At 46.0% G+C, this 121,896-nt stretch overlaps 2 protein-coding genes and 1 long non-coding RNA gene across 5 annotated transcripts; 1 reads left to right on the top strand and 2 right to left on the bottom strand.

Annotated features, from left to right (window-relative positions):
- Nucleotides 1–10,196: 10,196 nt before the first annotated feature.
- On the top strand, nucleotides 10,197–18,535 carry LOC123594627. The gene is made up of 3 exons (XR_006710811.1): nucleotides 10,197–10,424; nucleotides 10,578–10,684; nucleotides 15,573–18,535. It is a non-coding gene; the product is annotated as an uncharacterized LOC123594627 (long non-coding RNA).
- Nucleotides 18,536–38,754: 20,219 nt separating this feature from the next.
- Nucleotides 38,755–53,556, bottom strand: SUV39H1 (SUV39H1 histone lysine methyltransferase). Of its 3 annotated transcripts, none has more exons than XM_045470775.1 (6): nucleotides 53,444–53,556; nucleotides 49,637–49,782; nucleotides 47,499–48,161; nucleotides 41,247–41,393; nucleotides 41,035–41,164; nucleotides 38,755–40,312 (listed from the first exon to the last, which is right to left on the bottom strand). In XM_045470775.1, exons 1-6 carry the CDS (start codon nucleotides 53,514–53,516, stop codon nucleotides 40,179–40,181), a joined length of 1,293 nt encoding a protein of 430 aa, XP_045326731.1. In that variant the 5' UTR covers nucleotides 53,517–53,556; the 3' UTR covers nucleotides 38,755–40,178. The 3 variants fall into 3 exon arrangements, with proteins under 3 accessions (XP_045326731.1, XP_045326734.1, XP_045326733.1); XM_045470778.1 differs by lacking the exon at nucleotides 53,444–53,556 and adding an exon at nucleotides 51,813–52,090; XM_045470777.1 differs by lacking the exon at nucleotides 53,444–53,556 and adding an exon at nucleotides 51,244–51,402.
- Nucleotides 53,557–56,549: 2,993 nt separating this feature from the next.
- Nucleotides 56,550–63,377, bottom strand: WAS (WASP actin nucleation promoting factor). The gene is made up of 12 exons (XM_045470774.1): nucleotides 63,187–63,377; nucleotides 62,725–62,865; nucleotides 61,791–61,877; nucleotides 61,587–61,689; nucleotides 61,433–61,474; nucleotides 61,290–61,340; nucleotides 60,472–60,646; nucleotides 59,395–59,437; nucleotides 59,036–59,189; nucleotides 58,443–58,846; nucleotides 58,066–58,180; nucleotides 56,550–56,851 (listed from the first exon to the last, which is right to left on the bottom strand). The coding sequence occupies exons 1-12, from the start codon at nucleotides 63,316–63,318 to the stop codon at nucleotides 56,796–56,798; spliced, it is 1,503 nt and encodes a 500-aa protein (XP_045326730.1). The 5' UTR covers nucleotides 63,319–63,377; the 3' UTR covers nucleotides 56,550–56,795.
- Nucleotides 63,378–121,896: the final 58,519 nt, after the last annotated feature.

Here is a 121,896-nt window from a genome sequence, read left to right as displayed (position 1 = left end):
GTTGATATTTTACCACTTCAAGTAAAATGGAGAAGCCTTGCAAACATATAACCCCCTTTGCCCTACCCCCTTTCCTCACGGTTGTTGTATGTATTACATCTTCATACAATTAAAACGTTAACACACAATGATAACATTTTTGCTTAGAGCAGTCATCACATTTTAAAGAATTTAAGAGGAGAAAATTAGTCTTTTATATTTACCCAGATATTTACCATTTCCGTTGCTCTTCCCTCATTCTTGAAGTTCCAAGTTTCCCTCTGTTTTTATAAACATAAACATAAAATATAAAAATAAAATAATAATAACATTATTATTATTATTATTATTTTATTTTTATTTTTTTTAGAGACAGCATGAGCAGGGGCAAGGGGCAGTAGGAGAGAAGGAGAGACTCCCACGCAGCTCTACGCTCAGCATGGAGCCTGATGTGGGGCCCAATCCCACGACTCCCGGATCATGACCAGAGCAGAAACCAAGAGTTGGACACTCACCCAACTGAGCCACCAGGCACTCCCCCTCTGGTATTATTTTTCTTTATCATTTCTTGTACAACACATCTGCTGTTGACAAATTCTCTTAATTATCCATTATCTGAGAATGTTTTTAATTTTCATTCATTTCTGAAAGTCATTTTCACTGATTGAAATTCTGGGTTGACAGTTAGTTACTCTCAGCATTTTAAAGATGTTGTTCCCCTGTCTTCCAGCCACTATATTTCTGAAGTGAAATCTGTGTGATATGTATTGTTTTTCTATGAATAATATGTTGTGCTTTTTTGGCAATTTGATTATGATATTTCTTGGCATGATTTTCTTTGAGTTTATGCTGCTTGGGGATCACTGCATTTCTTGAGTCTGTTAATTTATGCCTTTCTCTCAAGTTTGGGGGAGGTTTGGTCATTATTTCAGTTTTTTCCCATGGCAATATCATCCTCTCTTTCTGAGACTCCAATAGTATAAATATTAGACCTTTTTAAAATGGTTATTTATTTTTGAGAGAGAGATGGGGGGAGGGAAGGGGCAGAGATAGAGGGGAACTAAAGCTCTGAAATGGGCTCCGTGCTGACAGCAGACAGCCCCATGTGGGGCTCAAACTCATGAACTGTGAGATCATGACCTGAGCCGAAGTCAAATGCTTAACTGACTGAGCCACACAGGCGCCCCTTAGACTTTTAATATTGTCCCATAGATCCCCTGAAACTCTCCTCACATTTTTCAGTATTTTTTTTGTTCAAGTTAAATAGCTTCTATTGATCTATCTTCCAGCTCACTGATTCTTTCTTCTGTCATTCTGCTATTGAGCCTATCCACACAATTTTTTATTCAAATGTTATGTTATATTTTTGGATCCTAGAATTTCCAATTGGTTCTTTAAAAAAAAACAGTATTGGGGCACGTGGATGGCTCAGTCAGTTGAACATCCCACTCTTGGGGTGCCTGGGTGGCTCAGTCAGTTGAGCATCAGACTTTGGCTCAGGTCATGATCTCACAGTTTGTGGGTTCAAGCCCCACGTTGGGCTCTGTGCTGACTGCTTGCTCAGAGCCTGGAGCCTGCTTCAGATTCTGTGTCTCCTTCTCTCTCTGCCCCTCCCCCACTCACACTTTGTCTCACTCTGTTTCTCAAAAATAAATAAAATGTAAAAAAAAAAAAATTTTTTTTAAATCCCACTCTTGATTTCGGTTCAGGTCATAGTCCCAGGGTCATGAGATTGAGCCCTGCTGTCAGCATGGAACCTGTTCAAGATTCTCTCTCTCTCTCTCTCTCTCTCTCTCTCTCTCTCTTTCTCTCTCAAATACTTTTTAAAAATTATTTAGGGGCACCTGGCTGGCTTGGTCAGTTAAGCGTCCGACTTCAGCTCAGGTCATGATCTCACGGTCTGTGAGTTCAAGCCCTGCGTCGGGCTCTGTGCTGACCGCTCAGAGCCTGGAGCCTGTTTCAGATTCTGTGTCTCTCTCTCTCTCTCTGCCCCTCCCCTGTTCATGCTCTGTCTCTCTGTATCAAAAATAAGTAAATGTTAAAAATTAAAAAAAATTATTTAAAAAAAAACAGTGTTTTAATTTTAAAAGTAATCTCTCTGCCCAACATGAGGCTTGAACCCACAACCCCGATTCATGAGTTGCATGCTCCACTAACTGAGCCAGCCAGACACCTTACCAACTGGTTCTTTTTGATAGTTTCTCTATAGTCTTTATATACTCTAAAGAGTATTTAAAACTCTATAGTTTTTAATTATATTTTTCTGCTGAAAACATCTATCTTACTGTTCCTTTCAGTTGCGTTTACCTTTGTTTCATGAAATATGATTGGCATAGTTTTTTCCAGTCTTCTAAAAAGACTTTGAAAATTCTAACATGGAGTCATTTTATGTTAGTATCTGTTGTCTCCTCCCTTGAGAATTCTCTTGAGAATTCCATTTTCCTGGTTCTTTGTATGTATAGTAACTTTAGGTTTTACCCTGACCACTTTGAATGCTCTGTTCCTTAGACTCTAGCTATTGTTAAGTTTCCGAAAATAATAATTTATTTGTTTTATTAGGCAATCAATTTGTTTAGGTTCAAACCACAAATTTTGCTTCACCTCCTGTGGACAGTAGTTTTGAGGTCCGGTCCATTTTCTTAAAAATTTTTTTTTAACTTTTTTTTATTTTTGAGAGAGAAAGACAGAGCATGAGCAGGGGAGGGGCAGAGAGAGAGGTAAACAGAACCCAAAACAGGCTGTCAGCACAGAGCCCAATGCGGGGCTCAAACTCAGGAACTGTGAGATCATGGCCTGGGCTGAAGTCGGACACTCAACCGACTGAGCCACTCAGGTACCCCAGAGGTCCATTCCCTTTTCAAAGCCACTGCTATCCTTTTGGGTCTGCTCATATATGTACAGCTCAGGAGTGAGCCTCAGACCTGTGTCCGTTTATGCACAGAATTAGGGGACTCCTTTCTCCAACTCTCTCCTCTGTGGAATTCCCCTCAGGGAATACTCAGGGCTGAAGTATTCTCCAGCCTTCAGGGGCCTGTTTTCTCGGGTCCTCTGGCAAGAATGTTATCATTTCTCTTGGAGATTTAGTTGCCTACACTGCTGCCATAATAGTTCTGAACTGGCACCACCATTAGGATGAGGTTAGGAGAGAAAGAAGAAAAAAATCCCCAGGTTCCCCCCATCCCTACCCACACTATTCAAAGTATAGTTGGGTATTGTGGTTCTGGGTGGGAGATCCTCTTTTTTTTAAGATTTTATTTTTAAGTAATCTCTATACCCAATGTGGGGCTCAGACTTAACAACCTCAAGACCAAGGGTCACATGCTGTACTGACTGAGCCAGCCAAGCAACCTGGGTGTGAGATCCTTATACTGTTTGAAGATCATTCCCCAAGATATGTGGTCTCTCAGCTCTTTGGGGGTTTTATCTGAATTTAGATTTATTTTAAATATTTGGGCACCTGTGACAGAGAATTTGAGAACTCTGAACTCTGTGTGTGTGTGTGTGTGTGTGTGTGTCCCGTGGATGAGGTCTCTGAGGACCTTTGATTTCTGTGTCCCATGACACGATGTCTCTAGGTTGTTTTGGGTATATTTCCAGGTGTGAAGCCTCTGTTCCTTTTGGGTATCAGTCCCAAGATACGATGTTTTTGACTTGGTAAGGTATTGTTTCTGTAGTCTCTGAGCCATTTACGAGCCAGGATCCCAAGGAATGAGATCTCTAAGGTGTTTATAGGTTAGGTAACTGTGCGTGAAGTCTCCGCGCTGTTTTGGTGTTTGAGTCTTAGGACATAAATTCTCATAACTGTTTTGGCATCTGTCTTGCATGGTGTGAGGTTCCTGAACTACTTGGGGTATGCTTTTAGGCATGATGTTTCTGTTCTTTTGGGAAAATCTCACTTCCAGGGCTGGTGTCTCTGATTAACTCAGGGCTGTGTGATTAATCAGAGTATTAGTTATCTAGGCTGTTCATCAACTTATGGCACAGGATATGTGGTCTCTGGAAGATTTGGGCTTTGTGCATCAGGTTATAAGGTCTCTGGGGTATATGTAGATCTGGAGTGTGATGTATCTGAACTATAGAGGTCCGTGTCCAGGGTGTGAAGTCTCTGGGATGCTTTGTGGTTGCTATCCCAGTGAATGAGATCACTTGAAGTGTTCCCAGGGTTGGAGTATGACATTTCGGAGATCGCATGTACCAGGCTGTGAGGGTACACACATTTACTGGCTCTGTGCCTTCTTGTACGTGGCATCTGAGCTCTTTTGGGATGTGTGTCCAGGGTATGTGATCTTGAAATTTGTAAGCAATTTTTTTTTTCTCAAGAGTTTGAGGTATTTGAACTGTGTGTAGGATTTTGTCCCAGAGTGTGAGGTCTCTGAGGTGTCAGGGGTGGGGGCTCTGTCCCAACATGTGAGGTCTCAGGGGTTTGGAATTACTATGTCTCTGGCTGTGTTCCACAGTGTGATCTCTTGGAGGTGGTTCCATGTCTATGTCCTAACATATGAGGTTCCTGAGTTTCTCTGGATTGTGCTTCTCCATCGTACAAAGATTTATATTATTACTTTAGTCTGTGTCCAGGGAGTGAGGTCTCTTAGCCGTTTGGGGACCTGAGCTGTCTGAAGGGTATGAGGTGTCTGAGTTCTTCTGGGCCTGTGTTCCATGCCATGCAATCCCTGTGTCATCTGGGGTGTGTTACAAGGTGTGAGGTCTTTCATATCTTTGGTGGTTCCTGTATGAGTGTGTGATGCCTGTCACCTATTAGTTGTCTGTTCCTAGGGTAGGAGGTCTCAGACATTTATCATGTTTGTGTCTCAAGTAGGAGATTTCTTTCTTTTTTTTTTTTTTAGCATTTATTTATTTTTTGAGAGAGAGAGAGAGAGAGTAAGCACAAGCAGGAGAGGGGCAGAGAGAGAGGGCTCAAACTCGGGAACTGCGAGGTCATGACCTGAGCTGAAGCCAGGACGCTCAACCGACTGAGCCACCCAGGCGCCCTTCAAGTAGGAGGTTTCTTTGCTAATTAGTTTCTATGTAGTTCATGGGCTATTTAGGACCCTGTTCAAAATCTGTTACCAATGTAAGAGTTTCTGAATAATTTTGTGGTCTGTGTCCTGGGTGTGAGGCATCTGAACTCTGCGTAACTGGTGGCTGTTTGCAGGACGCAAGGATTCTTTTTGGTGTCTGTACCCCATAGTTGGATACCTCTGAGGGTTTGTTTTTGTTTTTTCTGGATCTGGGTCCCACCACATGAGACCTATGAGCTCAATGGCGTCTATGTTCATGGCATGGGATTTCTGAACTGTTTTCTGCCGTGTGTCCAGGGTGTTAAGCCTCTATGCTGCTTTGGATTCTGTGCCACCTGATGGGAATGCTGAGCCATTCAAGATATGTTTCCAGGTGCGAGGAACTCTGTTCCTATGGACACTGTCAAGGGTATGCTGTCTCTGACCTCTGTTTCCAGGGGGTGGGGTCTCTGAGCTATGCAGCTGTCTGTGCGACTGTGTGAGATCGCTGTCTGTTCCTGGATCTGGGCTCCAGAGCATGAGACATCTGAGCTGTCTGGGGGTTTGTGTCCAGAGTGTCACATCTTCTGAGTTGTTTTGGTCAGCTTTCAGGAGATAAGATCACTGAGGTACTCGCTTTTCATGCCCCAGGGTGAATTTTTGAGCCGTTTGGGGGTGTGCATTCTAGGATGAGAATTGTCAGAGATATTTTGGGTACGTGTCCGGTTATGAAGGTCTCTGAGGTATTAGGGGTCTGGGTGACAAGATGTGAGATCTCTCTGTTTGGGGGTTTTTCTGTTCTCACAGGGTCTGCGAGGTTGGGCAGGAGTTGTGGGGGAGGTGGGGGGGGGGGTCTGAAACAGTCAGTGTCCAAAGCTGAAAGCCTCAGAATTGTTTTGTGCTGTGCTCCAAGTCTGAGATTTCTGAATTTCTGAGCTCTTTGGGACGCTGTGTCTCAGGGTGTGAGGTGTCTGTAGTGGTTCTGGGCCATTGTCCCAGCCTAGAAGGTCTCTGAGCTCCTTGGGAATCTGTGTTCAGTGCATGAGGCTTAGGGGTTATTTTATGTTCTGTGTCCAAGGATGTGAAGTTTTTGTAGCCTTGGAGTCTGGTACCACAGAATGAGATTGCTGAGGTGTTTGTATTTCTCCCCATCTCAATGAAAGTTTTCTAAGCTGTTGGGGTGTCTTTGTCCCAGCATGTGAGGTTTTTAAACTCTTTGGGGATGGGTCCAGGTTTTAAGGTTTATGAACTTTGTGGGGGTCTCTATCAAGGGTGTGAGACCCCTAGCTATTGCGGGTCTAAATCTCATTATATGAGATCTTGGAGACATTTGGCAGGTGTTTCCAGGGGTGAGGCCTTTGCCATTTGTGTGGGTATCAGTTACAAGAATGAGGTCTTTTATTTATTTCTGGATATATTTCCAGAGTCTGAGGTTTCTGAGGTATTTTTGAGTGTGTATACCATGATGCGATGCCATTAAGGTGTTTCAGGGTCTGTGTCCTGACCTGTGAGATCTCTCAGCTATTTGGGGTCTATGTCTGGGATAGAAGTCCCCAGAGCCATTTCAGACTTTCTGTTATGGGTTCTGAGGTATCTGAGCTCTTTGGATTCTGAGTTCCATGAGGTGATATCCTTGAGCCATTTGGAATGTGAAATCTCTCTTCCTTTCAGAGATGTCAGTCCCAGGGTGTGGTGTCTCTGTACTATTAGGGATTACTTTTTTTAATAAAAAAATTTTTAATGTTTATTTATTTTTGAGAGAGAGAGACAGAGACAGAGACAGAGCATGAGCAGGGCAGGGGCAGAGAGAGAGAAAGGGAGACACAGCATCCAAAGCAGGCTCCAGGCTCTGCACTGTCAACTCAGAGCCCGATGCAGAGCTCGATCCCACAATCGGTGGATCATGACCTGAGCTGAAATCAAGAGTCAGACACTTAACTGATTGAGCCACCCAGGCACCCTTAGGGATTACTTTCTCGACTGTGATGTCCCTGCCTTATTTGGTGTCTATTTCCAGAATTATTTATGGGGATGTATCACAAGGTATGATGTCTCTATTCTCTCGGGGGGTCCATGTCCCATAGCGTGTGATATCTGAAATGTTTTAGAGGTCTGTGCCTAGTGTGTAAAGTCTATGGGGTGTTGGGTATCTGTGTCTGAAGATCTCTGAGTCGTTTGGGGTTCTTGGCCTTAGTGTGCAAGTGGTCCCAACTCATGTGGATCCCGAGTTCCATTCACGTGAAGTTTTTGAGTAATTTGGGGTTTGTTTCCAGGCAGAGATTTTCTGATCTTTTTGGTGATCTCAGTTCCAGAAGGGATGTGTCTTATTTATTAGGGTCTATTTCCAGGCAGCAAGGTCACTTAGCTGTAGCAGTGTCTCTTTTCCAAGGTGTGATTTGTCTGTGTTCTTGAGTCTCTGTGTTCTTTTTGTTTTTATGTTTATTTATTTTGAGAGAGAGAGAGAGAGAGAGAGAGCAAGCAGGGTGGGGCAGAGAGAGGGAAACAGAGGATCCAAAGCGGGCTCCACAATGACAGCAGAGAGCCCAACGTGGGGCTCGAACTCATGAACCGTGAGATCATGACCTGAGCTGAAGTCCGACGCTTAACCAACTGAGCCACCCAGGTGCCCTGAGTCTCTGAGCATGAAGTCTCTTAGGCTATCTGGGGTTTGTTTCTAGAGTCTGAAGTCTTTGATCTATTTATTTGTTTAAACTGTGTGCCAAGTTGTAAGGTCTCTGAAATGTTTCCACATCTGCACATACCACATCTGCATCCAAGGTATGATGTCTCTATTGTTGTGAACTCCATGTCACAGATTTTGGCGTGTCTGAGATATTCGGGGGCCTTTGTTACAGGGTGTTAAGTCTGCACTGTTTTGGAACCTTTCTTCCAGGGTGTGGAGTCTCTGATTTTTTGAATGTCTGTGTTCTTGAGTGTAAAGTCACAGAAGCCGTTTAGAGATGCTTCCAGAGTCTGAGGTCACTGTGTTATTTTTTGGTTCTGTGTCTTGTCCTGGGGTTGGAAGTTCCTGAGTTGTTTGGGAATTTATGTGCAGAGTGTCACATTCTGAGCTGTTTGGGGTCACTATGCCAGGGAGTGGGTCACATGGTTTATGTCAGAGCTCTTTGAGCTGTTTGGGTGTGAGGTCTCAGAATATTCTTCAGGGCTGGGGTTCCTGAGTGGCTCAGTCAGTTAAGCGTCCAATTCTTGATTTCGGCTCAGGTCACGCTCTCACAGTTCAAGAGTTCAAGCCCCAAATCGGGCTCTGTGCTGTGTCAGCACGGAGCCTGCTTGAAATTCTCTCTCCCTTTCTCTCTGCCTCTACCCCACTCATGCTCTCTCTCTCTCTCTCAAAATAAATAAACTTAAAAAAATTTTTTAAAGAAGACTTTTCGCTGCTCCTCTTATGTCTTTGAGCATTCTTTTCCCCACCTGCTCCTCCCTCATTAACAGTATGTCCTTTGGACAGTCCCTTGAGCACATACAGGTGTGTCGCCCTTATTCTGTGTCCAGGCCTCTGAATTGTTTTGTGATCTGTGTCAAGGGTACGAGGTCTTTGCCTGGATGTTTTATGTAGATCCCTGGTGGGGACATCTCTGAGCTGTTTTGGGGATTACTCTGTCCATGGTATAAGGTATGTAACCTATTTGGGGTTTGTGTCTTAGTGTGGAAGGTCCCTGGGGTGCTTTAGTGTCCTAGGGCATGAGGTTTCTGCGATGTTTGTAGTAGTCTGTAGCCAGAGGATGAGATTTATAAAATAACTGGTTATCTATGTCTTGTTACATGAGTTCTTGGGGGGTTTTTTGCTTGTTTTTTTTTTTTTTGTTTGTTTGTTTGTTTGTTTGTTTGTTTTTGCCAGCCTTTGGCCAGAGTGTGAGGTCTCTAGGCTATTTTGTGGTCTGTGTCCACAGTGTGAGACCCCTGAACCGTTTTGGGCTCTGTGTCCCATGATGTGAGGTCTCCAAGCTTTCCTGTGCTCTGCGTTCAATGATATGACGTCCCTGAGCCACCTGGGATATGCTTCCAGGGGCAAGGTCTCATTCTGTTTCACAGTCGGCTGGTACTCCACGCTATAGCATGAATCACCTTGATTAATTTACCCTTTTTCCTCTAGTTGTTCGCTGCTCCCATTCTTTTTATTTTTTTAATTAATTTATGTATTTTGAGAGAGAGAAAGAAGGGGAGGGACAGAGAGAGAGAGGGAGAGAGAGGATTCCAAACAGGCTCCATGCTGCCAGCTCAGAGCCCATCACAGGGCTTGAACCCACCAACATTGAGACCATGACCTGAGTGGAAACTGAGTCACCCAGGCGCCCGCTCCTCCTTGTGCACACTGACCGGTGCCATGTGTATTTCCTTAGAACACATATTTAGAAGTGGAATTGCCAGGTCCAATAAGTTATTTATTCAGCAATATTTTACTCCCTTTTGAGTACCTACTGTGTGCAGGGCAGTTTTAAGTGCGTGTAGAGACACCACCACATGCACGATGGTGATACTAGTGGGGAGGGATATCCACTTTTATTTTGATAGATGCTGCCACATGAATTCACACTTCTATCAGTGGCATCAGGAGAATTTGAGTACCTCTTTATGCGCCAGAACTCTGCAGCGGGGGGGGGGGGGGGGGGGGGGGGGGGCACCGCGGAGTCGCATCTGAGGATGGGGCTGGGACGGTCCATTGTGGGATATGAGGGGGAGCACGGAATGGAACGTGTGCAGGGGGAGGAAGACTTCCGAGTCTATTTAGTTGTGTTGGAGTGAGCTGAAGATTGACTCCTGGGACATTAACATGAAACTGCCCTTCACGGGCCGCACACATAAAAGAGCTTGAAGGGTGGGAATGAAGAGTTAACCAGACAGTGCAGCTCTGGGGCATACCATTGTGCGACATGGAAATGGAACGGTCTGCTCTGGGAGGTACCACGGGTGGGGGGAGGGTGTCGTGTATTTTGGAAGAAACCACTGTGTATGTAGGGACACGAAAGGTCTCTTCGTTTTGCGCGTGCATCGGCTCGGCTCCAAAACGAGAAGACCACGGCGCTGCCCTCACCGACCTGAGCCTCAGTGAGGGCGATGGTGGACCCCACCCTCAGCCTAAAACCTCCACCCATCCGGAAGCCACCTCCCACCAGGATCTTACGTCTGGTTGGCTCTGAAGACTCGAATCAACAGCAGGGGTGGGGTGGGGTAGAAGGTTGCGGAGCAATGATTGGCTCCGCTATGAGAAGGGCGGGATCAAGCCCTGCTCTGAGTGCTGATTGGCCACCGCAAGATGGCCAACCCAAGCTCTTCCAGGGTACCGAGGTTTTCGGGAATCACTTATAGGCTACGAGCGGGTCGTCTGGCTCCGTGCTGCTATTGGCTGCTGACTTGGCGCAGGCGCTATGGCCCCTGCGTTGGCGTTCGCGGTTGCAGAGGCAGGGCTTTGGCTACGGGAAACCATAGGTTCGAATCCCGCCTGGGAACTTCAGTTTGCGCACCTGTAAAGAAGCTGGCATTATTGGCTAGCACAGAATGTGTCGGGTAACCTTTTCTATTCTCTTCTACCTGTTCTCTTTTTAAAACAATGCTTATTGTGTCCCATTATATTGATTTCAGGACCCACTCACTGTTCACAGCAGCACTGAGAAAAATTCGTCACTGGGGTTCCTGACAGCTGTATTTCAGGCTACCTGTAGGTCTGAGTTCTGCAGAGAAGGTTCAAGGTGATCTCATGATTCTCCTCTAAAACATCTCCTCCTCCCCCCAGAGAGGATGACTTGGAGGCTCCCTGCCCCCTCTGGACCAGGCCTGAGTAAGGGTGTGTGGAGGAGTGTGTGTGTGCGTGCCTGTGTGTGTGTGTGTGTGTGTGTGTGTGTGTGTGTATGTGTAGGGGAGTAGGGAGAGGGGGTGGGCCATAAATGCATCATAACTGCATGATTTCATGCTCTGGGATGGAGAAGTGTGTGGCATTTAAAGGGGAATTTTGAAAAGGGCAAGATGTAACTGAATGATAAACTTTTTAATGATGGGATTTTAGGCATGAGGCAGGGGAGGTGTTTGGCTGAGTGTAGGTAAGTAGAAGGAAAGTGGTTCTCAAGCCAGTCAACTCATCCTAAGGTAGCTCTTACATGCTACATGCAGCTTGGAGGTCTGTGTCACAGAGATCTAGGTCTTCCAGGTGTTTGTGGGGCTCGGTCTCAGGGTGAGAAGTCTCTAAGCTGTTTGGGGATCTTTGTATCAGGATGTGCAGGGGTTTTTTTTCTCTTAAAATGGAATTTCATTGTGTTTTGTTGGCATTTCTCTGACTACTGTTGGGGCTTAATACTGTTTTCTGAGCTTGTTGGAAAGATGTGTTTCTTAAGTTTTACAAATTCCCTTTTACATCCTTTAATCTTTTTGAAAAATTATTTTAAAATCATTTTAGACTTAGAGAAAATTGCACAAATAGTGCAGAGAGTTCCTGTATACCCTTCACCCTGCTTCCCCTAGTGTAAAGGACTTACATAACCACAGTGCGAGCTTAAAACCAGGAAATGAATACTATTGTTCATGAACTGTTTCTCACCTGTTTTCTGTCTGTGACCACGGTGTGAAATATCTGTCCATTTTGGACCCAGCACTCTCTTGGGTTCTGTGTCCCATGCTGTGATGCCTCTGAACTTGGTGTATGTTTCTAGATGCTGGGTCTCTCACTTCCTTGGGGGTTTCTGTCTCAGAGAATGGTATCTTTGATCTGTTAGGGTCTCTTCAGGGCATATCCTCTCTGAGCTGTTTTGGGCTTTCGTGTTCAGGGTGTGAGGTCTCTGAGCATTCTTTTTTTTTTTTTTTTTTTTGATACAGACAGCAAGTGTGAGCACATGAGCCGGGGAAGTGCAGAGGGAGAGGGAGAGAGAATCTCAAGCAGGCTCCATGCTCAGCCTGGAGTCCAACATGGGGCTCGATCCCATGACCCTAAGATCATGACCTGAGCCAAAGTCGGACGCTTAACCAACTGAGCCACCCAGGTGCCTGGGTCTCTGAGTACTTTGGTAGTCTAAGTTCAAAGCTATGTGAAAAAAAAAAAAAAGCTATGTGTACTCCCAGCTGGTTTTTATTGGTCTCTGTCAGAGATTATGAGGTCAGTCAATACTTTCGGATTCTGTGTCCAGGGCAGGATTTCTCAACCCCAGCACTATTGACATTTTGGACTGGAAAATTCTTTGTTATGGAGGGCATTGTGGGATGTCGTACTAGTTTGCTAGGGCTGTTTTTTTTTTTTTAAAAAAAAAAGGTACCACAAACTGGGGGGCTTAAGCAACAGAAATTTATTTTCTCATAGTTCTGGAAGCTGGAAGTCTGAGATCCTGGTGTCAGCAGGTTTGTTTCCTTCTGAGGGCTGAGAACAACAATCTGTTCATGCCTCTCTCCTAGCTTCTGGTAGTTTGCTGGCAGTCTTTGACGTTCCTTGGCTTCCGCTGCATCAGCCCAGTTTCTTCCTTCATCTTCACATGGTGTTCCGTGTGTGTGTGTGTGTGTGTGTGTGTGTGTGTGTGTCTGTGTCTGTGTCTGAATTTCCCTTTTTTATAAACACACCAGTCATATTGGATCAGGGGCCCACCCTACTCCAGGAATACGACCTCATTTCACATCTGCAGCGACCCTCTTTCCAAATAAGGCCACAATCTGAGGCCCTAAGGGTTAGGACTTCAACATATGAATTTGAGGTGTGTGGGGGGGCATAATTCAATCATAAAAGATGTTTACCGTGGGAAAGAAAGGAAAGAGGGAGGGAAGGAGGGAGAAGTCCCCAACATCCAATGTTGTCTTGGTACTCCCAGCTAGGCCATGTTATTCTCCTGTTAGATATAAACAGTCTCAAGAATACTCTGAGACCGGGGCGCCTGGGTGGCGCAGTCGGTTGGGCGTCCGACTTCAGCTCAGGTCACGATCTCGCGGTCCGTGAGTTCGAGCCCCGCGTCAGGCTCTGGGCTGATGGCTCAGAGCCTGGAGCCTGTTTCCGATTCTGTGTCTCCCTCTCTCTCTGCCCCTCCCCCATTCATGCTCTGTCTCTCTCCGTCCCAAAAATAAATAAACGTTGAAAAAAAAAATTAAAAAAAAAATACTCTGAGACCAAGGTTACTCTGAGACCGTGATAAAACGAGACAAAGCAAAGCTACTTTATAATGTTGTCTAAGCACAGACAAAAACTGGTCATTGTGCCACCTCCCCAGATACCAAACATCCCCCTCTCTTGGTTAAAACGAATGACTGCTGCTTCTTTACCGATTTCCACTTTATCCTTACTCTAGTCTGCCCTCGCTGTAGATAAGATTTATTGAGATACCTAGTCATCAAATTGCTCTCACTTTCTGACAGTGTCCAATCTAGAGTGAGCCCCACTTCTTTCAATCTTCTACCAAAACCACTCAACTGAAGTCCTGATCCTATAACTGGTTCTTTATTTTTTTTTTAAATTTTTTAATGTTTATTTATTTTTGAGAGACATAGACAGAGCATGAGTGGGGGAGGAGCAGAGAGAGGGGGAGACACAAAATCCAAAGCAGGGTCCAGGCTTTGAGCTGTCAGCATAGAGCCCCACATGGGGCTCAAACCCACGAACCATGAGATCATGACCTGAGCCCAAGTCGGAGGCTTAAACGACTGTGCCACCCAGGCACCCCTGGTTCTTTGTTTATTGTTTTTTTTTTTATTTTTTAATGTTTATTAATTTTTGAAAGACAGAGAGAGACAGAGCACAAGCAGGGGTGGGACAGAGAGAGAGGGGGACACAGAATCTGAAACAGGCTTCAGGCTCTGAGCTGTCAGCACAGAGCCCGACGTGGGGCTCGAACTCACGGACAATGAGATCATGACCTGAGCCAAAGTCAGATGCTCAACTGACTGAGCCACCCAGGCACCCCTCTTTGTTTTGTTTTGTTTTGTTTTAAATACTTTTAAATTTTTTTAGTAAGCTCTATGCCCAACATAGGGCTTTGAACTCATGACCCTGAGATGAAGAGTCTCATGCTCTTCTGACTCAGCCAGCCAGGCACCCCTGATTGGTTCTTTAGGATACCCTCTTACTAAGACGTCTCTTGGCTCCCATGGTGTGCGTTCTCCCTCACCGAAATGCATAATGAACCCTACTTGTTCAATTATAGGTATGTTCCCGGGGGGTCTTTGGCTAAAGGTGGCATCCCTGATCTCTACCCACTAGATGCCAGTAGCACCTCTCCCCTCCCAGCTGTGACAACCAAAAATGTCCTCAGGTATTGCCACATGTACTCTGGGGGGCAAATTGCCTCTGTTGGAGAGCCACTGGTACAGGGTATGAAGTGTTTGAGCAGTTTGGGGGTCTTTGTCTCAAGTTTGCATTCTCTGAGATGTGTTTGGGTCTATTCCTCAGGATATGAAGTCACTCATCTGTGTTAAAGTCTCTGTCCCAATGTTTGAAAGCCCTGAGCTCTTTGGGGTGCTGTATAAGGAATGAGTGATCTCTGCCAGAATTTGGACATGAGGTATTTGTGGTGCATGCGCGCACATGCACACACGCACCACCTCCCCCCCCCACATACACACACACAACACCATCCTGGCTATATGCCAGTTCAGAAAGGCTGTGAGAAATGGGGGTCGTGTGGTTGGTAGTGAAGTGCTCCGCATGAATTCACAGCCACCCCAGCTTCCTTGTCTAGACCAGGAAATACAGGTGGCCACTTCCTTCAGAACCTCTGTCTTGCCCTTTGTTCTGGAGGTCACAGAGTCTCCCTTGATCCCATTTGTGGAGATTATGTTGTGGGGAGGTGTTTGTTGTGTCTCCTCGCACCAGCCCCAGAGTGGAGAGCCCTGTCTTGGGATGGATTGTTCAGATGGATGTTGGAGTCTATTTCCCCTCAGGCCTTGTCCACATCCAGGACACATGGGTGTTTGGGGCCTGGTAGAACCTGTTTCAGAGCCTGGAACCCCCAAGTCCTGGTTGGATAGAAGGGGAGTCCAGTGTTTTGGAGGTTTTGCAAGACTGCTCTGAGTACAAATGGACTCTCCTGATTTCAGCCCCCTCCCCCCTAATCACGCATCCCTTCTGAAAGCAAAATTCAGGGTTGGGGAAAGGGGTGAGGTACAGGTAAATGCTATCTCTGGCCAGGGGGCCAGTGTGTGTGTGAGACGGTCTCAGTTGGACCATGGGAGTCATGTGCACATATTGCTTACTATAAATGTGCGTTGGGTTCAATAAAGAGTAAATATTCTCTAGAATTGTGTTTCCATCTCTGGTAAACCCATAGTTTTCCTTCAGCTGAACCTTTGAGAACATACATAATAGGGTGCGCAGTGAGAAAACAGTGAGAAAAAACACTGTTTTTCTTGTGAAAACTGTAAATCCTGTTATAAGAGAGACAGGTTTGTCCTTTTATGCAAGAGACAGGGTTTGAGCTCTAGAGAGAGGCTTTGGGGGAGGGCGCAGGGCCTCGGTGAGTCAAAGAAGTCAGAAGTTAAAAAATATAGTTTGAACTAAATGAAAATGAAAATAAAACTTACCAAGTTTGTGGGATACAGCAAAGCAGGGCTTACATAGAGGAAATTTTTAAGGCATTTTGGCTTCTGTCTTGCTCTTTCTTGGATCACGCCCTCTAGTGGAAGCCAGCCATCCTGTCGTGAGGACACTCAAGCAGCTGCATGGAGAGATCTACTTACCAGAGAACTGAGGTCCCCCAGCCCAAAGCCATCACCAAATTGCCAGCAATGTGAGTGATCCAGCTTGGAAGCAGCGCTTCCGGCCACACTCAAGCCTTCCAATGACTGCAGCCTGAGAGACCCAAAGCCAGAGCCATGCAGCTAATCTGCTCCTGAATTCCCAGCTCCCCCAAACTGTGTGAGATGATTAGTGTTTGCTGTTGTTTCAAGCTGCTAAGTTTTGGGTTCATTTGTGGCGTTTCTGAGCTCTCTGAGGGTCTCTGTCTAGGGTTTGAGATTTCTGAGCTTTTTGTGGCCTATATCCATATCTGGGTGTTGGGGACACTCCATGTTGGACATTTTTAGGTCTCTGATCTCTTTAGGGTCTCTCTCTGGGTTTTTAGGCCTCTGAACTATTTGGGGATCTGTGTCTGAAAGCATGGGGATTCTGGGCTGTTTCTGGTTTATGTCCAGGACATGATCATAACTGTTTGGGATCCTTTAATCCCAGGGTATGATGTCTCTAAGATAACTTTGTACTTCAGTCCAGAACTTGAAGTGTCTGAGCTCCTTTGCAGTCTGTGTTCTGGGTGTGAGATCTTTGAGGTATTTGGGAGTCTGTATCTCTGGTTTCACAGCCGTGAACGCTTTGGAGGACTGTATGTAGGTTTTGTTTGTTCTTTTAGGTGTATGGAGTTTTAAGTCCCAGGAAGAGACATCACCGAGGTGACTGGAATCTGCATCCAGGTGTTCAAACAGTTTGGGCCCCTGAGTCCCTAGATATGAAGTCCCTGCTGTGTTTGAGAGTCGATGTCCAGATATTGATATTTCTGGTTTTGAGGGCAGGCGGAGCCTGTGTTTCAGGTTGTCAGCTCTCTGAACTATTTCTGGGTGTGTGTCCCAGTATGTAAAGTTCCTGAGTTGTTTATGGGTGTGTGTCCCAAATGTGTGGGGTCCCGGACATGGCTGTGGCTCTGTGTTGTAGTATATGAGGTCTCTGTTCATGGGTGTATGTGGCAGCGTGTGAGGTAACTGAACTCCTTGAGCGTGTGTGCACGAGATCATAAGGTCTCTGATCTGTTTGGGTGTGTGTTTCCCAGAATGAGAATTTTTTATTTGTTTGCGGGTGTATATTCCATGGTGTTAGTTCTCTAATCTGTTCGGATGTGTATGTCCTGGGTGTGAGGTTTCTGCTATGCTCGTGGGTGTATGGTCTAATGGTGTAAAGGTTTCTGATCCACTTAGGGGTATATGTCCCAGGGTATGAGGTCTCTGATCTGTTTGTCATTGTATGTCTCAGGATGTGAGGTCTCTCTTCTGGATGCATGTCAAGGGTAGGAGGTCTCTAATCTGTTTTTAGTTTTATGTCCCCAGATGTTAGATCTCTGGTCTCTGTGGGTATATATGCCAACGGGTGAGCTCTCTGTCATGTTTGTGGGTATATGTCCCAATAGATGAGGTCTCTGAGGTCTTTGTGGATATATTTTCCTGGTCGGTATGTTTCTGAGCTTTTTTGGTTATGTTTTGGTTATGTTCTCTCAGAGCACTCTGGTCCATTTGTTGGGGGTATGTTGCAGGATGATAAGGATTGTCTGTCTGAGGGTGTATGTCCCAGGGTGTGAGGGTCTCTGCTGTGTTTGTGGGTGCATGTGTCTGAGTGTGATATATCTAAAATGTTTGTGAGTATAGTTCCCAAGATATAAGTTCCCTGAACTCTTTGTGGGTGTGTGTCCCAGAAAAGGAAATCTATGATCTATTTGTGAGCATATGTTCCAGAACATGAGGTCTCAGAGCTGTCTGTCCCTGTGTGTGTCCCAATATGTGAGGTCTCTCTTCATGGGTGTAGATCAAAGGTACAAGTTCTCTGGTACTTTTGTGTTGGTACCTCCCAGGGAATGAGGCCTCTGAGCTGTCCGGGGTTGGGGAATTTCACATGATGTGAGTTCTCAAGTATGGTTGTGGCTATATGACCTAGCATATAGGTCTCTAATCTCTTTGGGTGTGTATGTTCCATAGTTTGAAGTCTCTGAGCTCTTTATTGATGTATATTCCAGGATGTGAGGTCTCTGATCTTCTTGTTGTTATATACTGCTAGTACGCGAGTCTGCCTTCACTGGTATATGTCAAAGTCCATTTGTGTGTGTATTTCCCAGTGTATGAGGTCCCTGATCTGTTTCCAGGTGTATGTTCCAGAGTAAGAAGCCTCTAATATGTCTCTGATCTTCTCATAAATGTATCAGGAGCTTGAGGTCCTTCATCCCTGTGTTTGTAATTCCCAGAGGCCTTGTCCGTGTTGTGTGTGTGGCTCTACGTCCAAGAATATTATGTATCTGTATTGTTTCTGCAAGTATGCCCCAGTTGTGAGGTCTCTGATCTCTTTGTGGGTATATTCATCAGAATGGGAGATCTCTGATATGTCTGTGGGTGTATGTCCCAGAGTGTGAGGTCACTAATGTTTGTGCATGTAAACCCCAGGATTTGAGGTCTGTGATATGCTTATCACTATACTTATCAATGTGTGAAATGTCTCTCATGGGTGTATGCCAAAGGCATGAGCTCTCTGATATGTCTGTGTTTATATGAACGTGGGTGTAAGATCTCTTATTTGTTTATGGGTGTATGTCTCAGTGTGTGAGGTTTGTGAGGTTTTGGGGGGTTATATCCCATGGTCTGTTCTGTTTGGGGGTTATTTGCTGGGATATGACGTGTACGTATTTTTATCACTGTATATCCCAGTATGTGAGGTCTCTCAGATGGGTGTATATAGAAAGTGTAAGGTCTTTGATCTATTTGTGGTTATATATCCCTGGGTGTGAGGTCTCTGATAAGTTCGTGGATTTAATTCTTTTTTTTTTAAGTTTTATTTTTTAATTTTTTAATTTTTAATTTTTATTTTATTTATTTATTTATTGAGAGAGAGAGTGTAGGAGGGGCAGAAAGAGAGGGAGAGAGAGAGAATCCCAAGCAGGCTCCTCACTGTCAGCTCAGAGCCCAATGCTGGGCTCAAACTCACAAACCATGAGATCACGACCCGAGCTGAAACCAAGAGTTGGCCGCTTAGCTGACTGAGCCACCCGGGCACCCCACGTGGATTTAATTCTTACACTTTGACATTGCCGATCTGTTTGCAAGTGTTATGTCACATGATGCGATATCTCTGATCTTTTCGAGGGTGTAGGACCTGCAGTGTGAAGTGTCTTTCTATCTCTCGTGTATTTCCAAACACGTGAGGTGTCTCACCTGTGTGAGGGTGTGTGTCCCATGATGTGAGGCCTCTTACTTATTTGCAGGTATATTCCCAAGATGTGAGCTCTTTTCCTCCCTTTTGAGCATATGTCCCAATTTGCTTCGTTTCTGAGTATATTTCCCGCTCTGTGATGTCTCAGCTGTTTGGGGTGTATACTGCAGGATTTGAGCTCTCTGGTGTATCATACATGTATGTCTCAGGTTCTGAGGTTGCTAATGTCTTTGTGGGTGCGTATCCCAGAATGGGAGTCTCTGATCTGTTTGCGTTTGCCAAGGGTATAAAGTCTGATATGGTTGTGCATATATGTCTCAGGATGTTAGGACCCTAGCTGTTTGTGGGTATATGTCCCAGGATGTGAAGTGTCTGACCTGTTTGGGTGTGTTCGTCCATGGGGGTGAGATTTCTGATCAGTTTTTCAGGCACATTACGTCCCAGGATGTAATGTCTCTGATCTCATTATGGGTCTAATTCCCAGGATTTAAGGTCTCTGATCACATATGGATATATGTCCCGGAATGTGTTTCTTTACTTTTTACAAGTATATGTCCCAGGTCGTAGGTTCTCTGATCTGCTAGGGGGTTCTTTGCCAAGATCTGAGGTTTCTGATCTGTTTATGGGTATGTGTCATAGAATGCGAAGTCTTGGCTCTTTTATGGTGTGTTTTATGTCCAGAGTGTCAGGTTTCTAACTTCTCTGTGGTTGTGTGTCATGGTGTGAGGTCTCTTCTCTCTTCCTGTGTGATTCAGTATGTGCTCTCTGGTCGTGAATTTTGACAAGGATGTAAGTTCTCTGATCTGCTTGTTGAGTATTGCAGGATATAAAGTCTCTGATCTGCTTGGTGGTGAGTATCCCAGTGTGTGAGGTGTCTGAGCTCTGTGTGTGTGTGTGTGTGTGTGTGTGTGTCCCAGGTTGTGAGGTTTCTGGTCTGTTTAGGGGTGAATGACAGCAGGTGCCATATGTGAACTCTTGATGGGTATATGTTCCAGGCTTTGAAGACTGTGACATGGTAGTCGGTATATGTGCTGGGCGCGAGTGGACGTGAGAACCATAATCTGTTTCTGGATGTACCACCCAGCGTGTGAGGCCTCTGAATTGTTTGTAGGTTTCTGTTGCAGGATTTGAAGTCTGTGATTTCTTTTTTATCTTTAAGTAAACTCTACGCCCAACGTGGAGCTCAAACTCGTGACCCTGAGATCGAGGGTCGCATACTCTACTGACTGAGCTGGTCAGGTGCGCCTAGTCTATAATTTCTTTATGGCTAAACTTTCCAGGCTGTTAGGTCCCTGATCTGTTTGTGGGTGTATATATGAGGTGTGAGTTCCCTGACTGGTCTGTAGGTGTATGTCCCAGGATGTCACATCTCTATCAGTCTGTGCCATGTACGTCATGTCTGAATACTCGCCTCCCCCCCCCCACCCAATGATATCCACGTCCCAATCCCTGGAACCTGTGATTATGTTAACTTTCTGGCAAAAAGGACTTTGTAGGTATAATGAAGTGAACCACTTTGAGATTGGGATTTCATCCTGGACTATCCAGGTGGGCCTAACATAACGATTAAAGTCCTTATATGTGGGAGGCAGGATAGTAAGAGTTGGAAATGGCAGTGTGACAGTGATACAAGCTGAGTCAAAGATGGTGACATAAAGATGGAAACAGACTCAGAGAAAGAGCTACAACAACTGAATCAGAGGGAAGCAAAATCGGAGAGAGATTTGAAGAATGAAACCCTGCTGGCTTTGAAGATGGAGGAAAGGGCCATGAGCCAGGGAATGCAGCAGCCCCTAAAACCGGAAAATGCCAGGAAATGGATTCTGTGTTGGAGCCTCCAGGAGGAAGGCAGGTCTGCTGACAACTTGATTTTATCTCTGTAAGACTCATTTTCGGGTTTCTGACCCGTAGAAACGTAAGGTAATAAATGTGTGTTATTTTACAACACTAAGATTGCAGTGGTTTGTTTGTTACAGCGGCGGTAGGAAATGACTGCAGCGTCCCAGGTTGGGAGGTCTCTATCTGGTTGTTGGTGCACATCCCAGGATGTGAACTCCACCATCTATTTGTGAGTGTGTGCCTGATGGCAAGAGGTCTCTGATCTGTGTGCAGGTGCATGAACCAGAGTGTGAGGTCTCTGACCTATTTGAGGGTGTATGTCCCAAAATTTGTGGTCTCTGGGATGTTTGTTGGTGTACGTCCCAGAATGTGAGGTCTCTGATCTGTTTGTGTGTGCGTGAAATCTCTGAGCTGATTTGGGGTGTACGTCCAGTATGTGAGGTCTTTATGATATTTGTGGGTTGCATCCTAGGTTATTAGGTCTCTGATGTGTTTCAGATATATTTCTGATGGTGATGAACTTTCTGCTTTCAATGGTGGTATGTATGCCAGAATCTGAGGTCTTTATTTTCTTAAATATTGTGTTTTTTTAATGTTTATTTATTTCTAAGAGAGAACATGAGCAGGGGAGGGGAAGAGAGAGAAGGAGACAGAGGATATGAAGTGGGCTCTGTGCTGACAGCAGATAGCCTGATGCGGGGCTCGAACTCACAAACTGCAAGATCATGACCTGAGCTGAAGTCAGACGTTTCACCCACAGAGCCACCCGGGCGCCTCCAGAATCTGAGGTCTTTAATGTGTTTAGTTATGAATGTCCAGGGTATGAAGTTTGAAAGAGCTTGTTGTGAGTGTATGTCCCTTGGCCCGAATCCTTTGATCTCTTTTGAGTATATGTCTCTGTATATGAACTCTCTTATCTCTTCATGGATATATGTCAGAAGAGATTAGTCCTGTGATCTGTTTCTGGCTCTTTTTTCTTTGCTTTGCTTTGCTTTGCTTTCTTTTTCTTTTTTTCTGGCTCTTTTTGTCATAACGTGTCTTGTCTCTGATGTACCTTGCAAGCTTATGTTGCAGGATTTGAGATCGCTAATCTGTTTGTGGGCATCTGTTTGTATATAGTCTGTGATGTGTTTTGGAGTCTATCCCAAGATGTAAGCCCCCCGATCTGTTTGTTGGCATATTTCTCAGAGCGTGAAGTGTCTGATCTCTCTGTGGGTATATGTTGTGGGGTTTGAAGTCTGTGGTCTCCTGGTTACATGTCCAGGTTGTGAGGTCTCTAATATGTTTGTTGAAGTGTATCCCAGGATGTGAACCCTCTGATCATTTGTGTGGGGGAGGACATATAATGCAAGACACTGATCTGTTCTTCTGGTAAGTGAACCAGGCTGAAAGAACTCTGGCATGTTTGTGGATGTCTTCCAAGATGTGAATTCTCTGCTCTGTTTCTGAATCCACGTCCTAGGATGTGAGGTTTTAGAGCTATTTGTGGATGTATATCAGGCACGAGTTCCCTGAGCCGTTTGAGGGTCTCTATCTCAGCTTGTGAGGCCTCTGATGCTTTTGGCTTTATTTGCGAGTATATGAGATTTCTGATTGTATCCTTGAACATGTAACGGGATGCAATATTATTTGTTAAAGTTTGTGTATCCAGGGTATGAGGTTTCTGAGCTCTTTGTGGGTACCCATCTTAGGGGTGAGGCTTCTGATCTGTTTGTAAGTATGTGCCTCAGGATTTGAGCTCTCTCATCTCCTTGTGGCTGTGTGCCCCAAGATGTCAAGCATCTTTAATTACCCTGGGTCTATTTCCCAGGATATGAGGTTGTCTCTAATGTGTTGTGGGTTACTGTTGCAGGGTTTGGGGTCTCCAAGCCATTAAAAAAAACTTTTTAAATTAATTAATTTTTTACATTTATTTATTTTTGAGAGACAGAGCACAAGTGGGGGAGGGGCAGAGAGAGAAGGAGACACAGAATCCAAAGCAGTCTCCAGGCTCCTAGCTGTCAGTACAGAGCCTGATGCGGGGCTTGAACCCACAAACCGTGAGATCGTGACGTGAGCCGAAGTCAGACGCCCAACTGACTGAACCACCTGGGCGCCCCTAATTTATTTATTTTTGAGAGAGAGAGAGAGAGAGCAGGGGGGAGGTAGAGAGAGAGAATCCCAAGCAGGCTCCATGCTGTCAGCACAGAACCGAACGTGCGGCTCGAACTCACAAGCTGTGAAATCATGACCTGAGCCAAAACCAAGAGTCAGACGCTTAACTGACTGAGCCACTCAGGAGCCCCTCTGAGCCATTTTTGCTTGTATTTCTCAGATAAGGTCTCTGATCCGTTTGCGTGTGTATATCACAATATACAAGTGGGGTTTTTTTTGGTGTGGGGGGGACTTTTGCTTGTTGGTCAATGGTATGAGGTCTGTTCTGTTTGTGTGTATGTGTCCCAATTTTTGAGGTCTCAGACCTGTTTATGGGCATATGTCCCAGAATGTGTGTCTCTCTATTCTCCTTAGACTCACGTCTGAGGGAAGGAGGTCTCTGGTCACTTTCTAGATGTATGACTCCAGCTGAGGGGTGTGAACTATTTCTACTGCATGGCCCAGGATTTTGGGTCCCTGAGCTCTTTTGGAGGTGTGTGTTTTGTGATTGGAGGCCTCTTACTATTTGTGCGTGTGTGTGTCTCTCCTCTGCTGACTTAAGGCCTCCTAAAGATGCCCATGTCCTAATCCTTGGACCCTGTGAAGATGAGACCTTACATGTTAAAAGTTACTTTGAAGCTGTGATTAAATTAGGCATTTTGCGATGGGAAGGTGTTCTTAGATTTTCTGGGTGGGCCCACTGTAGTCACAAGGATCCCGAAATGAGGGGGACAGGACGGTTATTGTCACTGAGTGCAAAGTAATGACACAAGCCAGGTTAGACACGGTGATCTGATGATGGAGAATTTGTGGGTGTGCATCCCGGCTTGTGAGATCCTTGAGATGTTCATGGGGGTATATTCTGGGATGTATAATTTGGTACTGTGTGTATATGTCTGTACTCGGCCAAATAATAGGACTCCAGAGATGTCCAGTAAAGGACATATGACCAGGAAGCCCTAGTCAGGGAGGAGACTGATGATGGGGGCAGAAATCAGAGAGATTTGAAGATGAGCGCTGAGGGCTTTGCAGGTAGAGGAAGGGGCCAGGGGCCAAGAATACAGGCAGCTCTGGAAACTAGAAAAGGCAAGGAAGTGAATTCTCCCCTAGAGTCTCCAGAAGGAACACAGCTCTGTTCACACTTGAGTTTAATACTCTGAGACCCATTTTCGGGTTTCTAACCTCTACAAATATAATATAATAAATAAATTTGTGTTTTTCCCCGACACTAAATTGTGGTGATCTCTCACAACAGCAATAAGAAGCAAATACAGTGTCCTGGGTTGTGAATTTTCTGTCTGGTTGTCTGGACACATCCTAGAAATGGGTGTGTGAGGGTGTCTGCTGGTGGAGGCCTCTGATCTGTATGTGGGTGTATGAACCAGGGCAAGAGGTCTCTGACCTGTTTGTGAGTATGTGTCCTCAGATGTGAGGTCTCTGTGCTGATTTTGTGTTTATATGTTAGGTCTCTGGAGGTGTTTGTGAGTTATGTCTAGGCTGTTAGGTCTCTGATATTTTATGGATATTTCCAAGATTTCTGCTTTGTTTGGTTATATATGTCCCAGGATGAGAGGTCTCTGATCTACTCAAATGTATATATCTAGGTGTGAGGCTTGCAGCTCGTTGTGAGTATCTTTCATTTGGGTCGAGTCTCTGATCTTTTTGTGGGTTTGTGTCCCCACAATATGAACTCTCTGAACTCCTTGTGGGCATTTTCTGGTGTCAAGTACATAATCAGACTCGAGGTATTTCTCCTAGACTGTGAGGTCTCATACTTGATCGTAGGTATACATTGCAAGACTGGGTATGTGTCTCGGGCTGTGAGGTCTCTCATCTGTTTGTGGGAACATTTCTCAGATGAGGTCTCCATTCAGTTTTTGCCTTTCTATCATAGTATTTGAGTTTCTGATCTCTTTGCGTGTGTAAAGGTGTGAGGTGTCTTATGTTTGTGGTTACATGTCCCAGGGTGAGAGGTCCCCACCCTGTGTGTGGGTATATGACACAGAATGTGTGCCTCACTCTTTTTCTGGATGTATGTCCAAGGGTGGGAGGTCTCTGATCTCTTTGGAATCATGTGATATGGGTGTGTATATCTCAGGATGGGATGCTTTTTTTTTTAAATTTTTTAAGTAAATTCTGTGCCCACTGTGGGGCTCGAACTCACAACCCTGAGATCAAGAGTCGCATGCTCCAACAACTGAGCCAGCCAGGCACCCCAGGATGGGATGTTTTTAATTGCTTGTGTATGTACATCTAAGGTTGGTAGAGTAAAGGTCACTGAAAGACGTCCATGTTCTAATCTTTGGAACATGTGATTATGTGACCTTACATGTCAAAAAGGTCTTTTGCAGGGACACCTGGGTGGCTCAGTCGGTTAAGCATCCAACTTTGGCTCAGGCCATCATCTCGCGATTTTGTGAGTTCGAGCCCCGCTTTGGGCTCTGTGCTGACAGCTCAGAGCCTGGAGCCTGCTTCCGATTCTGTGTCTCCCTCTCTCTCTGCCCTTCCCCCATTCACACACACATACTCTCTCTTTCAAAAATAAATAAACGTTTTAAAAAATTTAAAGAAAAGGTCCTTTGCAAATGTGATAAAACAGTTATCTTGAGATGGGGGATAGTAGCCTGGATTTTCCAGGCGAGTCTAATATAATCACAAGGGTCCTTACAGGAGAGAGGCAAGACATTCAGCCTGAGAAGCAGATGTGGCGACAGAAATAGAAATCAGGGGCGCCTGGCTGGCTCAGTTGGCTAAGCGTCTTGCTCTTGCTTTTGGCTTGGGTCATGCCTAATCTCTTGGTTCATGAGTTCGAGCCCCACGTTGGGCTCCACGCTGACAGTGTGAGCCTGCTTGGGATGCTCTCTCTCCCTCTCTCTCTGCCCTGTACCTCTCTCTCTGTCTCTCACAGTAAATAAATAAACTTAAAAAAAAAAAAGAAATAGAAATCAAAGAGGATGAGAGAGAGAGAGAGAGAGAGCATTCTGAGAATGAAACACTGCTTTGAAGTTTGAGGATGGGGCCATGAGCCAAAAAATGCAGGCAGCTCGAGAAACTAGAAAAGGCAAGGAAATGGATTCTGTCCCTAGAGCCTCCAGGAGCAATGAAATTCTGCCAACAACTTGATTTTAGCCCTTTGAAACCCGTTGTCGGGTTCTGACCTGTGGAAAGGTAAGATAGTAAATTTGTGTTGTTTCATGACACTAAAATTGTAACGTGTTACAGCAGTGGTAGAAAATGACTACAGTGTCCCAGGTTGTGAGGTCTCTATCTGGTTGTCAGTGCACATCCCAGGATGTGAACTCCACCATCCGTTTGTGAGTGTGCATTTGGTGGCAGGAGGTCTCTGATCTGTGTGTGGGTGTATGAACCACAATGAGAGGTTTCAGAATGGTTGAGGGGGTGTGTCCCAGACCTCGTGGTCTCATAGCTGTTTGTGGGAATAATGTCTTAGAATGTGAGGTTTCCAATCAGGTTGTGTGCACATGTCCTAGGATGTCAGGTGTCTGAGCTGATTTGGGGAATGTGTTCTATTATGTGAGGGTTCTCAGATGTTTGTGGGGTATGTTCCAGTTGTTAGGTCTCCGATCTGTTTGGGGGGTATTTCCAGTGGTAGGAGGTTTCTGATTTGATCACGTATATATACCAGCATGTTAGATCTCTGCTTTATTTAGATTCCTATGTCCAGAGCACACGAGGTCTCTGAACTCTGTGGGTATCTATCCCTTGACTTGAGGCCTCTGATTTGTTTGCTGATAAATGTCCCAGCACATGAGCTCTCTGATATGTTTGTGGATCTGTGTTATAAGATTTCAGGTCTATAATCTGTTTCTGGTGTTTCCTTAGCCTGTGATGTCTCTGACTTGATTGTGGTTGTGTGTTACAGGATTTAAGGTCTCTGATCCGTCTGTGGGTCTGTGCCTCAGGTACAGATGGCCTCTGCGTTGTTGGGGGATTATATCCCGGAATGTGAACTTTACGATCTATTTTTTATGTATGACTCAAGGCTTAAGGTTTCTGATCTGTCTGTGGGTACATGTTGCAGATTCTGAACTCTGTGGTTTCTTTGTGGTTACATGTCCAGGTTGTAAGGTCTCTAATCTGTTTGTGGGTACATATCTCAGGATTTCAGCTCCCCAGTCTGTTTGATGGTACATGTCACATGGTGTGAGGGCTTTGGGCTCTTTGTGGTGTTTGAAGTCTCTGATCTGTTTGCGGCTCTGTGTCCAAGTTGTGAGGTCTGGAATCTCTTTGTTGGTGTATGTCCAAGATGTGCATTCCCTGATGTGTTTGTGGGTAGTCTGATGGTCCGAAATGTCTCATGTTTTCACTGGTCAGTGAACCAGAATGTGAATCTCCTGACCTGTTTGAGGGTGCTCTCCTAGGATCTGAGTTCTCGTATCTGTTTGCTTTCAGCATGCCCTAGGAAATGTTTGGTCTCTGAGCTCTTTTTTTCTTAGTTTATTTATTTATTTTGACAGGGACAGAGAGAGAGTGCAAGCAGCGTAGGGGCAGAGAGAGTGGGAGACAGAAGATCCAGAGCGAGCTCCGTGCTCACAGCAGAAAGCACCATGCGGGGCTCAAAATCACAAACCTCAGATCACGACCTGAGCTGAAGTCGGACGCTTAACCGACTAAGCCACCCAGGTGCCCCTATATGTTGATATACATGTATCTGATCTGAAGGTGTATGTCCAGGCTGTGAGGTTATTGAGCTCTTAGTGGGTCATTTTCCTTGGTTTGAAACCTCTGACCTATTTGAGAGCATGTCCCAGAATACAACCCCTCCGATCCTTTTATGGGCATATGTTGCAAGATCTCAGGTCTGTGATGGGTTTCTGGCTCTTTTTCTTTTTTTTTTTTTTAATTTTTTTTTCCAACGTTTTTATTTATTTTTTGGGACAGAGAGAGACAGAGCATGAATGGGGGAGGGGCAGAGAGAGAGGGAGACACAGAATCGGAAACAGGCTCCAGGCTCCGAGCCATCAGCCCAGAGCCCGACGCGGGGCTCGAACTCACGGACCGCGAGATCGTGACCTGGCTGAAGTCGGACGCTTAACCGACTGCGCCACCCAGGCGCCCCTTTGGCTCTTTTTCTTAACATTGAGGCCTCCAACTTGATTGTGGGTGTATGCTGTAGGATTTGAGACCTCTGGTTTGTCTGTGGGCAGCTATCTGGGGTTGTGAGGCTTCTCGTCTTTTGGTGGGTGTACATCTCCAGGTCTCTGCACTTATTCTGGCTGTATGCCCTGCATGTAAGGCCTCTAACCTGTTTGTAGTTTCAGGTGGCAAGATTTGTGGGCTGTGATCTCTTTTTAGTTGTATTTCTCACATGAGGTCTTCTGATCTGTTTGTGAGTGTATATCACAGTATGTGAGTGTCTAGTCTCTGTGCGGGTTTATCAAGGGTGTGAGGCCTATTCAGTTTGCTGTTACATGTCCAAATTTGTGAGGTATGACCTGTTTGTGGGTTTATGTCTAAGAATGTGTTTCTCTTTGCAGTTTGTGTGTGTATGACCTGGGTGGCAGGTTCTCTTATGTTTGTGAGTTCCATTCCAAGTGCTTAAGGACTCTGAGCATTTTTTTTTTGTATTCGTCCCCAAATGTGTGTGTGTCTGTTCTTTTTGGGTGTGTGTTAGAGGGAGGAAAGCGTCTCCCTTATGTGGAAGTGTATGGCTCCAGATGCGAGGTCTGTGAGCTGTTTGTGCATACATGTCTCTGGTGACTGAAAAGCAATACCCCAAAGATGTCCACTTCCGAATCCCTGGGACCTCTAATTATGTTAATCTACATGGAAAAGGGGACTTTGCTGATATGATTAAGTTAAAGGGGACTTTCCTGATATGATTAAGTTAAGCATCCTGAGATGGGGAAATTATTCTAGATTATCTGGGTATGCCCAGTGTAATCACATGTGTCCTTATATGAGGGACACATGAAGGCAAGAGTCTGAGAACACAATGTAGGAAGAGAAGCAGTCAGAAAAAGTGACATGAGGGGTGCCTAGGTGGCTCAGTCAGTTAAGCGTCCGACTTCGGCTCAGGTCATGATCTCACGGTTCCTGGGTTCAAGCCCTGCATCGGGCTCTGTGCTGACAACTCAGAGCCTGGAGCCTGCTTCGGATTCTGTGTCTCCCTCTCTCTCTGCCCCTCCTCTGCTCACACTCTGTCTCTCTCAAAAATAAATAAACATTGGGGCGCCTGGGTGGCACAGTCGGTTAAGCGTCCGACTTCAGCCAGGTCACGATCTCGCGGTCCGTGAGTTCGAGCCCCGCGTCGGGCTCTGGGCTGATGGCTCAGAGCCTGGAGCCTGTTTCCGATTCTGTGTCTCCCTCTCTCTCTGCCCCTCCCCCGTTCATGCTCTGTCTCTCTCTGTCCCAAAAATAAATAAACGTTGAAAAAAAAATAAATAAACATTAAAAAAATAAACAAAAAAAGAAAAAGTGGCATGATGAGGGGTGCCTGGATGGTTCAGTCGGTTGAGCATCTGACTCTTGGTTTTGGCTCAGGTCATGATCTTGTAGTTCATGGGTTCAAGCTGAAAGCGTGGAGCCTGCTTGGGATTTCTCTCTCCCTTTCTCTCTGCCCCTCCCTGGCTTGCGCTTGCTCTCGCTCGCTCTCTCTCTCTCAATAAATAAATAAATAAACATTAAAATATAAAAAAAGAAAAGAAAAAGTGATATGATGACATAAGCGGAGATCAAAGAGAAATAAAGGTGGAGATAGATGGATACAGAGAGAGGGAGAGATTTAAAGATGAAATACTGCTGACTTTGAAGGTGGAGGAAAGAGCCACGAGCTCAAGAAGACAAGTGTCCTGTAGGAACTGGATTCTCCCCTAGAACTCCAGAAGGAAGTCAGCTCTACTGACACCTTGGCTTTTACCCTGTAAGACCCCTTGTCAGTCTTCTGAGCTGCAGAAATAGAAGATAATAAATTTGTGTTGTTTTACAATAATAAGATTTGGTGATTTGTTATAGCAGCAAGTCCAGAGCCCTGACGAGATTAAGGCCTGCACCTTCAAGAAACAGCAGGGGGAGGGGCACCTGGGTGGCTTGGTCGGCTAAGCGTTTGACTCGATCTAGGCTCAGGTTGTGATCTCACTGTTCCTGGGATCAAGCCCCGCATCCAGCTCTCCACTGATGGTGAGGAGCCTGCTTGGGATTCTCTCTCCCTCTCTCTCTGCCCCTCCTCAGCTGGCACTGTGTCTCTCTCTCCCAAAAAATAAGTAAACTTACAAAAAAAGAAATGGGGTAAATGTGGCCTTCTTTTCTTTTCTTTTTTTTTTCTTTAGTAGGCTCCAGCCCAACATGGGGTTCAAACTTATGACCCCAAGATCAAGAGTTGCATGCTCTACCAACTAAACCAGCCAGGTGCCCTGTGGCACCTTTTCTTAAAAACAGTAAGAACAAAAAAGCCAAACCAAAACAACAACAACAACAAAACCAGGCTGAGAGAGAAACAACTATAGTGTCCCAGGTTATGAGGTCTCTATCTGGCTGTCAGTGCACATCCCAGGATGTGAACACCTCTGTTTGTGAGTGTGTGTCTGATGGCAGGGAGTCTCTGATCCATGTGTACACTTATGAACCAGGGTGTGAGGTCTCTGATCTCTGTAATGGTGTGTGTCCCAGAATTTATGGGTCCAGCTGTTTTGGGGTGTATGTCCTAGGAGGGGAGAATCTGATTTTGCATACAGTTCCCAGTATGTGAATTCTCTGAATTGTTGAGATATGTGTGTTCATGGTGTAAGGATTCTGACCTCTTGGTCTTTTTGCTCAAAATGCCTGATCTGTTTCTGGGTTTATGGCCCAGCATGTGAGACTTCCTGATCTGTTTGTCTCTGTCTCGTGGTGGGAAGCCTCTTGTATGTTTGCTGGTGACTGAAGCAGGAATGAAACAGAGTGTGTAGCCCATGACAGAAATTCCCTCATCTTTTTGTAGGTATTTGTCTGATAGCGTGAAGTGGCTGATCTTTTCACTGGTGAATGAACAAGGGTATGAGGTCTCTGACTTGTTTAATGTTTTAGCTGTGTTTTTCCAGGTTAGTTCTTTGATCTGTTTCTCAATGCATGTCCTAGGATGTGAGATCTGTGATATTTTGTGAATGCACATCCCAGAGTGTTAGGTCTCTGAACGGTTTGTGGGGGTTATGTTCCAGGTCATCAGATGATGTTTTATGGGGGTATTTGCAAGCATTTCTGATTTGTTTGTTGGTATATATACCATGAAGTGAAATTCTTATGTTAAGGTCTACATATCCAAGGTGTGAGATTTCTGAGCTCATCCTGGGTGTATGTTTCAGATGTGAGGCCTCTGATCTGTTGCTGGGTACATGTCCCCCGTTGCCAGCTCCCTGAAATGATGTTTCTGGGTGTATTTCTATGCATGGGAGGACTTTCACCTCTTTATGGGAGGATCTGTTTGTGGGCATGTATCCCAGGATCTGAGCTCCCTGATATCCTTGAGACAGTATGCTCCAAGATTTCAGGTGTCCAAATTTATCTGGATGCATTTATCAGCATGTGAGGTCTGCAACCTGTTTGTTGGTTCATCCCGCAGGATTGAAGGTGTCTGGTGTGGTTTTGGTTGTATTTCTGGGATCAGGTCTTTGATCTGATTGTGCGTGTATGTCACATATGCGAGAGTGTAATCTCCTTGGGTGTGTTGGTAAAGGGCATGAGGTCTGATATGCATGTGTTTCTGTGTCCCAGTTTGTGAGGTCCCTGGTGTGTGTGTGTGTGTGTGTGTGTGTGAGTGTCAGAGAATGTGGGCCACTTTTCTGTTCTTTTTGTGTATTTGTCTCAGAGTTGGAGGTCCTAGAATGTGGAGCCCCTGATCTTTGTGTTGGTGTATATCCCACAGTATCAGGTTCCTGTTCTCTCTGGGTGTGTATGTCCCAAAGAGTGGGTTCTCTTATATCTTTGTAGGTTTAATTCCCAGAGTGTGAGGGATTTAGAGCCCTTTTGGAGCATTAGCTAGTAAATGTCTCAGAATGTGGCTCTCTCATCTTCTGCATGCCTGTCCCAGGGTGGAAGGTCTCTGATCTCTTTGGAAGTATGTAACTCCGGGTATGAAGTCTTCAAGTACATTATGTCCGAGGATGTGAGGTTTCTCTTTGTTTGTGCATGTATGTTCTGTTTGATCAAATGATGGCTGACCAAATATGTGCCCACCCCATTCCTGGAACTTATAAATATGTTGTTTTACCTGGAGAAAGGGACTTTGCAGATATGTATTAAGTAAGCACTGTGAGATGGAGCAGTTATCCTGGGTTACCCAGGAGGACTGATTCTAATCACGAGGGTCTTTACGTGAGGGAGGTAGGACCTTTGGGGTCACAGAAAACTAAGTGACAATGTACACTGAGACAGGGGGCCATGTGACGATGGAAGTAGAGTCACAGAAAGCAATGATATGGCAGGAGCAGAGATCAGAGGGAGAGAGAAAGAGATTTGAAGCTAAAACAGTGAACCCTCTGATCTCTTTGTGGGTCTTGCCCCAAGATGTCACTTCTACCATCTGGGGTATTTTCCGGGTGTATTTTTCAGCACATGGAGTGTCTGACTTGATCGTGGGTTTGAGGTCTCTGGTCTGCCTTTTTGTTTTGTATGCTCCAGCACGTGGGCTTTCTGAGCTGTTTGTCCATGTATGTTACTGGATTGGAGGTCTCTGACCCATGTGTGGGTGCGTGTTCAGGCTGTGAAGTCTCTCTAGAATCTTTCGTCCGTGGACATCCCAGGACATGAGCCCTTTGATGTTTTTGGGTGTATTCCCTGATGTGTGAGGACTGATCTGCTTCCAGGTGTGATTGGTAGGTTTTGAGGTATCTGCTCTGTTGGTATATGTCCAAGGATGTGAAGTCTCCAAGGTGTTCATGGCTGTATTTCCCAATGTGTGATTTTTCTGAGCTGTTTGTGGGTGTGTGTTTCAGAATGTGTCTCTCTCCACTTTATGTGTGTATTTTGCTGGTGGGAGGTCTCTGATCTGCTTGTGGCTGTCTTCCCAGGATTTCATGTCACTGATATGTTTCTTTCTTTTAATGTTTATTTGTTTATTTATCTTTGAGAGAGTGAGAAAGAGAGAGCATAAGCGGGGCAGGGGCAGAGAGAGAGGGAAACACAGAATCCGAAGCAGGCTCCAGGCTCTGAGCTGTCAGCACAGAGCCCCCAACATGGTGCTCAAACCTACAAACCGCAAGATCATGACCTGAGCTGAAGTTGGACACTTAACTGACTGAGCCACCCAGGCATGCCCCCACTGATATGTTTCTGAGTGTGTGTCTCAGGATCTGTTATCTGTATTCTCTTGGTAGGTATAGTCCTGGATGTGAGGTCTCTGATTTGTTGCGTGTGTTGCAGGATATAAGGTTTGTGAATGGTCTGTGAGTGAATTTTGCAGGACTTTATGTCTGTGAACTGTTTGAGGGTGTGTGTCCTAGGATGTGAGGTTTCTAATCTGTTTTTGTGCCGATTTCCCACCATATGAGGTCTGTGAACATTTTATCACTCTATGTCCTGGGATGTGGTATCTCTGATCTCTTTAGGTGTATTGTCAAACATTTGAGGTCTCTAGTCTTTTTGTGGATGCATTTCCCAGGATATCTTAGTGTATTTCCTAGAATGTACACCTCTCTGCTCTTTTTCCATGCATGCCCCAGCGGGTAGTATTTGGTTTGTTTGTGGGTGTACATCCCACGGTGTATGCTCTCTGATGTTTTGCGGGCACGTCTTAGGATCTGAAGTCTCTGTTATGACTGAGTATATGTCCTAAGACATGATTTCTCTGACCACTTTTTGGATTTATGTCACAGGATGAGCAGTCTTTCGTCTAGTTCTGTGTGTATGTCCAACTTGCAAGGTTTATTACCTATCTGTGGGTATCTGTCCGAGGGTGTGAAGACCCTGAGGGTCCGTGTCACAAGATGTCAGATTTGTTTGTGGGTGTACATCAAGATAAGAGTTGTCTGACCCCAGGGCGCCTGGGTGGCTCAGTCAGTTAAGCGTCCAACTTTGGCTCAGGTCATGATCTCATGGTTTGTGAGTTTGAGCCTCGTGTCAGGCCCTATGGTGACAGCTCGGAGGCTGGAGCCTACTTCCGATTCTGTGTCTCCCTCTCTCTCTACTCCTCCCCTGCTCATGCTCTGTCTCTCTCTCTCTCAAAAATAAAATAAACATTAAAAAAAAGAGTCGTCTGATCCCTTTATGGTTCTATGTCTCAGGATGTGAGGGTCTGTTCTTGGTATGTGTGTCAAAAGTGTGTGGTCTCTGATCTGTTTGGGGCTCTGTGTCCCAGATCGTAGGTTTTGACTTTTCTTTGTCCCAGCATGTAAGGCCTCTGAGGTGTTTTGGGTTTATGTCCCAGGATTTGAGTCTCTGGTCTCTATGTGCGTGTAGGTCCCAATATGTGAGGTCCCTGAGCAATTCTTTGGTTTATTTCTCAGGATACAAGTGCTCCAAACTGTTTGTGGGTGTATATCCTGGCATGTGAGGTATCTGATATTTTTATGTGCATATGTCACATAGATTGAAGTCTATGTGGGGGCGCCTGGGTGGCTCAGTCAGTTGAGCGTCCGACTTCAGCTCAGGTCATGAACTCTCAGTCTGTGAGTTCAAGCCCCACGTCGGGTTCTGTTTCTGTGCAGACAGCTCGGAGACTGGAGCCTGCTTCAGATTCTGTGTCTCCCTCTGTCTCTCTGCCCCTCCCCTGTTCATGCTCTGTCTCTCTCACTCTCAAAAATGAATAAATGTTTAAAAAAAAAAAAAAAAAAAAAAGAAAAAGATTGAAGTCTATGTGGGTCCCTGGACATGGCCCTGAAATAGTCATGGGTATCTATCTCCACTTGTGTGTTTTTTTTTTTTTTTTTTTTTAATTTATTTTTTTTTTCCAACGTTTATTTATTTTTGGGACAGAGAGAAACAGAGCATGAACAGGGGAGGGGCAGAGAGAGAGGGAGACACAGAATCGGAAACAGGCTCCAGGCTCTGAGCCATCAGCCCAGAGCCTGACGCGGGGCTCGAACTCACGGACCGCGAGATCGTGACCTGGCTGAAGTCGGACGCTGAACCGACTGCGCCACCCAGGCGCCCCTCCACTTGTGTGGTTTTGATCTTCCTGTATGTCACAGGATGTGAGGTCTGTTCTTTTGAGGTGTGTATTTCCTAGAATTTAAATTTTCTGAGCTGTTTTGTGTGTACATCCAGGGTGTGAGGTCCTTGATCTGTCTACATGTATGTGTCCCACAATTTGAGGTCTCTGAATGCTTTGATGCTCTGCATCTAGCATATTCTCTGAATTCTATTTTGGTGTCTATACCCTAAGTCTTGGAAGGATTTCTGAATCCTAGATCCAAGGGTTCTGAGCTTTTTCTGGTCTACATTCCAGGGGTGAGTTCACTGAGATGTTTGGGTGACTATGTCTACACTGTATGATCTCTGAGATGTCTGGCCCCTGTGTTCTAGAGTATGTGGTCTCTGAGCTTTTTCTGCTTGAGAGTTTGACATGTTCGGGGGATATTTTCAGGTGTAAAGTCTCCTCCTTTTGGGACATCTCAGTCCCAGAGTGTGATACATCTGACTCATTAAGCATTTGTTCCAGGGTCACGGTCTCTGAGCTTTCAACTGGAGGGAGAGGGGTGCCAGTTAGTCAGTTTTCTGCGCTGTTTGGAGGTCTTTATTCGGTGTGTGAAATCTCTCAACTCTGACGGTCTGTGCAGAGTATGGTGTCTCTGAGCTACTTAGAAGTCCCTCCTTTCAGGTATGAGGTGGCTGAGCTGTTTGGGGTCTGTGACCCTCATATGAGGACTCGGGTGTGTTTGAGTGTCTTGGCTCAGGGTGTTTCTCCCCCCTCCTGTCTTGAGCCCATGTCCCAGGGGATTAGTTCTCTATGATGTGGGTTTGTCTCTGGGTTATGATTTTTTTTTTAGAGCAGTTTAGAGCAGGGTCTGTGTCAAGTTTGAGGTCTTTATACTAATGTCTTTATACTTTCTTGGGCCTCAGAGGTGCTTTACCCTCTGTGCCCCAGAGTGTGAGATCTCTGATCTCTGCATTCCTGGGTGTTGAGTTCCCTGTTCCCAGGGGTGAGGTAGCTCCTGTTGGGAGAGTCTCAGGCCCAAGGTATGAGGTCTCTGACTTACCAGTGGTCTGTTTCCAGGGTTTGAGGTCTCTTGAGTGGTTTGGGGTTCTGTTACTAATGACATCTCTTGGGTGTTTTTTTTTTTTTTTTTTGGTGGGGAGGGTCTTTGTCCAGGATGTTATACTTCTGAGCTGGGTATGGGGGTGCATTCGTGTCCTAGAGTGTAATGTTTGTTAACTCTGAGCATTTTGGTATTGTATGTCTGATAGGTGAGGTCTCTGGCCTGTTTGTGGGTCTGCTTTCCAGATTGTGAGGTTAATGAACTCTTTGAGGGTTTCTGTCCCATTATAGGAGGTGTCAAGCTGTGTGGGCATACATCGCCAGGGTGTGCTGTCTCTGAGCTCTTTTTGTGTCTGCCTTCTGGGTTAGAAGTTCACTGGGTTGAGAGCCTGTGTCCACAATGTGACATCCCTAAGCTGTTGTGGGTCTGTGCCCCAGTCTCCTCTGTTTGTGGCAGACTGAATAGAATGTGAAGTTTCTTGGCTCTTTGGTGATGTGTCCATTGAGCATCAGGTATCTGAAATCTTTCTGGATAGGAGTACAAAGTGGGAGTTCCATAAATGGTTTAGGGGTCTGAGTTCAGGGTATATTTCTGAATCATTTGGAGGTCTGTTGAGAGTGTGAAGATTCTGAGCTGCTCGGGGATGTAACCCTAGGATAGGTTTCTAAGCCGTTTGGTGTCTGCGTCCAGGATATGTGATCTCAGAGCCGTTGGGGGTCTGTATTACACGGTGTGAAGTCTCTGAGCTATGTAGAGGATTTGTATCTACATTTTCAGGTCTCTGAGATTTTCTGGGAACCACAATGGAAGGCCTCTGAGCGGTTTGGGGATCGGTCTCTGTGTATGAAGGCTCTGAGCTATTTTGGGGAAATCTGCATCCAGTACATGACGGGACATCTGTGAACAGGAATCTGTATCAAAGGTGCGAGATCTCTGAGCTGGTTTAGGGCCTGTGTTTCAGTGTGTATGATTTCGGGGCTCTCTTGTGTTCAGAGTAGGTCTAAGCGGTCTGGTGGTCTGAGAAGAGGGTGTAAGGTCTCTGAACTGTCTGTCCATCCTTATCCCAGTTTGGAAGTTCTTTTGAGAAATTGGTGGGTCTTTCTTTATCCCTAATTGTGAAGCTTTGTGGAGGTCTGTAATCAGATTTTCAGGTCTTTGAGCTCTTGGGGAATGTGGGTTACAAAGTGTGAGGTCTCTGGGGTTTGGTAGTCTTTCCTAGGATGTCCTGAGTGAACCGTCTAGGGGTCTGTGTCAGAAGGTGTGGGGTCACTGAGCTGTATGTATATAGATGTTTCCCAGGGCTGGAATTCTTTTTTTTTTTTTAATGTTTATTTTTGAGAGAGAGAGAGAGAGAGAGAGAGAGAGAGCACGAGCAGGGGAGGGGCAGAAAGAGAGAAGACGGCACAGAATATGAAGCAGCCTCCAGGTACTGAGCTGTCAGTCAGCACAGAGCCCTGACAGGGGGTTTGAACTCACAAACCATGAGATCATGACCTAAGCCGAAGTCAAATGCTTAACCAATTTAGCCACCCAGGCATCCCAGGATTGAAATTAACAAGGATCTATTTCTGGGCTGTGAGACCTCTGTGCTCCTTGGGGTCTGTGTCTAAGGCTTGAGCCTCTGAGTTATTTGTGGTGCTCTGTTCTAGGTAGAGGTCTCTGGGATATTTAGTGCTCTCTTTTCCAGGGTGTCCCTGAGCAATTTGTGGGGGGGGGGGGGGGTCTGTGTCCAAGGTTTCGGAATCATTTAGGGATCTGTGCTCTGAGCATGAGGTGTTTGGGCCATCTATGTCCAGAGTGTCACATCTCCACTTTGGGAGCACTACCCCAGGATGTGAGGTCTCCAACAAAACAGTTTGGGAATTGATGATCAGGGTGTGAAGTTTCCGAGTGGCTTGGACAGCAGTATCCCAAGTTGTAGGTCTGGGAAATGTTTGTGCATCTCTATCCCAGAAAGTTGTTCTCTGACGTGTATGGGGTCTGAATCCTAGTGTGCAAGGTGGCATTCGAGGTCCTGGAGCTCTGTGGGAGTCCGTGTCCCACAGTTTCAGTGCAGCCTGAGTTACCTGGGGTGTCTAGATGCGAGCTCTCTGAGCTGGAGATAGATAATCCAGGGTGTGAGGTCTCAGAGGTCTAGGGTCAATATCTGGGTATAAGGTCTATGAGCTGTTTGGAGGCGTGTGTCCTAGGTGCCCTGTGAGGTCTTGGACCCATTTAGGATTCTGTCACCTGTGTGCACAGTCTTCAAAATAGGTATCTGTGTCACAGCATGTGAGGTCTCTGAACAAACCAAAGGGCACTGGCTCACATTCCCGACTGAGGGGTGATGAAAACAAGTTTATCAGGAATGTCATCTCTGTTCTCGGTTTTCTACCCTGGCACCTACAGGCACTCAATAAGTATTTGCAGAAAGTTTCCCCCAGCATGCGTAGACTTTTCCCTTTGCAGTAGGTAGGCTCTGGGTTCAAAGCCTGTAAGAGCAAGGGAGGGTCCAGCTCAAATTATATCCTATTTCTGTATTTCCACTGTCTTTATTTCTCTTAGTGATTTTTGTTTATGGTAAATGGTAATAGTCCATTTAAACAACAGTGGGTTTACTTCACTTTTACAGTATATTTGAAAAATTAAAAGGCAAGCTTATTTTAGGTCACACGTTACATGGGTGATGGTGCAAGTGGTACCCTGTAGGGAGCATTGTACCAAATGGCTGCAGTCTGAGGAAAATGTTCCCAGGCACCCCAGCACCCAGCCTCTTGTGCCCCCCACCCCCACCTACACAACGCCTTCAATCCCCACACCTTGCTTTGTTCAGTCAACGATTTGTTTTATTGATGCCCACCCCAGGCTGGGTAGGGCCAAGGGATATACAACAGGAGAATCAGATTCAGTCCATGCCTGAAGGTCAGTCTGGGGGGCAGGAAGCACGGACACAGACAGACACACAGACACACAGACCTGGCATCTGGTGGCAGGGCACACAGTCTCACGTAGGGGCACTCTGAGCACAGGTAGTCAGGGAAGGCTTCCTAGAGAAGACCTCATGGGGGAAGCAAGGGGGCAAGGCAGCCATCAGAGCCTTTGCCTTCTGTACGTTTGCGGGCAGGTCACTTTTGAGGCCAGCGGACCGAAGGGGAGTGCAGAGGGCTGGGGCTGGCAGAGGCTTCCCTCTCACCTCATCGTACCCTCATGGGTAAACCATGCCCGCCCCACCCCCATTCTTGGCCTGCACTTTACCTTCTGCCACATGCACCCTTTCCTGGGGTCCACCTCCATAGTTTCCAAGGCTTCCCTGAGACAATCCACGTGGAGCAGGTGCTCTGCCCAGTGCCTGGCACCTCATCAACACCCCATCAATGCACATTTTTGTCCTAAGTGCTATCTACAGCCTAGCTAGGTCTTGGTTCCAGCTCTAAGTAGTCCCAGCAGTCATCATGCCCCAGGTCAGGGCTCCCATTACCCTCCACACTCTCAAGAGCCCCGGGTGCCTTTCTATATGCACTCCCAAGGCGAGTTCAGACCCAGCCCACCTTAAGCACTGGCAAAATCTGGACTGCCTTCCTCTCACTGGTCAGTGGGCCGTGAGCACCCACTTCTCTTCCAGTGGCATAAGAACATCCATTTCTCAGCTGTGCAACCCTGAAAAAGACCCTAGGACTCTTGGGCACGACACGACCCGGTACAGGAGCATAAGCAGAAACCAGCCGCAGCCCCAGCCCTGGAGATCCCCTTTCTTTCACTAGTACGAAGTTTCTGTGGTAGGGGAAACATCTGGGCTGGGAACTCCAGGCTCCGATGTCCGCCTGCCCTGGGACTGCTTCCCCACACCCTTGGGGCAGTAGGGAGAGAGCCTGCAACAGACCCAAGTTCCAGGCAGAAGCAGGTGCAAAAACAGTTCTATTCTGGGGCTGGGCTGGGGCTCATCCCTTGGACTTCCTGGATAGGCCATGATTCTCAGCTGCAAAAAGTCCTGGTGTTCTGAAATTACTTCTGAAGGTGGGTGGGGGTTTGTAAGTGCAACCCACAGATGGGGCTGGGACAGGGAAAAGGGGCTCCTAGAGTCAGTCAGTCCTCACCGCAAGCCCACAGGCCCAAGCACGGGGCAGGTGGGGGCAGGTAGAGGCAGGCAGGAGGCCCAGGCAGTCATTCCTCAACAGGAGGGCAGCGGTGGGTAGGTGGGGCAGGTGGCTTTAGGCCCCCACTGTCAGTCTGGTCTCAGACTTCAAAGGGCTAGAAGAGGTATTTGCGGCAGGATTCAGTCCCACACTTGCATTCAATACGGACCCGCTTCTTGGGGGAGCCGGGGAGCCCGGCCAGGCCAAAGTTGGAGTCCATGCGGGTGCTCTCCATGTCCACGGGGTCCACTGTGGAGTCACAGCCAGGGAAGGCAGGGGGGAGGGGACTTGTTAGAAGGCCAAGGTGAAGTGTCCCGCTGCCCTTTTCACCATAAGACCCTGGAATCTTGGGTGCTGGGAGCACATCTGGGATTTGGGTCAGGTGGGGGTTGTGGGGTTGGTGGTCTGGGCTCAGCACTGGTGGTGGATGGGGTGTTCAGGTGTTAGGAAGATGGCTGGAGGTAGGGGTTTTGGAGGGAGGCAGGGGGCTGTCAGGGGGAGGGCCATGTCAAACAGAAGTCAGGAATGGTCACCTAGACGTCCAGAGGGACATCTGAACTCTCCTGTCAAAGATCTCCCCCCACCCCTTGAGTGTCTCCGAGGTGGCTAGCTTGTCAAGAAGGGGACTGGTTGGAGACCCCAAGAGTGTCCAGATGCTTGGAATGAGAAAGGCCAAGGGGGTTAGGAGTGGGCAGGGTTGGGTGACTGGGGAAATTCAGATGAGTCAGGAGGAATATCTGCACTCTCAAGCCAAACATCCTCCCCAGGAGTCTTTAGGAAAAGTCTGTTTGAGTGTCTCAGGGTTGGGGTCCAGGGATTGGAAATGAGGGGACCCCCGAAAGGTAGGCAGAGGTCCAGGAATCCAGATGGGAGGCTGGGAGTCAGGAAGAGCATCTTAAAGCTCCTTGGGGAGGGGTCCTTGTGTCCCATGTCATTGTATGCCCCTGCCCCCAGTCCCTTGCCACCCCCACCTTGCATGTTGTAATCAAAGGTGAGCTCCTCGCCTGCCCGGATGGTTCTTGTGGCAAAGAAAGCGATGCGGGGCAGTCGCTCATCAAGGTTGTCTATGAAGACGTTGTACACCTGGAGGTTGGGGTCACACTAGGCGAAAAAGAACAGCGGGAGGGTGAGGAGGGGCCCCAGCCTGCTCCTCCCGACCCCCGCCCGCCTGCGGGGTACCCACACTGTGGTTGACAAAGTGGGAGATGTTGCCATAATAGGCTGCATCCACGGTGTACACATCCTCCACGTAGTCCAGGTCGAAGAGGTAGGTGGCGCCCTGGCGGTCGTAGATCTGGCCCCGCCGCTCCGCCTCCTCTGAGGTAATGATCTGGGGAGAGGGCCGTGGGGGAGGGGAGAATGGCCAAGAAGGCTCAGGAAAACCAGCACAGCTCCTGACCCCCAGCCTGGCCCCCCCGGGCCAGGAGAACAAGTGAGCAGAGCTGTGGCTGGCTCAGCAGGGGTAGCAGGTATGGACACATGGGGGGGGGGGGCTGTGATGCAGAGGGTCTGTGAGCCCCCCTGAGAAGGGAGCTGGGCCTCAGCTGCCCACCACCCATCCCTCCTCAGGCCTCTGGATGGCATGGTGTCTCTCAATGGTGGACAGAGGCTGGCCACAAGGTCCAGGAGTGAGACAAAGAGACCCATAGTGAGACACGCTAAGCAGATAAAAGGTAAGAAAAGGACCCAGGGCTCACAGAGAGGTGTGGGCGAGTGGGAGAGAAAGAGAGAGGCTGCAAGAGAAGAGAGCCTGAGGTGCTGTGAGACCCAGCACAAGAGAAGGCACCAGCGCTGGGCTGCGAACAAGGAGGAGCGGAGGACACGGAAAGGAAAAAGTGGCCTGGACCAGTGGGAAAGGGAGATGGAATGAATGGAAAGGAGACTCAGACAAGAGAGCTCAAGGCAGAGACTTAGACAGAATCTTAACACTAAAGACCCTGGTCCAGAGAGAAGATCAAGACCCCTGTTGAGAGTCTAAGATAAGATAGCAAGAAAGAAGCAGAGGCCAGAATCTCACAGGCAGAAGGTGCAAGAAAGGAGGCAAGAACACGGGAAAGAGACCCTCCTTCAGCCCTGATGCTGCACAGTGCCAGCAGCCAGGATCTAAGACAGCAGTGGGCATTTCCTCCTCCCCAGATGGGTCCCTGGATGTCCTGGAAAGCCCCCGCCTCTCTGCCCCTCGTGTTCCCTCCTCCACCCCCAGCCAACCACAGCCTTGCCTTCTGGTAATTCCCAGGCACAGTCAACCATGCCCGACTCTGGATGAGGGTCTTGTGGACACCAAGACTTCCTGCTCCTCAGCCTAGGTTGCCTCCAGACTGGGGCAGATCTCATTCTCCACCCCTGGGCTTCCAGCTACCTCTGTGAACCCCTCAGAGACAAGTGCCCGCACAGCACAAAGCAGAAACACCATGAGTACCCTTTATTTTTAGTCTGCTTTCTAGCCCAGTAACCTATCCTCAGTCCTGCGGAAGTCCTAAAAGCAACTCCAACACTCTCTTCCCCCCACATCCTTTCTTCCCCCCTCCCTTCATCAGAGACCCACTAGCCACCACCACCCCTGCCACTCGACACAAACCCAAAGCTGCCCTGGCTTCCTTCCTTGCTCGCCCTCATGCCAGCCATGACCATGCCCTTCCTACTTCCAGTCCTCACCACCCTCCACTTTTGCCAGCCAGGATGGCTGCACTGGTATCCGGTCTCCACCCTGCCTCTTACACCAGCACCTCCAGCCTCTGCTCTGATCCAATTCCTAATCAACACCTTGAGAAGACCAGGGTCTACTCCTCGGGCCACAGTGCTCACTGCCCTGCACTCAAGCTCCATTCTGAGGAACCTGCCTCCCTGACACTCCCAATTTGTGCTGGTTTGTTCACTCATTCATTCACTCATTTTTTTATGAGGCCTATCCCATGCCTGGTCCCAGTGCTCAGGGGCCAGTGTCTGCAGGGAGAGAGACAGGGACCAGGCTGGGCCCCTGTTGGGAGTCACAGTTGGGTCAAGGGAGACACAGGAACCAGGCTTGGTCCTGGCCCTCAGGGGTCACAGTCTGGTAAAAGAGAAATGGATTTGGATACCTGCAGTGCATGATGCTGATCGGAAAACACGGTGCTTAGGATTCCCAGGGCAGTAAAAAAGCAATACACCATCTAAAGCAAGCTACAGGTCAGAAAAGGGCTTTGACACCAGGTTGAAGAGCGGGGACTCTCTCCTGAGGGATGCAGTAGGAGCCACAGAAGTGTTCTGAGAAGGAGTTCATCAGGGTCAGTCTCCCTTCACCTCCTGAGAACACATACTCTTTCCTTGTGGAGTCAGCACAACAGACGTGACTTCTCTGCACTATTCTTGAACCTCCCGATCCCCAGTCGCTGTGAGGAAGCTGCTGCCTCCCCGAAGCTCTCTGAAGCCCTGGGACTGAAGGGCAGCCTCTGCTGGCTCACAAGCATGCTGGGTGGTGTCCGAGCCAGCTATTTCCATTCCACATCCTCCCTGGTCTCCATCTTCCCGCCTGTTCTGCCTCTACCTGCTCCCCGAGTCTCACCAAGAGTGAGTCACAGGGTGAGCCCTCCAGGGCACAAACGGCTCCTTTTTGGTCTTCTTTCCAATCCCACTCTGTAAGGGCGGGTGTGCCCTGAAAATTCGGAAACAGAGCAGGCCATGTCCCTGCTCCCTAGCAGCTCTCCAGAATGACTGGGGAAGACAGATGGGCTATAAGCTAGCAGCCTGGAAAGGGTGTTGACAGTGAACAGTAACCAGAAGACTTAGAGTCTGGTCACTGCTCTGCCCCCATCTGGATATGGGATCCTGAATGTTCTCTCCTTCTGCCTGTTTCCTCAGCCAAAACAAACAAACAACAACAACAACAAAAAACCCACAACCCTTCACCAGGTCTGGCAGCACACCAACTTTAGACACTTCGACTTTCTATTTTACCTATTAGCCTGATGACTCTTGAGCACATTACGATACCTCTCTGGGCCTCAGTTCTCATCTGTAGAATGGGGGTGACAATGACAATAATCCCAACTGGCAGGAGCTATTGCTGTAAATATCCAATGCAATCGGGGTCGTGAAAGAGGTTTCACTTTTTGCTTTAGTTAGGACACGGAGCAATGTTAGGAATGGCTGAGTAGTGATTTTGTCCGAATCTAACATGCTCCCTTATTTTATGTGCCCTTTCCCAAGAAAGGAAAAACAGCTAATTAAATGATGCACCATCATTTAATTAAAATAATTGAGACTCATCTTCATTTCAGCGTCGTTAAAATATGAAGAGAATTCAGGTTTCAGAATGGATAAAACAGGCTGTTGTTCTCTTCTGGGTGAGGGTGGGGATGTTCGGACAGAATGTGGAAGGGTGCGAAGGCAAGGAAGGGCAGCTCACGTATGTGGAGGGGCTGTTGGTGCAGAGACGGGAGAGTGAATGTTATGTCCAGAGCGTAGAAGGATAGCGTGGTGAACAGGTATGGGGTGCATGCCCTCCATTACAGGACATCAGGTAGGGTCTGGGACAGCACCATAGAACGGAGTAAGTTAATAGTTCTACAATGAAATTCATGAATATTCACCCCAAGTGGGATAAATAAACTACAAATAGGCCCCTATCAGGTCTGGTTGGGTTTTATAGCCAGATAGGTTACAAAAAACTTTGGGGTTTCTGAGCATTTGGGATTTTCTGGATTTTGGACTGTAATGGCTAACACATATTGAAGGCTTACTATTAGAGGGCTTCCTCCAAGTGCTGCACACATCATAACTCATTTCAATCTTATAACAAGTAAATGATGTGGCTGCTACTATCACCCCCATTCTACAGACTGGGAAACAAACACAAAGAGGGTAAGTGACTGCTGCTGAGTGGTGGAGCTAGGCTCCAACCTCAGGCAGTCGGGCTCCAGGGCCCTGCCCCCCCCCCAACCATTTGGCTGTGCTGCCTCCTTACGGGGACGCACAAAGAGGAGTTTGGCAGTGTTTGGGGGCCTATAGTGCCATCAGGAAACCCCACAGCTATGAGAGTGTCAGAAGGGGGCCTGGAAGTCACAGAATGTGGCAGGAAGGAGGCCAAGAAATAGCTTGAGGAGAGTTTGTGGAGTGGGAAGAGTGGGGACTGAGGTGAGAAGCCCCGGAAGCCCCAATGTTTATAGCATGGAACAGCAGACACGAAGAAAGAGCAGCCAGAACAGCATCCTGACCAGGGGACTCTGGGGTGCCTGGGGACTGTGGACTCTCCCTCCTCTTCACTTGTCAGGATCCTCTGTTATAAAGAACTTTTCCTCAAGATTGTCAGTACAGCAAGGCTGGAGACACTCCCTTCTCTGAACTGTCAGGTTCCTGTGGGGGCTGGATACCTCCTCCTCCAGACTGTCAGGGGCTCTGGAGTGTACACACATATTTCTTCAGACTGGTGACATCCCTCTAGGCTGTTAACATCTCCTCTACACTGTAGCATCCCTCCGAGGTCTGGACACCTCCTCCAGAGTGTAAGGACACTGAGGATGTGGACATTTCTTCCAGGCTGCCAGAGTTCTCTTACGTATAAACCTGACCTCCTTTAGACTGTCCTGATCCCTCTGGGGTGAGGACACTTCTTTTTCCTGACTGTCAGGACAGTATGGGTGTGGACACTTCCTAAGTTGGACCACCAGGGTTCTCGGGAGTGTGGAGAGCTTGCTCTCTTCCTCCTGGTCACTCTGGGACATAGACCTCTCTTCCTGCAAATTGTCAGGACCCCCACCCCAGACTGTCAGGAACCCTCTAGGGTGTGGCCACCTCCTCCTCCCCCAAGACTGTTAGGTCCTTTGATGTGTGGACATTTCTTTCACCAGACCATCAGGATTATCTGGGTGTGGACTTCCTGTCTAGACTATCAGGGTCTTCTCTGCAGTGTACACTGCTCTGCCTCTAGGTCATCTCTGCTCCCTGGAGTTATGACTCTATAGTTCATCACTGGAAGCCTCTCCCCTCCACCAGTGTCATTACTATAGTGTGGACACCCTTAGGTGTGTGTCCCTTCCCAACCATATCACACCCCTAAGAGACCTGTGTAAACAGGAAGATATTTGGGTTGTCACCATGACAGCACACACATGGATTTACATGGTCAAAACCCAGGGGTGTTAAACGTTCCCCAATTCAGGAGATAGTCCTACAAAAAAAGAACGGCTCCACCCCCAAATGCCCACCACATTTCACCTTAGAACATGACACCTGCTGTTATAGAACCTTGCTGGTTACTCGAACTCCTTTTGTTTTCCACCTGGGCATATAGCTAAATCACAGTTCCCAGCCTCCCTTGCACCGAGGTTGAAGCCAGTGACTCAGTTCCAGGCAGTGGGTGTGGGCAGAAGTGATGGGTACCGTGTCCAAGCCTGGACCATTAGCAACCTCTCCTTCCACCCTCTCAGCCCACTTGCCAGAAATGCTGAGTGAGGATCAGGGGTGGCTTGAAGGCACAGCAAAAACACAAGAGGGAAGGAGCCTAGGTGGCCACACCACTGTATAGAAAGATACTACCCAAATACCCATGATGGACTGTTATAGGAGCAAACAGACTTCTAGTGTGTAAAGCCACTAAGATCTGAGGGTTGTTTGGTATATCGGTTAGCCTGCCTAATACAGCTGACCCTTGAATAACACAGGTTTGAACCCTGTGGGTCCACTTACATGCAGATTCTGACAAATACAGTGTAATACCGTAAAGGTTACTTCTTCCGTTGTAAGAATAGAGTATATAATACACGTAACTTATAAAATATGTATTAGTCAACTGTTTATGTTATAGGTGAGGTCAACAGTAGGCTGGCTATTAGTAGTGAAGTTTCTGGGGAGTAAAAGTCACATGCAAATTTGACTATATGTGCTGGGCGCCCCTAACCTCCCCCTCGCCCCCCCTCCCCTGTGTTGTTCCAGGGTCAACTGTATACACAGGCTTTCCCCAGTGTCCCGCAAGTCTGGAGAAAGAGGCAGCCAACATAAGGCATGTCTACATCCTACTCCAGAGTGATCGTGTTCCTTTGGGCAGATTAGTCAAAGGTGCTCCTCCTGGTTAGACACTGCTTGGTGGTAAGGTGGACCCTTGTGAAATGAGAAATAGTGCCTTTTTGGGTGACGCAACCTTGTGCCGACCACAATGCCTGTTAAAAGAACGCTGCCTGGATTTCAGTTCCCACTTTCCTCGTTGCTAGGTACCCTTAGGAGGTTAAACCCAGTCCAGAAGTACTTCAATGTGCTTTCAACTACCAGCTTGAAATACGTGCCCCTGCCAGGGTGTCCCTATCACACTCAGGTTAAACACCCCCACCTTTCCCTGGACAGGAAAAGCAGGGAAGTCACAGGCACACAGTGAGGCGAGCTGGGCACACACAATGGGAACACATGGTAGGAAGAGCTACACACGCGCGCACACCACACCGGGTCCCGGGTCCCGTCTCCCTACCTCTCCCACGTACTCCATGACGAAGCTGTTCTTGCGGATCTTCTCCAGCGTGCGGACACCCCAGCCACGCCCATCATCCGTGCGGAAGATGCAGAGGTCATAGCGGATGCCTTTCTGTACCACGCGGTTGGGGCAGTCATAGCCGCAGCGGCAGCGGGAGTTGCACTCGTAGATGGGCAGCCCGGCGCGCAGCCGCACCTGACCCTGGTCATTATAGGCAAACTTGTGCAGTGATGCCCCAGGGCAGCAGCCTCCAGCGGGTGCCCACAGACAGTCCTGGCACTCACAACCCACTGCCACCTGGTTGAGGGTGATGCCCTCACCCACACGGTACTCGTTGATGTATACGAAAGCCCGCGGGGGGCCGTCCAGGTCCACCTCGTTCTCCACCGTGATGCGTCCCAGGTGGCTGCGTTTGGCATTGAGCTCCTGCTCCCAGCGCCGGAGCGCCCGCCTCTGCTTGGCCTTCTGTACCAGGTAGTTGGCCAAGCTTGGGTCCAGGTGCCGAGGTGGCTTTGACCGTTGGTGCCGCCGGAGCAGCTCCCTTTCTAAGTCCTTGTGGAACTGCTTGAGAATGCGCACACACTTGAGATTCTGCCGTGGCTCCCAGGTGCTCTCTGAGTCTGGGTATCCACGCCATTTTACCAGGTAATACTCTTGTTCCTGTTGGGGGACCAGGGGGTGGAGGGGGGCACCATAAGTGGCAAAACCCTTGGACCAGCACTCCTGGGACTGACATCCCAAAGCCAGTGGAGAGCACCCAAACCATCCCCTCATCTCTTCTGGAATGACTCCATGCAGTGGTTAAAAAGCATGGGCTCTAGGGGTGCTTGGGTGGCTCAGTTGAGCAGCTGACTCTTGATTTCGGCTCAGGTCATGATCCCAGGGTCAAGGGATTGAGCCCTCTGTCAGGCTGCGCCAGGAGCATGGCACCTGCTTGAGATTCTCTCTGTCTTGGTCTCTGTCTCTCTCTCTCCTCTACACCCCACCCCGCCATATAAAGAAAAAAACATGGGCTCTAGACTGAGTATCCCTAGGTTCAAATCCCATTCTCCCCCTTATTATTGCCCAAATTCCAAGTTTTAATTTAACCTGCTTCCTCCTCTCTCTTTCCTCTCATCAGCTCCCTCCCTCTAGCTGTTCAGGCCCCAACTCTTGGAGTCATGACTGACTTCTCACTCCCACATCCACCCTCAGTAAACCCTGTCAGCTCACCTTCACACTACATCCAGAATCCGACCACTTCAAACCATCGTCACTGCCACCAGTGTCAACCCTTGCCTGGATTGCGGGAGTATCCTCTTCACTGGCCCCCCCCCCAAGGTCTACCCTGGCCCCTACAGTCCATTCCCCACTCAGCAGCCAGAGGGATCTTTTCTTGCAGAGAGGCAGTTATACGATACAGTTTAACTACACAGATTCTACAGTCAGACCCTCAATCTGCTGCTCCCTGGCTGTGTGGCCTTAGGCAAGTTATTTAACTGTGCTGGGCCTCAGTTTCCTCATCTATAAATAAGAAAAAAAGCTAACATTTTTACAGTATTCAGTATGTAGTATGTACTGTTCTAACCAGTTTAATCCTCATAACTCTATAGGAGCTAGACATGGATAGTCATCATCTCCACTTTACAGATGAGGAAAATGAACCACAGAGAATCTGTGTAAGTATCCCGGGGTTACAGGGCCAAAACCTGAACCCAAGCATGCTGGCTCCACTCTTTATCCTGCCATTACCTCCTCTGGCACTGGTAATAGTTCCCATTTTGCATTGTTGTTGGGAGGATTAAAGCAGTTTCTGAGAGGAAGTGCCCAGCCCACTCAAAGTGCTCAATAACCGCTAGCTATCATCATCTCTAGTCCTGGACTCAGCATCTCAATCTTTGGTCTGTATTCCTGTGGAGGTGGCAAGGAGACTTATTTATTTGAGGATTCATTCTGGCTCCTGCCTCCCTGAGGAAGCCACTTAGTTTCCTCACCTGTAAAACAAGGATGATCTAAGAAGGCCTACTAATCCTAATTTTTTAAGATCAGAGGAGAAAACTCCCTTTGGAAACAGATGCAGGCAGTGGGGAGCAAGGGGGCAGTAAGCCAGCTTCCTTGACACACCCCTGCCCTGGCCATAGTCACCCCAGACTCACGCGGATCTTTTTGTAATCACACAGGTACTCGACTTCAAAGTCATAGAGATTCCTCTTGGAGATGCCGAGGGCAGGGCAGGAGAGCTTGGCCAGGCGACACAGGTCCTGTAGCTGATTCCAAGAAGACTTGCAACACACACTGCAGCCTAGAACAAGGAGGCCAGAAAGAACTTACTGGGCATCCTGGTGAAGCCAGGGATCAAAGGGGACCTCAAATCCTCTTTGGAACTTCTGAGTGAGATTTCATCCACAGGCTTTACCAATGCTAAGACTCTTCTACCACGAAATTGTGCCACTTCCTTCAAACCCCAGTGCTCATTCCAAAGCTACCCCTAGTACAGCAGACCTCAAAGCAGACCTGCTGCAGGGATTGTCCTAAAGCAATCTATTCCCAGAGCTTCCGTACTGTTCCTAAAACTGCCCCCAAACCTGCCTTGGGTTCAGGACCTAATCATCCCTCTCCCCACTTAGCAAAATAAAGAGAACAATCCCCCACCTCAGTAGGGTGCATTGCCCCAAGGGAATGGGTGGGGATGGGATTACAACCTCTAGGCACCAAACAAAAGCTTAACTGGAAAGACTGGTCGGGATCCCTTATCTGAAACTCCTGGGGCTAGAGGTGTTTAGGAATTCAGATTTTCTTGGATTTTTACAAATGTAGTTTTAGGTATACCCCATACATTACCTAACACCCTCTGTGTGGTCAGGGACATCAATCCACAAACATATTAATAGTTCTGCAGCAATAATCAGAATTTTCACATTAAATAGAAATAAAGAGGCAAGACAGTCCCACTTTACAATCCAGTTTTGCCACCAAATTTAAGTTTTCAGGGCTTTTTAGATTTCAGGATTATGAATAAGAGATTGCGGAGTGGTATTAGATTTCAGGAAGCTTCCTTGAATGATTAGTCTGGGTGCCTTAAACCTACAAGGTACATTTTTTCCCACGGCATTTTGATGGTCTGTCTCATCTACATTTCTCTGAAGGGTAAAGCTCACCCAAAGGAGTATGCTCTGAATTCAGGAACCAGCAGAACAGTACAGGTTATTGACAATTCTTTTAAATATAACTGGAATGTTTCTGGGGTTGCCAGAAATTTTCAAGACGTGGATTTAAAAAAAAAAAAAAAAAAAAAGGGCTTCTGATTCAAGGCACAATGTGCTTTAGAAGCCATTTTATCAAATCGTTTCACAGGAACATTTATTCTAAATGCAGTCAGCCCTCATCCTATTATTATTCTCTACCTCCCATTACGAAAACCAAACATTTGAAGTCATAACGAAATACTATAGACGTCACCCTCAAAATGTACAAGAGCTTTGCAAAATTATTTCGTGTGCACATCCCCCCTCCACTTAGGCAGGCCTAGTGGAGACTCAAGCCTGTGCCCACGCTTTCCTCTCCTCCCTATGATGACTCTCCCTTTCAACCCCCTTAACTTGCATTTGAAACCCCACTGAAGCGGTCCCAAGTAACATCTCCAGCAGCTGGCTCCGCACTGACCACAGGTGGATTCCTACCCCTCAGACGTCCCCCTCACACTGTGGACCCCATCCTCCCCGCAGCTCTCCTCACCCAGAGGAGCCAACCCTCCCCAACATACTGGAAAAGTCACCCCTCTTTCCCTGCACACGAGGGAGTCCAGCTCTTCTATTAGAGAAGCCCCCTTCCCCTCTTCCTGGGGGAGTCTTCGCTACAGCAAACCCTTCCCCCATCACGCTGAAAAAAGATACCCTCTCCCTGAAGAGTCCCCTGTCCCCTCACTCTGAAAAGGAGGTCCGTCCCCTTCCCTTCCCTCCCCTTCCGGCGTCTCGCGTGGACACCAACCGGGTAACGGTCACCGGCGGCCGATTTTCCCGCGCGCGGGCGCGGCCTCCCCGACAAGCCCCCGCGCGTGCGCGCGCCGACTGGTCGCGATCAGAGGCGCGCGCCCCCCTCCCGCGTCCCCACTTAGCCCCGCGCCCGCCGCGTTCCGAGGCACGCGCCCCCTCCCCTCAGCCCCGCCCAGCCCCGCGCGCCAGGCCCGGGCTCCCTGAGCCCCATCCTTTCCGCGCCAGGCTTCCGGCTCCCGGCTCCGTGGCCTCAGACGCCGGGGCCCCGAGCCCGCGACGCCACCCCTCCAGCCCACCCAGCCCGGCCAGCAGGCCCGCGCCGCTGCCGCCACTGCTTCACCTTTTAAATTTTCCGCCATCTTTCCCCACGGCTAACGACATTCGGGCCTAACCGGCCTCGCGAGAAGAGAGCTCGCGCGGGCGTGGCCGAGAACACGCAGCCTATTGGCCGCGCGGCGCCGCGAGCAGCGCCCGCGCGGACCAACCGGCGAGCCGTGACCGGACCCCTCCCCGCCACCCCGCTCCGTCCCGGAGGCGGGTGCTCGCCAGAGCTTTCCCAGAGTGCGTCTGGGCGGTGGCGGCGGCGGCGGCAACTGAGTTCGCCGGAGGCCCTGCCCGTACGCAGGCCTATTACGTCGTCAGCCAATCACGTTGTCAGCCCGCCGTACGGGGGATCCTCTGTCCTGTCAGACCCCCAATTATCACCGTCAGTCAGTCGTCACCACATTTTAACCCAAAGCAGGCCGTGACTCTCAAGATGGACTGTCGCCACGGACAGTCCCCAGACTCGAATCAGACAATGGGCCCATCACCGCAGAGAACTGTTTAGACTCCGCCACCACCATCCCCCCCTTCACGCTCTACCAGTCAACAGCAGCAGCATCCATTCCTGCCTCCAGGCAGACACACGGCGCTAACAACTACCCTGTCAGCCAACCTGTCATTCCCTCTCTCTCTCTTTCATACAGTCCAGCAGCCGCTCTCTCCATTTACTCTTGCTCTAGGGGCAGCTCTGAATCCCCCTGGGGAAACTATCTCAGAGCCACCAGCCATGCCCTCAGGCAGGCCGTGATTATTACTTCAGGACAGTCTGTCACTGTCAGCATCTTCTGTCGCCCTCTCAGGCAGTCACGCATCCAATGCTACTTGGTCACTCTCTAATTCCCTCGGGTTACTCCTCATTCACACCGGGATCAGGCAGTTATTCCCTCAAAGCAGTCACAGCAACTAAAGCCTCCACGCCACCTGACAGTGGCTCAGCAGCCTGTCCCTTCTCAGGCAAGGTATGCCCAACATTGGTCAGTCATTCAATCAGTCTCCTCTGACCCAGGGGGCTGCCTCAAGGCGGCTTTGATTCCAGCCTGGCACAGCCATTGAATCCAGCAGCTACACTGATCTTTCAATTGGTCAGCTGGCCTGTGACTCATTCGCTGCCCTTCATCATATTGTCAATCAGCCAGGCAGCCATTCTCAGCATCTGACTACAGGGTCTGTCAAGCATGCCGTGATTTGGCCAGGGTGGACAGTCACCAGATACAGCTACCTATCAGACAGTCACAGATCTCTCCATCAGGCAGCATGAAATTCCCTCTTACGCTTCATCAGACAGTATAACATCCAGACACTCCCTCAGGCCAGATGTGACTCCTAGCAATAATCAGGCCATTCACAACGTCCTGCCACCCAGGCAGGCAGCCTGGCAGTCTTTCAGGAGGCTGCCCATCCTTTACACTATCTGACCACCAACCAGCCCCAGACAGCCCCAGGCAGGCTGGTGTAATTTAGTTACACATTGAGTACCCCACAGCATCAGGAAATTGCACCGTCAGTTCCTCAAACTGCCCCTCTCCCTGTTGGTCCATGAGTTATGTAGTCAGTTATACAGTTAAGCAAATGGCCTGCTAAGTCTAGCTACGAGCTAGTTGGAGAAACGGCTGGTCAGTCTGAGGTTGCATGTCAGCCCCTGCTTACCACGAGTGGAACAGTCAACAGCGCACGTCCCACCAAGCATCTTCTTGCATTCATTATTCCTTCTAGAACACATGCTGGTCTTCGCATGTCCCCCAGTCTCCCTGGACGTGCAGAACTTTCCCATCCCAGGAGTCCAGGACTCCTGTCCAACCCACAAGGATGATTTAAAGCATGACTGAGCCTGGGGGGGGGGGTCATGTAGGGGGTCCGTGGGTGTGGGGAAACATTCCTTTGTTAAGGTTAAAACTGCCAGTTATTTAAGGAGCAACAGCTGCATTTATTCAGGAATAGCTGAGAATTGCAATGCAAGACTAACAAGGTGTGGCAAAACCATATGCCAGTTCAATAAACAAAAGAGAGGAAGGTTACATTCTGGAGAAGGAGGAATTTGGGAGGGGTTGTTTGGAACCAAAGTCTATTGGATAAAAGTAAGAGTTCCTAGTGATGATGGGTTGTCATTGGTGAGTTGCAGGACTAGTCTGTTTCTTGTAGGAGATACAATGTACATCTTTCCCTGCAAGGGGCCTGTAATTGATCATTCTTGCCTTTTGACATACTTCTCTTGGGGGGGGGGATGTAATTGACAACCTTTCTTGTAATTGATATTGAGTGGTAAGCTTCTTCTACCAGCCTCCCCTTCTAGCATCCTGAGTCCATTTTAGAAAGGTTTCCCTCTATTAATTTTTTTATACCTCGGCCCAACCCCAAACATTGTATATAGTGTAGTGGATCCTGGAGCCTAGCTATCTGGTTCAAATACTAGCTCCATCATTGTGTGACCTTAGGCAGTTTCTTCATCTGTAAAACCTCAGATGAGTGACCTTGGGGTGGGGGCATCTCTAGCTCATGTGGAAATGAATCTTTCTCGACTAGCATCTGTTCAGATATCAAAAGTAAGATGCCACCTTGTTATTACTGTGTCCCACTCCCAGCCACTTGTCTGTTCATTCAGCATTAATTTAGTGCCAACTGTGTATATTGCCTTACCTAGTGCTGGGGCCAGTATAAGGTCTTTTCCATTCCAAGCTGTACAGGTTTGATCTGTTTTTAATGTAAACCTCATATTTGATTGTACTACACATACATGAGTGCACAGACCATGGGTGACCAGTATCATGAGTTCTCACAAGCAAACATCCATGTGGAACCAGAACGCAGGTTAAGGAACATCCCCAGCCAGCGTTCCAGGAGCATGTCATTTTTAACATCTCTGAAATCAGGCTGCATCTCTCAAGCACTGGTGAGTCATAATTCAATCCGCAGTTTTTTGTCTTTCTTAGTGATACATAAAATAATGGGGCATTTTATAATCAGCGGTGACTCAGGATCAGTGACAACCGGTAAGAACAAGAAGAACAGTAGCAGCAGCAGCATCTAATGTTTACAGATGACTCAAGGAGCCAGGCACTCTGCAGACGCCATCTACTTTAATTCTCTCCACAACCCTGGGAAGTAAGCATTTTTAGTCTCCATGGAAAGACTGAGGAAACTGAGGTCCAGAAAGGTCAAGCAACTTGTCCACAGTGGATACTTTTAAGCCAAGTCTGTGCCTGCTCCAGGCAGCGCTCCTGGGGATTCAGAGGTTGTGTGATGGAAGTTTCTTCCCCAGGACAAAGCCTGCTGAGGGGGGTCCCAGAACACTGGATTTCTAGGGTTTCCTAGCAGGGTGTGGGGAGGCAGGTAAGTGATACTGACAGGCCCTTCCTAGACTCAGCTTGCTCCTGGGACCTGGCCGATGTGCCTTGGGGAGGGGAGTGAAAGGTGAAGAACAATGAAAGAATTAAAAAGAACCTGAGACTCCCTCCTTCTTCAGCTTCTGAGGCTGCAGGCGAATTCTTAAGGAGCAAAACCAACTCCCACCTCCCACACCTCCACCCTCACCCTGGCTCTCCTTCGTTCCCTCCCCTAAGCCCCTGCCTGCACCTTGGATGGTTCAGAAATTCTTCCACTAGTCTTGCAGATGGATGAGGCCTTTCCTCTCTGGATTCCTCCTCACTGTTATCTTTCTCCCCACTCCCCTCCTTGTCCTCTAAAAGGTAGGATACTTGAGATCTTGAATCCACCAGATGTTAGAAATGGGAAGGAGTAGGCACCTCTTCTAAGGCTCTGGTGAGCAAGAGGTACTAATCACTCCCTTGGAAACAGCTTTAAACACCAGGGACAGTTTTGACTTGCTCCTTTTTTCTTTCTGGTGAGTAATTCCTAGAGGAGGAAGGGTGACTCAGTGCGATCTCAGTTGGGAATCGGTTACATATTGTAAACCTCCATTGTACAGATGAAGAAACTGAGGCTCAGAGGTGGGGCATCTTGCCTGGGTTCTAGAGCAGATCTATCTGATTACTAAGTCTTTGCCTCTTTCATTGCCATCGGCCAGGACTTGGTTTGCACTGAGAACTGGGCAGAACCAAATTTAAAAATTGAGAGAGGGGTCCTGCCCATCAGGATCCTGGTGTGTGAGTTGTGGGCATGGAGAGTAAGTCTGACCACTGAGTAGTCTCATGATCTAATATAATGCTGATTTAACGTTTTGGGTTTTTTTTTAATTACTAAATAAGTAAATTAATAATAAATAACTCCTGCTCATTCACCACACTCACCCTCACACCAAGCACCTCAGGGCCCTTGCACTGGCTGTTCCCTCCAACTAGAGTGCCCTCACACTGGCTGTTCCCTCCACCTGCAGTGCCCTCCCCTCAAATATTTATTGGTTGACTCCTCTCTCTTTAGGTTCTGCACAATTGTCACCTCCTCCAGGTGGCTTTCCATGAAGTTTCCATCTGAATGTCATTCCCCCTCAGCATATCACAGCACTTAACCATGATCTGTATCTTTTGTTTCTATTTGATTCCTTGTTTTAGAGCTGTCTCCTCCACTAGAATGTTGGCCTCACTAGGTTTTTTTCCCCACTGCCTTATCCCCAGCCCCTAAAGTAGTGCCTGGCAGTAAATGTGGAAAGAAAGAAGGGCAAAAGGAAGCAAAGAAATCAATGAGGGAACAAATGAGTGAATATATACATGTAAGGCTAAATAAATGAAATGGTATAGATGAATAAAAGAGGCTATATGGAAAAAGGACCCCAACTTTCCATATTTGGAATATAAACAGATTGAGAGAAACAAAAAGACAGTTATTTTATTTCTGTTTAAAAATCCTTATGTGAGGAGAACTAGAAATTTTATATAAAAAGGGGCCCTGGCAATTTGCTAGGGTGAATGTTGGGGATCAGTCAGAGATGACAGCATTGGAAGGGTCGGTGGGGGAGAAATGGGGCTTGAGGGCCTGGAGGCCAGGAGTGGAGGGCAGGAAACAGCGCTGCCAGGGGAGGAGGTGCAGAACAGGTGGGCAGGGTGACTCAGTCGTCCCACTCATCGTCCTCATCCTCATCACCGGCCTGGTCCTCCCCTTCATCTGGAGGGACAGAGAAAGCAGGTCTCAGGATGAGCATAAGGGTTCAAGGGACCTGAGTGGGGTGAAGTTCCTGGGGTCTGAGAGTCAGGACTCAGGGTCCTGGGGGACTGAGGTCTCCTGCTGGAAATCACATCCAGGGCCTGTGCAGTTGGATGAGGAAGGGGCCCCCTCAGAGGAACAAGAGTTAGGGTATGGGTTGGAGTTGGAGTCGAAGTTAATGTCATTGTCAAAAATATGGTTAATTGGGATATTACTGTCGCTCACACAAGGGTTAACGTTAACGGGTTTGTTACTTAATTGGGTGGATTTAAATATTATTAGCAAAGATGGAGTATATTACAATATTACTATTTCGTACCAGGTTAACGTTAATATTGTTGATACATAATGGGTTGTTGACAATATCACTATCAAAGATGAGATTCATTACAATATTGTCATATAATGGATTCATAGTAATCTTGTGGATGTACTCTGGGATACATGTTAATACTGCCAATAATAGGTTGAGGTCCATATTACCCTCATATAATTGTCATATAATGACAATATCGTTGACACATCAGGGGATTAATGTTAACATTATTATATAAAGATTGGACTAGTTATATAATTATCACATAATGAGCTAATGTTCACCTATTGACACATGGAGTTAGAGTTAATATTATTGTCCAAGGTGGGGTTCTTTATAATATCATCACATATGGACTAATGTTAACACTACTGAACATACCGGATTAATATTAATACTGTGGACATGCCTTGGCATTAATGATAATATTATCATCAAAGATAGAGTGAAACAGGTGCGCCTGGGTGGCTCAGTCAGTTAAGCCTCCAGCTCTTGATTTCGGCTCAGGTCACGATCTCACAGGTTTGTGAGTTCGAGCCGGTCATCAGGCTTTGCGCTAATAGTGCAGAGCCTGCCTGGGATTCTCTCTCTCCCTCTCTCTCTCTCTGCCCCTCCCCCTCCTGCATATGCCTATGCCCTCGCGCTCTCTCTCTCTCTCTCAAAACAAATAAACTTTAAAAAAAGACAGAGTGAATTACATTATTGTTCCATAATGACAATGTTAACATTGTCAAAAAGGAGATGGATACAAGAGTCATGTATGGATACTATTACTATTGATGGTAACCGTTGGGGTTATTTTTAGACCAACACTAGCCTTGGGAACCAGGCTCTGTCCTGGCAAAGGGCAGGCTCTCACCTGAGGAGTGGATGGCTCTGCTTCTCTTCTGCATCACGTGCATCAGGGCTCCCACCAACCCTTCAGATCTTGGAGGTGGAGGCTGCAGCGCTGAGCTCTCTGGGGCCCCAGGGGTCTGCAGCAAGCAGGGTTCAGCACAGAGGGTTCAAAGCCCGTGACTGGGGCACTCCTCCCTGCCCCTTCATTACTTCCCCTCCCATGCACTCCAGTCCCCTTCAAGGTTCCCAGCCTACCTCACCCCACCAACCTCCCAGCCCTGTTACTGAAACCCCAAAGACTGGGACCTCCATTAATTTCAGCCCTGGCACCCTAATATCCTGGCTTGCCCAGCACACCTGAGCCCCAGACCCCCAACCCTCAATCCTGCCCATCTTCACCTTGTTCAGCTGAATTCCCTGCCGGATTTGATCCAAAAGTGCCCCTCGACCTCCACTGGGGGCCAGGCCCCCCACAGGCCCCAGAGCAGGAGGAGGGGGAGGGACTGGCCCCTCATCAGAGCTGGGTGGTGGTGGTGGTGGTGGTGGTGGTGGAGGCACAGGAGTCCCTCCAGGTCCAGAGGGCGGAGGGGGCGGTGGTCCAGAACGTCCAGTGGCTGGAGGGGGTGGTGGTGGAGGGCCCCCTCGGCCTGGGGGTGGGGGTCCCCGGGGAGTTGGCGGGGGTGGAGCACCTCCCAAAGGTACAGGGGGCAGTGGACCAGAACGACCCTTGTTGCTCCCAATAGTAGGGGGCCGGGGGGGCTGGTTTCCTCCTCGGGATGGCGGTAGGGGCGGTGGAAGCGGCTCTGAGGGGGGAAAATAACACATAGCTATTGTTATAGTTTTCTTCAGAGCCTCAGTTCGCTCATTTATAAAATGGGTACCCCAACTGATCAACTCCTCATTCAAGCAGTATAAGGGTTTCCATGAGGACTGAGTGACTATATCTCTTAAAAACCAGCTACTAGGGCTGGAGAAGAAGGGGGGGGACTCACCCTGGCGCCTCATCTCCTGACGCACAGCCTCCAGCCCACCCTGGTCCTCAATGAAATCGTAGATAAGCTTGGAGGTCTCGGCATCTGTGAGCTGGGCCTCACTGATTCCTGCCCTGGAGAACAGACTCCGCAGATCCGGGTCCAGGTTGTTTACCTGCCCAGGAGGAAAAAGGCCAGGGCAGGGGTGGGGGAATAAAGTGGATAGGGAAGGGGCACAGGTTATCAATAGGTCCACCCCCGAGAGGGATCTTCTGAGAGGGGTGTAGAAAGGGTGGGGTCTAGGGGTAGGTCTGAGCCAGTGGACTACGGAAGGGCAGGTGGGTAGTTAAGTGGGTCAAGGGGTCTTTGGAATTACTCACGTCAAATCCATTCTGGGGGTCCCACCCCACGTGGCTGACATGTCTGGGGGAGGTGAGGAGATCCCAGTGAAACCCCACTGTGCTTCCTTCCCTCCCTTCCTAGTGAAGCCCTCTTGCCTTCTGCCCAGAGAGACTCCGAGGAGCCAGAATTAATGAATGAGTCACAAGTGAATGACTTAGTGACTGAATGAGAGCAACAGTTATAGAATTAGAAGGGGTCCATAGTTTGTGGTGCCCATCTGTCTACCCATCCCTTTTTCTACCATCCATCCACCCATCCATTTGCCCACCTAGCCATTTGCATCCACCTGTCAGACCACTGATCTATTGTACATTTGTTTCTCTACTCATCTTCCCATATACATCTGTTTACCCATTTGTCCACCAATCTATCTTCACACATACTTGATCATCCACCCAACCACTTACCCATGTGCCCACCTTTCAATCCATCTACTCTTTTGTCCACCCATTCAACCACATACTTTTGTCTATTTATCCATTGAACTGTCCATTCATCCACATATCTGGCCACCTGTCCATCCCCATCCACCTTGTTTGTGAACCAACCAGATATCCATCCATCTGTCCACACACTCATCCACTCACCCATCCATCTGCCTACCCACTTCCCATTTACCCATTCACCCATCCATCCACCCACCTATCCATTCATTCCCCAACTCACTCACTCTTTCATCCATCCATTCATCCATCCATCCATTTACTCATCTACCCACCCATCCATTCACCCACCAGCCCACCCAGGGTGGGACTAAGGTGAAGCAAGTGAAGTGACTAAGGCGTAAAATTTAATGGGGCCCTCACTCTCAGAGTCATTAGTTACAGTTGCATGACCCTTAGAGTAACTACCTCTATAAATTTTGCAACCTTGGCGCCTTGCTTGCCTCTCCCTAGTCCTGGCCTTGCATCCACCCACCTATCCACGCATCTACCTACCCACCCACCCATGTGCCCATCCTTCCATCTACTCAGCTCTCTTCCTGTCCAACTTTTCATCCACCCCGCCCCCCCCCCCCAGAGGGATCTGTGGGACCAGTGGGGAGAGGTTCTCACTTGAATCCACTGGGTGCACCAATATCAGCTTTGCTGATCTTTTTCTTCCCTGAGCGTTTCTTATCAGCTGGGCCAGGCCCAGGTGCTGGGAGCCCACGGTATCGTGAACTTGTGATGTCCGGGTTTTGGATGTCCACTGTTACTAGTCCCAGGGACAGGGGGCCAGCTGCTGGGCCTGTGGGGAAAATAGTGTGATTGAGCCATTGACCTACTTACCTACCAACCAAAGCATAGGGGCAAGAGACAGGAAGAGTGTTGAGGGAATCTGTGTGTGTGTGTTTGATGGTCACAGAGGGAGTGGGTAAGGGGTCCAAGTAGGGTTTATGGAGAAGTGGATGAGTGGATTCTACAAGCCATTCTTACATTCACCAATTTATTTATTTATTCATTCCCTCATGCTTATCACTTAAGTATTGATTCATTCATTCATGGCTCATTGACCAAATTATTTGTTAAATTATTCATTCAGTCAGTCGTTCATTCAATCATTGCTTTATTCACTGATTGAAATGTTATGTCAATTATTCATTTATTTGCTGTTCAATTCATTCACTTATTCATTGATTTACTCAATCATCCATCCGTCTATTCATCCATATATCCACATACTCATTCTCCTATACATCTGTTTTCATTCTCCCATCAATTCATCCCCCACTCAACCATCTATCCACCACCAATCCATCTACCCACCCATTTGCCCACTTATCTCTACACCCACCCAACTACTCATCCATCCACCCACTCCCCACCCATCTATCCATCCACTCCCCCACCCACCTGTCCACTCAGAGACACAGGAAAGAATCAGCACTCACCCCCTTGGTCTCCACCTGGGTGCGGAGGCAGGGGTGGGAGCCCTCTTCTCTCTGGAGAGATGGAATGGATAGAGAGCTATTACAACCCTGCCACAGGTTCCTGGGCTAGCCCCTTATTACCTTCCTTGAACTTGAGGACTCACCTTCATTGGCTGGTGCTGGTGGTGGGGGTAGCTGGCGTCTATCTGTGGAGAGACGGATGGACTGGGAACCAGAACCATAAGAGGAGCTTTTCCAGCTCCCTACCCTTGCATGTACTCCTGCCCAACCTCCTTTTCTCCCCCAAGGCCTCCTCACCTCCACTTTGCCTCTGATTCCTTTTTTGTATCTTCTCCTGCACCAGGGCCCGGAAGGCCTGGGCCTCGCCCTCGTCTGCAAAGTTCAGCCCTGCTTGGCAGTCCTGCACATATCTTGGGCTCAATAGCCTTCCAGGCCCCCCCACACCTTTCCCATCTCCTCCCCACATCCCAACTGAGGCCCAGAGGTTGAATGGCCACTTACATCTCCAGCAAAAGTGTGGAAGTAGGGGGTGGGAGTGGAGTAGACCAACTGTGAGTACAGTTCCTGTTCCCAGAGCAGCTGGCCAGCCTGGAGAGGTGGGAAACACACTGGCACTGAGGCCTGCCCGGGGTGGCAGGCCTCTGTTATCTGGGCAAGGAGAATGATATCATAATTTGGGGCCCCAGGATCGCATTAGAGATTTCCAGCTTAGCATCAGGGAGTTGGGGGTCTAGATGTCAGATGTGGAGGGTTGAGGTACAGTATGGGAGTTGGACACTGCAGTCAGAGATTTGGATTTGGGGTTCAGGGCCCTAGATGTGGGACTTGGGGGCTTGAATAGGAGGATTTAGGACTCTAGTCCTAGGAAACTGAACCCATTCACAGACTCCATCTTACATCCTTCCTTTATGGGGGCCTTCATTTGGACAGGTAGGGCTCCAGTCCTGGGAGTTGGGGTTGATATTTGAGGTTCAGACATATAGATTTGAAAGCTTTGGGGGTGGGGGACTCAGCCAAGGTGTATGTGCGATTTGAGGTTTGTGGAGCAGAGCTATGGCTTAGGAGCTAGGCAAACATTTAGGGTTCAGGAGTTATGATAGGGAATTTATGGGACCCAAAATGTTGAGTTTAGAATAGATTTGAAGTTAAGGTAAAAATACAGGGCTCTTTTTGTTTGGAGTTCATGAAACAGAACTATACTGTTAGATTTAGGAGTTATACTAATATTTGGGGTTTTATAGATCTTAACATGGAGATTCTGGGTCAATTATCAAAAACAAAGAAAGGCAAACCAGAGTTTGACATCTGGATGAAGTCTTTGGTCCCGGGGCTCAGGTTTACTGATCTGTCCAAGGCCTTGGGGCTATGGACACAGGTATGGGTTTGCAGGGTTGAAAACTGGTTTGCATGTCCAGTGCGGGGAGGTGGGAGTCACCTGAAGGCCGTAAAGACGGATGAAGTAGGACTTCTGGGGGTTATCCTTCACGAAGCACACAGCCCCACAATGCTCCTTGGTCCAGTGCTCCGCTCCGGGAGGCAGTGCCAGGTAGAGCTGAACAACGGCGGTGGCCAGTGTCTGGGAGGGAAGAGCAGGGCTCATTGGAATCTGGTCAGCCAGAGGGTCTAGTTCTCCCATGTCCATGGCTGTTAGGGCTCCAAAGGAAGAGCCACGGCCAGAGGGAGAGTTGACAGACTTGGAAATCAAGATCTTCCTGGGACCGGTGAATGGGGCTAAGCAGATTCTAAGAGAGGAGATGATGGAGAAGGGAAGGAGGAGAGGAAGAGGGGAAGAAAGAGGAGGAAAGGAGAAGGATGGGGAAGATGAGGAGGCAGAGAGGAGTAGAGGAAGAGGAGGAAAGGGAGGGAGACAGGGAGGGCTAGGAGATCCCCAGCTCACCCAGCATTTCCGACCCAGCATCTCGAAGAGTCGCTGGTTCTCGTGGTCCTGGAGGAGCGTGGAGGGTACGTTCTGCTGAACCCCTGGTCCTCCGCGACCCCCAGACCTGCCTCCCACAGGGCCCCCACTCATGGTGCCTCCTGCCCTTGTCCTCTCCGGCTAGGCTCTGGGTGCAGGGTAAGAAGAGGAACTTCCGCAGTGAGCAGGGGAACAGGAAGTGCAAAAAACCACAAGGGAAACAAGTCCTCCAGGGGCCCCTGGGTGGGCCTGGCCTCCTCCTCCCTCCCTAGAACAGGCTTGGACCCTCCTCCCTCAGACTGGGGCCCTCTTCCATTCAACTGGTTAAGACCCATCTTTTGGACCAGCTCAGGTCCTCTTCTTCTATTCTTACTCCCTGAGGCCCATCTCCCTCTGACTGGCTCAGATCCTCTTCCCTCTGATTGGATGACAGCAAGAGCTAGGCCACTGCTGCACTTCTGCCGGGGGACACTATGGCAGGGAGCAGTCATGGAGCTGGGCAGTCTCCTTCCTCCCCAAAGCATCCAGTTGGTCTGGGCCTGAGGCCCAAGGCCCCTCATGCTGAAGAATTACTGTGTTTAAACCTTTCTTCTAATGACACTGGGAGTGCCTGGGATCCCACCCCTCTCCTGAGACCCCAACAATGCGTATGCACCCAGCTCACTTCCCCATCCCTTACTCTTGCCTCCCCACAGTTCCCAAATGATTTTCTGCTTATCATCCCTTTATAGCATATATGAATGCCTAGTCAACATCTTGTTTAGTTTTCATTGCTTTTGAACTTTTAAAAGTCAGTCATCTTCAGAGTCTTCCTTTTTCCCCACACAACATTCTATTTTTAACCAACGTTTATGTAGCACTGAACATGTGTGCCACACTGTTCTGTCCTCTTTGTAAATAGCGACTCATCTAAATCCTCATAACAGCCTATGGGGCATACACTCTTACCATGTCCATTTGATAGTGGGAAATGAGGGAACTGAGGCACACGGCGGTTCCATGATTTTTCCCAGTAGCTCCCAGCTCGCAAGTGGTAGTTCAGTCCTCACTTCTCCGTGGGCCTCAGTTTACCATTTGGGGACATGAAGCTCTCAGGCACATACAGCAGTCTGGGGGAGCTGAGCAGGTCTGGGGTGTGACTGACATTCTCTGGTACCTGCAGGGAAACAGCACATCTCGAGGTGGAACCCACACTCGTGCCTGGAAACCTTCAAGCAAGTACAGAGCTTCTCTCCCAAGCCGAAACTCAAAGTTCCTTCTGATGGGGCAATTCCAGCCTCCCTCCCTCCCCTCCTCACAACTCAGCCTTGGGCACCTACAACTCACCAGACAATTTAGGCAATTTCGTACCTCTGCCTGGAGCGCCTTCTGGCTTGTCCATAGGGCAAAGCTCTGCTTTGTTGCTCAAAGAGCCATTGTATTCATTCATTTTAATACTGCTCATCATGCTTTTGCCCTGTGCCATGCGTATCTCCAGTATCCGGCACAAACTAGACACCAAATAAATGTTTACTGAAGGAATCAATAAGGGATTAGTGTCGGATTTAGGTTTTCTTTTTTTAATTTTTTAATTTTTTAATTTTTTGCAGGGGAGGGGCAGACAGAATCCCAAGCAGGCTCCACACTATCAGTGTGGAGCCCAATGTGGGGCTCAGACTCACGAAACAGGAGACCACGGCCTGAGCCAAAATCAAAAGTCGGATGCTTATGTATGTTAACTACCTTGAATTTATTTATTTATTTTTTTTGAGAGAGAGAGAGAGAAGGGCACAATGAGTGAGGGGCAGAGTGAGAGAGAATCCCAGGAGGAGCAGAGGAAGGGAGAGAGAGAGAGAAAAGAGGGGCTCATCCAACGCGGGGCTCAAGATCACCCAAAGCAAGGCTCAAGCTCACCCGATGGGGGATTCAAACCCACGAACTGTGAGATCATGACCTGAGCCGAAGTCCTGAGCCACCCAGGCACCCACTAACTTGAATTTAAATAAATAAATTAATTAATTAATTAAAAAAAAAAGTCTGATGCTTAACTGACTGAACCACCCAGGTGCCCCTGATTTAATGTTCTGAGCTTTTTCTAAGTGCCTTACATTTATTAACTGGTTTCACTTTCACAAATGACCCTACGAGGGAAGCACTGCTCTTATCCCCATTTTACCCATAGGGAAGCTGAGGCCCAGAAAAGTTAGCTAACTTGCCCAAGATCACCCAGCTTGTGAACGGTGGAACTGAGGCCAAATACATGAGAAATGATTCCTAATCTGTCAAGTGCCACGTGGGAACAGAGAGAAAATTCTTCTGCTCCTTCTCGGCCTTGTGTTCTCAACCTTCCACCTCCTTCTCTCTCTGCCACTATATCTGTCTCCCTTGAGTCTACACCAGAAGGCCTTAAACCTCTGCCACATTTGCTGGTTGTTTTTTAAATTAACATTTTTTTAAATGTTTATTTATTCATTTTTGAGAGACAGAAAGAAGAGTGAGCAGGGGAGGGGCAGAAAGAAAGAGAGAATCCCAAGCAGGCTCAATGCTGTCAGCACAGAGCCTGATGCGGGGCTCAAACCCACAAACTGTGAGATCATGACCTGAGCCGAAATCAAGAGTCGGACACTTAACCAACTGAACCACCGAGGCACCCCTCAATTAATATTTAAAAGTTATATACTTCCAGTTCTAAGTAGCAGACAAGTTTAAAATTTATATTTTTTTCCAAAAATAAATAAATAAATAAATTTTATATGTTTCTCTAAATAAAAAACCTAGAGTTTTATTTTAGTCCCTCATAGAATGAGTGTCCCCACCCTGGAATATAGTGACTTAGAAATCATTTTTCCCATTATCCAGATTATTGAATTACTTTGTTGACCTGCATTAATAATTTGGAGCTGGTTTATTTTACTTTTATGTATTCCCATTGATGCAGTGCTTTTCTGCACTGGATGACAGTACTTGGTGAAGTGAGGACCTCAAAGGTAATTTGCTCTCCAGGACCTTCAAAAAGACTTAAAAGAACAAAAACCTCAATTTAGCTTTTATGGTTCGCAGCAGGAGGGTGGGTCCAATACCAGTCCACCACAGCTGGGAGCAGTGGTTCAAACTCACTTCTTAGCAATCCAGTGAATACCCAGGAACCCCCCAGAACCAGGATATAACCAATAACTTAGACCATCCTGATGTCCCTCCACCCCCCCCCCCCGCTGGGTCACCAGATGGAGAACCATTTCCTGTTTATATCCTGTGCTTATTTTGCTTTATTCTGAGAGGATCTTGCCTACAAGATCCTGATTGCCACACCTCAAGCCCTGAGTAGGAAATAAGACACAGTCAGTGATAAGACATGGGGTGTCTTCCCCACTTTGGTCCTACCACATGACTGAGTCCATGGAGGAGAAGTAGGCACAGGTAGGGCCCTACTGGGGGGTCCTACTGCTGTCCCATAAGACCAAACTGAGGCCAAGATGGCAAAATGTCCTTTGCCATGCCATCCTTCTCCCCTTCCTTCCCTGCCTCTCCTGGTCCTCTGTACCCCTGACTGAGGGGTGCTTCCTAGGGACAGGCCTAAGGAAACGGCAGTTCCCAACCATCTGACCCAATCCTCTCACCATCCTGGAATGACATTCAGGTACATTACAAGGGTTGGTGGTGTGGGACTGTCCCCCAGCATCCTAGCCACCCCCCCATTCAATGCCAAAGCACCCCCATCATTGTGACAACCGAAGTCTGCCTACCAGGAATTCCCAAAACACACCCCCAGGTCAGGAAGGAACATGACCCTTGTCTGTCTGGTTCTTTGCCAGTATCCCCACCACCCTAGCACAAGACCCTGCACGCAGCTCAGTCAGCATTTGTTGAGTAATCATCGTACAGTCCAGCTATCTATGCTGTGATTTACTGCCCGCTGTCCACAAGGCTCCCCTGTCCTCTCTTCACCCCTCCTGCCTAGGGAAAGGGGGAAGAAAAGAACTCAAGAGTGTGCAGGGGCTAGCCTCTCCCTCAAAGGTGTCTAAACTGTTCATGGATGTTATGGGCAAATGGGTACTTTAGGGGTTCTCAGGAGAGGGGCTGATTTCTAGTCCTGATGGGGATGGAGTAAGGCCAGGGGGTGCACAGAAAAGCAGAGATACCTGAAAAGATAAGAATGGTTCAGTGGTGGGGTGCCTGGCTGGCTCAGTCAGTAGAGAGTAGGTGACTCTTGACCTCAGGGTCATGAGTTCAAACCCCATGTTGGACTTAGAGCTGACATTAAAAAAGAAAAAGAAGAAAAAAAATGAGAGAAGAATGGCTCAGTGGTTAGAACCACAGATTCTGGGGCCTTACAGCCTAGCTCCGGCTCTGGCTCTGGCTGTGCCACTTACCAGCTGTTAAAAGTCTGGGAACCTCTCAGTGCCTCCCTTATCTCATCCATAAAGTGAAGATAATAGCAGTTAATGTTGTTTTGAAGGCTAAATGAGATAATTCATGCAAAGTGATTAGGACAGGGCTTAACATGTTATAATCATGCATAGTTGTTCTTATGAAACAGCAGTGACTTGGATAACCGAACTATCATCCCTTCAGCCTAGCATTCTCCCACCCTCTCCCCCTTCCTTTCCTCACCCTCCTCCTTTGCACTTTAATTGGTGGATGGTCAGAGACCCAGGGCACACGACCACCTTCCCACTGCCCTTTTTCAACTTTCCCTTGCATCCCTGAGATGCAAAGACCATCTCAGAGAGCCATTCCGTGGGCCCTGGCCAGACTCCTCCAGGGCTGTGACATGTTCCTGGCGCCCTCCCGGCCAACCTGGGAGGTGCCACCCACCACTTGTTTCCTGCCCTACTCCCCCAGGCCCAGCACAGGAAAACACCGCCAGGCAAGCCCTCCTACCCCCTTCTAGGTTTGTGTCCCCTCCAAGTCCCTACCCTGTCCACAACCTCAAAGTCACAACTCTCCCTAGATAGGTGCCCGCTACCTCCGTGCACCCCAATGTGTGTGTCCATTCCCTAGTCTGTGACACCAGAATTGTACACACCCGAGTGTGTGTGACCCCTTGCGTGTCCAAACCCCTGTGTGTGTGACTCTAGGAACATCCACTTCTGTTGACACCCTTGACTGTGAGCCCCAAACAGCCATAACGCTGCAGCCTGGAAAGCACCACTGCTGGTGTGGGGAGGAACGCAAAATGGAGCAGTCCGCCCAGGATCATACCACTAGAAAGGGGATGGCCACCTTACAACATACCATTTGTTTGTGGGGTAGGATTGCGACAGCTGCCTCATCCCCTAATGGAGAGGGGAATGTCGCAATCTTGCTTGTCCCAAGATTCCCGTCCCGTCCTCCCGACTCCCACCCGCCTCAGGCGTGCCTTGCGCTCTGGTCGCGCCCTCAACCTCTCTCGCATCCGCCATCTTAACCACTCTCACCCCCCCCCCCCCACCCTCGATTCCTTAGAAGCCTCTGTCATTGTACCGGAACCTCCAATTGGCTCAGGGCTGGGGAATCAGAGACTGCCGTGGGCTCTTATTGGTCGATGGTAGAATTCCGCTTGGGTCTCAGAGACTAACAGCCCGCCTCCGCTCGCGCGCGCCGGTCTCCCATTGGTCACGGGCTCGGGCATGTGCAGTGGGTGCCAGACCCGGGTGCCCAGCCACTGAAGCGAGGCTTTGGAGATTTCGGATGGTGGGTTCGAGTACCATCTCGGGAGGGTCAGTTGGTTCACCTGTAAAAAGGTGGTGCTTCCTGTTGGGGGTTAGTGAGATGACATACCGGGCCATGATGTCCTGTGTAAACGCTAAATTGTAAACTCTAACAAAGCCAGTAGGGTTTTCCTGCCCGTACCCAGTTGTTCTTGGGTGCATTTATTCTCTAGTTAACGCAGAATAGAAAGTATTCTCTGACTTTGGGTTCTAGGAAATACTCCAAGAAGTTACTTTAATAAAATAAAATTAAGCCGCAGTAGGACGGGCACAGGTTGGTTGTCTGGCTCTCCCAATACCATAAATTGCAGAGTGAACATCTGTGGTCTTTGGGTTCAGTGTGCTAAAATCATTAATTTTACTCCTCTGACAGATGGGTACAAAATTGACAACATCCCTCATGGCGAGGACTTTGACAAAATATGTTTAAGAGAATAAATATTTTCCCCAGTTTTCGAACCAGAGGGGACAGGATCATGGTGATTGACATGTGTTATTTAATATACGTAGGTGGCTCAGTCTGTTAAGCGCCGACTTAGGCTCAGGTCATGATCTCACATCCGTGAGTTCGAGCCCTGCCTCGGGCTCTGTGCTGACAGCTCAGAGCCTGGAACCTGCTTTGGATTCTGTGTCTCCCTCTCTCTCTCTCTCTCTCTGCCCCACCCCTGCTTGCTCTCACTCTCTCTGTCTCTCAAAAATGAATAAACGTTAAAAAAAATTTAATATACATCGTAGGTGATTAGCCAGTTACCTGTCTTAAAGTTTGCAATTTTTACATTATATATGTATGTAAATTAAAATTTAAGCATATATATGTGCATTATAAAATACATACAAATAATAAATACATGATTCATAGGGATGTAGATGATATAGATGGAGGAGTGGGGCTTCGGTTCACTGTCCTGGGTCAGTTACATGCTGAAAGGCAAGTAACTGTTGATAATTTCACATGGTGATCTCAATTTTAGGAAGCCTGAGCCCTGAGCCCCCTGCCTTCACCAGGTGGGGCACATTTCCCTTAATTTGCTTGGAAACTCCAAATCTATGGCCAGCGCTGCCTCCACTGCTGAAAACACAAGCTGACCTCTGCGTCAGCTCTGATCCTGGGAAGATTGTTATTTTAAGTGTGTGTATGGGTGTGTGGCATACCGGGTCGGGGTACTTTGTCATCACTGGATGTTTCTGATGGTGGCTGGGTTTATAACATTATATACTTCAGTTTAGTATCTTCCCCCCTGGGGGCCATTGTTGGTGAGAGGTGAATTGCTTTCATTTGGGATCTTGCCCTAATTATTATACTATGGTATAGCCCAACAGGCAATAAATACACCCCAAAGTGATACAATTGAAGAGGACTGGAGGGGAACTAAAGACAATCTTTAGCCTCTGAATAAAAGAATGAGCCTATCTAAAATAAAGTGCTTAAAGGAAACCTCCAAGAGGGGCACCTGGGTGGCTCAGTCAGTTAAGTGTCCAACTTATGCTCAGGTCATGATCTTACGGTTCATGAATTTGAGTCCTGCTTTGGGCTCTGTGCTGACAGCTCAGAGCCTGGAGCCTGCTTCTGATTCTGGGTCTCCCTCTCTCTCTGGCCCTCCCCCACTCATGCTCTGTCTCTCTTTCTCTCTCTCTCCCAAAAATAAATAAATATTAAAAAATATTAAAAAAGAAAACCTGCAAGAAATGTAGTTTTCGTTGTTCATCTGTAGCCCTTTAAATTACACAGATTTCATCATCAACCCCAGTTTAGACCTTGATTACAAGCAACTTGAAAAAAAATTGGTTTTTGTTTATTTGCTAGGTTTGGCAGCTATGGGAAAACACAGTGTGTGCGTTTATAATTTTATGATCAATGGAGCTTTTAGGAAATGGGGTGATAAATATGCACATATGCTTGCTTGAGTCCTGCAAGTTAGTCAGGAAGTTTTAATGTCTATTTCTTTCTTTCTTTTCTTTTTTTTTTTTTTTTTTGCCAACGATGGTCTTTTAAAGTCGAAGCAAAACCTTCTCAAGCTTTTTTTTTCTTTTTTTTCTCTTGATTTTCTTTGATTTGTGACTGAAAGATACTTTGTCAATGTTTGCAAATAGGAGTCTGGGTCTGAGGTCTAGCTCCACAGCAGGGAGGGATGGGACACTTGGGAGGGCAGGGATTTAGTGGGTTTTTTTTCTGATTAATTAGTCATAGTCTTATCAAAGATAGATGAACTCCTATGTAAAATTTGAATTATAAAAGAATTATAGTGGTGTGGGGTATCTGGCAATGAGTGAGGCCAGGTACCAAACAGAATCTCTCCTCCCTCCTGAATCAGGCTGTGAATATCTGCTTGTGAAATCCCTGAACGCCCTAGCAGTTTGGGTTCCACAAAGAGTAAAAATAGGTGCCAGGTAGGGTGCAGTGAGTGGCCAGACGGCTTCTGAGCCTCATCCCAGATTTATTTTCCCAGATGAAGGAAACCACGTGTTGAAATCAAACAACCAATTGGAGTAAAATATCTTGTAATTGGTTTGTAACCAAGTGCACTTGGGTAGGTTGTTTGCAAAGATGAGCGTTATGGACTGAATTGTGTCCTTTGAAAATTCATATGTTGAGGCCCTAACCCCTAATGTGACTGTATTTGCAGATGGGGACTTTTAAGAGATATCTACGGTTGAATGAGGTCACAAAGACGGGACCCTTATCCAATAGGGCTGGTGTCCTTACAAAAAGAAGAAGAGAGGGATGCCTGGGTGGCTCAGTCGGTTAGAGCTAGGCATCTGATTTCAGCTCAGGTCATGATCTCACCATTCGTGGGTTCAGGCCCATGTTGGGCTCTGTGCTGACAGCTCAGAGCCTGGAGCCTGCTTCAGACTCTGTGTCTCCCTCTCTCTCTGCCCCTCCCCCCTCAAAAATGAATAAACATTAAAAAAAGGGGAGGAAGAGGCACCAGAGGTTTGTGTACAGAGAAAAGGCCACGTGAGGACACAGTGAGAAGATGGCCATCTGCAAGCCAAGGAGAGAGACTTCAAGAGAAACCAGACTTGCCAACACCTTTGATGAGGGAGCGCTGAGCAAGCTGAGGGCGAAGTACAGGCTAACAGCACCCTCCCCCTCAAGGTGGGATATGTGTGATATTCCTCAGACACTCCAGCTGCCCAAGAACAGGGGAAAGGAAAGAAAGCAAATGGTTGACTGATAGAGATCACAGTCGTGCAGGACAGGAGTCTCCTTCAGTTTATGGACAACTTAGTAAAGTCACAGTATACTGCAAATAAAAGGCAATCTAATCCATAGCCTAATCTCCAGACACCTATAGACTCCGTTTCCTGGAGCCCTAATATCACGCTCATCAAGATGTAAGGGAGTGTAAGTGCTTGCCATGGTGATGTGGGAAACAAAGGCAAATGAAAAATTATATTCCCTTACTGCCTACAGCCCATTGACGAGTCTTTCAAACAGGCAGAGTGACCTTCTTCTAGGAACTCAACTGCCTCGATGATGACACTTTGCTAGGGGCAAAAGGAATCTTGGCTTAACATTATCCCGACCCCCCAGGATCCTGTGAGTCTCCTCAAACACAGAAAACTTCCTTTGCCAACCTCCTTTATGCTTAACCCCCAAGTATATGTTGGCAATTATACTCTAAGCATATGGCCCCTGATATACATATCTGAAGGCTCTCATGACTGAGGTTTTACTAAACAGTATTAAATGACGTTTTCCTAACAACAGCTAGCCCCTCAAGGTCCTGGAAACCTGGCTCCTAAAATTCCTTAGAGACTTATGCTGTCCCTAACCCCCTCCCAACCTGAAGGTATATAATCAGTCACTCTTCCCAACCCCAATGCAGCTCTTTCTGCCCATGGGTCCTGTCCCCGTGCTTTAATAAAATCACCTTTCTGCACCAAAGACATCTTCAAGAATTCTTTCTTGGCCATTGGCTCTGAACCCCACCATCACCCCAAAACTCCATCACCTTGATCTTGGACTTCCACCCTCCAGAGCTGTGAGAAAAATATATTTCTCTTGTTTAAGCCAACCAGTCTGTGGTATTTTGTAATGGCAGCCCTGGCAGATGAACAGAGACGGCCACAAACATTCCCCCGTATCTGCAGTCCTGCCCCTTAGCAATGTGATTTTGCAGCTACCATATCCAGAGCTGGAGTCTGTTTCCTCACCCCTTGAAACTAGGCTGGCCTTGTGACTTGCTGTGACCAACAGCATACAGCAGAAGTGCCATTATGTGAGATCCAGAGACTAGTCCTCAAGAAGGATGCAGCCTTGGCCATAGTGGAGCAGGGCTCTGAGCCCTCCTGGTGAGGAAGCCGACCTGGCTTCTTGAGAGGAGGTGTGGCAGAGAACCAAGACACCCCTGATGACAGCCAGCACCAACCACCAGACTTGTGAGCCAACCCTCCAGTTGACTACAGCCAAGAGAGAGCAGAGGAAACTCTAAGAGAGGAACCACCAGCTGATCCCAGCTCACCATACACAGTTGTAGTTCAAAGCCACCATGTTCTGTAGTTACATTGCAACAGCAACTGAACTGACACAGTTCTTCTCTCTCCCTGACCAGGGCTGAGTGGACCTGGCAGTGTTCCTCAAGAGCAAATTTTGTTTTGGTGGCCAAAGGCCCGATCCTTGGGAGGCCTGGAACTACCACAAGGAGACGGACCCTCCAGTCCCCCAGGGCTGGGAGTCCCAGTGTGACACTCAACACTTGTCGGCTTCAATTCTCTTTCCCCAGATTAAAAGTCAGTAGTAGCCTTTGCTGTCTTGGAAATTGCGGTGATAACTACTGGAAAATCCAAAAACAAAGAAAGGCTTCTTTAAGCAATTATGAGGCTTCGCTAGAGAAATGGCGCTACAAGGTATATTATGGACAAGTGATGGTATATAATTTGAATACCTAGTTATTAGTGTGAATAACCAAGATGAAGGTTCTGTATATGTTTGTTTGTTTGTTTGTTTATTGAGAGAGAGTACAAGCAGGGAATGGGCAGAGGGAGAGGGAGAAAGAGAATACCAACCAGGCTCCAAGCCCAGCGCAGAGCCTGACACAGGGCTTGATCCCACAACCTTGAGACCATAACCTGAGCCAAACTTAAGAGTCAAACACTCAGCCCACTGAATCATCTAGGCGCCCCTAGTGCTATAGGTTTTTTTAAGTTTATTTATTTATTTTGAGAGAGAGAGAGAGAGAAAGCACAAGCAGGGGAGGGGCAGAGAGAGAGGGAGTGAGAGAGAATCCCAAGCAGGCTCCATGCTGTCAGCACAGAGCCAGACATGGGGCTCAAACTCATGAACCGTGAGATCACAACCTGAGCCCAAATCAAGAGTCGGATGCTTAACTGACCGAGCCACCCAGGTGCCCTTAGTAATGTATAAGTTTAAATGTAGAAAGGGACACCTGGCTGGTTCAGTCCAAAGAGCACTGATTCTTGATCTTGGGGTTGTGATTTCGAGCCCCATGTTGGATATAGAGTACTTAAACATTAACAAAAAATAAGTGTAGAAACAGCATTTTTCAAAATCAGAGAGAAAAGTGTTAAAATTGCCTGATTATTTTAATACATTCACTCAGCATGTTACAGAGTGCTTTACATTGTCAAAGAGTAGTTGGAATTTTTTCTTGATTTCAAGTTAAATCCACAATGTTAAAACACATTGTGGGGCACCTGGGTGGCTCAGTTGGTTGAGCATCTGACTTTGGCTCAGGTCATGATCTCACAGTTCGTGAGTTCAAGCCCCACATCAGGCTCACTGCTATCAGCCTGTCAGCTCAGAGCCTGCTTCAGATCCTCTGTCCCTCTCTCTGTGCCCCTCCCCTGCTTATACTCTGTGGGGGAGGGGCAAATATAAAATAACAATAAATAAATAAATAAAATAAAAATAAATAATAAATAAATAAAAATATTTTTTAAAACACACATTGTAATTTCCATCAGTAACTTGTTAGCATTGGGTGAGATCTCTTCCAAAGGTGTGATTTCTGCTGAAGACTTTCAAAGACATTCTCTAATGCAGTGTCATTAAGAAGGTCTTTTAGGGGCACCTGGGTGTCTCAGTCAGTTAAGCATCTGACTTCATCTCAGGTCATGATCTCACCGTTTGTGGGTTCGAGCCCCGCGTTGGGCTCTGTGCCAACAGCTCAGAGCCTGGAGCCTGTTTCAGATTCTGCATCTCCCTCTCTGACCCCCCCCCCACACACACACACTCTGTCTCCCTCTGTCTCAAAAATAAATAAACATTAAAAAAATTTTTTTAAAAAGAAGGTCTTTTATTTCTCTGCCCACATGAGCACTGACTTTCGGGCTGAGACTTTCCATTTCATATTTTGATTAAGCAGTGAGTAGGTTTGTGTCCAACACTGATTGAAATAGGAAACTGAGGGGCACCTGGGTGGCTCAATCAGTTAAGCATCCAACTTTGGCTCAGCTCATTGTCTCACACACAGTGCAGAGCCTGCTTCAGATCCTCTGTCTCCCTCTCTCTCAACCCCTCTCCCGCTCTTTCTCTCTCAAAAATACATAAACAGGGGCGCCTGGGTGGCGCAGTCGGTTGAGCGTCCGACTTCAGCCAGGTCACGATCTCACGGTCCGTGAGTTTGAGCCCCGCGTCGGGATCTGGGCTGATGCCTCAGAGCCTGGAGCCTGTTTCCGATTCTGTGTCTCCCTCTCTCTCTGCCCCTCCCCCGTTCATGCTCTGTCTCTCTCTGTCCCAAAAATAAATAAACGTTGAAAAAAAAATTAAAAAAAAATACATAAACATAAAAAAGGTAACTGAAATACATCCCCAGGTTGCAGAGGGAAAGGTGAGCCACATGGCTGAGAGATCTCCAGAAACTCTGGCAAACGAATGTATGTATATACTTCACATGCATACTCACACACAGACAGGAGCGTACGTGTTTGTGTGGCTCATAGAGCCGCGGATTGGTCAGGGACCTCAAGGGGGAAAAACCTAATATTGTCACTGAAGTGATTTGGTAGGTGACACCACCATCCTCAGTACCTAATTATTTTCCTCAAATAGTTCAGTGAGTAACTGCACAAGAGTTCAGGATTCAATCTTAGGCACGAGAGGAACACCTATAAAATTTGTAGAATGCATTAGATCCGCCGAACCAAAATGTATTCATTCAACAAATATTTTTGAGTGCCAGCTCTGTCCCAGGCACTGCGTTCAGCCTGGTGGTTAAAAACCTGAGCAGAGCTGCTGCCCTCACAGGGCTTCCATCCAGAGGTGGAAATGGACAGGTCAGCAGGCAAGAATTGATTGCTTGGCTCCAAAACAAGAGATTCATGATTAAAGTTTATAAACTATCTCATTCTTTTTTCTTTCCAGCTTTACTGAGAGAGAATTGACAAATAAAAGCGGTATATATTTAGGGTGTACAAAGTGATGGTTTGATAGATGATACATTGTGGTATGAGGACCACAATCAAGTTACTAACACATCCCATCACCTCATAGAGCTACTGTGTGTGTGTGTGTGTGTGTGTGTGTGTGTGTGTGTAGAGAACACTTCATTTCTATTCTCTTAGCAAACGTCAAGTATACAATATAGTATTGTTAACTATAATCACCATGCTGTGCCTTGGATCTCCAGAATTTACTCATCTTATAATTGGAAGTTTGTACCCTTTGACCAACGTCTCCCCATTCCCTTCACCTCTCTCCTCCTGCCAGGCCCTGGCAGCCACTATCGAATTCTAAAGACATCATTACAGGGCACCTGGGTGGCTAAATAGGTGGAGCATACAACTCTCCATCTTGGGGACCCCGAGTCCCACATTAGATGTGGAGATTACTTAAAAATCAAATCTTCTAGGGGTGCCTGGGTGGCTCAGTCTGTGGACTGTCCGACTCTTGATTTCAGCTCAGATCATGATCTCATGGTTTGTGAGTTTGAGCCCCATGTGTGGCTCTGTGCTGTGGCAGGGGGGAGCCTGCTTGGGGTTCTCTCTCTCCCTCTCTTTCTGCCTCTTCCCTTCTCTCTCTCATGCTCTCTCTCTCTCTCTCAAGGTAAATCAACTTTAAAAAAATAAAATAAAATCTTTTTTAAAAAGGATATCATATGGGGCTCCTGGGTGGCTCACTGGGTTAAGTGTCTGACATCGGCTGAGGTCATGACCTCACGTTTCATGGGCTCAAGCCCCGTGTCAGGCTCTGTGTTGACAGCTCAGAGCCTGGAGTCTGCTTCAGACTCTGTCTCCCTCTCTCTCTTCCCCTCGCCTAGTCATGCTCTGTCTCTCTCAGTCTCTCAAAAATGAATAAATGTTAAAAAAAAAAAAGGACATCATACAGCATTGTGTCTTTTAAAATACAGTTAACTATGCTTCCTGAATTTGGCGAACTCCACAAAAATGTGGGATTTTTCAGTCTCCATAATTTTGATTCTATTTTAGGCACAGAATTGAGCATTGAGCATTTCCCTGCTTGGGTAAATCTGATCTGCTCACTTCCAGGGAAATTTGGGACCCTAAACACCAAATCTTCCCTCTTATAGAATGTGAATCTGCTGCCAGTGGCGAGAGGTGGTAACTAAACCGACCAGAGCACCATCAGTGGTCCCTTCCCCAAACTCAGGGTGCAGATTGGCCCGTCTCCGCATCCACAGGTTGAAACTTTCAGGATCAGTTTCCCTTTTGGCAGACTGTATAACTTGCGAAATACGGTCTGATGGTCTGCAATCGCGGATTGCAATCCAGATTGCAGATGCTGGTTCGATCAGCTGTCCTCGATGCCTTCGCACACAAGAGATCTGTCCCTGCTTAGGACAGGGGGATTGACCTGATGAATTACTGAGGTATCTCTACGCCATCAGATGCCTGTTGCACATCTGCTACATGCTGCACGTTCTGCTGGATGCTTTATCTATATCCTCTGCTCTAAACCTTCATGACAAACCCACAAGATAGCTATTTTGTCCCCATTTTACTAGCAAGGAAACTGAGATTCAGAGAATGTAGGTGACTTGTTTGCTCAAGGTCACAAAACCAGTACGGATAAGGCTGGGCCCTGTTTTCTAAAATCCGGCTCCCAGCGCAACCCCCCCTGCCCCCACCACTGCCGCTCAGCCCCATTCATCTATCAAACTCCTATGCATCCTTCAGATCTTAGCTGCAATCCCATTCTCCCAGGAACTCCTTCCCTGGCACACTGAGTTCAGGTTCTCTGCTTCTTCTGCATACTCCCCAGGCTTTCTGGACTTGCCCCATCACATTTACTACCAACTTGCAGATCCCTCCTCTGTCAGTGAGCAAGAGACTTACAGCCTCATTTTGCAGTTTCAGGTGTATGAGGACATTAAAGAAATAGCTACTGGGGCGCCTGGGTGGCTCAGTTCGTTAAGTGTCAGACTGTTGATTTCGGCTCAGGTCATGATCTCACAGTTCATGGGATCCAGCCCCGTGTTGGGCTTGACTGCAAAGAGCCTGCTTGGGATTCTCATTCTCTCTCTGTCTCTCTGTCTCTCTGTCTCTCTCTCAAAATAAATAAACATTAAATAAAAAAAGAAATAGCTATGGGGGTACCTGGCTGGCTCAGTGGGTGGAGTGACTCTTGGTATCAGGGTCATGAGTTTGAGCCCCACGTTGGGTGAGGAGATTACTGAAAAATAAAATCTTTAAAATAATTAAATAGAAACGCCTGGGTGGCTCAGTTGGTTGAGCGTCGGACTTTGGCTCAAGTCATGATCTCGCAGTTCCAGCCTCTCATCGGGCTTTGTGCTGACAGCCCAGATTCTGATTCTCTATCTCCTTCTCTCTCTGCTGCTTCCCCACTCTTGCATCCTTTCTCTCTATCAAAGATAAATAAATAAACATTTATAAATAGATAAATAGGGATGCCTGTGTGGCTCAGTCAGTTAGGTGTCTGACTTTGGCTTAGGTCATGATCTCATGGTCTGTGGGTTTGAGCCCTGCGTCAGGCTCTGTGCTGACAGCTCAGAGCCTGGAGCCTGCTTTGAATTCTGTGTCTCCCTCTCTCTCTGCTCTTCCCCAGCTTGTGCTCTCTCTTTCACAATAGTACATAAACTTAAAAACAAACAAACAAACAAATATAAATAAATAAATAACACTAAGGCATAAACCACAAAACTGGGGGGGAAAAACCCGAAATGGCTATTGCATGAGTGAATAAATGAACGTGTGAATGATGCACTCCCCCAGTCTCCAGTACCCCACAGTCCACCCCCTTACATAGGGCCTGCCAGTGCTGAGCCCCCTGGGGTGGGAGACAGAGTACAAAAACAAATGAGACCCACATTTTCTAGTTCATTGCTAGTTAGGGAGACATTCCAGAAAATAATGGTAATGTAGAGTGCCCGAGCTGGAGGAGAGGATGGGGTGGAGGGAGGGCAGCTGAGGGAAGGAAAATCAACTGACATCACTAGAGATGAAACACATAGTTTGTTTCACCCAAATAATTTCCTCAATTCAAATATGAGAACAATCATCTGAATATAAATTGCGGACTAGAGAATTGAACCTCACGCCTTAACAGTCAGATGCTGATGCATAGACGAAGTGAGCACATTTTTACCTGTGAGTGATTTATTATTTACAAGGGGGTATTATTGCAAGTGACCTATTATTTGCCAGTAGTTCTAAGGCATTTTGCATGTCACCCGTCCCCTAGTCCCTGCTTGCTCAGTCACACATTGCCCTCCTCCTGATTCCCAGCTCTGGCCCTCACTCCCTCACTAGGCTAGTTCTCTCTTTGGACAGTACGGGGATGAGTCCCCTGCCTCCCAGAAGGCTGGAAGCAATATGAGGACAGGAACAAAGAGTGACTCATATTTCTGTGTTCCCTCCACAGCATTTGGGGCAGGTCAGACCAAAAGATGGAGGAAGGTATATGGTATGTGCCTGATGGATAATGTACTGCTTTCCTGTAAATGTGGAGGGCACTCCGTTTGTCTCTCAGACCCTAATTCAGATTTCCCTGGTCTAATAGTGTTGGATTTCACTCCAGTAGGCATGGGTGGTTTGCCTCTGCCCAAGGCACCATGAACTTCAGGCCCAGGCCAAACAGCACACAGTTCCCATCACAGACTGAGAAGCCTCTGTCTCTTTTGCTATTTGTTTGACACCATTAATTCTTGTCATTCAACGTGCCTTTTTCTTTGGTTCTGGCATGGGAAAAGAGGTGGAACAAAGGGAACCCTGGCCTGGTCCTGTGAGTCTTCTGCCTTCTGATAAATCACTGGCTTTCTAATTGCACGACAACTGGGAGGAGCCTCCCCGCTGCTCCCCCTGCTCCCCCTACTCCCCCTACTCCCCAGGCTCCCCCTACTTTCCGCTGCTCCCTTGCTCCCCTTTGTTCCCCCTGCTCCCCGCTGCTACCCCTGCTTGTTCTGCTCTTTCTGCTTAGCTTCTTCCCAGCTGCTGCCTGCTGCTTCCCACTGGGCTGCTTACACTGTTTACCCTGCTCCCCCTGCTCCCACTACTCCAGGCTGTTCTACTGCTCCCCCTGCTCTCAGTACTCCCTGCTGCTCCCCCTGTTCCCCACCGTTCTCCCTTCTCCTCCCGCTCCCACTGCTCCCCACTGCTCCCCCTGCTCCTCCTGCTCCCCCTTCTCCCCACAGTTGCCCTCTGCTCCCAGAGGCGCCACCCTTCACCCTCCTGTAAGAGAGAAGGAATCAGTGCCTCTGGAACTGAGGTTGAGGCTCTTCAACCGGAAACTGCGTCTGCTACCTCCTTTCACAGAGTGACCTGAAGGCCACCTTTCGGCAGTGCCTGCGCCTAGAAGGGATTCCTGCTGCCACGCTCAGGGAGGATGAATAACCAAAGTCAAGGTTCCACTGGAATCACAGGGGAAAACATTTTGGGATCTTGCTGAAGATTCATTTTTTTTAAATTATTTTCTTCACTAACCAGTTGACACGTGTTTGAAATGTTCATGGTAGAAATTGTCCATGTTTGGGGCACCTGGGTGGCTCAGTCGGTTAAGCCTCCTGTTCTTGATCTCGGCTTATGTCATGATCTCAAGGTTCATGGGTTTGAGCTCTGAGTAGGGCTCTGTGCTGATGGTGCTGATGGAGAAGGCGCAGAGCCTACTTGGGATTCTGTATCTCCCTTCTGCCCCTCCCCGGCTTGTACTCTCTCTTGCTCTCTCAAAATAAAAAAATAAACGAAAAAGAAATTGCTCATGTTTTAGGCCTTAATCAGCCACTGGATTCTACTGGTGTTTGTTTGGTTGCAGTTCTGCGATGATTCCAAAGAGGTTAGAAATTGTTTTTCAAAAAACGTTTATTAAATACCTTCCTGCACATGGCAGTTTGCCAGGCAATGCGTAAGGATAATAAAATGCCTGGCCTCTCCTCTCCAGAAAATCATCACTGGGAAAGGGCACAGGCATGCAAGATAAAGAGCAGAATCAGGGCTAAACCCATGCAGGCGGGGAAAGCTATTCCCCTTATCGTATTCAGACCAGAGACACATACATTCTGGAAACAGTTTTTAAAAAGGTAGAAAGCAAAGAACAGGGCCACCAGAGAACAAAATTTTAACATTAGCAGTTGGGATTAGATCCCATACAGTTGAATAAACAAGACCTCCATAGCCAAGAGTCCAAGTTTTTCTACATTGTATTTTTCTGCCATCATCAGTATCATCAGCAGCAGCAGCAGCAGCATCACTGTTACATTACATGTTATTTACATCTTGGCAGCTACCGCTTAGATAGTACCTCCTTGTGGTCACCTCTGCCTCGAATCCCACTGCATCCAGAATTGTTGTTCTTTTCTCTATTGCTGTGTGTTTGTGGGGCCACAGGAGAAGGACGATAGCCCTGAGCCACACAGCAGAAAACGTAAAATCAAATACAGGACATCCACTTTCTTAGAAGTGCTCTCAGCGCTGAAAGGCAGAGATTCCTGCTCCCCAGCTTGCCCTGGTGTGCTGGGCACCTTCAACTTTTGAAGTTTTATTTTAGAGAGATTGAAAGAGAGCACAAGCAGGGGAGAAGGGCAGAGGGGGAGAGAGAGAATCTCAAGCAGGCTTCACGCTCAGACCCCGACACGAAGCTTGATCCCATGAAACATGATTGACCTGAGCTGAAATCAAGAGTGGGACGCCACCCAGGCGCCCCTACTTCTCTATTTCATTCATCCAAGATTGCCTCTGGCCATTTCCTTGAGGCGATGCCTGGCACAGGACCCAACTTGTAGCTATAATTATGTTTTTTCCTGTTGTTCCTTTAGCAGATCCACCCTTCTGCAAAGGTTGCCTTTCTTAGAGATGATATGGAGAATATGGGTGACTTTGTTATAAATTACTTTATGATAAATACTACATAAATTTCTACAGTGTAAGAAATTTTAGATATATAATGTGGATACTAGTCAAATGAATTATGGACTAATGAATCTCCCCCCCTCCAAAAAAAACAGGTGTAGCCATGTATGTGAATATGTGGGAGGGGGCAGAGGTTGGCCAATTTTCAATTTCCCCAAGTTAAGACATTCAAAAAGTAAGAAAGCTTCAACTTCTAACTATTCCCACCATAATTTTATGAAAGAAAGGACATTTTTCACATAAAAAAAAAAGCAGGAAGGACATAATCTCAGAATATAGCCATGTCATCCTCCGGGACTCCAGAGGTCCAGAGAAGAAAGCAAGAATGGGTATGAAGAACAGACATATGAAAAGACACTCAACATCACTCATCATCAGGGAAGTGCAAATCAAAACTACAATGAGAGAGCACCTCACATCTGGTGGAATGGCTACTATCAAAAAGGCAAGAAACAACAGGTGTTGGGGTGCCTGGGTGGCTCAGTCAGCTGGGTGTCTGACTTCGGCTCAGGTCATGATCTTGCAGTTGGTGAGTTGGGGCCCTGCGTTGGGCTCTGTGCTGAAAGCTCAGAGCTTGGAGCCTGCTTCGGATTCTGTTGTCTCCCTCTCTCTCTGCCCCTCCCCTGCTTGTGCTCTCTCTCTGTCAAAAAATAAATAAACATTAAAAAAAAGTTTTTTTTAAAGAAACAACAGGTGTTGGCGAGGGTGTGGAGAAAAAGGAACCCTCTTGCACTGTTGGTGGCAATGTAAATTGGTGCAGCCACTGTGGAAAACAGTATGGAGGTTCCTCAAAAAATTAAAAATAGAAAAACCATGTGATCCAGTAATTGCACTGCTGGTATTTACCCAGAGAAACCTAAAACAGTAGCTTGAAAATATATATATATATACTCCCATATTTACTGCAGCATTATTTGCAATAGCCAAGATACGGAAGCAACTCAAGTGTCCATCTATAGATGAATGGATAACAAAGATGTGGTATATTACAATGGAATGTTACTAAGCCATAAAAAAGAATGAAATCTTGCCATTTGCAACAACATAGATGGACCTAGAGGGTATTATGCTAAGTGACATAAGTCAGATAGAGAAAGACAGATACCATATGATTTCACTTTTTTGTGGAATCTAAAAAACAAAACAGAAACAGAACAGACTCATAGAGAACAAACTGGTGGTTGCCAGAGGAGAGGAGCATAGAGGGATGGGTGAAATAGGTGAAGAAGATTAAGAGAAACAAACTTCTAGTTTAGAGAAAAAAAGAATGAGGGATGCCTCGGTGGCTCAAGTGTCAGATTCTTAATTTCATCTCAGATCATGATCTAATGGTCGTGGGAGCAAGCCCCAAGTCGGGCTCTGTGATGGGCATGGAGCCTGCCTGCTTGGGATTCTCTCTCTCTCTCTCTCTCTCTCTCTCTCTTTCTCTTTCTCTCTCCCTCTCTGCCTCTCCCTTGCTCGCCTGTGCTCTTGCTCTCTCTCTCAAAAAAAAAAAAATTAAAAAAAAGAAATTGGTGCAACCATATCCCACTTGTCAGTGGTAATGATTTGGGGGGAAATAAGGAGATAGCACAGAAACCATGGTCTATTTGTGGAAGCCTGGAAATGTCTGATTTCAAGCTAAGAAAAAGAAATATTTTGTTGTGAAGACTTCTGGAAAAAGTTTCTCACGTTTCTAATGGCAGGTCCTTGGGGAAGTCAACAGTCTCTGGTCAGGAGAATGGTGGGTGGTGGCTGTAGCATTCCCCAGCTCGCTCTCTCTCTCTCTCTCTCTCTCTCTCTCTCTCTGTCTCATCTATGGCACCAGGGTGAACCCTGGTCTTGGTTTCCAGGCACACACTGATTGGTGTTGCTGTGGCTGCTGGGGCAAGATAAAACCTGTCCATCTTTCCTGGCGCTGGGCACATTTTCATAGTTTTATTAAGGTATAGTCTACATATCATAACACACCCATTGTTAGTGTACAATTCGCTGAGTTTTAGTACATTTATAGACTCGTGCAAACATCATCACAAGCCAAAATTTCTATCACCTCCAAAATTTCTCTAGAGCCCACTAGTAGTTACTGCCAACTCTGAAACTCCAGTCCCAGGCAACCACTCACCTTTCTGTCTCTATGGATTTGCTTTGTATGGACATTTCATATAAATGGAATCATACAACATATGGAACTCTGTATCTAGCTTCTTTCACTTAGTGTAATGTTTTTGAGGTCCATCCATGTTGCCAGTATTTTGTTCATTTTTATTGCTGACAATAATCCATTGTGTATCAGATACACCACGTTTGGTTTATCTGTTCATCATTAACAGACATATGGATAGTTTCTGGATTTTTGTTATTGTGAATAATGCTGCTATAAATATTGGCATACGAGTTTTTCTGTGCACATGTTTTTATTCTCTTGAACAGATTCCTACGTGAAATTGCTAGGTCACCTGGTTAGTTTATGAGTAAATTGTCAAGAAACCTGTCAAACTCCTTTCCAAAATGGCTATGCCATTTTTAATTCCTACCAACAATGTATGAAGGTTCCAGTTTCTCCACAGCCTCACCAATGCTTGGTATTATCTGTCTTTTTGGTTATTGTCTTTCTAAATGGCATGTTGTGGCATCTTATTTTGGTTTTAATTTTCATTTCCTTAATGACTAATGATGCTATGTTTTCATGTGCTTCTTAGCCATTCCTATATCTTTTTTGGTGAAATATCTATTCAAATCTTTTGCCCATTTTTATTAATTAATTAATTAATTAATTAATTTTATTTTTTAAAAAGTTGATTTATTTTTGAGAGAGAGAGAGACAGAGCGTGAGTGGGAGAGGGGCAGAGAGAGAAGGAGACACAGAATCTAAAGCAGGCTCCAGGCTCCAAGCTGTCAGCACAGAGCCTGACACGGGGCTTGAGCTCACAAACTGACAGATCATGACCTGAGCTGAAGTCAGGTTATTAACCGACTGAGCCACCCAGGCGCCCCTCTTTTGCCCATTTTTAAATTGAGTTGTTTGTCTTCTTATTGACTTTTTTTTGTTTGTTTTTTCAATATATGAAATTTATTGTCAAATTGGTTTCCATACAACATCCAGTGCTCATCCCAAAAGGTGCCCTCCTCAATACCCATCCCCCACCCTCCCCTCCCTCCCACCCCCCATCAACCCTCAGTTTGTTCTCAGTTTTCAAGAGTCTCTTATGGTTTGGCTCTCTCCCACTCTAACCTCTTTTTTTTTTTTTTTCCTTCCCCTCCCCCATGGGTTTCTGTTAAGTTTCTCAGGATCCACATAAGAGTGAAACCATATGGTATCTGTCTTTCTCTGTTCTTATTGACTTTTAAGAGTTCTTTGTATTTTCTGGATACGAGTCTTTTATCAGATATGTGGTTTGAAAATGGTCTATGGCTTGTCTTTTCATTTTCTTTCTTTTTTCTGAGAAACAATATTTATCTTACAATATTCATTGAAATAAATACTGGACAGGTATATATCAAGTCTGCAGTATGGTTATCCTAAGATGATAGAAATTTTAGGTTGTGAACTTTTTATTTTTCATATTAAATATTTCTGTATTTTTTCGTTTTTTCGTTTTTTCAAAGATTCTATTCTTATTTTTTAAAATGTATTTATTTATTTTGAGAGAGAATGCAAGCAGATGAGCAGGAGAGGGGCAGAGACAGAGGGAGAGAGAGAGAATTCCAAGCAGGCTCCACACTGTTAGCATGCAGCCCAATGCAGAGCTCGATTCCATGAACTGCAAGATCATGACCTGAGCTGAAATCAAGAATCAGATGTTCAACCGACTGAGCCACCCAGGTGCCCCATAAAGATTTTATTTTTTTAGGTCATCTTGACACCCAACGTGGGGCTCGAACTCACCACCCTGAGATCAAGAGTTGCATGCTCTACCAACTGAACCAGCCAGGTGCCCCTAATTTATTCATTTCATTTCATTTCATTTATTTAAAAATTTTTTTTAATGTTTATTTTTCTAAGAGAGAGAGAGACACACACACAGCGTGAGCCGGGGAGAGGCAGAAAGAGACCAAGTCACGGATTCTGAAGCAGGCTCCAGGCTCTGAGCCGTCAGCACAGAGCCCAATGCGGGGCTCGAATTCACGAACCATGAGATCATGACCTGAGTGGAAGTTGGACCCCTAACCAACTGAGCCACCCAGGTGCCCCCGTTTCATTTCATTTTGGGGGGGAGCTAGGAGGGGAAAAGGGCAGAGAAAGTAAGAGAGAATCTCAAGCAGGCTCCACTTTCAGTGTAGAGCTCCTCACGGGGCAATGATCCCTGGGATCATGACCTAAGCTAAATCAAGATACTCAACTGACTGAGCCACCCTAATGTTTTCATTTTAATGGGTATTACTTTTTTTCTGGAAAAATATGAAACACCTCATGAGCACTGCTTGTTTTCTTTTTTTATTAAAAATGTTTTTATGTTTACTTATTTTTGAGAGAAAGAGACAGAACACGAGCAAGGGAGGGACAGAGAGAGACACACACAGAATCTGAAGCAGGTTCCAGGCTCTGAGCTGTCAGCACAGAGCCAGACGCAGAGCTTGAACTCACAAACTGTGAGATCATGACCTGAGCTGAAGTCGGACACACAACCGCCTGAGCCACCCAGGCACCCCTGTCTTTTTGTTTTCTTAGAGGTGTCTTTTTTTTAGTTTAGCTTAGTTGTTTTTTTTTTTTTTTTTTTTTTTTTTTTTCATGCCCAGCGTGGAGTCAGATTCAGGGCTTGAACTCAAGACCCTAAGATCAAGACCTCAGATGAGATAAGGAGTCAGAAGACTGAGCCACCCAGGCACTCCTCTTAGTGGTGTCTTTTGAAGCACAAACACTTTTAATTTTAATGAAGTCCAACTCATCAATTTTTTTTCTTTTATAGGCTCTTGTGGTGTCTTTATTTATTTTGAGAGAGAGAGAGAGAGATCGTGTGGGCAAGAGCAGGAGAAGGGCAGAGAGAGACAGAGAAAGAGAATCTTAATCAGGCTCCACACCATCAGTGCAGAGCCCGATGCAGGGCTTGAACCCACAAACCACAAGATCATGACCTGAGCTGAAATCAGGAGTTGGATACTCAACCGACTGAACCCCTATTTTTTTTTTACTTTATTTATTTTGAGAGAGAGAGAGAGGGTGCAAGTAAGTGAGGGGCAGAGACAGAGAGGGAGAGAGAGAGAGAGAATCCCACAAGGGGCAGAGAGAGAAGTAGGGCTCACCCAAAGTGGGGCTTGTGTTCACCTGAAGTGGGCTGGAGCTCACCAAGTGCTGGACTCGAACTCACAAGCTGTGAGATCATGACCTGAGCTGAAGTCAAATGCTTAATCAACTGAGCCACCCAGGTGCCCTGTGGTGTCTTTTTATTTTTAAGTTTTCATTTGCTTATTTTTTTAGTAATCTCTACACCCAGCATGGGACTTGAACTCACCACCCAAGATTAAGAGTCTCATACTCTTCTGACTGAGCCAGCCAGGCACTTCTGAGTGTCTTTTTAAAGAACTCTTTGCCTCTAGGTTGCAAAGATTTTCTCCTATGCTTTCTTCTAAACATTTTCTAGGTTTACATATAGGTCTATGACCCATTTGAGTTAATTTTTCTGTATGGTGTGAGCTAACAGTCTAAATTGACAGTTTGCATATGAATAGTCAATTGTCCTGGCACCATTTGTTGAAAATACTGTCTTTCCTCCCACTGAATTCTCTTAGTAGCTTTGTAAAAATCAGTTAGCCATAAATGTAGGGGTTCTTTCTAGACTCTCAATACTATTCTATCAATCTATATGCCTTTGTCAGTACCACACTGTCTTGATTACTGTAGGTTTTTGGAAAGTTCTGAAATTAGGTAGTAGAAGTTCTCCACCTTTGTTCTTTATTTTTGAGAGAGTGAGAGACAGAGCACAAATGGGGGAGGGACAGAGAGAGAGGGTGACACAGAATCCGAAGCAGGCTCCAGGCTCTGAGCTGTCAGCACAGAACTGGACTCCATGAACCATGAAATCAAGACCTGAGCCAAAGTCAGATGCTTAACCAACTGAGCCATCCAGGTGCCCCAGGCTTCTCAATTTCTACAAAGCCCCCTGGGATTTTCTTAGGGATTTCTCTGGATCTGTAGATCAATTTGGGGACAACTGGCATCTTACCAATATTGAGTCTTTCCCATTAGCATAAAAAGTTTCTCCATTTATTTAGATCTTTAATTCCTCTCAGCAAAGTTTTTAGTGCACATATCTTGAGTTGCTTTTGTTAAATTTATTCCTAAGTATTTTATTCTTTTGGATACAATTGTCAATGCAATTGTTTTCTTAATTTTACTTTTGGATTGTTCACTGCTAGTATATAGAACTGCAATGGATTTTGTTTGTTGATTTTGTATCCTGAAACCTTGCTAAACTCACTAGTTTTAGTAGTTATTTTGTAATGGATTCCTTAGGATAGGATTCTCTACATAAAGGATCATGTTGTTTGTGAATAAATGTTTGGGGGCGCCTGGGTGTATCAGTCAGTTAAGTGTCAGACTTTAGATTTCCCCTCAGGTCATGATCTCATGGTCGTTGGATTTGAGCCAGGTGCCGGGCTCTGTGCTAACATCTCTGAGCCTGCTTGGGATTCTGTCTCTCCTTCTTCCTCTGCCCCTCCCTCCCTGTCTCTTTCTCTCTCTCTTAAAAATGAATAAACTTAAAAAAAAAAAGGTTCTCTCTCTCGCTCTCTGTCCCTCTCCCCTGCTCACACACTATCTCTTTCTCTCTAAAAAAATTTTTTTTAAAAGACAGTTTCAACTTGTTCCTCTCCAATGTGCATGCTTTTAATCCCCACTCCATTTCTTTTTCTTTCTTTTTTTTTTTTTTTCTTTTTTTTTTTTTTTTTGCTGATTGCACAGGCTAGAACCTCCATTACAGTGTAGATTAGAAATGGCAAGAGCACACCTCTCACCTTGTTCCTGAAACTGGTGAAATAAACTTTTCCTTCACTTCAAATAAGAAGCTCGGGGAACCTGGGTGTCTTAGTTGGTTTGGCGTCCGACTTCAGCTCAGGTCATAATCTCACAGTTGGTGAGTTCGAGCCCCACATTGGGCTCCCTGCTGACTGTGTGGAGCCTGCTTAGGATTCTCTCTCTCTCCCTCTCTCTCTGCCCCTCTCCCACTTGTGCTCTCTCTCTCTCTCTCTCTCTCAAAAATGAATAAACATTAAAAAAAATTTTTTTTAGGGGCGCCTGGGTGGCTCAGTCAGTTAAATGTCAGACTTCGGCTCAGGTCATGATCTCGCGGTCCGTGGGTTCGAGCCCCGCGCCGGGCTCTGTGCTGACTGCTCAGCCTGTTTCAGATTCTGTGTCTCCCTCTTTCTCTGACCCTCCCCTGTTCATGCTCTCTCTCTCTCTCTGTCTCAAAAATAAATAAATGTTAAAATTTTTTTTTTTATTTTTTTTAAAAACCCAGGATGCTCAATGCTGGGGCGCCTGGGTGGCTCAGTCAGTCAAGCGTTCCGCTCAGGTCATGATCTCATGGTTCCTGAGTTCGAGCCCCACACCGGCTCTGCACTATCAGTGCTTCAGATTCTCTGTCTCCCTCTCTCTCTCTCTGCCCCTCCCCCACTTTCTCTCTCTCTCTCTCTCTCTCTCTCAAAAATAAATAAACATTAAAAAATAAGCTTGATGCAAAGATATTTTTTGATGACGTTTGAACAACAAGGGGTTACTTAAAAATGCCCTTTTCCAATTTTATGTTAGTGTTATATATAAATCTTTCTAAGAATTGTCTATTAGCTGACTTTGCTGCATAACAAACAGTCCCCAAACTTAATGACTTAAAACAATAAACATTAAATTATTTCTCGTGATTCTGTGGGTTAGCTGAGTGGTTCTGGTGTGGGCCAGCTCCATTGGGGCTGGAGGGTAGAGGATGGCCTTGCTCATGTATCTGGCAATTGGCAGGCTGTTCAGTCTAAGAGGAGCATCTATTGGCTTGGCACAACTCTGCTCCAGCAGGCTAGCCTGGGCTCAGGGTTCCCAAGAGCAGCATTCATAAGCATGTCTCAAGCCTCTGCTTGCATCACGTTTGCTACTGTCTTATAGGCCAAAGTAAGTCTTAAGGCCAGCTTACATTCAAGGGTGAAGAAATAGATTATACCTCTTGGTGGGAGAAGCTATAAAGTCGCAGGGCACAGGGGCATGGAAACAGGGAAGAGTGGAGATTTGGGGCCATTTCTACGATCTATCACAAATAGGTTTGATCTCTAACCATTGAATACTTACAGGCCTCTGGATGTTACTTACATTGATTATGAATTTTATGTATGTCAACCCCGAGTGTGCAGAGATAAAGCCTATAATTTAACTAAAGCTTCCTTGGTTATGTTTGGCACAAATTAATTTTTCTCCAAATCATCTGATCTTCAGTGTGATGCTGAATTGGAGCATAGGAAAGAAACTGCTTGGTGCGTCTGGTTGGCTTCTAAAGTCATATTCAGATTAGAAGCAATCAAGGACCATTAGTTGATTGGGGCAACTGGATGAGGCTGAAACTTCCTGTAACTTCCCCCCAAGGCTCACCTGGGTGTTGGTCTGGACTCTCCTAAGATGCTCTGCATACAGTTCTGTTAACAGAAATATTTCTACTCTGCAATGAGCAATGAAGTTACAGGAATTAGCTTTGTAGCCCAGCTGGATATTATATAATCATTTTTTAAAGTATTTTGTTTTTTATTTCTTTTAATTATTTTTTTTAAGTTTTTTGTTTATTTTTGGAGAGAGCGAGAGTGGGGGAGGGGCAGAGAGGGGTCCAAGACAGAGGAACCAAAGTGGGCTCTGTGCTGATAGGGTGACAGCAGTGAGCCCAATGCAGGGCTCCAACTCATGAACAGTGAGGTCACAATCTGAGCTGAAGTTGGATGCTCAACGGACTGAGCCACCCAGGCGCCCCTGTTTTTTTTTTTTTTGTTTTTTTTTTTTAATTTTTTTCAACGTTTATTTATTTTTGGGACAGAGAGAGACAGAGCATGAATGGGGGAGGGGCAGAGAGAGAGGGAGACACAGAATCGGAAACAGGCTCCAGGCTCTGAGCCATCAGCCCAGAGCCTGATGCGGGGCTCGAACTCACGGACCGCGAGATCGTGACCTGGCTGAAGTCGGACGCTTAACCGACTGCGCCACCCAGGCGCCCCCTGTTGTTTTTTTTTTTTTAAATAGGATCTGCACTCAACGTGGGGCTTGAACTTATGACCCTGAGATCAAGAGTCACATACTCTACTTGACTGAGCCAGCCGGGCTCCTCTTTCACAATCATTTTAAGAATTATGTAGTAGCTTGTCAATGGGTTCAGGCAGCTTGGTGTGATTGAAGAAACTGGGGTTGGAAGGATTAAAGAAGCAAACTGCAGCCTGATCCACCCAGTCTGTTTTGCCTTCCCATCAGCATCTCCAGTCTGACCAGGGCTTGTATAAACCCTCTTTGCATAAACAAAATCATTGAAATGGTTGGGCTTTCTCCAACGTGTAACAAAACATGTTAGAAGAATAAAGGACAGGAAAACCACATGATCAGCGTGCCCGGCTGGCTCAGTTGGTGGAGTGTGCAACACTTGTTCTTGGGGTTGTGAGTTCAGGCCCCAAGTTGGGTGTAGAAAGATTACTTAAAAAAAAAATTTTTTTTTTTTTTTTTTTTAAAGTTTATGGGTTTTAACGTTTATTTATTTTTGGGACAGAGAGAGACAGAGCATGAACGGGGGAGGGGCAGAGAGAGAGGGAGACACAGAATCGGACACAGGCTCCAGGCTCTGAGCCATCAGCCCAGAGCCTGACGCGGGGCTCGAACTCACAGACTGCGAGATCGTGACCTGGCTGAAGTCGGACGCTTAACCGACTGCGCCACCCAGGCGCCCCTAAAAAAAAAATTTTAAGGGGCGCCTAGGTGGCTCAGCCCATTAAGTGCCTGACTCTTGATTTCAGCTCCGGTCATGAGCTCGTGGTTCGTAAGCCTCACATTGGTCTCTGCACTGTAAGCTTGGAGACTGCTTGTGATTCTCTCTCTGCCTGTCCTGCACACGCGCACACACACACACACACTCTCTCTCTCTCTCTCTCTCTCAAAATAAAGAAAGAAAGAAAGAAAAAGAAAACCTAATTTCTTTAAATGGGGGAAAGATTTGAATAGATATGCTACCGAAAGGGTTATAAGGATGGCAAATAAGCTCTTAAAAAAATATTCAGGGGCGCCGAGGTGCATCTGACTCTTGATTTCAGCTCAAGTCATGATTTCACAGTTGGTGGGTTCAAGCCCCAAGTAGAGCTCTGCACTCACAGTGTAGAGCCTGCTTGGGATTCTCTCTCTCCCTCTCTCTATGCACCTCCACTGCTCTCTCTCTCTCAAAATTAATAAATGAAACTTAAAATTTTTTTCAAGTCTTAAATAAAAGAAAATCACATGACCATCTCAATAGATACAGAAAAGACATTTGACAAAATCCAACACCCTTTCATGATAAAAACAGTCAACAAACTAGGAATAGAAATGATTTTCTTCAACCTGATAAGGGCATTTACCAAAAAATATACAGCTTACATCATAATGGTGAAAGACTGAATGGTTTCATCCTAAGATTGGGAGGAAGGCCAGGATGTCCACTCTAACCATTCTATCGGACATAGTAATACATTGTTAAGTAGTGCAATTAAGAAAAAAAAGTAAAAGCCATACAGATTGGAAAGGAAGAAATTAAACTGCTTCTATTCACAGACAACAAAATTGTCTATGTACAAAGTCTCAAGGAGTCTACAAAAGATAAACAAACAAAAAAACCCCTCCTATAACTAATAAGTAAGCTTAGCATGGTCTTAGTGTACAAGGTCAACAAACAAAAATCAATCACATTGGAAACCAATGTGGAATTGGAAACCAAAGAAATGCACAACAGCTCCAACAAAAATGAAATACGGTAAACCGTGGTTTGCGGGCATAATTTGTTCTTGAAACATGGTTGTAATCCAAAGCACTTGTATATAAAAATGAATTTCCCATTGGCCCAGTATGTGAAATTTAGCATCACATACTACTCATATTGTAAGACATCACTCGCTTATCAAGTTAAAATTTATTAGAAATGTTTGTTTGTCTTGTGGAACACTTGCAGAACAAGTTACTCACAATCCAAGGTTTTACCGTACTTAGTTATAAACCTAATAAAACATGTACAGGGAATGTATGGTGTAAACTACAAAATGTTGGTGAAAGAAATCAAGAACAGCTCAATAAATGGAGAGGCATGTTGTGTTCAGTGACTGGAAGACTTAACACAGTAAAGATGTCAGCTCTCTCCAAAGTGATCTAAATATATGATGCAATACCAATCAAAATCCCAGCAGGAGTGGTTAAGTGTCCGACTTCAGTTCAGGTCATGATCTCATGGCTTGTGGGTTCGAGCCCCACGTCAGACTCTGTGCTGACAGTTCAGAGCCTGGAGCTGCTTCAGATTCTGTGCCTCCCTGTCTCTCTGCCCCTCCCCTGCTCATGCTCTGTCTCTCTCTCTCTCTGTCTCAAAAATAAATAAACGTTAAAAAAAAATCCCAGCAGGAGTTTGTGTAAATATAGACAAACTGATTCTAAAATTTATATGGAGGACAAAGGAACTAGAGTAGCTAACATAATTTTGAGAAGCAAGAATAAAGTTGGAGGAATCACACTACCCAATTTTTGAAATTAAATTTTTAATTTTTTTTTCTTAGAGAGAGAGAGAGAGATTGTGCAAGCAGGGGAGAGGGGCAAGGGAAGAGAGAAAGAGAATCCTAAGTAGGTTCCATGCTCAGTGCAGAGGCTGACACGGGGTTTGATCCCACAACCTTGGGATCATGACCTGAGCCAAAATCAAGAGTTGGATGTTCAACCCATTGAGCCATCCAGGTGCCCCCACACTACTCAATTTTTAAAATTATGATAAAATTACAGTTCACAAGGCTGGTTCAGCAGGTAGAGCATGTGACTCTTGATCTCAGGGTCCTGAGTTCAAGCCCCACCTTGGGCATGGAGCCTACTTAAAAGAAAACTACAGTACCCAAGACAGTGTGCTATTGGCAAAGGAACAGGCACATAGATCAATGGAGCAGAAGAGCTCAGAAATAGACTCACACAAATACTGACATTTTATTTTTGACAAATATGCAAAAGAAATTCAGTGGAGGCAGGAGAGTCTTTTCAACAAGGTGTTAGAACCATTGCTTTTGCACAGGGAAGGAAACAGTCACCAAAACTAAAAGGCAATCTACGGAATGGGAGACTATATTTGCAACCTCATAAAGTGTCTGTATCCAAAATCTATAAAAAACTTACACAACTCAGGGCACCTGGGCGGCTTAGTCGGTTAAGCGTCTGACTTCAGCTCGGGTTGTGATCTCGCGGTCTGTGGGTTTTAGCCCTGCATCAGGCTCTGCTGACAGCTCAGAGACTGGAGCCTGCTTTCAGATTTTGTCTCTCTCTCTCTCTCTGCCCCTCCCCCACTCCCACTCTCTCTCTCAAAAATAAAATAAAAACATTAAAAAAAAGAACTTACACAACTCAACACCCAAAGTACAAATAATCCAATTTAAAAAATGGGCAGAAGACATAAACAGACATTTCTCCAAAGAATACATACAGATGGCCAACAGACTTACGAAAAAATGCTCAACAGCACTCATCATCAGGGAAGTGCAAATCAAACCATGAGATATCACACCTGTCAGAATGGCTAAAATAAACACAAAAAACAACAAATATCAGCAAGAATGCGGAGACAAAGGAAATATCATGTGCTGTTGGTGGGAACGCAAAACGGTGCAGCCAGTATGGAGGTTCCTCAAAAAGTTAAAGATAGAACTACTCTACAATCCAGCAACCACACTACTGTGTATTTACCCAAAGATCATAAAAACACTAATTCAAAGGGACACATACATCCCTATGTTTATGCAGCATTATTTACAATAATGGAAGCAGCCCAAGTGTCCATCCATAGATGAATGGATAAAGAAGTGGTATATATATATATATATATATATATATATATATAAATTCAGCCCTAATAAAGAGTGAAATCTTGTTATTTGCAACAACATGGATGGAGCTAGAGAGTATCGTGCTAAACAAAATAAGTCAATCAGAGGTAAACATACCATATGATCTCACTCATATATCAAATTTAAGAAACAAACAAAAGAGCAAAGGGCAAAAAAAGAGAGAGAGGCAAATCAAGAAACAGACTCTTCAGGGCACCTGGGTCGCTCAGTCATTAAGCATCTGACTTCGGCTCAGGTCACAATCTCACAGGTTTGTGAGCTCGATCCCCGAATCAGGTGAATTTGAGCCCTACTTCAGGTGAGCATGAGTCCCGCTTTGGGTGAGCCTTGCTTCTCTCTCTCTCTCTCTCTCTTTCTCTGCCCCTCTCTCACTTGTGCCCTCTCTCCCAAAAAAAGAAAAAGAAAAGAAAAGAAAGAAAAGAAAAGAAAAGAAAAGAAAAGAAAAGAAAAGGGACTCTTCACTATAGAGAACAAATGGATCCTTACCAGAGGGGAGGTGGGTGGGGGGATGGGTGAAATAGGTGATAGGGGTTAGGAAGGGCATTTGTCTTGATGAGCACTGGGTGTTGTATGGAAGTGTTGAATTACTATACTGTACATCTGAAACTAATATAACACTGTATGTTAGCTATACTGGAATTAAAAGAAAAAACGTGGGTGTGGGGCGCCTGGGTGGCGCAGTCGGTTAAGCGTCCGACTGCAGCCAGGTCACGATCTCGCGGTCTGTGAGTTCGAGCCCCGCGTCGGGCTCTGGGCTGATGGCTCAGAGCCTGGAGCCTGTTTCCGATTCTGTGTCTCCCTCTTTCTCTGCCCCTCCCCCGTTCATGCTCTGTCTCTCTCTGTCCCAAAAATAAATAAACGTTGAAAAAAAAATTTTTTTAAGAAAAAACGTGGGTGTTCCTGGCTGGCTTAGTCGGTAGAGCATGATCTCCAGGTCATGAGTTCAAGCCCCACGTTGGGCATAGAGATTACTTAATTAAAAAAAAAAAAAAAAAAAAAAAAAAAAAAAAAACCTCTGTAATTATACTTTATTTTTTTAGAAGTGGTTACAGTCACTTTTTTTAAGTTTATTTATTTTGAGAGAGAGAGAAATTGTGAGCAGGGGTAGGGGCAGAGAGAGAGGGAGAGAGATAGAATCCCAAGCAGGCTCCACTGGGGCTTGAACTCACAAACCACGAGATCATGACCTGAGCCAAAATCAGGAGTCGAACACACAGTCGAAGAGCCACCCAGGCGCCTCTGTAATTATATATATTTTTAAAAGTGTTGGGTGGCTCGGGGCGCCTGGGTGGTGCAGTCGGTTAAGCGTCCGACTTCAGCCAGGTCACGATCTCGCGGTCCGTGAGTTCGAGCCCCGCATCGGGCTCTGGGCTGATGGCTCAGAGCCTGGAGCCTGTTTCCGATTCTGTGTCTCCCTCTCTCTCTGCCCCTCCCCCATTCATGCTCTGTCTCTCTCTGTCCCAAAAATAAATAAACGTTGAAAAAATAAATAAATAAATAAATAAAGTGTTGGGTGGCTCAGTCAGTTGAGCATCTGACTGTTGATTTCGGCTCATTCATGAATTTGTGGTTTGTGAGTTCAAGCCCCAGTGAAGCCTGCTTGGGATTTTCTCTCTCTCTCTCTCTGTCACTCCCCCACTTGCTCTCTCTCTCTCTCTCTCAAAATAAATAAGTAAACTTTTAAAAAAGTGTTGGAACAATTGCTCATCCATATGTGAAAAATGAACCGCAATGAAAACCTCACCCTTTATACAAGAATTAATGAAAAGTGAGTGGATCATAGATCTATATGTCAAACATAAAACAATCAAACTTTTAAAAGAAGACATGGGAGAAAATCTTTGTAACCAGGAATTAGGTGAAGAGTTCTTAGACATGACACCAAACATATGATCCATAATAGAAAAAAAATGATTAAATTTGACTTCATCAAAATTAAAACTTTTGCTTTGTGAGAGACACTGTTAAAAGAATGCAAACACAGGGACACCTGGGTGGCTCAGTTAAGTGTCTGACTCTTGATTTCTTCTCAGGTCATGATCTCAGGGTCATGAAATAGAGTCCTGCTGCAGACTCCACAATGTCAGCTAGGAGCCTGCTTGTGATTCTCTGTCTCTGCCCCTCCTGTGCACTCTCTCTCTCAAAATAAATACATAAAAACTTAAAAAAAAAAAGAAAGGAAGCCTAATTTCTTTAATTAAGGAAATGATTTTAATAGATATGTTACCAAAGGGCTTATAAGGATAGTAAGTAAGCTCTTTAAAAATGTTCAGGGGGTGCTTGGACAGCTCAGTTGGTTAAATGTCCGACTCTGGCTCAGGTCATGGTTTCACAGTTGGTGAGCTCGAGCCCCTCATAGGGCTCTGTGCTAACAGCTCAGAGCCTGGAGCCTCCTTTGGATTCTGTGTGTGTGCGTGTCTCTCTCTGCCACTCCCCTGCTCATATTCTGTCTCTCTCTCTAAAAAATGAATAAACATTAAAATTTTTTTTTTTTTAATCTTCAGGGGCGCCTGGATGGTTCAGTCAGTTAGGTGTGTGACTCGATTTCAGCTCAGGTCATGATCTCACGGTTCATGGGTTTGAGCCCTAAATAGAGTTCTGCACTCACAGCATTGGAGCCTGCTTGGGATTCTCTCTCTCACCCCGCCCCATCTGCCCCTCCCCAACTCATGCTGGCGCTCATTCTCTCTCTCAAAATAAATAAAGAAAAAAAGATGTTCAACATCATTAGCCATTAAAGAATTGCAGATTACCACCATGATGAGATATGTATATATTAGAATGACTAAAATACATAATGCTGACAACACCAAATTCTGGCACGGATATGGAGAAACTAGATCACTCATACACTGCTGGTAGGAAAGCAAAATGGCACACCCCCTCTGGAAAATGGTTTGCAATTTCGTGTGAAGTTAAACATATACTTACCTTATGACCCAGTAATTTCAGTCCCAGATATTTACCCTAGAGAAATGAAAACTTAAAAAAAATGTAATTTTAGAGGGTGGGTAGGGGCAGAGGGAGAGAGATAGAGAGAGGGTGAATCTCAAGCAGGCTCCATGGTCAGTGGGCAGCCCTACATGGGGCTCGATACCATGACCCTGGGATCATGACCTGAGCCAAAATCAAGAGTCAGACACTTAAACCAACTGAGCCACCCACGTGCCCCAAGAAATGAAAACTTATGTTCACACAAAAACCTGTACATGAATGTTTACAGCAGCTCTGATCATAGTTTCCCAAAGCTGGAAATAATCCAAATATCCATGAATATATAAATGGATAAACACACTGTAGTATAGATTATATTCATATAATTGAGTATTACTCCAAACTTTTGATACACAGTACAACTTTCATAAATCTTAGTGTCATTATGGTGAACAAAAAAACCTGGCTAGAAAGGTCACATACTTTATGATTCCATTTATATGACATTCTTGAACAGACAAAACTAGTGATAGGAACAGATCCATGATTTACAGCGGGTAGGGGTGGGGGCAGGGTATATCTAAAAAGGGATAACATGAGGGGCGTCTCGGTGGCTCAGTTGGTTAAGCATCTGACTTCGGCTCAGGTCATGATCTCACCGTTGGTGGGTTTGAGCCCGCGTTGGGCTCTGTGCTGACACCACAGGGCCTGGAGCCTGCTTCAGATTCTGTGTCTCCCTCTCTCTCTGCCCCTCCCCTGCTCGTGCTCTGTCTCTCTTTCAAAAATAAATAAACATTAAAAAGGGATAGCATGAAGGTGTTTCTTGGGGTGATGAAAATGTCTGTATCCTAATTGTGGTGGTGCTCACATCTGTATGTGGTAAAAGGCATAGAACTGTACAGTAAAAGATGGGGCGCCTGGGTGGTTCAGTTGGTTAAGCATACAACTTCCACGCAGGTCATGATCTTACAGTTTGTGAGCTCAAGCCCCACATCGGGCTCTGTGCTGACTGTGGGGGGCCTGCTTGGGATTCTCTCTCTTTCCCTCTCTCTCTTCCCTTTCCTCATGCACATGAGTGCACACGGTCTCTCTCAAAATACACCAACTTAAAAAAAAAAGAACTGTACAGAAAAAGAAAAAAAGTCAATTTTGCAGTATGATATTCCAAACAAAATAAAAGATGGGTGCCTAGCTAGCTCAGTACTCTTGATCTTGGCGTCATGAGTTTGAGCTCCACATTGGGTGTGGAGCCTGCTTTAGAAAAATAAATAAAATATTTAAAAAATAAAATAAAAGATACAGCCCTTGCCCTGAAGAGTATGTGGATCAGTCAGGGAGTAGGAGGTGTAGACATATCCTACATGACATGTAAGTCACTTGGCTATGTGTAGAGTGCTGTGAGAACACAGAGCAAGGAGGAGATTATCACCTGGGACAGGGATCAAGGAAGGCATCACAGAGAAGTAATACTTCTTTGATTATTAGGCAGCTGTAGAATATATTTTTTCTTCTTTTTAAAAATTTTTTAGGGGCGCCTGGGTGGCGCAGTCGGTTAAGCGTCCGACTTCAGCCAGGTCATGATCTCACGGTCCGGGAGTTCGAGCCCCACGTCAGGCTCTGGGCTGATGGCTCAGAGCCTGGAGCCTGTTTCCGATTCTGTGTCTCCCTCTCTCTCTGCCCCTCCCCCGTTCATGCTCTGTCTCTCTCTGTCCCAAAAATAAATAAACGTTGAAAAAAAATTTTTTTAAATGTTTATTATTTTTGACAGAGAAAGACAGAGAGAGAGAGAGAGACAGTGCAAGTGGGGAGAGGGGTAGAGAGAGAGGGAGACAGAATCCGAAGCAGGCTCCAGACTGAGCTGTCAGCACAGAGCCCAAACGCGGGGTTTGAACCCACAAACCGCGGTATCATGACCTGAACCAAAGTCAGATGCTCACCTGACTGAGCCACCCAGGCGCCTCTGTTGAATATATTTTCTTTTTTTTTTTTTTTTAATTTTTTTTTTCAACGTTTATTTATTTTTGGGACAGAGAGAGACAGAGCATGAACGGGGGAGGGGCAGAGAGAGAGGGAGACACAGAACCGGAAACAGGCTCCAGGCTCTGAGCCAGCAGCCCAGAGCCTGACGCGGGGCTCGAACTCACGGACCGCAAGATCGTGACCTGGCTGAAGTCGGACGCTTAACCGACTGCGCCACCCAGGCGCCCCAGTTGAATATATTTTCATATGTGTTTTGGCCACTTGTGTTTAAATTTTTTTAACATTTATTCATTTTTTGAGAGACAGAGACAGAGCATGAGCAGGGCAGGGTCAGAGAGAGGAAGACACAGAATCCGAAGCAGGCTTCAGCACAGAGCCCTACGCAGGGCTCGAACTCACGAACTGTGAGATCATGACCTGACCCGAAGTCGGACGCTCAACCGACTGAGCCACCCAGGCGCCCCTTGGCCACTTGTGTTTAAAAAAAATAATTTATCATCCAATGCCTCTTAAAAATTGGAATGTCTTTGTAAGAACTGTTTATGTATTAAAGATATTGATGCTTCAGCTTTTATGTCTGTACATCTTTCCAGTTATTTCCCTTTTATGTTTTTGTGTTATAAAATTTGTGATAAAACAGTTTTATTTTTGAGAAAGAAAAAGTAGATTTTTCTAAAGATTTTATTTATTTATTTATTTATGAGAGAGAGCAAGCAGGGGAAAGGGGCAGAGGGGGAGAGAGAAAGAGAATCTCAAGTAGGCTCCATTCCATGCTCAGTGCTGAGTCAGCCTTGGGGCTCAATCCCAGGACCATGGGATCATGACCTGAACTGAAATCAAGAGTCAGATGCTCAACCAACTGAGCCACCCAGGTGCCCCTAAGATTTTATTTTTAAGTAATTTCTACACCCAATATGGGGCTCAAACTTACAACCCCAAGATCCAAACTCACACACTCTACTGAATGAGCCAGCCAGGCACTCCCAGAGTAGATGTTATTTTGATCTTGAACCCCTCATGGATCTTCATGTTGGGAGACCTTAAGAATGGGTGGAGCATCCCAGGCTGATCCCAAGGCCCTTCTTGTAGCTCTCACTCCCCACCCCCCTTCCCCCTGCCCTACCATCCACCACCTTCCCTGACTGGTTCCCACTGGTAATGGCTGACAGAGGAGTGCCTCCACCCATCCTGTGAATGATGCTAGGGCCCCCTACCATGGCATTCCTTATCACTTTGATAACTATCACTTTGATAGGGCCCTCCCAGGGGACATTTTTATGGGGATTTCCTGATCCACATCATACATCCACTCCAGCAGGCCCTTGTCTTTGACCCTTCTTCCACCATAGGCTCTGGTAACTCTGACATTTCTACTCCACTTTGCTTGATGCTTTCTCCAAGCTTTAGAGATAGCAGTGAAACTTCAAGAGAGCAACTATCTAAAGAACATCCTGAAAAAAGGTTAAGAAGAAAAACAGATTAAATTTGTAAGAATAAGGATCAAAGTGGTATCTCATTTGTCATTCAACTGGATACAGAAGATAAGCGCTGTTTTTCCTTTGGTGTATATAGTCCTTAGAACAGTGCCAGACACATAGTAGACAGTAAACACTGGTTACATGACTGATTGAAGAAGTTTCTTTAAAAATAGCTTTAGGGCTGGGACGCCTGGGTGCCTCAGTCAGTTAAACATCTGACTTGGGCTCAGGTCATGATCTCACAGTCAGTGAGTTTGAGCCCTGAGTCAGGCTCTGTGCTGACAGCTTGGAGCCCGGAGCCTGCTTTAGATTCTGTGTCTCCCTCTCTCTCTGCCCCTCCCCTGCTCACATTCTGTCTCTCTCTGTCAAAAATAAATAAACATTAAAAAAATTAAAAAAAAATAGCTTTAGGGGTGCCTCGGTGGCTATATCAGTTAAGCACCCAACTGTTGATTTTGGGACAGGTCATGATCTCATCGATTTGTGGGATAGAGCCCCGTGTAGGGCTCTAAGCTGAAAGTGTGGAGCCTGCTTGGTATTCTCTCTCCCTCTCTCTCTGCCCTTCCCCCACTGGAGCATGCGTGCTCTCTCTCTCTCTCTCTCTCTCTCTCTCTCTCAAAATAAACATTAAAACAAAAACAAAATAGCTTTAAACCTAGATCTATATCACCTCCCAGTTAACCTTCAAGAGTGAGGGCAAAATATGGTTATGAGCAGACAAATAAGGATTCAATAATCAATACCCAGAGACTCTAGATGAAAAATGTTCCAAAGATGTGCTTCAGCTGACAGAGAAGTAAGAAAAGGAAGTAATGGGATGCAAGAGTAAAAAGTGAGCAAAGCAATTGGTATAGAATGCTAGCATATATAAATAAACACTGACTATCAAATAGGATAACAGCATGTTTATTAAACTTTTGATAACTTTTTTTTTTTTTTTTAAATTTTTTTTTTTCAACATTTATTTATTTTTGGGACAGAGAGAGACAGAGTATGAACGGGGGAGGGGCAGAGAGAGAGGGAGACACAGAATCGGAAACAGGCTCCAGGCTCTGAGCCATCAGCCCAGAGCCCGACGCGGGGCTCGAACTCACGGACCGCGAGATCGTGACCTGGCTGAAGTCGGACGCTTAACCGACTGCGCCACCCAGGCGCCCCAAACTTTTGATAACTTTTGATGACAAGCTAGGGGCACCTTGGTGGCTCAGTAGATTAAGCATCGGATTCTTTTTTTTTTTTTTTAATGAAATTTATTGTCAAATTGGTTTCCATACAACACCCAGTGTTCATCCCAAAAGGTGCCCTCCTCAATACCCATCACCCACCCTCCCCTCCCTCCCACCCCCCACCTACCCTCAGTTTGTTCCCAGTTAAGCATCGGATTGTTGATTTCAGCTCAGGTCAAGAGCTTGCAGTTCATGGGATCGAGCCCCATTTTGGGCTCTGTGCTGAGCATGGAGCCTGCTTTGGATCCTCTATCCCCCCCTCTCTGCCCCTCCCCATTTGTGCTCTCTCAAAAATAAATGAACTTTTAAAAACAATTTAAAAAATTGAAAAGTCACTTTCGATGACAAGCTAGAGATTAAATTACTGAAAATATTAACATGAGAGATGGGAGGAAGAGTGTCCTGCAGTGCCAATGAATCTGTTCTTGTAAACTAAAGTGCTATGTCAGGCTTTTAAAAAGCAGTCAAGGGGCTTCTGGGCGACACAGGTGGTTGAGCATCCAATCTTTTTTTTTTTTAATGTTTATTTATTTATTTTTTTTGAGAGAGAGACAGAGACAGAATGCGAGTGGGTTAGGGGCGGGGAGGGGGTACACAGAAGCAGAAGCAGGCTCCAGGCTCTGAGCTGTCAGCACAGAGCCTGACACAGGGCTTGAACTCACAGGCTGTGAGATCATGCTGAGCCGAAGTCAGATGCTCAACTGACTGAGCCACCCAGGCACCCCGGTTGAGCGTCCAATCTTGATTTCAGTTCAAGTCATGATCCCAGGTTCATGGGATCCAGCCCTGAGTGGGGCTCTGGGCTGAGCATGGAGCCTACTTGAGATTCTCTCTCTCTGTCTCTCTCTCTCTCTCTCTCTCTCTGCCTGTCTCCCCAGCTCACTCGCATGCTCCCTCTCTAAAATAAATAAATAAATAAATAAATAAACTTAAAAATAAATAAATAAAAATGAAAAGCAGACAACAGGAGTGCTTGGCTGGTTCATTTGGTGGAGCGTGCGACTCTTGATCTCAGGGTCATGAGTTCGAGCCCTATGTTTGGTGTAGAGATTACTTATTTACAAATAAACAAATTGAAAAAAAAAGCAGGCAATAAAAAAAAGAGAAACAGACTCAAGTACAGAGAACAAATTGGTGATGGGGATCAAGAGGAACAACCGTCCAGTTCTAAAATAAGTCATGCAGATGAAAAGTACAGCACAGGGAATCTAGTCAATCGTGTTGTAAGGGTGCCTGGCTGGCTCAGTCAGTGGAGTGTGTGACTCTAGATCTTGGGCTGTGGAGTTCAAGCCCCATGTTGGATGCAGAGATTACTTAAATAAATGAATAAAAAACTAAAAAAAAATCGTAATAATTTGTGTGCTGATGCATGTTGATTATACTTACTGTGGTGAGCATTTAATGGTGTATATTGTTGAATCAGTATGTTGTAAACTTTAAGCTAATATGTCAATTATACTTCAATTACAAAGAAAAAAGAAGGTGCCTGGCTGGCCCAGTCTGAAGAGTAGGACTCTTGAGCTTGGGGTCATGAGTTCAAGCCCCACATTGGGTGTAGAGATCACTTAAAAAAAAAAAAAAAAAGCAGACAATAACTTAACTTTCATTATTGGTAGGAAAATGTAAGTTTCAGTTTAAGAATTCTATATAAAGATTAAGGGGCTCCTGGGTGGCTCAGTCAGTCAAGCATCCAACTCTTTATTTCAGCTCAGGTCACAATGGGCTCTACAATGACAGTGCAGATCCTGTTTGCGATTCTCTGTCTTTCTCTCTGCCCCTTTCCTGCTTGCTCGTGCTGACTCTCGCTCTCTCTCTCTTTCTCTCTCAAAAATAAATACACTTGATTTTAGCCAAAAGGCCGAGAAGCGATTCTCTCAAAAATAAATACATAAATAAACTTTTTTTTTTAGGTATCTAATTATTAGTGATTGTTTTTATTTGTATGTAGCTCTTTGGGTAGTGTTTTTTTTAATTAATTAATTAATTAATTAATTTTAAAATTTACATCCAAGTTAGTTAGCATATAGTGCAATAATGATTTCAGGAGTAGATTCCTTAATGCCCCTTACCCATTTAGCCCATCCCCCTCCCACAACCCCTCCAGCAACCCTCTGTTCTCTATATTTAAGAGTCTCTTATGGTTTGTCCCCCTCCCTGTTTTTATATTATTTTTGCTTCCCTTCCCTTATGTTCATCTGTATTGTATCTTAAAGTCCTCATATGAGTGAAGTCATATATTTGTATTTCTCTAATTTCGCTTAGCATAACACCCTCCAGTTCCATCCACATACTTGCAAATGGCAAGATTTCATTCTTTTTGATTGCCAGTAATACTCCATCGTATATACATACCACATCTTCTTTATCCATTCATCCGTCAATGGACATTTGGGCTCTTTCCATACTTTGGCTATTGTTGAAAGCACTGCTATAAACATTGGGATGCATATGCCCCTTCTAATCGGCACTCCTGTATCCTTTGGATAAATACCTAGTAGTGCAATTGCTGGGTCGTAGGGCAGTTCTATTTTTAATTTTTTGAGGATCCTCCACACTGTTTTCCAGAGTGGCTGTACCAGTTTGCAGTTCCCCCCCCCAAAAAAAAATAAATAAACTTTTAAAAAAAGTTTAAAATCATGGGAATAGAAAATATAACTTCCAAGCCATTGAGAGAAAACAGGAAATAAAAACCCCTAAATCAGGAAGTGAAACAAATGTACATATAGACTGATAGTTTGTTGTAAAAATATTTATATCTATATATGGGTAGATTAAAAATAAGGGGTTATACTACTAGTTAAATTAAACCATCCTGCTAGTTAAGTTAAAAAGCCATTTGGTCTGAAGAATAGGATTAGCCTGTTTAGGCCTTTATTTTTTGGATAATTTTGGAAATACAAACTTGTGAGTAACAATCATAACATGATGGAGAAATATTATATAAAACTCTGTAGAAAATAATTCCACTTTTATGTAAAATATAAATGTTATAAAAGCCTAAAATGAAATGCACCTATAAATTTTATTTATTTTTAAAGATTTTAATTGTTTTTTTTTAATGTTCTTTTTGTTGTTGGGGCACCTGGGTGGCTCAGTCAGTTAAGTGTCTGACTCTTGGTTTTGGCTCAGGTCATGATCTCTTGGTTCGTGGGTTTGAGCCCTGCCTCGGGATCCAAGCTGCAAGTACAGGGCCTGCTTGGGACTCTCTCTCTCTCTCCTCTCTCTGCTCTTTCTCCACTCACTCTCTCTCTCAAAATAAACTTAAAAAAAATTTTTTTTTTGGTTTTGTTTGTTTTAAATATTTATTTTCGTGTGACAGAGTGAGTGATCAGGGGAGGGGCAGAGAGAGAGGGAGACAGAGTACTGGAAGCAGGCTGTGCACTGTCAGGGCAGAGCCTGATGCAGGGCTCAAACTCACAAACCACAAGATCATGACCTGAGTGGGTCTTGAAATCACGAACCGCGAGATCATGACCTGAGCCAAAGTCGGATGTTTAACCGACTGAGCCTGCCAGGTGCCCCTTAAAGATTTTAGTTTTAAGTATTCTCTACACCCAACACGCAGCTTGAACTCACAGCTCTGAGATCAATAGTCACATGCTCTACAGACTGAGCCAGCCAGGTGCCCTTGAACCTAAACATTTTAAATGTGTATTTTTTATGAGGGATAAAGGTATAGGATTTGCTTATTTATCATTTCTAACTGTTCTAAACTTTGCAAATGAATGTGTTGAATTTTCAATAAGAATAAACACCTTTTTTTTAACTTATAAAAAATAAAGAAATAGCAGGCACTTTGAGAATAGCTATAAGGGACATTATAATATGAGGGTAAATGATGAATCGAGGCCATGAACATTGTATGTGACATGGTCTTAATTGTATAAAGGAAAAAAAATGTACAATGTATTGTTGTTTATAAATATGCTTACATATATACTTAAATATATCTTATAGGGCCCATCAGTACTGATGAGCCTTGGGCATTTTGTATCCATGCTCATATATATTAGATATAACTGAATGGTTGTAAATAGAGTTTGGAATTATGCAAATCAGGCCAATAATACTGGATATATTTCTAGAAAGTTGAGATTTGAAATATTTATTTTATGTGTATTTCTGATTGTTTCACTACAATTATTACATTTTTATTTTAAAATTGTATAATATGCCTTTGCAAATTATTGTCACTGGAAAATTGCATGTTATATAACAGTATAAACAGAAGTGAAAAAGCACAATCCAAAATGATATATGTACAAATAGAGATAAGGGAGATTAAGAAATACAAACTTTCAGGGTCACCTGGGTGGCTCAGTGGGTTAAACCTCTGACTTCAGCTCAGGTCATGCTCTCTGGGTTTATGAGCCTGAGCCCTGCATCTGGCTCTCTGCTGTCGGTTCTGTGCCTGCTTTGGGTCCCCTGTCCCTCCTCCTCCTGCAAGCGCACGTGTTCTTTCTCTCTCTCAAAGGTAAACACTAAAAAAAAAGAGGTACCAGCTTCCAGTTACAAAATAAATAAGTTGCCCAGACAAAAAGTACGGCATTAGGGAATAGAGTCAACAATATTGTAATAATGTTGTTTGGTGACAGATGGTGACAACACTTACCATGATAAGCACTTAGTAATGTATCAAATTGTTGAATGACTATGTTGTACACCTGAAACTAATATAACACTGTATGTTAATTATATTTCAATAATAAATAAACTTTAAAATAATGTGTTCCTGGGGCGCCTGGGTGGCTCAGTCAGTTAAGCGTCGGACTTCGTCTCAGGTCATGATCTCACCATTCGTGGGTTCAAGTCCCATGTCCGGCTCTGTGCTGACAGCTCAGAGCCTGGAGCCTGCTTTGGATTCTGTGTCTCCCTCTCTCTCTGCCCCTCCCCTGCTCCTGCTCTGTCTCCCTCTCTCTAAAAAATAAATAAACACACACACAAAAATTAAAATAATGTGTTCCAGTAAATCCAATTTTATAAGGACATATTTATGCAAATATAAACATGGAAATGTAGAAAATATATAAACATGTAAAGTTTGTATTAACAAGTAAAGAAATGAGAAATTCCTAGGATGTTGGGTTTATATTTGCCATTCTAGCTCTACAATATAGCTCCTTCTTTTCTGAAAAACCTCCAAGTAGCACGGCCTTTTTTTTCCTTCAAGAAATCTCTATCCCCAATGTGGGGGCTCGAACTCTTGACCCTGAGATCAAGAGTCGCAAGCTTCCCAGTGAGCCAGGCAGGAGCTCCTGGCGGGGGGAGGTGGATTTTTCTATTTACACTGAACACTCTTCCTGAAATCAAAGTAATAGAAATGAGAAGCAACGGAAGGCTACCTAAATGGCGTGAGAAAGGATTCCTGCTCCAATATCAGTGATAAAACCACAAGACAAAACTGTCCCTCCCCTTCGCGGAGCGCGCGCGCGCGCCGGTCCTCTGAGCAGAGTACGGTGCGCAGCGATAAACTGATCCCGACCATCTGACCGGTCCTCCAAAGACGTGCCCCAAATAGCTACTTCCCACTGAACACAGCGGAACTGGTGCACTGATTCTCAGAATCCACTGGAGGGCTTGCTTAAGCACGGGCTGCTGGGATGCATCCCCAGTTCCCACGCAGTGGGTCTGGGTTGGGGGTCTGATAATTTGCATTTCTAGTACGTTCTCAGTGATGCAGATGCTGCTGATCCACGGAGTACACTTTGAGAACCCCCGGCCTGGTGTCTGGATCCACACAGGGAGGCGGACACCTGGGGCCTGGAAGGTGTGGCAGCCAGCCCTCCCCGCCCCCACCCCCGCCCTCGCCCTCGCCCTCCAGGCTTCCTGGCTGGGGGATGCTTTCTTTCCTCCAGGCCTTTAGCGTCCAGCACTTCGGGACAACAGGGGAAAATCGCTGGGATCTAAGGTGGAGGGCAGACTTACAAAGCCTAGGAAGAGTAGAAATGGAATTCTAGAAATGATGCCTGATGAGTGTTTGCTGTTGAGACTTCAGAGATTTGATTTCAGAGTCCAAGAAAGCAGGCAAAGTACCCCAGCAGCAAACAGGTTTGCTGCAAACCTGGCATCGCACAGCTTCCTTTCAGGAGGCTTTCAAGCTCGCTGGCGTTTTTTTCAGACCCGAAGGGCGGGAGAGGAGACCGTGTGTCGATGGGGGTGGTGTGAGGGATGGCGGGCTTCTTGGCATTTCTGGAGCAACACTGTCACCAAGAGGAAACTCTGACAAAGCTCAAGCCATGTGGGCAAACTGGATGAGCCTGCAATACCAGAAAGAAAGGAATGCTTTGTTAAAGCAGAAAATCCGGAAATTCTGAGAAAGGATCCTGAAGCCAACTTGAAGATGATCCCACCGATTGTGGATGGGACAATTTGAGCGTCGCCGAGGACGATCATTGCAATGGATCGAAACACATTAAATATAAACGTGTTTACGATCCACAGGTTGGGGCGCCTGGCTGGCGCAGTCCGTAGAGCTAGCGACTCTTGATCTCAAGGTTGTAAGTTCGAGCCCTGCGTTGGGTGTAGAGATTATTGTAAAATAAAATCTTAAAAAATAAGATCCACAAGTTAGACTCTTAATTAACTATAGAGAACAAACTAATGGCTACTAGAGAGGAGTTGGGTGGGTCGGGGGATGGCTGAAATAGGTGAAGGGGATTGAGAGTATGCTTACCTTGATAAGCACTGAGAAATACATAGAATTGTTGAATCACTATATTGTACACTTGAAACTAATATAACCCTGTATGTTAACTATATTGGAATTAAAATAAAAAACTGAAATGAAATCCACAAGTTCCTGAATAAATAATAATAGCTCATTAAATAAAAATAGCTCACTGTTTACCTTGAGAGGATGCTTGGGGAAACAACTCTTTATATTGAAAACTGGTAAATACAGGGAAAGAATTGAGCCGTTGACCTGTTTTTCTTATACAAGCCAGAGTTGGCCAGGAGGAAATTCTCTTGGGCTAATAAATGAAGGAAGGAGGGAATCAGAACATTCCATTTTGCCACCCCTTGTGATTAAATGGATCCAGTCAAGGCTCATCCGTGATTGATGACATCACAAAAAGCCATAACCAACAGTCAGGTGCTTAATTATGGAGGCACACAGCATCCTTATGAAGCCATCCTGAATATATATACAAAATAACGACAATGTGAAGGCTGACTGTGTATTTGATGATATTTACAAATTATTATTTTTTTAGATGAGAAAATGGTATTGAGGTTAGCTCTAAAGAGTCCTTATCTTTCAAAAATACATACTGACATATTCTAGATGAAATAATACGATGTCTGGAATTTGCTTCAAAATAATCTGGGGGGTGCATAGTAGGTGGGATATAGATGAAATTAGATTGGCCATGAGTTCAGAATGGTAGGAGCTGGGTGATGGGTATAGAATATTCATTTTTTCTATTCTGTAGACTTTTGTTGTTTCTTTCTCTCTCTTTTAAATGTTTTATTTATTTTTGAGAGGGAGAGCGAGTGAGGGGGAGGGGCGGATAGAGAGAGAGGGACAGATGATCTAAAGATGATCTCTGCTGATAGCAGAGAGACCTATGTGGGGTTCGAAGTCACAAATCATGAGATCATGACCTGAGTCAAAGTTGGATGCTCAACTGACTGAGCCACCCAGGTGCCCCACCCTTCTCTCTCTCTCTCTCATTTATCTTTCTTTCTTTCTTTCTTTCTTTCTTTCTTTCTTTCTTTCTTTCAATAATCCATACACCCAACGTGGGCTCGAACTCTTGACCCCAAGATCAAAAGTCACATGCTCTCCCTACTGAGCCAGCCAGGTGCTCCTCATGGTATGTTTCTGATTTGCCAAAATAAAAAGTAGAAATAAAATTTGATTACGCCTTTTTTTTTTTAGAATTTATTTTTAATTTTTATTAAAAAAAAATTTTTTTTTAATGTTTATTTATTTTTGAGACAGAGAGAGACAGAGCATGAACGGGGGAGGGTCAGAGAGAGAGGGAGACACAGAATCTGAAGCAGGCTCCAGGCTCTGAGCTGTCAGCACAGAGCCCGACGCGGGGCTCGAACTCACGGACGGTGAGATCATGACCTGAGCTGAAGTCGGACGCTTAACCGACTGAGCCACCCAGGCGTCCCTATTTTTAATTTTTAAAATGTTTATTTATTTTTGAGAGAGAGAGAGAGCAGGGGAGGGGCAGAGAGACAGAGGAAGGCACAGATCCAAAGCAGGCTCCAGGCTCCAAGCTGTCAGCACAGAGCCCAACATGGGGCTGGAAATCACAAACGGCGAGATCATGACCTGAGCAGCTGAAGTCAGATGCTTAATTTACTGAGCCACCCAGGGGCCCCTAGAATTTTTTTAATACTTTTATTTATTTTTTAGACAGAGAGCATGAGTAGGGAGTTGGGGGCAGAGAGAGAGAGAGAGAGACAGAGAATCCCAAACAGGCTCCACACTGCCAGCACAGAGCCAGATGCAGGGCTCAGACCCACAAACCATGAGATCATGACCTGAGTTGTAACCAAGAGTAGGACACTTAACTGACTGGGCCACCCAGGCACCCTTGGAATTATGCCTTTTATTTATTTTTTTAAGATCTTATTTTTTTAAAGTGTATTTATTTATTTTGAGAGATAGAGACAGAGCATGAGCAGGGAAGTGGCAGAGAGAGAGAGAGAGAGAGAGAGAGAGAGAGAGGATCCCATGTAGGCTCTGCACTGTCAGCCCAGAGCCTGATGTGGGACTTGAACTCACAAACTGGGAGATCATGACCTGAGCTGAAATCAAGAGTCAGACACTTAACCAACTGAGCCACCCAGGTGCCCCTAAGATTTTATTTTTAAGTAATTTCTATACTCAATGTGGTATTCGAACTCACGACCCCAAGATCAAGAGTTGGAATGTGCAACTCCACCAACTGAGCCAGCCTGGTGCCCCTGGAATTATGCGCTTTAGAAGCACAGTGCCCTTAATCAGAGCTAGCTTTGAACACACTCTTAGAACATACTCCATTGATATATTCAGTATACATACAGCATGCACGAAATGTGACTTCATAAAATTGTAGGTGTCCCAGTTTCATACGATCCTGAGTCATGTCACCCCCTATGAGTCATTTCCCAGACACATGGCATCAACTTCCTGTTAAGGAAAAAGCAGCTCAGCCCATGTTTAGCTTTTCTTTTTCGGGTAAAGACAGATTAGGCTTAGTATGGTACTGCGTTTTGTATGTATGTGGAATTACTGGGGTTCTAGTAAACACAGAGGTTCTCGACTTGCCCTGAAGCATTTCATGGTTAATTGCACACATAGGAAATTTATGTTTCAACCACTTGCACGACATGAAGCTTCTGTACCCAATGAGCAGTGTTAGCTGTTAGTGTTGCTTAAAACCCTTTAATGACGTCCTGCCAAATAAAAGCCACACTCCTTCCTTTAACCTACAACCCTATCCACTTCTCCCGCCTCATCTGTCATCATGTCTTCCTTGTACGATACACCCCAACAACTATGATCACAATAGCCAACTATGTGCCAGGCACTCGGTGTTGTAAATACTTTGCACATATTAACTCATTAATCCTCACAACAACCCATGAGGTAGGTAGATGAAGAAACTGAAGCACAGAGAATTTGAGCAACCTACCCAGAACCACACAGTAAGTGGCAGAACCGACGTTTGCACCCAGGCTATCTGGCTCCAGAAGCTCTTTTCACTTCTGCGAGAAATGACATAGAATTCTAGATCACCATGTGTTTGCCCATACTCCATCTTTGGGTAGGAATTGTGGGCAAAAACTTAGACTCATTTTTTGGAAAGACATTACCTAAATGTCCCCATCTCTCTGTAGCAGTTCTGGTTCTTCCCCAGGCTGACAAAAACTTCATGACTTTCCTGCCTTTTTTGTTTTCCATAACCAAACAAAACAATTTAAGACATCATAGTTAGCAACGTGGGCCTGAGTCAGGCTCTCCGTATAGGTATAAACCACTGCTTACACCTTTGCCTCCTTATAGAATTATATTTCTATTATGGAAAAATTCACACATACAGAAAAGTATAGAGAACTGTATGACTGACCTTTGTGTATTCATTATCCGGTTTCAACATTTATCAACTTACAAAAATACTTCTTTCACCCATAGCCTTGACCCACTTCTCCACCCCCACTGGATTACTTTGGGTTTTTTTTTTTAAATGTTTATTTATTTTTAAGGGGGGGGGGGAGGGTAGAGAGGGAGAGAGAGAATCCCAAGCAGGCTCCACACTCAGCGCTAAGCCCAATGGGAACCTCAATCCCATGACCCTGAGAGCATGACCTGAGCCATAATCAAGAGTTGGAAGCTTAACCGACTGAACCAACCAGGTGCCCCTCCACGGGATGACTTTGAAACAAACCCAGATACTGTTTCATCTTATCCATAAATACTTCAACATGTTGCTATGAGCGATAATTTCTGAACAAGTTAGCCCTATATCATTGTCCTATCTCAAAAATTAAACAATATTTTTTTTTTCAAAATTTTTTTTTCAACGTTTTATTTATTTTTGGGACAGAGAGAGACAGAGCATGAACGGGGGAGGGGCAGAGAGAGAGGGAGACACAGAATCGGAAACAGGCTCCAGGCTCTGAGCCATCAGCCCAGAGCCCGACGCGGGGCTCGAACTCCCGGACCGCGAGATCGTGACCTGGCTGAAGTCGGACGCTTAACCGACTGTGCCACCCAGGCGCCCCAACAATATTTTTTAATGTTTACTTTTTTTTTTTTGAGAAAGAGAGACAGAGTGTGAGTGGGGGAGGGGCAGAGAGAGGGAGACACAGAATCTGAAGCAGGCTCCAGGCTCCTAGCTGTCAGCACAGAGCCTGACGTGGGGCTTGAACTCACAGACTGTGAGATCATGACCTGAGCCAAAGTCGGATGCTCAACCAACTGAGCCACCCAGGCGCCCCAACAATAATTTTTTAATATCGATAACCTAGTCAGGTACTTTTTTTTTTTTTTTTTTTTTTTACCTCTCATTATGTGCCACCTCTCAGAATAATGCGCTGGTTCACTAGCATCCTCCAAAGGTGGCCAATGATATTTTTTAGCGTCATTATGATCTCATGGCCAGTTGATGTATTTCGATCCATTGCAGTTACTATTCTTTTTGGTGCTTGGACTGATCCATCTTTGGCCAGCGGGAGCCTTTTAAACTTGGTTGATATGGGGGCACCTCAGTGGCTCAGTTGGTTAAGCATCCAACTCTTGGTCTCAGCCCAGGTCAGGATCTCACCATTTGTGAGTTCGAGCCCTGCATTGGGTTCTGCGCTGATGGCACAGAGCCTGCTTGGAATTCTGTCTCTCCTTTTCTCTGCTCCTCGTCTGCTTGTGCTCTCTTTCAAAATAAATAAACTTTTAAAAACAAACAAACAAACAAACAAACTTGGTTGATACAATCCCAGTAATCTTCGATAACTTCTTGTTTTGGGGTATGACAAGACTTTTAAAGTAGAATATAATTGTATAATACAATTATTGTATTTACATGGTTCCAAACCCAATAGTAGTGTGGCATGTTCAGAGAAATCTACCTTCTCTTCCTGTCTCTTCCCTCTTCTACCATCCCCATCATCCCATAAGAAGCCATTTTATCTTGTTTTAAAAATTTTTAAAAATGTTTATTTATTTTTGAGAGAGAGAGAGAGAGAGAGAGAGAGAGAGGGACAGAGCATGAGTGGTGGAGGGGGAGAGAGAGATAGGGAGAAACAGAATCAGAAGCTGGCTCCAGGCTCTGAGCTGTCAGCACAAGCCTGACATGGGGCTCGAACCCACAAACTGTGAGATCATGACCTGAGCTGAAGTTGGATGCTTAACCGACTGAGCCACCCAGGCGCCCCTATTTTATCTTACTTTTTTAATTGACTTTTCATTTTTTATTACTATTTTATATTGTTAAATAACAGAAATGTAACTGAATAAATTTTAAATTATCTAATGGGCTTTATTAATTGATTCATGAATTGGGCAGCATCTGGTCTAACAAGTAGAGGGGAGCTCCAAAGGGCTACAGAAAAGGAAAGTTTTTTAAAGGCAGGGGGGTGGCGCCTACGTGTCTCAGTCAGTTGAGCATTTGATCCTTGATGTCGGTTCGGGTCATGAACCCAGGGTCGTGGGATGGAGACCCATGAGTCCCGTGAGTCTCATTAGCCCCATGAGCCCCATGTCAGGCTCTGAAATGAGAAGTTCTCTCACTCTCCCTCTGTTCCTTCCTCCCACCCCCATACACCATCTTCTAAAAAAAAAATAAGAAAGGCAGAGAGGGAGTAAAGAAAAGGAAATTATTAGGAAGGAATCTGTTGGTTTAGGCAAGGTCACCATCCTAAGGAGAATGGAAGAGGCCTACCAGTACATTTCCTAGTACTGCCCAGGAAATTCCCATGTTGATTGGTTAAAGGTGACATTCCTTTTCTCTACTCCCTCTCTGCCTTTACTTTACTGAAGCTCTTATTGGCATGACCCATGCGGCTATTTCAGAAACATTTTACTCCCTAGATTACCAGTTTATTATGGAAGCATATGACTGAGGAATAGCCAGATGGAAGAGATACATAAGGTGAGGTAATGGGGGAAGGGCTCAGAGCCTCCAAGCCTTCTCTGAGCACGCTACTCTCCCCAAATTCCCACGTGTTCACCAACCCGAAGTTCCCTGAACCCCGTTCATTTAGGTTTTTATGGAGGCTTCATTACATAGGTGTGATTGATGAAATGCCTGAGGTTGGTGATTGCTCTCAATCTCCAGCCCCTCTCCAATCCCCGGAAGCCAGAAATTATTAAGAAGGAATCTGTTGGTTTAGGCAAGGTCACCATCCTAAGGAGAATGGGAGAGGCCTACAAATTGGAAGTTCCCACCACCCCCTCCTTCGGTTCCACTAATTTGCTAGAGCGGCTCACAGAACTCAGTGAAACATTTTTTTTTTAATTTTAATGTTTATTTATTATTGGGAGAGAGAGACAGAACATGAGCGGGAGGGCGGGGGTGCAGAGAGAGAGGGGGACAGAATCTGAAGCAGGTTCCAGGCTCTGAGCTGTCAGCACAGAGCCTGACAATGGGCTGTAACTCATGAACCACGAGATCATGACCTGAGCCAAAGTCGGACGCTTAACCGACTGAGCCACCCGGGCGCCCCCCACCCTTTTAAAAATTTTTTAATGTTTCTTTTGAAATTTCCAAACTTCTAAACACAGGGTGGGTTCCCTTGGCAACCAGCCCCTATCCTAAGGTGTTTTCCAAAGTCTCTTTGTTAACATAACAAAAGACACCTTTTCCGCTTCCCTCACTTAGGAAATTCCAAGAGTTTACAGAGCTGTGAGTCAGGAACCCTGGACAAAGACCAAATATATGTGAGAAAGGAATGACCAAATTCCTTATAAATCACAATATGGCACCCTTTGTTGTCTTTCTTGTATTGCACATGTCTCTCTCAGCTTATCACTTGTCTACTGATTTGGGTTTTGGTATAGTTAGTCGTTTAGAAATTTCTCAACATAACTTGTATAGTATATCTTAAACTATTAATTTTGCTCTGAGATCACGTTTAGCTATAATCTACACATTTTGATGTGTAATGTTTTCATTACAGAAAAATTTTAAATATTCTTATTCTAGATTTCTTGAATATTTTGGTTTGTTGATATATTGATGCAAGAGTTGTTGAAGAGATATTTTGTTTTACAGTTTTTTTCCAAACTATTAAAAAAGAATCTAAGTTGATTGCATTATGGTCGGAGAACGTGGTGTGTACCCATTCTCCTTTTGGGAATTTATTAAACTTTTCTTTGTGGCTTAATATGAGGGTCAATGATTATTACTTTTTTTAACGTTTTATTCAACTTTGAGAGAGAGAACAGAGTGTGAGTGGGGGTGGGGCAAAAAGAGAGGGAGACACAGAATCTGAAGCAGGCTCCAGGCTCTGAGCTGTCAGCACAGAGCCCGACGCGGGGCTTGAATTTACTGACCACGAGATCATGACCTGAGCCGAAGTCAGACACTCAACGGACTGAGCCATCTAGGTGCCCCTGATCATTATTATTTTTAAAAATTTTTATTTTTAAGTAAACTCTACACCAAACGTGGGGCTGGACCTCACAACCCTGAGATCAAGACTCACATGCTCCACTGACTGAGTCACAGACTGAGACAGCCTGAGGGTCAATGATTTTTTTTTTTTAATTTTTTTTTCAACGTTTATTTATTTTGGGGACAGAGAGAGACAGAGCATGAACGGGGGAGGGGCAGAGAGAGAGGGAGACACAGAATCCGAAACAGGCTCCAGGCTCTGAGCCATCAGCCCAGAGCCCGACGCGGGGCTCGAACTCACGGACCGCGAGATCGTGACCTGGCTGAAGTCGGACGCTTAACCGACTGCGCCACCCAGGCGCCCCATGAGGGTCAATGATTTTTAATGTTCCATAGTCACTTACTAAAAGACACATTCATGGTTATAAGAGAATGAAGTTGATATAGTTTTATTAATTATACTATTTTTTTTAGTAATCTGTACACCCAACGTGGGGCTCAAACTCATGACCCCTGAGATCAAGAGTCCCATGCTCTGCTGATGGAGCCAGCCAGGTGCCCCTAATTATACTATATTTGGGGGAGCCTGGGTGGCTCAGTCGGTTGAGCGTCCGACTTCAGCTCAGGTCACGATCTCGCGATCTCGCGGTCCGTGAGTTCGAGCCCCGCGTCGGGCTCTGGGCTGATGGCTCAGAGCCTGGAGCCTGCTTCCGATTCTGTGTCTCCCTCTCTCTCGGCTCCTCCCCCGTTCATGCTCTGTCTCTCTCTCTGTCTCAAAAATAAATAAACGTTAAAAAAAAAAAATTAAAAAAAAAATTATACTATATTTGCTGTGTCAACATCTACCCTAGGCTGATAAATATATAAAGTTTCCTGCTGCTGTTGTGTTTCCACCATTTATCTCTTGCATTTCCTGGAAGTTATACATTTTGCATCTTGCCACTCTATTACTAAGTACATAAAGATCGGGGTGCCTGGGTGGCTCAGTCAGTTAAGTATCTGACTTCGGCTCAGGTCATGATCTCTTGGTTTGTGAGTTCGAGCCCCACGTCGGGCTTTGTGCTGACAGCTCAGAGCCTGGAGCCTGCTTCCACGTGTCTCTCTGCCCCTCCCCTATTCGTGCTCTGTCTCCCTCTCAAGAAAATAAACATTCAAAAAATTTTTTAAGTACATACAGAGTTATGACAGAGCATTATTATGAACTGTCCCATTTAGCATTAGAAGTGCTTCTGGAATTATTCTGCATTTCCAGTGCTAAATTCTGAACTATGTCGTTCTTTGCTTTCTGGCCATTTGCTATGTTGTCAGTTGGTGTTTGTGTGGGTGCTCCTTTTCTTTAGGCTTCCAGGAAACCAACTACTACAAATCTACACATATTGTTAATGCTGGAGATTTGTTACAAGGATTCACGAGAACATATGGGAAGATCAGGAATATTCTTGCTGTCTCATCGTGCCACCTGGACATTTGGAATTCCGTAACTTCCAAAGCTGATGGCTCAGTGCAGCCCCAGAACAGCTCAGCATAACTAGGAAATCATCAGCCTTCATATGACCTACAGTTCACGGTCCTTTGTCCCTCACGGGTTTTTTTTTTTTTAAGATTTTATTAAAAAAAATTTTTTTTTTCAACGTTTATTTATTTTTGGGACAGAGAGAGACAGAGCATGAACGGGGGAGGGGCAGAGAGAGAGGGAGACACAGAATCGGAAACAGGCTCCAGGCTCTGAGCCATCAGCCCAGAGCTCGACGCGGGGCTCGAACTCACGGACCGCAAGATCGTGACCTGGCTGAAGTCGGACGCTTAACCGACTGCGCCACCCAGGCGCCCCTAAGATTTTATTTTTAATCTCTACACCCAACGTGGTGACCAAGGGTTTCCCGCTCCACCCACTGAGCCAGCTGGGTGCTCCAAGAACTTTATTTTTTTTTTTCTTATTTTTTTTTCAACGTTTATTTATTTATTTTTTTTGGGGGGGGACAGAGAGAGACAGAGCATGAACGGGGGAGGGGCAGAGAGACAGGGAGACACAGAATCGGAAACAGGCTCCAGGCTCTGAGCCATCAGCCCAGAGCCCGACGCGGGGCTCGAACTCACGGACCGCGAGATCGTGACCTGGCTGAAGTCGGACGCTTAACCGACTGCGCCACCCAGGCGCCCCCCAAGAACTTTAATCATTGAACATATTATACAGTTTTGTGAGAATATTATTACCATCGTAAGTTTTGCAAAGGATGAAACTGGGACTTGACACATTACGTCCACCAAGGGCAAGCATTCATTGAAAGCATTCTTCAAATATTGGGGTGCCTGGCTGGCTCATTTGGTGGAGTGTGCAACTCTTGATCTCAGGGTCTTAGGTTCAAGCCCCATGTTGGATGTAGAGATTGCTTCATAATAACATCTTTAAAAAAAAAATAAAGCATTATTCAAATATTTCTGAAATAGCAGCATGGGTCATGCCAATAAGAGCTTCAGAGCCACAAGTTCAATCCAGCTTGAACTTCACTGTCTTACTCCAAAGCTCACGTCATCACTGCTATCATGCCTCCCACTCATGTCACTTCTCAAAGGGAGGTTTTGATCACTGTGACCCCAATATGCATGTCCCTGTCGGGGGGAGTTGTTAGATCATGTCCACGTTGGGTTGCCTTCTGCTCACACATCAACTTCTGGTCTCATAGCTGTGGCCAAGGTAACAGGAAGGTTCTCAACACACGGGGACAGAGCTATTGTAATCTAGACTACAAGCACCAAATGGGGCCCCCTTCCTCCCATGGAGCAATGTAATTAGCAGTCATTTCAAGGCTTCCAGAATCTGGTGTGGAGCTTATGCAGGGAAGAGTTAGCATCGCAGTCTGGAGACTGTTGTCCTTAGAAAGACCTGTTCGTGGGGTACCTGGGTGGCTCAGTTGGTTAAGTGTCCAGCTTTGGCTCAGGTCATGATCTCACGGTTCGTGAGTTCAAGCCTTGCATCGGGCTCTGTGCTGACACCTTAGAGACTGGAGCCTGCTTCGGATTCTGTGTCTCCTCTCTCTCTGGCCCTCCCCTGCTTGTGCTTGGTCACTCTCTGCCTCTCAAAAATGAATAAGCATTAACAATCTTTTTAAGAAAGACCTGCTTGTGAGGTTGGCCTTTGGTTAGTGTTATGAACTGAATTGTGTCCCCCCCCCCACCCCTCCCAAATTCCTATGTTGAAGCCCTGACCCCCCAATGTGACAGTATTTGGAGATGGAGCCTTTGAGGCAGTATCAAGGTTAAATAAGGTCATAAGAGGGGCCCTAATCCAATAGGACTGGTGTCTTTATAAGAAGAGATCTCTCCCAGACATCTCTCTCTTTCTGCCCGTGCACACATAGAGGAAAGGCCATGTGAGAACATAGCAAGAAGATGGTTGTCTGTAAGTCAGGAAGATGGTCCTCCCCAGAAACCAACCTTGGTGACACCTTGATCTCAGACTTCTAGCCTCCCGAACTGTGAGAAAGGAAATTTCTGTTGTTTAAACCACCCAGTCTGTGGTATCCCGTATGGCGGTCCAAGCTGACAGCTACAGGTGGCAACTTAGATTTCAGGAGGGTTCCCACCATTCTCTAAATGATGAGTGACTCGCTGTGCCTAAACTGTACAAACACTGTGGTTTCTGCTGAACACCTGCTTTCCTTCTGGGGATCTGGGATTTTCGTACACGCTGGCCAAAGGGGTGACCACGTAACTGGCCCCTGATTAAAAAAAAAAAAATCTTTGAGTTTCCCTGCAGACAATATTTCAGATGTGCTGTCACAGTTTATTGCTGGAAGAATTAAGTGTGTCATGTGTGAGTCCACTGGGAGAAGAGCCTTAGAGGCTTGCTCCTGGCTCCCTCTAGACCTAGCCCCATGCACCTTTTCCCTTTTTTGTGTGTGTCGAACCCAGACACAAAGCATCTCCCACATACTACCACGCCATTGTTCTCAAAGCCCCTCCATCCGTTGCTTTCTTGCCGGTATTGCTACCCACTCCTCAGAGACACGGTCCTTACCCGACTCACCATGGTATCTCCAGGGTCTGGCGCAGAGTAGGCTCCCAGTAAATGTTTGCAGAGTCTTTTTCTCTTAAAACAACAGAAACTTATTATTTAATGGTTCTGGAGGTCAGAAGTCTGAAATCAAGGTGTCGGCAGAGCCATGCTCCCTCTGAAGGCTCTAAGAGGGAGATCCTTTCTTGCCTCGTCCAGCTTCTGGTGACTCCCAGCAATCTTTGGTGCTTCCCAGCTTGCTGATGCATCGCTCTGATTTCTGCCTCTATTGTCATATGTCACGTGACATTCTCCCTGTGTGTATCTCTATCTCTTTTCTTCTTATTTTTTTAAAGTTTACTTTATTTGAGAGAGACAGAGAGAGCACAAGTGGGGGAGGGGCAGAGAGAGAGTGAGAGAGAGAGAGAGAGAGAAAGAGCGAATCCCAAGCAGGCTCCGCACTGCCAGCACAGAGCCCAGTACGGGGCTTGAACTCACAAAGCTGTAAGATTATGACCTGAGCCAAACCCAAGAGCCAACTGAGCCACCAAGGCACCCCTCTCTCCCTCTCTTTTTAAAAAGATTTTAGGGGCACCTGGGTGGCGCAGTCGGTTGGGCGTCCGACTTCAGCCAGGTCACGATCTCGCGGTCCGTGAGTTCGAGCCCCGCGTCGGGCTCTGGGCTGATGGCTCAGAGCCTGGAGCCTGTTTCCGATTCTGTGTCTCCCTCTCTCTCTGACCCTCCCCCGTTCATGCTCTCTCTCTGTCCCAAAAATAAATAAACGTTGAAAAAAAAATAAAAAGATTTTATTTTTAAGTAGTCTCTATACCCAATGTGGGGCTCAAACTTACAACTCTGAGATCAAGAGTCTCACACTCTACTGATTGAGCCAGCCAGGCACCCCCCTGTGTCTCTTATAAGGAAACCAGTGATTAGATTTAGGGCCCACCCTAATCCTGTATGACCTCATCTTAACTTATATCTGTAACAATCTGATTTCCAAATAAGGTCACATCCGCAGGTACTAGGGGTTAG

The sequence above is a fragment of the Leopardus geoffroyi genome, chromosome X, assembly GCF_018350155.1.
Source record: "Leopardus geoffroyi isolate Oge1 chromosome X, O.geoffroyi_Oge1_pat1.0, whole genome shotgun sequence".
Classification (NCBI taxonomy): Eukaryota; Metazoa; Chordata; class Mammalia; order Carnivora; family Felidae; genus Leopardus; species Leopardus geoffroyi.
This window is presented reverse-complemented; position numbering and strand designations above follow the sequence as displayed.

Bases quoted from the DNA above. Each gene is read 5' to 3' on its own strand.
- SUV39H1 (XM_045470777.1), bottom strand. From the start codon at position 51,355: ATGGGGGAAGGGTTTGCTGTAGCGAAGACTCCCCCAGGAAGAGGGGAA. The intron at 48,162-49,636 runs GTGAGTCTGGGG...GTCCCCCAACAG, and splicing joins GTGATTACAAAAAGATCCGC to GAACAAGAGTATTACCTGGT. The intron at 41,165-41,246 runs GTGGGTACCCCG...TTTTTCGCCTAG, and splicing joins CCCACTTTGTCAACCACAGT to TGTGACCCCAACCTCCAGGT.
- WAS (XM_045470774.1), bottom strand. From the start codon at position 63,318: ATGAGTGGGGGCCCTGTGGGAGGCAGGTCTGGGGGTCGCGGAGGACCA. The intron at 61,475-61,586 runs GTGAGGAGGCCT...GTCTCTCCACAG, and splicing joins GAATCAGAGGCAAAGTGGAG to ATAGACGCCAGCTACCCCCA. The intron at 56,852-58,065 runs GTGAGAGCCTGC...CTGTCCCTCCAG, and splicing joins CAGAGCCATCCACTCCTCAG to ATGAAGGGGAGGACCAGGCC.